Source organism: Salvelinus alpinus, chromosome 23, assembly GCF_045679555.1.
Source record: "Salvelinus alpinus chromosome 23, SLU_Salpinus.1, whole genome shotgun sequence".
Lineage (NCBI taxonomy): Eukaryota > Metazoa > Chordata > Actinopteri > Salmoniformes > Salmonidae > Salvelinus > Salvelinus alpinus.
In genome coordinates, this window is record NC_092108.1 from 35,158,425 (window position 1) to 35,270,933 (window position 112,509).

General features: G+C 43.2%; 2 protein-coding genes across 3 annotated transcripts; one reads left to right on the forward strand and one right to left on the reverse strand.

The window, feature by feature from the left end:
• The first annotated feature begins 42,766 nt into the window (after positions 1 to 42,766).
• On the forward strand, positions 42,767 to 45,378 carry LOC139550864 (growth arrest and DNA damage-inducible protein GADD45 alpha-like). Its single transcript, XM_071362085.1, has 4 exons — positions 42,767 to 42,949; positions 43,671 to 43,772; positions 43,915 to 44,128; positions 44,489 to 45,378. The coding sequence occupies exons 1-4, from the start codon at positions 42,900 to 42,902 to the stop codon at positions 44,600 to 44,602; spliced, it is 480 nt and encodes a 159-aa protein (XP_071218186.1). The 5' UTR covers positions 42,767 to 42,899; the 3' UTR covers positions 44,603 to 45,378.
• Positions 45,379 to 48,052: 2,674 nt separating this feature from the next.
• On the reverse strand, positions 48,053 to 107,282 carry LOC139550865 (guanine nucleotide-binding protein G(I)/G(S)/G(O) subunit gamma-12-like). 2 transcript variants are annotated; one of them, XM_071362086.1, is made up of 5 exons: positions 106,951 to 107,280; positions 91,086 to 91,161; positions 51,454 to 51,501; positions 51,240 to 51,348; positions 48,053 to 51,002 (listed from the first exon to the last, which is right to left on the reverse strand). In XM_071362086.1, exons 4-5 carry the CDS (start codon positions 51,330 to 51,332, stop codon positions 50,877 to 50,879), a joined length of 219 nt encoding a protein of 72 aa, XP_071218187.1. In that variant the 5' UTR covers positions 51,333 to 51,348; positions 51,454 to 51,501; positions 91,086 to 91,161; positions 106,951 to 107,280; the 3' UTR covers positions 48,053 to 50,876. The 2 variants fall into 2 exon arrangements, with proteins under 2 accessions (XP_071218187.1, XP_071218188.1); XM_071362087.1 differs by lacking the exon at positions 91,086 to 91,161 and having other exon boundaries at positions 106,951 to 107,282.
• Positions 107,283 to 112,509: the final 5,227 nt, after the last annotated feature.

Consider the following 112,509-nt stretch of genomic DNA (forward strand, 5'->3'; position numbering starts at 1 on the left):
AACTTACTTACTCAAATTGGTACATCTGGACCAAAGCATGTCTGTTAAAAAAGTATTATCCTCAGATAACCTCCGTTGTCTATTACATATCTTACATGCTTTATCAGGAACTATAGCCCCTTGGGCAGGTCTATCTCTCGATGCAGAAAAAGCCTTTAATAGACTAGTATGGTCATACTGTATCTTCGGTCGGTTTTGGAACATATAGGACTTGGCTCCAATTTTATTAATATGATTAAAATACTATATGCCAATCACTCAGCCATGGTAATAACAGGCAATACCTGCTCTGTTCCGTTCAGAATAACTAAAAGTAGTAGGCAAGGTGATCCCATCTCACCGCTGCTATTTTCATTGTCTATGGAGCCCCTGGCCCAGCCATTTCAACACTCAAAAGAAATTACAGGTACATTATCCATTTATTATTATTGGGTCCAAATGTGGAATCCGTATCTTTGCCGATGTCATGGACAGTAATGGGGAATTCCAGCATTATGGATGTGACATTTGCACACACATTGAGCAACAAAAAAAGCCAGAATTGACTTATCAAGCAAAAATGAAAATGTTGGTGTGTATATTTGTAGAACCCTATAGGGAAGTGTAGACACAAAATTACAACATTTTAAGTAATATCACTTTGAAGTAACGGAACAACAAAACTTGCGTTATGGATGTGACTGAAATTGATATGCATTTTGGGAGAATGGACACATCAGCAAAAGTCTGTGAATCTCAAAGTCTTAGGGTAAAATATGAATAGCCGCTTTGAAATTAAGGCTTGGCCACCCAAAAACAACAATAATGAAAATATAAAAATGGTCATATATACTTTAGAGAGGAAAATGTACCTTTATGGATGAGACGCTGTCAAGATTTCTTCACCAAACTTCATCATAATACTTTTGTTTAAATCACCAAGATCTTGAATAGTTATTGCAGAGGATATCAAAGTGAACTCGTGGGTCCCGTCTTAACCAACCATGCATGCAAAACTGTGCAAAAAAAATGCATTTACAATTCTTTATTTGAAAATCCCTATTTTCATTGCAAATTAGAATGCTGCATACCTCAACAATTATATATTCTGTATAACACTTAGTGGAATTCATTCCCTTGTTTACTTGAGTTAGGTGGACTCATTCCCAGTGGTGTAAAGTACTTAAGTAAAAATATTTGAAAGTACTACTTAAGTACTTTTTTTGGGTATCTGTACTTTACTTTCCTATTCATATTTTTGACAACTTTTACTTTTACTACACTACATTCCTAAAGAAAATGATGTACTTTTTACTCCATACATTTTCCCTGACACCCAAAAGTTAAAAATGTTTGCTATTGTTTCATTAACCTTCCGACTTGGTCAGAAACACAGGGAGACAGATGTGAGTACCAAAACATGGAGACATGTTGGCTGTTATTTATTATTAACTCAGAATGCATTTCTTACTGTTTTGTTTACTTCTGAAAGGCAGCCTATTGGTACAGATTTTATACATGTATAATTTGAAATGGATAATGTACCTGTAACCCCCAAACAAAGAAATAACAAAACAAATAAACATTTGGTCCCAAATATATATATATGTTTGTAAACTGGAAATGTATTTCCCAGAAAAGGAGGGATGTCATGTACTGGGTTTGGGTTTGACACCTGTGGGCATCCTTAATGTATGACATCACTACTGTATGTATTGTATTGTGGGTGTTATTGTGTGGACACTATATAAATAATTACATTGAATATGTTAATGTACTTACCTGCAGTATAGTATGATTACTATTCATGTGTTCATGGTTATTATTGGCATTGGCCTTGACCGTGACCTTTCCTCTTTGATGATGTCATCACCCATAGTTATACCTGTTCAATGCGACTCTACCACAAGTTGAGTGGGCTGTATCACTTTGCTGTGTTTGTAGCGTTTGAACACGGCTGTACACCTTTTATTTATTCGGTTGAAAGGAAGGAAAGTAATATTGAATTGCGTGTCGGCATTCCTTGTCAAGTTACTACAGTGGGACTACGGAAAAGAGGCAATGTGTGCCATGCAGTAAAGTGGACATTCATGCAGTCATGTGGTCTGAGTCTTATTTGATTCATTTATGATTTCATTTGGTCAGTCTAACGAAGTATTAAGACAGAGACAGAACAATTTGTTCTACACTCCTTTTAAGATTGTAAAGTTGTCGTCAATCACTTGCAACGTGGAAAGCTATGTTGAATCCGAAACAACAATGCAATATCACGTCCGTAAGAATGCTGTTGTGACAAACATTGTGACAAAACTATTTCGCTGTAAAGCTGGGTCTCATTTAGTGGGGAAATGTTTTCCCATCTTCGGAGTTGAAAGGGGAAATATTCATTAAGGAATAAATTAAATGAGCCATGACTGCTACAAGGCCGCCTTGGAAATTCAATTTGTATTCATAAACAGCCACTAGCATGGGGCGATCATTCTGAGCAGTTGGTTATTGAAGCTGGGTCGTAACTTCACTTGTTATTTACAAGGCCTAAATGTGTACCACAGCCTGATGAAATAATGTCTTCTGTCTAAAATCTATTAATTGTGATCATTTCCCAAGCATTATTTAAACTCAGATCTAAACTCAATCATACTCAAAGTAAACAAATACTTGAGTTGATGTTACCATTAATGAAATGTAATTTAGTTCTGCTGTTTCTTCAACAGTAGCATAGAATAGAAGTCTGTATTCTCTAAACGAATGTCTCTCTAAACTCTGCTCTTGTTTCTATGGTTAAATCATAACATACAATTTCCATCTCCACATCCCTTCTGAGGTGTGAGTATATGTATGCGTGTAGGTATATGTGTTTTTGTGAGAGACAGAGGGAGAGAGAGAGAGAGAGAAAGTGAAATAAATTGAGAGAACGAGAAAGAGGGGTGCAAGGCTAACAATGTCATGTTTTGTCTTTGATCATGTCTTGGCCCTGTGCTTCCCTCTGCTGGTCTTATTAGGTTCTTTCTCTTTCTCTCTCTCTATCGTTCCGTTCCTGCTCCCAGCTGTTTCTCATTCTCCCTACGACCTCATTTACTCTTTCACACCTGTCCCCTGTTTTGCCCTCTGATTAGAGTCCCTATTTCTTCCTCTGTTTTCCGCTCCTGTCCTTGTCGGATTCTTGTTTGATGTTTGCTGTTCCTGTGTCCTTGTTTCGCCCTGTCGTGTTCTTTGCCTTCATCAGATGCTGCGTGTGAGCAGGTGTCTATGTCAGCTACGGCCAGTGCCTTCCCGAAGCGACCTGCAGTCTGTGGTCGCGTCTCCAGGCGTTCCTCTCTATTGACGAGAGGATTTCAGTTTCCTGTTTTGGATTACCATTGATTATATCCAGGAGAATCATTATTTGTTTAATACTGGAATAAAGACTCTGTTACTATTACGTCGCTTTTGGGTCCTCATTCATCAGCATAACAGAAGAATCCGACCAAGATGGACCCAGCGACTATGGATTCTCTCAACACTGCCGTCGAGTTCCAGGGAGCAATGCTCGGCAGACACGAGCAGGAATTGTTTGCTGCTCGTCATGCCGTTGAGACCCTGGCCGCTCAGGTCTCCGATCTCTCTGGACAGTTTCAGAGTCTTCGTCTCGTGCCACCAGCTACTTCCTGGTCTTCCGAGTCTCCGGAACCTAGGGTTAATAACCCACCATGTTACTCTGGGCAGCCCACTGAGTGTCGCTCCTTTCTCACCCAGTGTGATATTGTGTTCTCTCTCCAGCCCAACACGTACTCAAGAGAGAGAGCTCGGATCGCTTACGTCATATCACTCCTTACTGGTCGGGCTCGGGAGTGGGGCACAGCTATCTGGGAGGCAAGGGCTGAGTGTTCTAACGATTATCAGAACTTTAAAGAGGAGATGATACGGGTTTTTGATCGTTCAGTTTTTGGGAAGGAGGCTTCCAGGGCCCTGGCTTCCCTATGTCAAGGTGATCGATCCATAACGGATTACTCTATAGAGTTTCGCACTCTTGCTGCCTCCAGTGACTGGAACGAGCCGGCGTTGCTCGCTCGTTTTCTGGAGGGACTTCACGCTGAGGTTAAGGATGAGATTCTCTCCCGGGAGGTTCCTTCCAGCGTGGACTCTTTGATTGCACTCGCCATCCGCATAGAACGACGGATAGATCTTCGTCATCGAGCTCGTGGAAGAGAGCTCGCGTTAACGGTGCTTCCCCTCTCCGCATCTCAACCATCTCCTCCCACCGGCTCAGAGACTGAGCCCATGCAGCTGGGAGGTATTCGCATCTCGACTAAGGAGAGGGAACGGAGAATCACCAACCGCCATTGCCTCTATTGCGGTTCTGCTGGACATTTTGTCATGTCATGTCCAGTAAAAGCCAGAGCTCATCAGTAAGCGGAGGGCTACTGGTGAGCGCTACTACTCAGGTCTCTCCATCAAGATCCTGTACTACCTTGTCGGTCCATCTACGCTGGACCGGTTCGGCTGCTTCCTGCAGTGCCTTGATAGACTCAGGGGCTGAGGGTTGTTTTATGGACGAAGCATGGGCTCGGAAACATGACATTCCTCTCAGACAGTTAGGGAAGCCCACGCCCATGTTCGCCTTAGATGGTAGTCTTCTCCCCAGTATCAGATGTGAGACACTACCTTTAACCCTCACAGTATCTGGTAACCACAGTGAGACCATTTCCTTTTTGATTTTTCGTTCACCTTTTACACCTGTTGTTTTGGGTCATCCCTGGCTAGTATGTCATAATCCTTCTATTAATTGGTCTAGTAATTCTATCCTATCTTGGAACGTTTCTTGTCATGTGAAGTGTTTAATGTCTGCTATCCCTCCTGTGTCTTCTGTCCCCTCTACTCAGGAGGAACCTGGTGATTTGACAGGAGTGCCGGAGGAATATCATGATCTGCGCACGGTCTTCAGTCGGTCCAGAGCCAGCTCCCTTCCTCCTCACCGGTCGTATGATTGTTGTATTGATCTCCTTCCGGGGACCACTCCCCCTCGGGGTAGACTATACTCTCTGTCGGCTCCCGAACGTAAGGCTCTCGAGGATTATCTGTCTGTTTCTCTCGACGCCGGTACCGTGGTGCCTTCTTCCTCTCCCGCCGGAGCGGGATTTTTCTTTGTTAAGAAGAAGGACGGTACTCTGCGCCCCTGCGTGGATTATCGAGGGCTGAATGACATAACGGTTAAGAATCGTTATCCGCTTCCCCTTATGTCGTCAGCCTTCGAGATTTTGCAGGGAGCCAGGTGCTTTACTAAGTTGGACCTTCGTAACGCTTACCATCTCGTACGCATCAGAGAGGGGGACGAGTGGAAGACGGCGTTTAACACTCCGTTAGGGCATTTTGAATACCGGGTTCTGCCGTTCGGTCTCGCTAATGCTCCAGCTGTCTTTCAGGCATTAGTTAATGATGTACTGAGAGACATGCTGAACATTTTTGTTTTCGTTTACCTTGACGATATCCTGATTTTTTCACCGTCACTCGAGATTCATGTTCAGCACGTTCGACGTGTACTCCAGCGCCTTTTAGAGAATTGTCTCTACGTGAAGGCTGAGAAGTGCGCCTTTCATGTCTCCTCTGTCACTTTTCTCGGTTCTGTTATTTCCGCTGAAGGCATTCAGATGGATCCCGCTAAGGTCCAGGCTGTCAGCGATTGGCCCGTCCCTAAGTCACGTGTCGAGTTGCAGCGCTTTCTCGGTTTCGCTAATTTCTATCGGCGTTTCATTCGTAATTTCGGTCAAGTGGCTGCCCCTCTCACAGCTCTGACTTCTGTCAAGACTTGCTTTAAGTGGTCCGGTTCCGCCCAGGGAGCTTTTGATCTCCTCAAGAAGCGTTTTACATCCGCCCCTATCCTTGTTACTCCTGACGTCACTAAACAATTCATTGTCGAGGTTGACGCTTCAGAGGTGGGCGTGGGAGCCATTCTGTCTCAGCGCTTCCAGTCTGACGATAAGGTCCATCCTTGCGCTTACTTTTCTCATCGCCTGTCGCCATCGGAACGCAACTATGATGTGGGTAACCGCGAACTGCTCGCCATCCGCTTAGCCATAGGCGAATGGCGACAGTGGTTGGAGGGGGCGACCGTCCCTTTTGTCGTTTGGACTGACCATAAGAACCTTGAGTACATCCGTTCGGCCAAACGACTTAATGCACGTCAAGCTCGTTGGGCGTTGTTTTTCGCTCGTTTCGAGTTCGTGATTTCCTATCGTCCGGGAAATAAGAACACCAAGCCTGATGCCTTATCCCGTCTCTTTAGTTCTTCTGTGGCTTCTACCGACCCCGAGGGGATTCTCCCTGAAGGGCGTGTTGTCGGGTTGACTGTCTGGGGAATTGAGAGACAGGTAAAGCAAGCACTCACTCACACTGCGTCGCCGCGCGCTTGTCCTAGTAACCTTCTGTTCGTTCCTGTCTCTACTCGTCTGGCTGTTCTTCAGTGGGCTCACTCTGCCAAGTTAGCTGGCCACCCCGGCGTTCGGGGTACGCTTGCTTCTATTCGCCAGCGGTTTTGGTGGCCTACTCAGGAGCGGGACACGCGTCGTTTCGTGGCGGCTTGTTCGGACTGCGCGCAGACTAAGTCAGGTAACTCTCCTCCTGCCGGTCGTCTCAGACCGCTTCCCATTCCTTCTCGACCATGGTCTCACATCGCCTTAGACTTTATTACCGGTCTGCCTTCGTCTGCGGGGAAGACTGTGATTCTTACGGTTATCGATAGGTTCTCTAAGGCGGCACATTTCATTCCCCTCGCTAAGCTTCCTTCCGCTAAGGAGACGGCACAAATCATCATTGAGAATGTGTTCAGAATTCATGGCCTCCCGTTAGACGCCGTTTCAGACAGAGGTCCGCAATTCACGTCACAGTTTTGGAGGGAGTTCTGTCGTTTGATTGGTGCTTCCGTCAGTCTCTCTTCCGGGTTTCATCCCCAGTCTAACGGTCAAGCAGAAAGGGCCAATCAGTCGATTGGTCGCATTTTACGCAGCCTTTCGTTTCGAAACCCTGCGTCTTGGGCAGAACAGCTCCCCTGGGCTGAGTACGCTCACAACTCGCTTCCTTCGTCTGCTACCGGGCTGTCCCCGTTTCAGAGTAGTCTTGGCTACCAGCCTCCTCTGTTTTCGTCCCAGCTCGCCGAGTCCAGCGTTCCCTCCGCTCAGGCTTTTGTCCAACGTTGTGAGCGCACCTGGAGGAGGGTCAGGTCTGCACTTTGCCGTTACAGGGCGCAGACTGTGAGAGCCGCCAATAAACGTAGGATTAAGAGTCCTAGGTATTGTCGCGGTCAGAGAGTGTGGCTTTCCACTCGTAACCTTCCCCTTACGACAGCTTCTCGCAAGTTGACTCCGCGGTTCATTGGTCCGTTCCGTGTCTCTCAGGTCGTCAATCCTGTCGCTGTGCGACTGCTTCTTCCGCAACATCTTCGTCGCGTCCACCCTGTCTTCCATGTCTCCTGTGTCAAGCCTTTTCTTCGCGCCCCCGTTCGTCTTCCCTCCCCCCCCCCCCGTCCTTGTCGAGGGCGCTCCTATTTACAAGGTACGGAAGATCATGGACATGCGTTCTCGGGGACGTGGTCACCAGTACTTAGTGGATTGGGAGGGTTACGGTCCTGAGGAGAGGAGTTGGGTTCCATCTCGGGACGTGCTGGACCGTTCGTTGATTGATGATTTCCTTCGTTGCCGCCAGGGTTCCTCCTCGAGTGCGCCAGGAGGCGCTCGGTGAGTGGGGGGGTACTGTCATGTTTTGTCTTTGATCATGTCTTGGCCCTGTGCTTCCCTCTGCTGGTCTTATTAGGTTCTTTCTCTTTCTCTCTCTCTATCGTTCCGTTCCTGCTCCCAGCTGTTTCTCATTCTCCCTACGACCTCATTTACTCTTTCACACCTGTCCCCTGTTTTGCCCTCTGATTAGAGTCCCTATTTCTTCCTCTGTTTTCCGCTCCTGTCCTTGTCGGATTCTTGTTTGATGTTTGCTGTTCCTGTGTCCTTGTTTCGCCCTGTCGTGTTCTTTGCCTTCATCAGATGCTGCGTGTGAGCAGGTGTCTATGTCAGCTACGGCCAGTGCCTTCCCGAAGCGACCTGCAGTCTGTGGTCGCGTCTCCAGGCGTTCCTCTCTATTGACGAGAGGATTTCAGTTTCCTGTTTTGGATTACCATTGATTATATCCAGGAGAATCATTATTTGTTTAATACTGGAATAAAGACTCTGTTACTATTACGTCGCTTTTGGGTCCTCATTCATCAGCATAACAAACAAGGGCTAGTGTTTTTGCATGTGCAGAGTTTGTGTATGTGTTGTTGACGGGGGGGGGGGGGGGCTTCGTTTGTTTGCGCGATCCTTTAGAAAAAGAGCTTACGAGAAAGAAGTAAGACGGGGAGCTAAAGTGAACATTTAGGCCTTTCTCTGAGGCCCAGCCTTGCCTAAGCTCTAGCCCGGTAGAGCCGTCTGGCCAAGGCCTCCCTCCTCACACTAAGCCTGGATTAATGATACTCTCTCTCTCTTTCTCTACATCCATCTATTCATCCATCCCTCCATGCATCCAACCATCCACCACACCTAGGATTGTTCATGTCTACACACACACACACACACACACACACACACACACACACACACACACACACACACACACACACACACACACACACACACACACACACACAGACAAACACACACTCATATCAGCGTTCACACACATACACATTCTCACGCAAAAATATGCATACGCTCAAACAAACATGCGCTGCAGTCCTAATCACCCTTGCCCCTCTATAATCCATGTCAGTTCAGATTTCTCTACAGCTTAAGTAGCCTAAGCACCTCAAGTGTTATATCTGATGGATGGGGGAGGATATGCCAAAGCTATAAGAAGACAAATAAGTATGTTTTTCTGCACTTTGCCCTCATCCCAAGCCACAGTGCATCGATCTTTATTATTGCAGGAGTCACCGCTAAGCTCTTCATTTAGACACGTGCCACCCAAGAAGTGTTTACTGCTCTTTGTTTGTAATTTAGAACATAGAACAAGGATGGCGTTGAATATTGTTTTCACTTTAATGGTTTCTTGGGAGAGGTAAGAGCAGGGGCATAGGAGTGACGCTGACATTGTAGGAGACACGTTTTGCTACAGTGGTCTGGAGATTTCTTCTGTTGAAAAACAGGTTTTAAATGCTAATTCCGTTTTAGAAAAGGATACAGACGAATATTAACTTACTAATGAGCACATTTACAAGGCTAAGGCTAAGGGAGGCTGGTATATATGGAACGCCGTTTGGGTCTTTGCGGGCAATTTCTTTATTTTTTATTTGACCGAACGGATTACAAAATTAGATTATAGAATGTTGGGTATGCTGAATTTGCATGCCCAAGGCAGGTGCCACCACTACGGTCAGTAGCACTGTGTGAGCATTTGAAATAAGATCAGGATCAAACGAGCAGGATCAAAAATGTTAGCTAAATAGTCCAACACCCGCCCCCCCGAAATGCAACCAGACCAGACCCCACGGAGAAAGCATGGTCAGCCAGTGTAACAGTATAACTTTACGGCGTCCCCTCGCCCCGACCCAGGCGCGAACCAGGGACCCTCTGCACACATCAACAACTGACACCCACGAAGCATCGTTACCCATCGCTCCACAAAAGCCGCGGGAACCACTACTTCAATTCAAGGTCTCAAAGTGAGTGACGTAACCGATTGAAACGCTATTAGCGCGCACCACCGCTAACTAGCTAGCCATTTCACATCCGTTACACCAGCTAACATTAGCCATATTCCAAGCAGTTGCACCTGATTCATCCTAACTAGTCAGAATACAGACTAATAATCAAGCATTTTGTCAGCATTGATGACAGTTTGGAAACTGGAGGTAGACTGTCTCCCTACTACGTTGACTTCGTTTCTTTGTATGAAAAAGTCACAAATATATTTGATATAGATTTGTTTAGCAACTTCTGGGGTAGCTTGGTACCTAACTAGCACCAATGCAACCAGCCTGAAAGCAATAACCAGAAACTGCAATCATTTTCAATATTCTTAGCAATGATTTAGGAATCCATGTGACTAAGTTTGTTAAATGCAGAAGACACATTTCAGTTGAAGGCATTCAGTTGTATAACTGACTAGGTATCCCGCTTTCCCTTTCCTGAACTTCAGTTCATGAAAATAACTAGCTAAATAATGAACTAAACAAGCTAGCCAGCTACCTAGCCCTGTTAACCCAAGCTAACATTATAAGCATGGCTAGTGTGGCTTGACCGGACATTTTAGATGATGACGCCTAGCTAGATAGTTAGCTAGCTAACTATAGCTACTGAAACAGATGATGTCAATTTGCTATGTTTTTTGGGGGAGAACATTGTTTGCATTCAACAGCTAGCTAGCTCGCTTTTTTCTGACCAGCACTGTGCCAGAGCTTTGGAAAGTGTGTGTGTGTAACGGTTCTCCTCCTCCTCTTCGGATGAAGAGGAGGAGCAAGGATTCGACCAAAATGCAGCGAGGTGTGATGACATATTGAAATTTATTTAAAGACGAAGACGAACACGAAAAACACTTGGAAAATTACAAAATAACAAAACGACGTAGACAGACCTGAACATGGAACTTACATAACTACACGAAGAACTCACGAACAGGAACAGACTACATCAAACGAACGAACAACCGAAACAGTCCCGTGTGGTGCGCAGACACAGACACGGCAGACAATCACCCACAAACAAACAGTGTGAACAGCCAACCTATATATGGTTCTCAATCAGAGGAAAACGTCAAACACCTGTCTCTGATTGAGAACCATATAAGGCTAATTACAAGTGACCTAAACATAGAAACACAAAACATAGAATGCCCACCCCAACTCACGCCCTGACCAACTAAACACATACAAAAATAACATAAAACAGGTCAGGAACGTGACAGTGTGTCTACGTTGTGCGGCAGCGGCAACTGCTCATGACAAAACTTTACCAGCATCATAGCTAGCATACGTATCGGTGAATCGCTGAGATATATGAAATACAAGTCATAGTGTAATCAATGTGTAATAACTACATTAAAAAAATGTAAGAACGTGTTAAATTATGATGTGATGTGCAGTAATATTCAGGTCCTAATTGGTCAACAAGCTCATTTGACGTGTCAAATAGTGTTATTTGACGTGTATCTTTTTCAGCACACAAAGACCCAAACGGCGTTCCATAGGTACAGTCCAATCAGTGTTAGGGCCATGGCCATTACTACTGTACAGAATACAGTAGTGAATGATAATGTGGAAAGGCTACCAAAACTCGCACGTTTATTTGTTAACTAGCATAAATAGTCTAGGACACTGAAATCCCATGAAATAATCAAGTTGTATTTTATTTGGATGAACAGACAGTGCACCCCAGCACTGACCCACAGCACAAAACACCTTCCCAAAAACTCTCTCTCAACATGCCTCCCGCATCCTCACATACAGCAACTCATTTGCATAACATTGTGTGATAGGCTGAGAGATTTTTGAATGTGTAAACATTACATTACCCACTTCTTAAACTGAACACATTGATTGCTTTTTCCTCAGAGCACCGTGTTTCCTTGAGGGGTAGTAGGTATGACTAGGCAGAAACGAGTCAGTACTCAACACAGTCTCTTGTCCCGTGCCAGTGACCTCATGCTCTGAGACAACCCCAAAGTAAGATTTGAGCTGGTTGTAGTGTACCACAGCATGATTACAGTCCATTACACTGTAGTACTTCATACAGCACCTCTGACAGTTTCTTTGCAATTTTGAAAGGACCCTTGAATTTCTTTCTCAGTTTGGGTGACAACCCTTTTTTCCTCTGGTAGTCTCTAAACCACATATATTCATTTTCCTCATACCTCTGGAGTGTCACCTTTAGATCATAGTATTGCTTTTGTTTACCTGTGGCTTTTAGGTGATTTCTCTTTACAGCTTCCCTTACAGTGCTTAAATACCCTTGCACCTTTTGTACATACTGAGAAACATACTGTTTCCCTTCATTTTGCTGTGTTCCCATAACCACATCAACCAGTAAAGTCATTTCAGTACCGAACCCCGTGGAAGATTGAACACTACTCCTGTATGCCATCATCACATATGGGAGTATCTCATCCCAATTTCTTTGATTGTCATCAACAAAAAGTGACAGCATATTGATCAGAGTTTTGTTCATTCTTTCCACTACACCATTTGATTGTGGGTTGTACGGAGTGGTCTGTGTTTTGTTCATTTGTAAAAGAGCTTTTAGATCTCTCTAAAAAGGGTAGATTCAACATTTTGCCCGTGGTCGCTATGGATATGAGTCCTCTGGGGGCTGGACCCTGTAACTTGTATGCAGCGCACACAGCCCTTACACCACTGCTTTATGGCTCTCTGCCAGCCTGGCCAATAAAATCTTGCTCTGATTTTACTGGTGAGTTTTTCAACTCCTAAAGGGCCTCCTGTTCTGTCATTGTGGATAATGGTAAGTATCTCATGTTTGAGCTCATCTGGTACAACCCCTCTTCAGATGGTGTCATCTGTCTCATAGTTTTGACTCTCAAGGCATAACACCCCATTCTTCACATGTAATGCCCCCCACACTTGTTTGAAAGGCCTAAACGTTGGCTTCGATTGCAACGCCACAGGGAGCTCTGCTCTACCCTCTTTTTTCCATTTGTTTAACTGGGAGACCACCTGGTCTCTATCCTGTGCTTCCAAAAGGAAAGCTGCATTTTTGGGTACTGCCTGGCTTGTTTGAGCTCTAACTACAGGCTCAGTAGTGACATCCTGAGGCTTGTTTACGATGGCTCTCAGATTGAGTGGCCTCCTGTGAGACGGCTGTGTCTACACTCTCTGTCTGTGTGTGTCGACGTGACACACCATCTGCATTACTGTGCAGTCTCCCTGGCCTGTGGACATTATCATAGTCAAACTGATCCAGTTTCTCTAACCATCTAGCCAACTGTCCCTCAGGTTGTTTGAAGTTACTCAGCCACCTCAGTGAGCTGTGATCAGTTCTCAGTAGAAATGTCCTCCCCGGCAAAAAGTGTCTTGGTAGTTGAATACTTCCTCTCCTTTTTTCCCAGTGCCCGACTGGCATATGCTATTACTCTCTCTCTACCCTCGTGTTTCTGGGAGAGGACTGCCCCTATGCCTGTGTCACATGCGTCAGTATCCATTATGAAATCTAGATTTGGGTCTGGGAAAGCAAGTATGGGGGATGTGGTAAGCTTGGAATTTAATTCATGAAAGGCCACTTCACATGTTGCGTCCCACTCAAACATTTTCCCATTATCTGTCAATCTGTACAAAGGCTCCGCCGTAGCTGCACAATCTGGTCTGAACCTCCTGTAGTATGACGCCAGACCTAAAAATCTTCCTGCCTCTGTCAGTGACTTGGGGCTAGGCCATGACCTGACTGTCTGTTTTCATGGGGTCACTGTGGACACTCCCGCAGCCGAGATGATGTGTCCCAGGTAGCTCACCTGCGACCTGAACAAATGGCACTTAGATGGCCTTCTCCAATCTGCTGAAAACCTTGTCTAAACACTTCACATGCTCTTGGAATGTAAGACCAAACACTATGATGTCGTCTAAGTACACCAAACATGTTGTCCACTGTAAATCAGACAAAACCAGGTCCATGTGATGCTGGAAGCTGCTTTTGTCAACCCAAACCCCATGACCTGGAATTCGAAAAGCTCCCTCTTTGTCACAAAAGCAGTTTTGCAACGATCCTCGGTGTGCATCTCGACTTGCCAGTACCCGCTGGCTAAGTCTAAAGTGGGAAACCACTGAGCACAAGCAAGCGACTCCAAGGTCTCGTCGATCCTAGGTAGTGGATAAGCATATTGAACAGTGTTCTCATTTAACCTCCTGTAATCCGCACAGAACCTGATTGAGCCGTCCTTCTTTCTTACTAACACCACTGGCGCTGCGCATGGACTGCTAACTATTCCCCTTTCTAACATGTCCTGCAAATACTTGTCAAACTCTGCTTGCAGATGAACAGGCAACCGCCTCAACGCTTGTTTGATAGGCCTGGTGTCCCCTATGTCAATCATATGCTTGACTAGTTTTGTGCAGCCCAAGTCAAAATCACCAGTGCTAAACACTCCCACATACCTTCCCACCATTTCCTTTACAGTTCTCAGCTGCACCTCAGTGAGCTGGCTGCAATCTATGGCCAGCTCTTGCATTAACTGTTCTACGTCCCACTTGCTGTGGTGGGAGAGTATGGCGGCTGGTTAGAATCCTGTAGGCTAGCAACGTATCAGGTTTCAGGTATGACGCAGATGTAGACAGTGTCGAAGTAACAAAAGTTTATTTCTCGTACAGGGGCAGGCAAACGACAGGTCAAGGGCAGGCAGAGGTCAGTAATCCAGAAAGGGTGCAAAAGGTCTTGAACGGCAGGCAGGCAGGGGTCAATAATCAGTTTTGTTATTGTTTACTACACCCTCAATTTGACCAGTTATAAACATTTCACTCCTCCCCTGAAAATCAACGAAATCTGCTTCACCAAAACACAACATGTTTTCTTTCTCAAATCAAGTACAGACCGGTATTTTACCAGGAAGTCTGTCCCTATCAGTGCACACTGGTTTACACAGCCAGCAACTACAAAATCGCAAGTCAGATTCAAACCGTCAATGTTCATGACTGTGGATCAGCTCCCTAGGACTGAGAGAAACTGTACGTTTGCTACTTTAATTGTGCTGTGGTATGGTTGCAGTGTACCACTCTTACCTCCAGTAGCATTTTTCCATACCTGTTCGTGTACCATGGAAACCTGGGCCCCTGAATCCACCATGACCTCACACTCAAATTTGTTAGGCGTGTATATGGGAGGCGAGGTCAAGTGCAGAAGAGCGGAGTATATTAAACAGGAGCACTTTAATACCGGTCAACAACGACAGCACATAAAACATACTTGTGCCACAAACACGGTCTATAACAAAAGTGCAGCGCCTGACAAAATAATCACGTAACAATAAACAATTACACACAAAGACATGATGGGGAACAGAGGACTAAATACATGTAGATTGATTGGGGAATGAAAACGAGGTGTGTATGGAACAAGACAAAACAAATGGACATATGAGAAATGGAGCAGCGATGGCTAGAAAGCCGGTGACGCCGAACGCCGCCCGAACAAGGAGAGGAGCCGACTTCGGCGGAAGTCGTGACAGAAGTCAGCAACTTTGCACTCCATGTAAACCCCATTCCCCACAACACTTGAAGTAATCCTTGCTGTGGACTGGTCAGCTGTGCATGTAGTTGAAGCCCATGCTGCGCTGTCCTTTCGCATGTAAGGACAGTTTCTTTTCATGTGCAATGTGCAACCACAGTGCCAGCAGGCCCTGCTATTGTTCGACGTAGGTCGTCCTCTGTCGCTCCGGGGGAACCTAGATCTCCCTCTCCCCTGGTCCGGTCTGTATCCTTCCGTGGTGTCCACCATTGCTACTGTAGAAGACCCTGGAAACGCTCTGCTGCTTTGGTATGTCTTCCTCTGATGTGGCTACCTTGCTGGCAGATACTGCACCTCGGTCCGTAACTGTGCAATGCTCTCACACAATGACTCGAACATCTCTTTTGGAACTCCGACATTGTCTCCAACTGGAGGCAGAGTAACCTCGCCTGTCCCACACGTTCACTTTGTATTGTGCAGTGTCTTTGCTTTCCAGCAAATCTAGCCGATCAAGCTCTGTAGCAATGCTAATTGCCTCTTCCAACGTTCTTGGTACTACCTTGCGCCGGTGCATACGAAGTTCACTGCACCCAATGTGTGTATTAAAATGGTCTCGTGCCAGCAAATCACATGTGCTCGCACTATAATCTGGATAACCCTTGGAAGCTAGCCTGCTTAAATCATGCCCAAAGTCACAAATGCATTCACCCACTACGTTTTCTTTCCTGAAAAAATGCACGATTCCACTGGCTCAAAATGCCTCTGCAAAACAACTATCACACTGTTGTAATCGCTCTTGGTATCCTGAGGTAAAGTACTCCAAAATCTCAGCGCATTTCCACTCAGCAACAGCATGAGAAAGTTCAAACGATCTGCTGCGTGCCATCCATTCACTTGCGCTGCTAACTAAAATTGTTCAATCCAAACAGTCCATTCGCCTTCTTTCCCTTCGAAAGATTCTTGCATGAACACCGGCCAGTCAATCCGCCTGTCCATGGCACCCGGCTGATCCACCACTGGCTGGCTGTCGGTCGGTTGGTGGTTTTTGATTGCTGTTCCCGGGTTGTTCGACTTCTCTCTCCATTTTCCCCACACAGCTAACCAGCTAAAGTTAGCCAAGCTCGTGAGTTGCTGTTAGCTAGTTGACGTGCTGATCCCACCGCTGTCACCAATTTGCAACTCGCACGTTGTTTGTTGACTAGTGTAAACAGTCTAGGACACTGATTTCCCATGAAACAATCAAGTTGTATTTTATTTGGATGAACAGACAGTGCACCCTAGCACTGACCCGCTGCACAAAACGCCTTCCCAAAAACTCTCTCTCAACATGCCTCCCGCATCCTCACATACAGCAACTAATTTGCATAACATTGTGTGATAGGCTGAGAGACTTTCGAATTAGTAAACATTACAATATATACTGAATGATTCATTCCCTAGTATTTTTCTCACTTCCCCTATGTCTGATTATTACTACTGCTGCTCTACATACTGTATGGTTTGAAACTTAATGTAATATTTACAACTTATAATACAGTTATTGTACTGTAATAATAATCCCCAACATACACAGTTAAAAACTGTTTACGGTAGCTATGCTGAACGATTGTTATCCACATTTATCCACATATCTCTTAGATGTTATTTATTTGTAATTTTTTTCATATCTCGTAGATGTCAATGGAATGTTTTTGGCCAAACTGAAATCAATCAATCTCCACTCTACAAAATGATGAAAGATATATCATCATGGCTGCCTCTCTCCTGCATGAAGTTACCACATGCAATACACCCTGTAGAACCGACTACTTTGCAGATATGAAACAAACAGACAATGATAATATCAGTCAAAAATATGAAATCCCCCGTGTAGACCTTTCCTTCAGTCAAATGACCTAGTGGCCTCATGGGTGGAATGTTATTCATATTTTTCATCATTTCATAATTAATAAGCATTATTTATTTATTTTAATCAAACGTTTAAAATATTTTTCTGTTTTCTGTGATGTATATAAAGTGTTATTTAATACATTTCAACATTTCATCTGACATGGTACAGGTGTCTTGTTTTTTTAAAGCCCATTACTATGTGTGTGAGGTCAATACTTTTGTTTCAAAGTAGATTTGTTTAGGACTACCAAGATTCACCCTGATTTGGCCAACTGCAGTAATTATGCTACAAAACTAACTTTATACAGGGTTCTAAAAAATAGGTTCTATTTGATTCAAAATTCCATGACTTAGAGTAAGGCATTGTTGGCAGAATACATTTACATTTACATTTTAGTCATTTAGCAGACGCTCTTATCCAGAGCGACTTACAGTAGAGTGCATACATTTTTACATACTGAGACAAGGATATCCCTACCGTCCAAACCCTCCCTACCGGCCAAACACTCCGCCAATTGTGCGTCGCCCCACGGATCTCCCGGTTGCGACAGAGCCTGGGTGCGAACCCAGCCCAGCCTGGGCGCGAACCCAGAGACTCTGGTGGCGCAGCTAGCACTGCGATGCAGTGCCCTAGACCACTGCGCCACCCGGGAGATCTAGAATAGATGGATATGCAGTTTAATACAATTCACCAATACATTTCTTAGTTGTCTAACAACTATTGCTATAAGGTTGTAAAGCACAGCTGATCTGGTACGTTGCTGCCTCCAGCCATTCAGGATGCCGTTTCAGTTTCAATGAATCAATAAAAACTGACAAATGTTACTGAAGGCTGGGAATATCAATACAATCAAACTAGCAAGGGCAATGATCGTAAGTCAGTCAAAATGGGGCAAATAGGCTAGCTTATCTATTTATGTAGTCATTTATTTAGCAAGCTAAACACGGCACCTAATGTTAGCTAGCTGCTGGGAGGATGTCCAGTCATTGTACAAGTGGGTGAGAGGACGACTTTTTCCCTTCAAATCTTTTTTCGGTTCCACTGCTGGAGATGCAGGTGTCATTTGGTTACCTAACAAGAAATGTGAATCACTTTGCTAGGTAGCTATGCTGAACTTGAATGACTGCTATCCACAGTTAGCATATCTCTTAGTTGTCAATCAAATGTATTTGGCATCAATCAAATTGGCGGGCAGGCAGGCAAGTTCCCATTGAGTTGTCAAAACACGGGTTGCAACAAGCATGCATTGGCAGGCAACCTGCAGAAGGGCGAGCAGTCTGCTATTCCCCATCGATTATCAGTGCGATATTGACGGCCAACTACAAGCTGAGAGGCTCTGATTGGCTATAGCGTGTAGAATTGGGTCCTGGAAAAGACATATGTTTTTATTAGGTTTTATTTACTGCAGTGTCTATTAATCCAAATGCACGGCCACTTTCCCACTCTATATTTCAATAGAATTTTCACAAATGCCTTACTCTACGTCGTTCCCAAACAGTCTATGAAAGTACAGTATGAAAACAAGAAAATTACCATATCTAAAGTGCTTGCTTGTCAGAAAAAAAGAAAAAAAAAGCCATCATATTATTCCTGGGGGTGTATATTCTACACATTTTGCCATAGGGTGTAGAGAAAATGTTGCTGATTTAAATCAAGTTTGTTGCAATTCTATACATTTTGCCATGGGAGCGGTGGAAGATTGAGCAATTTTATAACTCATTTCATGCAATTGTACAGATTTTGCCATGGGGCGGAGAGAAAATATTGCAGTTTTATATCAAGTTTGCTGCAATTCTACATATTTTGCCTTGGGCAGAGAGAAGATTTAGAAATGTAATCACTCATTTCATGCAATTGTACAGATTTTGCCATGGGGCAGAGGGGGAAATTAGCAGTTTTACAGCATATTTCCTGCAATTCTACACATTTTGCCATGGGGTGAAGAGAAAATGTTGCTGATTTAAATCAAGTTTGTTGCAATTCTATACATTTTGCCATGGGAGCGGTGGAAGATTGAGCAATTTTATAACTCATTTCATGCAATTGTACAGATTTTGCCATGGGGCGGAGAGAAAATATTGCAGTTTTATATCAAGTTTGCTGCAATTCTACATATTTTGCCTTGGGCAGAGAGATTTAGAAATTGAATCACTCATTTCATGCAATTGTACAGATTTTGCCATGGGGCAGAGAGAAAATGTTGCAGTTTTATATCAAGTTTGCTGCAATTCTACATATTTTGCCTTGGGCAGAGAGATTTAGAAATTGAATCACTAATTTCATGCAATTGTACAGATTTTGCCATGGGGCAGAGAGAAAATATTGCAGTTTTATATCAAGTTTGCTGCAATTCTACATATTTTGCCTTGGGCAGAGAGAAGATTTAGAAATGTAATCACTCATTTCATGCAATTGTACAGATTTTGCCATGGGGCAGAGGGGGAAATTAGCAGTTTTACAGCATATTTCCTGCAATTCTACACATTTTGCCATGGGGTGAAGAGAAATGTTTGCAGTTTTTAATATGATATCTGAGAGTGACTAACATAATAAATGGGGGCCCCCGGTCGGTAATTCGACCATGATTACAATAAGTTTAGATAGCTGGCTAGACTAACTTACCAATCTAAAAAATGTTAGCTGACATGGTTAATTGAGTGAGTGACTGTCAGTGACTGACATAACAAGAGAAAAACTGCTGATGCACAACCTCCCGGCTACTACGCCCCTGGGTAAGACGTGACAAATGCTTTATCATTACATTCATTACAAATAGGCTACCTGCTATTATACATTAATTGTATATAGGTTAAAAAACAAACACAAAAATGTGTTTGCCTGCAGTATACCCACACCCTGGAATGCAGAAGTTCGAATGAAGGCACAAAACCACCGGACATTCGTCAGGCAGAGATGTGCCACTTTTTATTACAGTTGTTTTATAGACTTCTGAACAGCGCTCCCTAAAGATGCTTCCATCCTCCTGGTCCTAACCCTTCCTCCCTTCTTAAAAAAGTGACTGGTGGAGGAAAAAGAATAACAAGCACATTTAGAGCAGGGAGAGAACGGAGAGCAAGAGGATACGTTTTCTGCCAAATAGGTTGTCAAAACCCATTACCTAAGTGTTCTTTCTCTTCCCCATATGCTTTTGTTGCCTAATCAGCTTTGTATCTCTCCAAATCCCGGATTGAGATAACAAACAAATGGATCAACTCGTCTTTCATGCAGCATTGCTGGCCTCTAAGTACCTCAGCACCGCACTGCTGCAACACTACCAGCTAGCCAGGGGAGGAAGTGCAGGCTGAAATTCATTTTCAAAACAACGGACGATTGGAGTTTATTGCAGCAATCCACACCGGTCGGGAAATATAGTGGAAGGACTCAGGAAAATGTGGGATCATGGATGGACTTCCGAGGGGGAAATCGCCTCACAATAGCGCCGGGACTCTTAGCAGATTTAAGTCACAGATTTGGGGATTACAGCCCGAGCCTGAGCTCTCTCAGTGGTAAACTTTGAGACAGTGGGGGAATTCAGTGATTATTGAAATGGGTTTTAGCCAGTTGCTAGGGGAGGCTGAGTAGGGCCTGTAATCAACTAGGCAGGTCGAAAGAAGGATTTTTCGTCACGTTGCGTCGTGGCTCGGAATGCCGTTTATCAGAGGCAGCGGATAGATACATACATAGCTTTGCACTGAACATTATCCAGAGAAAGTTGGAGCGATGATACAGTAGATGGTTGGTGATGATTCTGGAATGTGTTCGAAAAAGAGAGACCACATGTTCAAGGCATGTGGCATAAGGAAAGCGCTGTTTGTTTTCCATTCGGATCAATGACAGACAAATGACCAGTGACACACACACACAAACACCCCCTTCACAAAAACACCTCCTGCCATGCTTCCCCCTTCATCCACTAATCTATACCAGCCAAATTAAGCAGGCAAACAGATTGGGGAGAGAAAAGATTGACTCTGGGCAGGCTAATTAGCTCAGACTCATTAGGAGTCTTTAAGAGGCTGTGATTAGAGATGTTTGTTCACACGCCGTGTTTTGCTTAATGACTGGCCTAGATCACCAGCCAGTCTGCCCTCAGGGGAGAGGAGAGAGGAGACATCAGCCTATTGACAGTCATCAATATTTAGAATAAGGGTCTATGGTGGTGGGGAGACGAGATGTAGATATGCTATGCACACTAATGGAGGGGCCACAACATGAAGAAGAGGAGTTGGTCTGTGTAAGTGGTGAAGAAAGGTAATGGTGGGTTCCAACCCCACATTTCGAGGTATATGAACAGAAACACAAACTGACTTGTGAAGTGCCCGCTGAACTTCTTCGACTAAAAAGTGTCAACTTCAGTACAAAATAAACGCTACCGTGTTCTCCACAAGCAGTGACACACTCATAGGAAACGACGTCGTACGACCACTCGCTAACTGCGTAGACAACCCCCCCCCCCACACACAGTATTACATGGGTGAGGACAGGGTTCCCTGACGGTGAGTAGGACGGATAACCAGACTATCTATAGGTGCATCTCCTTGTCTTCACTCCATGTCACCACATAGCTAGCTCTCCTCTGGGACTAACGGCCCCCATTGCCCCCCATACCTCTACCCCAACAATCCCCCCACCCCCCCGGGGCGACACGCGCTTCACAATGGAGAAGGGAGAGGTTGGGGAAATGGGGGCCATTTATAACTGCCTGACGCTTGCGTCCTGCACCCCCCCCCCAGTTTGGCGCATTGGTGGCGGCGGCGAGACAAAGCGAGAGCGCCCCTCTCCTAATGTCCTCTTAACCGCTCAGACAGGTGCCGCACAAACGCGCCCAAGGAGTGACATCAAATCAAAACTGTCACAGGTGATCGAGGCGAGCCATCGAGTGAGCCCACCCGTGCCTGCTCGTCTGTCTGTCACACAGATGACTCTATGGGGTATGTGTGTATGTGTGGAGGCTGAGGATGTGTGTGTGTGTGTGTGTGTGTGTGTGTGTGTGTGTGTGTGTGTGTGTGTGTGTGTGTGTGTGTGTGTGTGTGTGTTTGTGTGTGTGTGTGTGTGTGTGTGTGTGTGTGTGTGTGTGTGGAATGAGGGGGTGATTTGAATTGATAAAAGAACACAAATATCATATCAACACAGCGATGTCATCACTCATGCTGCTCAGCCCTCAGTCAGAGAGATGGATCGCTTCCCCTCTTCTGAAGCCTCTCTGTCTCGCTCCCTCTCTCACTCACCTCTTTTCTCACCTTCCCTCTTTCTCTCTCTTACACACAAGGGATTTGGCATGCAAGCATGAAACATGTTGTGATTTTGACTAATGATATTCTAAAAACTTTTATCCTGCATTCTTGTACATATCTACCTCTCTGTTCAATTTGCCAGTGGTGGAAAAAGTACCCAATTGTCACACTTGAGTAAAAGTAAAGATACCTTAATTGAAAACGACTCAAGTAAAAGTGAAATTCACCTAGTAAAATACAACTTAAGTAAAAGTCTAAAAGTATTTGGTTTTAAATATACTTAAGTTTCAAAAGTAAATGTATTTGCTAAAATATACTTAAGTATCAAAAGTAAAAGTATAAATCATTTAAATTTATTTTATTAAGCAAACCAGACGGCACAATCTTTTCTTGTTTGTTAAATTTACAGATGGCAGATATAATTTACAAACAAAGCATTCATGTTTAGTGAGTCAGCCAGATCAGAGGCAGTGGGGGTGACCAGGGATGTTCTCTTGATAAGTGCGTGAATTGGACAATTTTCTTGTCCTGCTAAGCATTCAAAATGTAACGAGTACTTTTGGGTGTCAGGGAGAATGTATGGAGTAAAGAGTAAATACTTTTCTTCAGGGATGTAGTGAAGTAAAAGTTGTCAAAAATATAAATAGCAAAGTAAAGTACAGATACTCCCAAAAAATGACTTAAGTAGTACTTTAAAGTATTTTTACTTAAGTACTTTACACCACTGCAATTTGCCATTGTATCACTCAAGCTAAGCATTAAATGATGCTTTTGAAATCTAATTTCAGAGCAAGGACACACACAGAAAAAGACAGGGAAAGTGAGAATGACGAAATGGGTGAAGAGAAAGAGACTATGTTCCAGTGGTACTTGCATTAACCAGGCAGTTAGGTATCTCCCCCATGCTGTGCAGCCAGAGGTTGGTCACCCAGCCGATAGTATGACTGCTCCTCTCTCGCCTCCGAGGCCTAGCTGTCACTGTGCTGGATGGGCTGTCACTGTTCTAATTGCCTGGCCGTGACCCCGCCCCCTCCATTCACCTGGCTAATTAGTCTGTCTTTAGGGCTTGCAATTCACTTCCATTCAAATTCCAGGAGCTTTATTGGCATGAATAGTGAGTGGACAGACACTGCCAAAAATAAAATGATGATTCTCTCTTTGTACAGGAGTTTTCCTTCAGTATTTTGAATTAGGGTAAAGGACTGGCAATCGGTTCGCTGTGATTTTAGTTGTCGAGGTCTAGAATCCTATAGATTAGATTACTGTACTTACTTTGCTCTTGTTTTTCCCCTGTTTTTTAGTGTCTGGACTATAACGAGGAGGAAATGACCACCCAAAAAATTGTGATACACATGTTATATCTAACACAAACACACACGCACATACACACACAAACACACACACACACTCATATGCATATGGACTGTAGCACATCTTCCCTCCTTTCCTTCGAGTGCCAGGGCATAATTTAAGCAGACGAGGGAAGTTCTCCTCAGAAAAATAACAGAAAAGGATGTGAGAATCAGAGCAGAGATTGAAGGCATGCAAATTACATGCTAATAGAATGCTAATGAGCAGGGTGAGGGAGGGGGGCAGGCAGGGGGTAAAGTTTGGTTAGGGAGCGGGCTGGCGAGACAGCGGGCGAACGTGCGCTGCTTGGGTGAGCAGTGAGTACCCACGCGGCCATGCTGAGAGAAGGAACATTTAGCAACAGAGAGAAAGAAAGAGAAAGATGGAGAGAGAGAGAGAGAAAGAAACAGACGAGAGAAGGCCCCGCAGCCTAATGGATGCTGATTGATTCCCAAATTACATTTCACAACTTCGCTCCTGTTCTTTTCTCACCGTTCCACACGCGTTCTCTCGCTCTCTTTTCCATCCTTTGTTTTTGTTTTATTGTTTCTCGTTAACTTGCACTTTATTGTCTTTATGACTCCTGTAGACACAGGATTAATGAGCAGAGTAGAAATAAGAGGAACTAACTAACTAACTCTTACTTTGGCTCAGACTAGAAAACAAGTTTAAAGTAACTGTCCAGTGTTTTCAGGTTTCTATGAAATATGACCTATAATTAATTACAATGTGAGTGAAATAGTTTTCCTTCCAAAAAATTTGAATGAAGTATGTTCAAAAGCAGCTTTTATGTTTTGGAATGTTGTGGGCGTACCCCAACAACAGAATCGTGTGGGTGTATACCGGTCATTAAAAATATTAATATTAAGTTTGAGATTGGGGTTTTGAAGTGTTTTTCCCCCTCCAATTTATGCTAAGGCCACAAAATGATATGTTATGTTTGGTATGACTGCATAAGATAAAAGGTTACTTAAGGCAAAAACGAAAGGAGGGTGGATTGGTGGGCGTATAACCCAAAGATTGCGTGTTCGAATCTCATCATGGACAACTTCAGCATTTTAGCTAATTAGCAACAACTTACTAATTTTTAGCTAACACTAACCTTAACCCTTTTAGCTAACCTTTCCCCTAGCCCTAACCTACGAAATATGAAATGCTTTGAGACCACGTTGGATTACCTGGCATCCCATCAGTGGTGGAAAAAGTACCCATTTGTCATACTTGAGTAAAAGTAAAGATACCTTAATAGAAAATGACTCATGTAAAAGTGATTCACCCAGTAAAATACTACTTGAGTCAAAGTCAAAGTATTTGGTTTTAAATATTAAAAACAAATACTTTTAGACTTTTACTCAAATAGTATTTTACTGGGTGACTCACTTTTACTTGAGTCATTATCTATTAAGTTATCTTTACTTTTACTCAAGTACGACAATTGCTGGCACTGATGGTATCAAAAGTAAATGGAATTGCTAAAATATACTTAAGTATCAAGAGTGAAAGTCAAAGTATAAATGATTTCAAATTCCTTATATCAAGCAAACCATACGGCACAAATGTATTGTTAAAAAAAAAAAAATGTGATAGCCAGGGGCACACTCCAACACTCAGACATAATTTACAAACGAAGCATTCGTGTTTAGTGAGTCCGCCAGATCAGAGGCAGTAGGGATGACCAGTGATGTTCTCTTGATAAGTGCCTGCATCAGACCATTTTCCTGTCCTGCTAAGTACTTTTGGGTGTCAGGGAAAATGTATGGAGTAAAAAGTACATTCTTTTCTTTAGGAATGTAGTGAAGTAAAAATAAAAGTTCTTAAAAATATAAGTAGTAAAGTATAGTACAGATACCCCAAAAACAACTTAAGTAATACTATAAAGTATTTTTACACCACTGCATCCCATTATGGGAACTTATGGACAGTCTGCACACCTGACATCCTCACACATAATGAAATTCTGTATTTAATCCAATAAGGGCAAAGGCTCTCATTTGATGATAAGGGGCTAGTAACAAAAAACAAGTCTTTGCTACTAAGTGTTGGAATCTCAGCCATTCTATCTACCTATCTGTGCCTATCTGTGGTCTTGGCCTACCTAAACCAGAGTAGAGTGTTTTTCCATGAGAGACCGTGTCTATGGGAGTTGGGACTTACGATCTCTTCTTCAGTCAGACAGATTAAGCGAGACCCATTCAACCACTGTCTCCATTTCGACTTTAAAGACCTTTTAAAAGGACTGAACAGGGAGAGAGAGTTACCTGTTTGTATTACAATCTGGTTGTTTAGGGGGGTGCGGGCGGGGTGGCAGGTCTTGTCATTATTGAACAGGACTTCATATATGCGGCCGCCGCATGCCAAGAAGGTGTGATAGAACACTTCACCTCGCGACGAGCAAGGAAAGGAGAAAAAAACAATATTAAAAATCAGGAGATGCAATTCAATTTTTTTAAACAAAATATTAATGATATTTCATTTGGGTATCATCAGAAAGGCGGCCGGGGGAAATTGCATTCTATTTGGCGAAAGCCTTGGAAAGCGAGACTGGATAATGGGCAATAGGTGTGTAGCCTAGAAGAGAGGGAGTGAGAGAGAGATACAGAGAGAGGGAGAAATGACAAATTCCCTGATGGGGTAGGAGGAGAGAGCAGGGGAGAGTGGCTAAGGTTGGAGAGGGGGAGAGAGAGAGAAAAAGGAGAGATTGGAAATTGAAATTTATGACATTGAAAATGACTATGACGGAGACAGGTCCCTTTACGCTCCTCTCTTTGGTAGCAGTCAACCTTGCAATGAGGGCAGATCACACAGAAATAGGCTGTTGGGGGGTACTGAGCGCCGCGGACGGGATGAAATGGGGGGAGTGGAGGGGGAGGTGGGTGTGGGTGAGGGGGGTTTGAGTAGGTGGGGAGGTGAGGGGGGTAGCCTAGCAGACAGGAGTGAAGGAGGACATTAGCGGGAGAGATGATGTTGTCAGTGACCGATGTAAATCGCGGCGCTACATAGTCAACAGACACAGTCGGCTGGCTGCGCGGGCCGGGCCTGTCGCCACGACGATGGCACTGACAAATGGAATATTTTCGGAGGACTTAATCAGAGGAAAATGGGGTTTCATCTGCACGCCTCCCCGCTCTGCCGCCCGCAAAGAGAGAAATGATTGCCTGTCCCTCTCCCTCTCGTTTTCACCCTCTCGTCCCTCTCTCTTTCATTCTTTCTGTTTCTTTCTTTCTTTCTTTCTTTGTTTCTCCCTACCTCTCTCTCTTACTGAGTAGAGCTATACACTGTAAAACTTTTCCCTGTTAAAAGTTGTCATATATTTCACAGTAATATTTTCCTTACTGTAAAAAACATATTACAGCATCCCTGCTGTAAATGTACAGGGATGCTGTAATGTTTACCAATAAAGAAAATAGTACATTGAAATATATTACAGCATCTCTGATGTAAAGCAAAATTACAGTATTAAACTGACAACTCTGGTGCCAGGATAATGCTGTACATTTACAGTAAATTCTCCCTGAAATCTAAATAATGAAAACCAATATATTTGTATGTAAAATACAGTTATTCAAATTGGTAACAACATTAACAACAAATTAACAACATAATTGACAATAGAAGTAACAACAGTTAACACACATGTAACTAAATGAGAGCATCATTACAACACTAATCTGAAAAACGTTATTGTGTGTGTGGGACAGAGGCAGAGAGAGAGAGGGAGATGGAGGTCAAATTGTGTACAATCCTAGATCTATGATCAGGGGCAACTCTATTCGGGGTAAGGGGGAAAAACACAACGGGACAGTTGGGCAGGAGAGAGAACTCAGCGCAGCGTTACCGTAAGTGTTCCTCTTGGGTCTCCGTAACAATCCTCCTCGGTTCTGATTTGCTCGCTCTTCTCACCCTTAAATAGGACAAGCATAGAACAATAAAGAATAGACTAAGAGACCGAGATGTGTGTGTGTACTTACCTCACTAGAGGTCTTCATTCAAACTCAGTCAGCTCTTGGAAGAATGGGGCAATGTATAGGTTGAAAACACCTGGCTTCCCCAAGGCCACCTTGTCACCTTTGTCCCATCTTCAGGGTTCACCATCTTGGGTCGATTCGAACCTACAGCATATATCCAATATAGTTCATGAAATAAATGTAGGCAATGAACAAATACAAATGAGACAGCTAGATACACCTACTTCAAACCCTTGCTAACTAATAAAACACTGCTATAGCCAAATAATCACAATACCGCAGATTAGTTTTACCAGACTCACAACATGTTCCTTCCTTTCTCTGCCACCAAATGTTTACATACTACTGGTAAAGCGAACAGATTTACTAATATATATATTTTTTAAGTCAAAATGTTACTGTTAAAATGTCCATGACAGCCAACAGAGGCTCAACATAACACACCCCTTCTTACATGTGTCTCTTGGGGTCAATCTTCTCCAGGTGAAACTAAACAAATGGTTAGTGGGGTGAGGGTATACGGAAACGCCTGGCCTGCAAAACCGATGACATGGGTCGAGCAGCTGAGCGCTGAATGAATCGAATCCCACAGTGTTGAGGAGAACACTGTGTCCCGGTGTTGTTGGAGTTCATGGTCTCCCTGTTGACTAAGAGACTATATCACGGTGACATCTAGATGGCTACCAATATGAATTCTTTATTGTGTAGGCTGCCATCCTACTTCAGATATAATCTTGGGAAATAACAAAAAAATGACCCATGTTACTAGCTACCGCCGGCTACACTGTGATAAGCCACAACTGCCCACTGCACCTTCGGTTGGCAGGCAGCACTTTCGGTTGGCAGGCAGCACCTTCGGTTGGCAGGCAGCTCGACACAACACTGGTCATTTGCATCGGCTTTAGTGGCTCGCGAGTATGGTTCACAACGTGGTTTACCGGTACGCTATGTGTAAAATGCAGCCTGTCAATCCGAGAGAAAAAAAACGTTGCGCCGGTAATATACAGTGCATTCGGAAAGTATTCAGACCCCTTCAAATTTTCCTCTTTTTTTTTAACGTTATTCACGTTATTCTAAAATTGATTTTTTTTTTAACTATTCCTCGTCAATCTACACACAATACCCCATAATGACAAAGCAAAAAAACGTTTTTCGAAATTTTTGCAAATTTGTTAAAAATAAGCAACAGAAATACCTGATTTACGTAAGTATTCAGACCCTTTGCTATGAGACTCGCAAATGATCTCAGGTGCATGCTGTTTCCATTGATCATCTTTGAGATGTTTATGCAACTTGATTGGAGTCCACCTGCGGTAAATTCAATTGATTGGTCATGATTTGGAAAGGCACACACCTGTCTATATAAGGTCCACAGTTGACAGTGCAAGTCAGAGCAAAAACCACGTCTGGAGGAAACCAGGCACCGCTCATCACCTGGCCAATACCATCCCTACGGTGAAGCATGGTAGTGGCAGCGTCATGCTGTGGGGATGTTTTTCAGCGGCAGGGACTGGGAGACTAGTCAGTGCAATCGGAGTAGTATTCAGACCCCTTGACTTTTTCCACATTTTGTTACATTACAGCCTTATTCTATTATTAATTAAATTGTTTTATCCCTCATCAATCTACACACAATACCCCATAATGACAAAGCAAAAACTGTTTTTTAGATTATTTTGCAAAGATATATAAAAAACTAGAATATCACATTTACATAAGTATTCAGACCCTTTACTCAGTACTCAGCACCTTTGGCAGCTATTACAGCCTCGAGTCTTCTTGGGTATGATGCTACAAGCTTGGCACATCTGTATTTGTTGAGTTTCTCCCATTCTTCTCTGTAGATCCTCTCAAGCTTTGTCAGGTTGGATGGGGAGCGTTGCTGCACAGCTATTTTCAGTTCTCTCCAGAGATGTTCGATCGGGTTCAAGTCCGGGCTCCGGCTGGGCCCCTCAAGGACATTCAGAGGCTTGTCCCGAAGCCACTCCTGCGTTGTCTTGGCTATGAGCTTAGGGTCATTGTCCTGTTGGAAGGTGAACCTTCGCCCCCAGTCTGAGGTCAAATCAAATCAAATTTTATTGGTCACATACACATGGTTAGCAGATGTTATTGCGAGTGTAGCGAAATGCTTGTGATTCTAGTTTCGACAGTGAAGAAATATCTAACAAGTAATATCTAACAATTCCAGAACAAATACCTAATACACACAAATGTAAGTAAATGAATGGAATAAGAATATATAAATATAAATATATGGATGAGCAATGTCAGAGTGGCATAGGCTAAGATGCAATAGCTGGTATAGAATACAGTATATACATATGAGATGAGTAATGCAAGATATAAAAACATTATTAAAGTGGCATTATTAAAGTGACTAGTGTTCCATTCATTAAAGTGGCCAATGATTTCAAGTCTGTATGTAGGCAGCAGCCTCTCTGCCTTGAGATAGATGGAAAAACCGCTTCTATCGGTTCCAGCTTTGATGCACCTGTACTGACCTCGACTTCTGGATGGTAGCGGGGTGAACAGGCAGTGGCTCGGGTGGTTGTTGTCCTTTATGATATTTTTGGCCTTCCTGTGACATCGGGTGCTGTAGGTGTCCTGGAGGGCAGGTAGTTTGCTCCCAAGTGATGCGTTGTGCAGACCGCACCACCCTCTGGAGAGCCCTGCGGTTGTGGGCGGTGCAGTTGCCATACCAGGTGGTAATACAGCCCGCCAGGATGCTCTCAATTGTGCATCTGTAAAAGTTTGTGAGGGCTGTTGCATCTTCTTCACCACACTGTCTTTGTGGGTGGACCATTTCAGTTTGTCAGTGATATGTACGCCGAGGAACTTAAAACTTTCCACCTTCTGCACTGCTGTCCTGTCGATGTGGATAGGGGGGTGCTTCCTCTACTGTTTCCTGAAGTCCACGATCATCTCCTTTGTATTGTTGACATTGAGTGAAAGGTTATTTTCCTGACACCACACTCCTAGAACTCACCTCCTCCCTGTAGGCTGTCTCGTCGTTGTTGGTAATCAAGCCTACTACTGTTGTGTAGTCTGAAAACTTGATGATTTAGTTGGAGGCGTGCATGGCCACGAAGTCATGGGTGAAAAGGGAGTACAGGATGGGGCTGAGCACGCACCCTTGTGGGGCCCCAGTGTTGAGGATCAGCGAAGTAGAGATGTTGTTTCCTACCTTCACCACCTGGGGCGGCTCGTCATGAAGTCCAGGACCCAGTTGCACAGGGCGAGGTTGAGACCCAGGGCCTTAAGCTTAATGATGAGCTTGGAGGGTACTACGGTGTTGAATGTTGAGCTATAGTCAATGAACAGCATTCTTACATAGGTATTCTTCTTGTCCAGATGGGATAGGGCAGTGTGTAGTGTGATGGCGATTGCATCGTCTGTGGACCTATTGGGGCGGTAAGCAAATTGAAGTGAGGCTTGGGTGACAGGTAAGGTCCTGAGTGCTCTTGAGCAGGTTTTCATCAAGGATCTCTCTGTACTTTGCTCCATTCATCTTTCCCTCTGTCAGAGTGACCATTTAGGTTATTGGTGACCTCCCTGACCAAGGCTCTTATCCCGATTGCTCAATTTGGCCGGGCAGGCCAGTTCTAGGAAGAGTCTTGGTGGTTCCAAACTTCTTCCATTTAAGAATGATGGAAGCCACTGTGTTCTTGGGGACCTTCAATGCTGCAGACATTTTTTGGTGTCCTTCCCCAGATCTGTGCCTTGACACAATCCTGTCTCAGAGCTCTACGGACCATTCCTTCGACGTCATGGCCTGGTTTTTCTCTGACATGCACTGTCAACTGTGGGATCTTATATAGACAGTTGTGTGCCTTTCCAAATCTTGTCCAAACAATTGAATTTACCACAGGTGGACTTCAATCAAGTTGTAGAAACATCTCAAGGATGATCAATGGAAACAGAATGCACCTGAGCTCAATTTTGAGTCTCATAGCAAAGGGTCTGAATACTTATGTAAATAAGATATCTGTTTTTTATTTTGAATACATTTGCAAAAATTTCTAAAAACCTTTTTTCGCTTTGTCATTATGGGGTATTGTATGTAGATTGATGATTTTTTTATTTATATCATCAATTTTAGAATAAGGCTGTAACGTAACAAAATGTGGAAAAAGTCAAGGGGTCTGAATAGTTTCCGAAGTCACTGTAACTCTGGTATATCAAAATAAAACATCTCTTGTTTACAACCCAACAAAATTACCTTGCCAAACAGTTTTCTCTAGTTTCCTATATTGCTACACAATTTACCTTGCTGCAGTTTCCTGTAGCTGTATTCAATTTGCTACCATATAGCTGCTCCATCCATAGACCCACAGGAGCAGAGAGGGCTCCACAACTTTGATGACATGATCCATTTCTCCCATGATGAATGTAGCAATCTCCCACCCTGTTGCACTGTCTGCCTAATTTGTTATGATGTGACACAGTGGAGGCTTGGTCGACTTGTTGCCAGTAGGGTCCAGCAGCTAAGTGGGATGAGAACTTCAAAAAGACCAAGAGGCTGACAAAATGTTTCCTTGCTTTGATTTGTTTAGTTCTGGTGTCCAATGTATGGTTTGCAGTAGGCTAGTAGGCTACATACTCAACAGGATTTAATTGCAGTTTTAAATCCACAATAGTTTTGAGTTCAAATGTAAATTACAGACCGTGTATTGGGAACATACTGGGAATATTCTCTGTCATTTGTCCTTTGGATATGACCGCAAACCCAAGACCTTTGTCCAAGAGACATATAATGCGTTCAGAAAGTATTCATACCCCTTGACTTATTCCATATTTTGTTGTGTTACAGCCTGAATTCAAAATGGATTGCATTGATTGTTTTCTGTCGCCCATCTACACACAATACCCCATAATGACAAATTGAAAACATGTTATTAGAAAGTTTTGCAAATGTATTGAAAATGAAATACAGAAATATCTAATTTACATAAATACTCACACCCCTGAGTCAGTAAATGTTAGAATCACTTTTTGGCAGCGATTACAGCTGTGAGTCTTTCTGGGTAAGTCTCTAAAAGCTTTGCACACCTGGATTGTACAATATTTGCACATTATTCTTAAAAAAATTCTTCAAGCTCTGTCAAGTTGGTTGTTGATCATTGCTAGACAGCCATTTTAAAGTCTTGCCATAGATTTAAGCCGATTTATGTCAAAACTGTAGCTAGGCCACTCAGGAACATTCAATGTCCAGTGTATATTTGGCAGTGTGTTTTAGGTTATTGTCCTGCTGAAAGGTGAATTTGTCTCCCAGTGTTGGTTGGAAAGCAGACTGAACCAGGTTTTCCTCTAGGATTTTGCCTATGCTTAGCTCTATTCCATTTATTTTTATCCTAAAAAATGTCACTAGTCATTGCCGATTACAAGCATACCCATAACATGATGCAGCCACCACCATGCTCGAAAATACGAAGACGTACTCAATGATGTGTTGGATTTGCCCCAAATATTTGTATTCAGGACAAAAATATAATTTATTTGCCACAATTTTTGCAGTTTTACTTTAGTGCCTTATTGCAAACAGGATGTATGTTTTGGAATATTTTTTTCTGTACATGCTTCTGTCTTTTCACTCTGTCATTTAGGTTAGTATTGTGGAGTAACTACAATGTTGTTGATGCATCCTCAGTTTTCTCCTATCACAGCCATTAATCACAGCCAGTTGTGATACAGCCTGGAATTGAACCAGGGTGTCTGTGGTGATGCCTCAAGCACTGAGATGCAGTGCCTTAGACTGCTGCGCAACTCGGGAGCCAAATTGGCCCAGGGTTGTTTAAACTCTGTAACTGTTTTTAAGTCACCTTTGGCCTCATGGTGAAATCCCTAAGCGGTTTCCTTCCTCTCCGGCAACTGAGTTAGGAAGGACGCCTGTATCTTTGTAGTGACTGGGTGTATTAATACACCATCCAAAATTGTAATTAATAGCTTCGCCATGCTCAAAGTGATATTTTTACCCATCTACTAATTCTTTGCGAGGCATTGGAAAACCTCCCTGGTTGAATCTGTGTTTGAAATTCACTGCTCGACTGAGGGACCTCACAGTCATTGTATGTGTGGGGTACAGAGATGAGGTAGTCATTCAAAAATCATGTTGCACACTATTATTGCACACAGAGTGAGTCCATGCAACTTTGTATTTTGACTTGTTAAGCAAATTTATACCCCTGAACTTAATTATGCTTGCCATAACAAAGGGGTGGAATACTTATTGACTCAAGACATTTCAGCTTTTCATTTTTATTAATTTGTAAACATGTGTAAAAACACAATTCGTGTGTGTCGGCCAGTGACACAAAATCTCAATTTAATTCATTTAAAATTCAGGCTGTGACAAAATGAAAAGCAGAATAAATCCAGGGGTGTGAATATTTTCTGAAGGCACTGTATTGACGGCATATCTGACAACTTCAGAAAAACAATGCACGCACTTCAGTGGGGCAGAAGTCTGTGTGTTGTTGTGATTCTGGATGGCCAGATAGCTAGCAACAATGACAAGAAGCTACCATGTGGGGAATCGTAGGTGGCTCTTTTCAGCTCGTAGTATATTGTTATTGATACCATGTCTTGTTTTGAGGTGTTTTGACTGATGTCAAGTAATTTGTTTGTTAGCTAGCTAACCAACAACTGTAACAATGTATTTGAGAGACAACCAGTGCTCACTGTGCAAAAGTATTTATGTTTTCAGTAAACATTGGAGACGAAATACAGCTTCCACGCTGTCAACAATCTCAGCCAACCCGGTCTGTTTTGCCCCATAGTTGCGCACGCGTCTGTTTTGTTGCTAAACAACCAACTCGTCTAGTATGCGTAGACTAACTAGTCCAAAAGCCCATCAGAATCCTCCCTCTCCTCCCGTGGGTTAAAGGTCAAGTTAAAGCTGGGCAGGATGTGAGAAGTAGTGATGTGCAGTTCGCGAACGATTCGTTCTTTTTGAACAACTCTTTATACCAACTCGAGAGTCATGATTTGTTTTTTCTGAGTGACTCGCGTTCCTTTGCTCTTCTACTGCTGGCCGCAATGAGTGCTTGAGCAGGATTAACAACGGATCAGCAGCTCCAGAGACACGCTCCGACCACCGACCATTGTGTCATATGCGCGCAGGAAAATACAACATGAGCATAGAGATGAAAAACACATGGTTAGAATTGATAATGGATCGCATGGTGCAAGAATGACCGCAATTAATTAATAATTGAATGTTATGAGGGACACAGCCTCTGCTCAACAAACTCAAACTCGAGAACGAATCGTTTGGGGGGGGCTGCAGTTCGCGAGCGACTGGACCTATCACCTTCACGGCAGTCAAGCAAAGCATTCCGCCAAGAGTCGTTCACAATCTAGTCCCTTTCGTGGCCACACCTAGACCTCGTTTCAAATGTATTAAGAAATAATCGTATTTGTTTGCCTAGCAATCATCAAATGTACATTGTTTAAAGTACACGTTTACAAGTCTCAGTCACAAATTACAGCTCCAATAGGCCCCCTATGGTGAACAACATGTGAACGAGTGGCTCGTAGAATCATGACTCTTTCAAGTTTTCAGTTCATCGTTTGCCGGTAGGGGGCGCTGAAGTATAAGTAGGGGGTCCTGCGTCTTCATGCTCTGGGCATTACTGAATCAAATGAACTAAATGAGTCGAAACATTTGTTCTTTTGACTGAACAAATCAGTAAAAAGAGCCAAACTTCCCATCACTAGTAAGAAGACCCAGACCCTAGATCCACTGTAACAACAGGGCAGCGAACCACAACAGAGGATGAATCACCGAGCGGAGCAACAGTGAAATTTGTCACCTTTTGCTGCAGATCAATGATAATTACCTCCCTGACACGAGTACAGTTATTACTTTACAGGATCAGGGACAGGGGGAGGAAGGGCTGGGGAGGGGCCACTGAGCTGGTCAATACTCTCTGAGATATGGCTCCTGTTGGCCCCCGGGCCTGACCTAATAGCGGCTCAACAAGCCATTACTGCCTCCGCTGGTCTGGTAGGAAAACACTCTGTGTGTGTGTGTGTGTGTGTGTGTGTGTGTGTGTGTGTGTGTGTGTGTGTGTGTGTGTGTGTGTGTGTGTGTGTGTGCGTGCGTGCGTGCGTGCGTGCGTGCGTGCGTGCGTGCGTGCGTGCGTGCGTGCGTGTGTGTGCGTGTGTTCTAGTCCAACAGCATACCAATAGAAGCTTGTACAGATACAGGCGGAAAAAACACATTCCTTTATCAACCCAACATAAAGTGTTACTAAATTGCTCCATTTAAAAACACATACTGTAAATGCATTGTGAGAGAGCATCTTACCATGTGGCTCTGAGTGAATAGTGAACACATGTTGAGAAACATAATTCTTTTAGTAGCAGAGCTATTTCCCAGAGTCTCAGTAATAATCATAACTCCATTGTCAATGCACCTCCTACTACCTGAGCACAGAGGGATATGATAATGCACCAGCATGGCTTCTGTTGTTGCTGGATTGCTCAAGATCTGTAAAGCTCAGGTATTTACTTTACAGAAATATCACAGGTGCGGTAGTTAGGGGAAGCCAGGTAATAGCCTATTGTATACAGTAGGTGGTATACAAGCATTCTGCTGTCACAGAATCGTAGCGCTTAAATTGGACTTGTAACAGATAACACTTGCAAAAACCTTTGACTACTTCCTCACGATTAGTGGTACGGCTGATGCACATACGTATGATACAATTTAGGAAAAGATCCACTGTGGACTAGGGTCGGTCCTTGTTCTCTTTCTTACAAAGAAAACCTCTTTTGGTAGCAGCCCAGCCCAGGGCAAACTGGCTTCATCTCTCTCCACCTATCCTCTTGGGTCCTTCTCCACTCGCCTCGTGGCGAGAGAACGGGCGCTCGACGGTCGGTGGGCTGCATGAATGTGGCTCTCGGTCTCCAAGACGGGATTTGGATTGTTCGGCTCTGATTTGAATCCTGGGGTTTTGAGGAGAGAGGCAGTCTGGCCAATCAGAAGGCTCTCCTCTGTAGGGGATAGAGGTCAGAGGTTGTATACGTAGATCCTCCACTTCCACTACTGTTTTTATCCCAACGGCGGTCTGTTTAAAATAGTCTCTTTTATACGCTAATGTAAATGAAAATGACATGACCTCTTTTCCAAATCTAATACAAATGTATTTTGGACAACTTTGTTCCCAAGTTTTCTGTTTGATAGTAAACATACTTCATGGCATTGAAAGTAAATGTGTTTTTAACTTTCATGGATAGTTATACGGTTGTGTTTTATATAACTCTGCTGTCTTTTGTACGCATAATGTAGTTCAAATAAAATGTTACAGCACTAATACCCACCCCAACTGGCAGCTTTTACGCAGCTTAAATACTGGATACCAGTCTCCTTTGTTTTAGTATTATATCTACCACTTGTTTGTTTAACTCATTTGCAATTCTGGTCAGGCTTATGGCTGCATCCTCTCTTATAACTTAAGAATCTTTTGTTATTATCCGTTTCCATTTGAAAATCTTAAACGTTAAGACTTAAAACTCTAGGACCTGGCTGCGTTTGCAGACTCTGGGCTTATGTTCTTTTCTCTTAAATTAGTTGAGTTTCTTTGAATGTCCTACGGTTCATAAGGCAATTGATAAAGGAAGTCATACCTATCCTTATCAACAAGTGGTTTACTTTTGGTGAAGAGTACCTCAACGGTATTGTAAAGTAATGCATATTCTGTACTGTATTGAGACGCTCATGCTACTTATAAAACTTCACACAGTTTGTGTTGCGTGTTTGAATATGCCTACTGCCGATGGTGTGCACATTTGACCATTACACATACTGTAACAAAGTCCATTTATTTTTCAGATGGGGATCTGAAAATGAAGGCGGTTATCTGACTTGGAAAGTCGATCACATTTCCTCTTCTGATACAGAGCTCAGCGCCGAGGATTGTTCCACATTCCTTATGCATACTCTCACAAACACAGTCTCTCTCGCTCTCTCTCTCTCTCTCTCTCTCTATCCTGATCTCTCTCCCCTCTCTCTCCTCCACACTCAGTTCCTCTCTCACTTTATTAAACGACCTGTCTGCCTGTACACGCTGTCTGTCCCAGGTGGCTCTGTATGTTCAATTCTATCATTAAAACCCATTACCCAGCTATCAAAACCCCCTGTAAATCCAGCTAATGACCTCATTTCCCTAAGTGTCACCTGTGTCAGTCAGCGGCAGGGACGCTTGCACTGGCGTACATCCAAAAAGGGTCCGGATGGAGTACCCCATACCGCTCCCTACCCTCCATTCCTCTAAAAAGAGGTTAGAGAAATCAGTGGCCAACCAAAAATTACATGGCAAGGTGACGAGGGACAGTGTGTGTGTGACTACTCAAATATTCTACTTTAATAGCTAGGCCAGATCAACTAGGGGCCCAATTTCAATACAACGAAGAAGAGAGAACCAGGTAAGAGGGGGTAATGGCTGCTGTTTGACTAAATCCATTCCAAATCCCATACACATCCATCATAAGTGAGGGTTTATGTACTCCGAAGGGGTGATAATAGCATTTAGCATTTTCACACAGCTTCCCGTGTTCTGGATTTGAGTGGAGAGAACGAAGGGTGAAGAAAGTGGAGTAGGGGACGCGGGTCGTTTCTTTTCCCTCCTTCTTCCTCCTCTTCCTCCCCCTCACATGCTCCTTCCTCTCCTCTCCCACTCTTTGGGAAATCATTCCCTGAATTGGAAAAGGGGCCCTGGGGCCACCGGGGCGACCAGTCACTAGTTTTTTTACAGTGGATAATTGACTCCCTTCGCCTGGTAATTCATCGCTTGCATATGCCAGCTAATACATCAGTGGGAGAGAAGCTGCCGACCTCCCAACCTTCTCTACACCCCCCCCCCCCCAAAACGCACACGCACCACCGCCCACACACTCTTACCTCACACACACCACCTCACACACACACACACACACACACACATACTCCAACATCACACACCCCACTTTCCAATCCAACCTCACACACACACGGGGCCCAGGCCGGGCCCCTCCTTACCAAAGAGCCAGGAGCTGGGAATGAGAAGAGGGAGCGAGGTGGCGGAGGAAAAACCTGAGATGATAGATGGGGCGTATTGTGGCATTATGAATGAATTATGCCTCCCAAATACCTTGAGCAGTGCAGACTGTCAGCCTGTATCTATACTAATCTGAGAGGAAATATGACTGTTTCCACATTAAAGAGGGCTGCAAAAGAACCAGCTATGGAATTAATTGAGCAATCAGGCCATTAGAAAGAAATGTCGTACACGGCTTCTCTATCGCCGAGACCACATTTATCATCCTCGACTGGCGGTCCCATTCTTTTATGTGTTTCCCCCCCCTCCTCTCGCTTATCGTTTTAATGTACCCCTATCACCAAACAGATTAGGATTATTGTGACAAGACAAAGGTATATTCTTTCTTTTCGATAGTGGTGTCAGCACCTGATGCATTTATCATGGGTGTCACCCAGACCTATCCTCTTCAACTTCCGTGCCGCGCTCCATTTTTCTCTGTGCGGCATCATCTTCCTAACGCAAGGAAAAGGAAGTGTAATACTGCTGAATGGAGTTACAATGTTTGAATTGGATTTTTATTAAAGCCGTAGTTGATCAAATTATGTTGAGGTCATTTTTCGACATACTCACAGATAAATGTTTCATCTTATATTTTCCTTGATTGAGGCCGAAATCCATCTTTATTGGTTTCTCTTGATGTGTGTATGTTTAATAATGTGCTTATACTGTATACCTTGAGCATGTCACCTTTCATTTGTTTTGTACAAGCAGCTCTAATTGGAGAAATAGTTGTTTGTATTTTGTTTAGCGTTTTTTTATTTGCTTTTACATGCCTTTGTATGTGACTCCTCGGCTGAATTAGTTGATGTAATCGTTTTAAGAGTTTCTCTAATTTGATTTAGCTAAATGATTGTCTCTAATTTTATGAAGCCCTTAAAACACCATTTCAGTAGTAGCCTAAGCCTACCACTAATATAACACAAGTTGAGGTGGAAGCGGTTGTGCTGTACAATAGTGATTTATCATCTGATGGTCCTGTATGGAAGTACATTAGGCTCCCTCTCTCTGGTGTAGACTGGTGTAGGCTCCAGGCCACAGCGTTAACCTTGCCCTTGTTCCAGGCTGCGGGCTGGAGGAGAGACTAAAGTAAGAATGGGGCCGCTGGCTCCTCAAGGGTACTGTGGCTACTACAGCTCCCTGCTTAGAGAGGAGCTTTGAGCTTTTGCCCATTACAAAACACTCCCTGGGGTTATTTTTTCATTAGACTCATAAAAGCTTTAAGTTTGATATAGCTTGCATGGGCTCCCTTCAGTAATTACATTAATATGATGTACTGTCATATTTTGATTGTATGCATTTCACATGTAAAATAAGGGCAGCTCAATATCCCACAATGGCAGTCACAAAATAAACATTGACTGTATACACGACTCTAGGGTATTCATTTTTGGAAAATATCAAATGTTTTTCCATTTCTAGTGGGACGGCATTAGAAAGAAAGGATAATAATTAATATTTATTAAAAATACTATTATATGTATAATACTATTAGCCTACACAGTCTACTGGTAACATGATTTGGTAAAATACTTTTAAAATATATATTTTTATCTTGATATAGTAGATAAAATAGTAATGTGTAAATGTGTAACCAAATGCCCAATGAAATTAAAGTATAGATAGGCTTGAAGCAATAGTGCTGAATATTCTCTGAGACAAACTGATGGCATCAAAAGGCCAAAATCAAAGTTGTTTTCGAAAACTGAGCTCCATGCTGCTCTATGATCAATGAAGCTCTATCTCCCTCTGGAGTATGAAAAGGGACATTACATGAAAGGATCCAACTTTCAAGGACTATACTTTTGTAGATCTAGAAGAAAATACATTTAATTCTAAAACAAAAAAAACTAAACTGTCATCATATTGCTTTGTACACCAAGTGACCAAGATACTAAAGTCCCACAGAAAACCATGAAAGCAGTTTAAACAATATCAAAGCGTAATCCCCGCCATGTTTCAGTAAGAACCTGAGGGATGGGGCTGTAAATGTAACCACTCTCAAATTCATAGACAGAGCGATGGATGGAGAAACTGACCATCAATCCATGATATCAAAATTTAAGTTTTAACCATATTTTGAGACTATAATTGTTTACATTTATTTTGTTTACAAACAATCTTATATTTTGGGTTCTGATGCGGTACGAGTCGATAGTTGAACTAAATTCATGAGATATTTCTATGTTATATTCTGCAAGGACTCTATTCAATGCGTATTGCAGAAATACAGCGTTCTAGCGTGATTGAAATGTAGAGGCAACGTTCCCACATTAGTGGAGACTATTCACGGTAACCGCTGAATATGTCGGCTCAATCTAAAATTACCTTTACATTTCTATCGCACAATCTGTAAATTCAGCGATTCAGATTGAATCAACGGGTACATATAATTAATTTATAAGTCAAAAACGGTATATAGCAACTGCAGATTGCCTCTTTAAGGTCGCGTTTTAACTCACCTTCAAGTTTTGTTCAGCCCTCTGAGCTTCCTTGGCTCCATGTTTATTTTATCTTTATTTAACTAGGCAAATCAATTAATTAAGAACAAATTCTTATTTTCAACGGGGCAGAACGACAGATTTTTACCTGGTCAGCTCGGGGATTCGATCCAACGCTCTATCCACTAACCACCTGCCGCCACATGTGGTGAAATACCCCTGAAAACTCAGCAGAGGGCAATGAAATTACATTTGGTACCACCTGAACTAATTTTCCCAGGCATGCATTTGTCTTAAAAGCATAAAATAAGCTGGTTATGCCAAATGTAGATACAAATGTGTAAAGATGATGTGAAGAGGAAAAGAGCAGGATTCTACCACCTGTGACATAACAGTCCAAACGTACAAGCAGATGTCTAGACTGGACACCCACATACATAGAAGCAACACTATTCCACTATGTCTTGAGAAACAAAGGCCTGAGAGAGCACAGGCCATTATCCCACTGTTGCCACCTATATAGCGATTGAGGAGGGTACCGGCAACTATGTAGTAATGGAACATGTGCACTGTCACCTCTTCCACAAGGCCCGACCTCTTGTCAGAGGCCATAACATCTATTTTCAAAGGCCGTAAGCCAACACTCCCATAGGGAGACAGTAGTCAATGAGAAGAAGCACTGCATTTGATCCTTATAGGTAAATTGTATTTGTATTGTCATCTTACCAAAGATTACCGATATATTAATATTGACAACCATCATTTCCAGCTCATCTTAGTTAAAGATAAAATAGGCCTAATAATATACTTTTTTCACCTTTCCTATTTGAAGATGGGCCTCTGAAATGTAGGCCTTTTTTACCATTCTTAAAGTGTATTAGGGTATTTCATCGCTTGTATTTCATCAGGGAAAAATTGAACAATCATATTCCTTGACCCATATTTTTCTTCGTGCATGCATAGGCCAGCCTACTTACCTCACAAAGTCTTTGTCACCCTTCTCGCGCCATGCGTTTGTACTTTCCCCTCCAGGAGCAGCGGTTCTGCACGCTCTGCCGACTGTCCAATCAGAAACTGGTAGCATCACGTTGCTATGTCTCCATACCCGGCTCTTTCTCATGACAGGTGAGGTTGCATAATTTCCCTAGCAAAATACAGGTGATCAGGTATATGTAGACCATTTCAGTTTTCAATAATACAATTGATAAACGTATTTCTTTTCTGGTTTATGAAGTTGACTTCTTGACAGACATGACATCTTTACTTTTCATCGTTCTTTTGACCCTTTGGATACGTTTGTGTATGTGTGTGTTGTGTGCTTGTTTCAAAATGCACAAATGCACTGACAGATAGCGATACAGTCAAGCATTTTTATCAAACTTTTGAAATATTTATTTTATCTTGAATAACTAAATTGGCCTTGAATAACACATTTTGACCGGTTTCCTAACGAGGCACAGCACCTCACACACTGTAGCTGCAACAGCTGGAGAGAGACCACGCCTTTCTAAAATAGTCTTCCAATCAGATTATCTCATTACTGTTGCCACTCATTTTACAGCCATTCCCCACCCAGAAAGGATCTTGGTAAATTAGCATGTGGCCAATGATGTTAAGTATGCAAATATTTGACGTTATCCTATGCACTTGCATTGTTCTTGCGATATTATCTGTGGACACCGGTTGTTGTCTCATTTCCAACAGCGATAAACAGAGTAGCTACTGAAGTTGTGACAACTTCACTAGCACTAACAGTGACATATCAGCAAGCAATACTATTGTCTAGATTTTGATTTCATGTGCAAAATGACATTTGAGGAACTAAGTGGGGATTATTCTGCAGAAAGGTAAACTACTTTAAAACGCTGTTGTCAATGCCAGTGCAATTTGCAAATTACTCTCTTTACACTTTAACTTGGCAAGCAATGCATGCATTAACATTTCAAAAATAATGCTGAAAACTTCAGTGTATTTTTTTTCAGATATTTAACTTCTGTAACGTTATCTAAGTAATTTGACTTGGTTAGTTAACTAGCTAGGTAGCTTGGCTTGGTTGAAGTATTTGCAGTATTCGAATATGTAACGCCAGCTTTTCTGTTGAGCTCACGAGACGCGTTCCGGCCAGCCAATCTGCAGTTAGCCTAACACTGTAACGCCGGTGTCAGGTAATTTTAGGGAAACACTTTTGACCTGAATTTAAAACTTCAGTGTAACGTTAATTGACTATCTTTGTACTCATCATACAATAGGAGTTTTGTCAATTATGGAGTGACATGCACCGAAAAACAAACGCGATTTCAGAGTTTGAACTTGCAAATCAGTCAGTTGGACTCGCAGCTAGGTCAAGGTACAGAACTACCTACGCTAGCTAGCTAGCTAGCTAACGTTAATCCTAGTAAGTACACGATAGCCAGCTCCTGCGCTTGGCAGTAACGTTGGTCTGCCAGGTCAGATAGACTAGCCCTGGCATACCCTCCTTTTCAATAATTTGAGCATTGCCCATGCATATGTGAAAGTTGATGTGAGTTTGATGTTAGTTTTAATAATACACTATTTTCTCTGTTTTAGGATGGATACAGTGGCAAAAGCATTGGAAGAGGTTCTCTCATTGGCATTACCCCAAGGATGCATAACAGTAGGGGTCTATGAAGCAGCAAAATCATTGAATGTGTAAGTAGGCTACACTTTAAAACCAATGAAAGGTCAAAGTTCCAATGATGTAGTTTTTGTCTATGCATGCTTATTTAGAATGTCTGCATTTCATGTTCTGTTACTGTGTTACTAACCACATATCTGTTACTTTCATCATTAGAGATCCAGATAATGTGGTTCTGTGCATCCTGGCAACAGATGACGAGGATGTAAAGGACGTGGCCCTTCAGATCCACTTCACCCTGATCCAGGCATTCTGCTGTGAGAATGACATCAGCATCCTGCGAGTTAACAACACTAGGCGTCTGGCAGAGATCCTCGGCGGAGGGACACAGGGGGGAGAGCCCATGGATCTGCACTGTGTCCTGGTCACTGTAAGTATCTATTTCCACTTTATTCACCTCATATTCACTCAAAAATGATAACTTTCAAACACGAACGGGTGCTAAAAATGGCTCAAAAGTTATTTTCTTTTACTGGTGCACATGAGACACTCTCTCTGGACATGCCAGAACATTCCAACACCCACTAATTACTCACTCCTTGTGTCCTGTAACCGAACAACTCAGTCTTGCCACTAATGACTTCTGTGGAATTTTCATTGAGGGAAATAACTTGAATTGCTCATCGTCTTGAAACTCCCAGGTGTCTATCTATTTTATTGCAGGCCATAAAATCAGGCATTAGGATACTTAAGCAACTATTGACTCTCTCTTTTTCTCTTGTCTTTGCAGAGCCCACACTCCTCCTCCTGGAAAGACCCAGCCCTGAGCAAAGTGAACCGCTTCTGCAGGGAGAGCCGGTGCATGGACCAGTGGGTACCCATCATTAACCTCCCTGAGCGATGAAGGGTCCCCCCAACAGCAGGACCTGCGAAGGACTCTCTCTGTACGGGAGTAGAGTGATCCCTGATGGACACACTACCCTGGGAAAATTCCTGATGGAGGAAAAAGAAGACAAACAACCACCAAATAAAGCATTTTGAGAAGAAAAAAAGAAGATCAGATCCAGCCATCTAGATGGGATACAAAAGGGGGTGGATTTCCACTGGGACTGGTGGAGTTGAACTCTCAGCTATGGCAGTCAGGGCGAGATGACGAGGCACTTTTTATGTTCAGCCACGAGACCGAAACCGACGTCTGTGCTTTTTAACGGAAGATGGACACACTATACAGAAGGATAAAATCATGTATGGCAGAGCACTTCATCTTGTGGGGACTTAAAAGATTGAGAGAAACAAAAAGATGAGCTCTTTTGTAGGCACCTTTGTTAAGACAACCAAGGCCTCTCTCTTTGCAGAAACAGAGCACTTGTAGAAACACTGGACTTGTTGTATTTTTTTATTCACAATGTTGATGTTGTCTTTACTATTGTTGTTATATAATTATTTAAAAAGGGAAGGGCTAAATATCTAATGAACAGTGAATATACTATGCATTCAGTCAGTGTTTCCATTGCCAACAGTTTTTTACACAAGTGAATAGTTCTTTTTTTACAGTTAAGTTATTTCTTATGATATTTAAATGTATTTATGTTTACAATTTTTTTATCATTATCTCTGCAATTGTCTGTAAAGACACAGGTGTATTATTGTCGTCAATAAAAACTATTTTTGGAGCCAGAACTTGATGGTCCTCATTCATTTTCTTTCTTCATTTCTGGAAATGTAACAAAGCTAGTTGAGCTTTGACCCCTCTGACAGTTGTATAGGGAATCACATGTGGATCATGGAGGTCACACTGGCCTCTATGGACTCAGTGACATCTTCATCCCTGGGTGACAATAGCCCCCCTCCACTCCACGCTTTGTTCTGCTTGGGTCAGCAAGGCCGTGCTCATTCATCCGAACGGTTTTCACCCGTCCTGAGTTCAGCCCATGATTGAGCTGAGTGCCCTTTCTGCATACCTCTTTGAATGCATTACGTCTGCCTGCCGCCTCATTTGGAAATGTACTGCATGCACATTTGCAGCACATTTAACAATCCGGGTTTCTGCTCGGTACACATGCTTTGATTTTTCACTTGCATGCAAACTAGCTATTGAACTAGACAATAGTGAGTGCTCAGGTGAATAAAGGTAGAATGGAAAAAGGAACAAAGTTCACGGCTTCAACTAATAGTGTATGGCCAGTTGTGACATATTACATAAAATGCAACATATTACAAAACCTCTGCTGGGGTAGGTAATAGTGTAAACTCATGCAAAAGTAAGGCTTTTTGAGCCGGTTAGTCTTTCACAGGGAAGGTGTGTTAGAGAACACATGACTGGAAGTCTTTGTAAAGCTTTGTAAGGGAGAATGCAGTGGGTGCAGATTGTGTAAACCACCCACTCCTTCCTCCACTTGCTATTGAGTGACATGCTCACATGTGACGCTGGCGTCGAGTGTGGATGATGTCAGAGCTCATGTAAGGCAGGCTTACTCCCGTTTCATTATGATCACGAGAAGAGCTTGTCACCTTTGCAAAACAAAACCCAGTTTCTTCCCACATGAGGAGAAGGATATTTTGCTGTTGTGTGTTCATTGTAAATTGCTTTAAGAACCTTTTGGAATACTGTTATTTACTTTTTTTAAACTCTAGATATTTCCATAGCTCAATGATTTTGTATTTTTTTTTATATAGTTATATTTTTGTAGCACAAAATAAAAAGAAGTTGTTTTAAGTGGATTCTATTATATTTTATATTATATAATAATAACACTGGATTGGGTAGACCTTCCCACGTATCGTGTTGGTGTAGGGGGAAAGGTTATTTTTTATTATATATAATTAGGGTAGGGTTGATGTAAGTGTTATGTTGGTACTGGAGGTGTTCAAGCAAGGGATTTGACAATCCCCAGGCTTTAGTATCTACCCAACCTGCTCCTTGGGTACCCTTGTGCATTCAGGTCATCACAATCAACACACATTGTAGAAGGTTGTATAAGACAATAAAGACTCAGGTGATGACAGATTTCATAATAATCAGACTCATATTTTTCACTCAATGTATCTGGGGGGAAGGGGGAGGAATCTTGAGACAATGTTTTACATCTACAGGACACTCAACGTGTTACACGTACTCAACAGAGAACACTACGAATACAATAATAACAGTGTAGACCTCTATAGGAAAATAACAAACCAAACACAAAAGTTGAATAACTTGTGTAACAACAGTGTTATAATACCATGAGGGTGCACTGGTTGGTAGTAGCCAGTAGATTAGATGCCATGGTTGGCACGGTCCACTGCACTGCTGAATAGGTGAGTGAGTGGCTCGGTCTAACCGAGGTGGCTGTGCGGGGGGGGACTGCCAACAGTGCAGAGATTGGATCGACACTGCCCCGCCCCGCCCCTCCCCTCATCCCCCACATCAGCACATTCCAACACACTGACACTGTAACTGCCAAGCTTTCACAGCGGGAGGCCCACGGTCAGTCGGCCTGCCAGGCCTTAGCAATGTGCACACCAGGGTCGCCCTGTAACACAATGATATTGTGCTCACCAGGATTACACTGTGTGCTTCATGGCTGATACGTCTGCTTAGAGCTGATATCAATACACTGCTACTGTGCAGCCAGGCTTGTGCAGGACACTGTGCCATAAGGCTTCCACTGTGAGATGGTAAAACTGTGCCTAGCTTTCCCAGCTGCAAGAGGGAACATTAGCTAAGATGTCTCTTTCGGTTATGATCCACCATTGTCCTCATAGTGAAAAAAAACATGTTTACCCACCAGCTGCCCAAAGATAAGGACATAAAATCAAGGGCAACAAGCTTCAGGCTATGCTGACAAATCCCCAAAATAGCTCCTCCTCTCTCGGAGAGCGGAAACAAGGGTTTCGTTACCTTCTATGTTTAGCTCTCTCCTGTTCACTGGGCCCAGACGGCCATAGGCCAAGGCCTATTCTATTCTCTCCATGGTGAGGTATAAATACACGTCCACTAGAACCCACGTAATGAGAGGAAGCAAGGCTAGACCATAGATAACGTGCAGTAGCTCTCTTTAGGCCACATGGCTGGAGCTGAACCAAACTGCTGAGTGGGTGGGAGTCCTATGGACGAGCTTGGTCTGCATCCCCTTTGAATTTGTTCGTTATTCCCTTCTGATCCGAGTGACATTGGATGCTACATTTTAATATCATGCTTTCTGAGATTCATTGTTAGATTATCTTCACGTGATGGGCACAATGTACTCTTGCACATGAGGTAGTACACATCATCAGACTAACAAAAATACTTCCGTGAGGGAAGCTAGCATGTTACGCGAGAAAGTAACAAAGAGGACGACTTAAAAGAAGCAGAGCAGACAAAACAAGGTGCAATAATAAAACCATGTTTAATAACAGTAGGAACGACTGTACTACGGCAGAGAGAGAACAAAGCCACATACAGATGTCTTTAATCCACCAGATTCACAAGGGTCACATAAGAGTCTCCCAAAGGTACATTAAGGCCATTTCTGGGATGCTGGTTGAATCAGAATTATCTGGTGATGGCACACAAATTAACGGTAGCGTACTAAGTTTATGGCAATAAAACCCATTGTTAGAGAGAAACTTAGTCGAGATACACTTGTCATCGCTGAAGAATTCTTAATGGATTGCTGGGTTTCCTTGTCTCTGATTTCAAGACCTTTATGTCTAATGAAGTACCTTTTAGAGGAGGGAGGCTAACACCAAAAATACAAACAGTAGCACCAAGTAAGTACAATCAGACATGTTTTCGTTTCCCTTTTACTAGTAACAAGGTGTAGACATAACGATGGCACGATTCAGTTAGAAATGACTGCAATTCAGCACAGAAAGATTCATCGTTCCCAAAAATAATTGCACTTTCCAGCCCATAGGTGCTAACCACAGATACAGCTGGTTCGTTTCATCTAGATTTGTCACGGGGGACATGTTCCCAACAGCTGAACGACAGGACATACAGCACATTCTATTCTTTACTGTTCAACAGGACACTTATCTCTGGACTTCGGGGTCAGCCTTGAATACATGATATAGTGCACGTGGTTGGAGTGAAAATCATTTGTTACATTATTAATTACAACCCACATGCCCAGCTGATGCATCTTCTATGGTCTCTCCCAACGGAATACTTGTACCTGAAACTCCTCTTTAAAATACCAAACTATACATTAATTATATGATCTCTATCATAAATAATACGTAAGGCGACTTGGCTCACAGTGTTAGGTTATGTAACACCTGGTTTAAATGGCTGGGAGGAGTGCTGTATACTAAGGTTGTCTAGGTGAATGACCTGCCTCAGCATTACATTGCAGTTTCCTATCCGACAATTGGCATTGAGTTGACATATGCTCTGCACTAACCAAACACTTCTGCTCTTTACATTAATAGAAGGCTCTGATGATGTCTACTTCCTCCATTGGTCACTGACAACCCAGGTGACTCCCTGCTAAACCAGGAAGTTATTAATAAACAGCATGAGTCAATGGGGAGAAGATAATAAAGTCAAATGTCCCAACCATGACTACAAAGCCTGAAATACATTATATACGGTCATTGTAACACACATGACAGCAGATACGATTGAAGACAAATTACAGACTTGTTAAAGGGATGGATGGAAACCACGGCTAAATCCACTGAGCTAAATCAGACAGACACTAACAGTCAATGTCCCAACGTACACTACCATTCAAAAGTTTGGGGTCACTTAGAAATTGCCTCGTTTTAGAAGAAAAAGCAATTATTTTGTCCATTACAATAACATCAAATTGATCAGAAATACAGTGTAGACATTGTTAATGTTATAAATGACTATTGTGGCTGGAAAAGGCTGATTTTTAATGGAATATCTACAGTTGAAGTCGTAAGTTTACATACACTTAGGTTGGAGTCATTAAAACTCGTTTTTCAACCACTCCACAAATTTCTTGTTAACAAACTATAGTTTTGGCAAGTCGGTTAGGACATCTACTTTGTGCATGACACAAGACATTTTTTCCAACAATTGTTTACAAACAGATTATTTCACTTATAATTCACTGTATCACAATTCCAGTGGGTCAGAAGTTTACATACACTAAGTTGACTGTGCCTTTAAACAGCTTGGGAAATTCCATAAAATGATGTCATGGCTTTAGAAGCTTCTGACAGGCTAATTGACATCATTTGAGTCAATTGGAGGTGTACCTATGGATGTATTTCAAGGCCTACCTTCAAAGTCAGTGCCTCTTTGCTTGACATCATGGGAAAATTTTAAGAAATCAGCCAAGACCTCAGAAAAAAAATTGTAGACCTCCACAAGTCAGGTTCATCCTTGGGAGCAATTTCCAAATCGCCTGAAGGTACCACGTTCATCTGTACAAACAATAGTACGCAAGTATAAACACCATGCTGTGCACCGGGGCCTCCCACTCCTCTTTCTATTCTGGTTAGAGCCAGTTTGCTCTGTTCTGTGAAGGGAGTAGTACACAGCGTTGTACAAGATCTTCAGTTTCTTGGCAATTTCTCACATGGAATAGCCTTCATTTCTCAGAACAAGAATAGACTGACGAGTTTCAGATGAACGTTCTTTGTTTCTGGCCATTTTGAGCCTATAATCAAACCCACAAATGCTGATGCTCCAGATACTCAACTAGTCTAAGGCCAGTATTATTGCTTCTTTAATCAAAACAAGAGTTTTCAGCTGTGCTAACATAATTGCAAAAGGGTTTTCTAATGATCAATTAGCCTTTTAAAATGATACACTTGGATTAGCTAACACAACGTGCCATTGGAACACAGGACTGATGGTTGCTGATAATGGGCCTCTGTACGCCTATGTAGATATTCCATAAAAAATCTGCCGTTTCCAGCTACAATGGTCATTTACAACATTAACAATGTCTCCACTGTATTTCAGATCAATTTGATGTTATTTTAATGGACCATTTCTAAGTGACCCCAAACTTTTGAATGGTAGTGTATATTCTAACCGTTTACTGTATGTTATGTATGTAACTATGGCAAGTTCAAATTGAGTGATAAAATACAGCATTTTCATTAAAGGGTAACGTTACAGGCTTTAAGGCAAGGTTGATGGATGAGTAGTGGTTTTAGATCACAATTCTCCCCGGATAATAAAATACAGGCAACATTAAGAAGCAAACAGATAAATAAAAAGGCCTTCACTACAATATAGCGCAGGGCTTTTTGTCCTTGAAGGGGTTCTCTGAGGCAGGGATGCCCATGAGCAGAGGGTCGTACTTGGCGTGTTCGCCACAGTAGTGCATGAGGTCCGCCGAGGCCTTGGATACCTACAGGACAGAGAGACATGAGAGTGTGAATGGGAGGGTTTCTGCTGACACAGGAGTCTCACTCATACACACATGCACACCCATCCCACAAGCACGCGCAGACACTCACTGACAACAGATCATCCTTAGCTGCAAGTTGGTGTCCATTTAGGGAGACATTTAGGTAAGGACCAGAAAACGTACTTAATTGTTACTCAACACTGCTTTCTACTCAGTCTAACTTTCAGCATACCATACCTTTATCCTCTCAATACTGGCCTCTATCATCAGCTGTTGTACTGTCCTCCTGGCTTGGGCTATGTTGTTAGAGCTTGGCATCGTCGATGACATCTTGGCCTCCACACCACTATATGCATTAAGTATAACAAAAGTGCCTCATGGATTGTTTAATGAAAGAACACAAATATGGCAAAAGTACAGCAAATATATAGACAAATTGGACGACACTTACCTAGTCAAAGACTTGAAATCGAACCTTATTGAATCTTGGGGGAAAAACCTGCAAAAAAACCAAACAAACAGATTAAGGGCTCTTTTCAATCTGTATGGCTGAAGCATGACAGATTGCGCGATAGGAATGTAAAGGTAATTTCTGCTTGAATCGACGTATGCAGCGTTTACCCTGAACGCGGGAACATTGCCTTTAAATTTCAATTGGGCTTTAGTGCTGGACCTCTGCTATATGGATTGAATAGGGCCCTAAATCAACCTGCAATCATTTCATTAAAAGCATGACCACTCTCTTTAAAGCAAGCATTGGGACAGAACATTTCCCCCCTCCATCTTGCCCCAGACATGCATCCTACTATCTGACGGTAAAGACCCAACACATCTTTGACACATGAGAAGCAGTTATGACACTTTGCCAGCCGCTTGAAAAATCACCGTACGGTAGAGCATGTCATAACAAAGCAATCATATGTCAGAGAAGGGACCATAACAGTAAACAAATAATAGAACGAAAGAGCACAGTGAGATGGTGGGTTTTGCGGAGGAGGGTTACTGTTGTGTCAACAAAGCGTGATGTCAATCAGTTCTCCATTATGTCTTTGCATGATATAACCATGTTTTTAGTGGTAGGAGAGACATTAAAGAGGCACTGCAGCTGTATGCAACAAGGCTAAACATGAGGGTTAATGGCTTCTGCTCACACACTTTCTCTTCTTAGGCTTTTCCCCATAAATAACATCACAAGGGCTTCCTCATTGTGCACAGAGACACACGACGCCAGAGTCGGTAGTACAAACAGTTAAGACAAACATACACGCACACATCCGAGCCTAGAGCAGCTGCCCCAAAGTAAGGTGGTGGAAACTGCCAAACTGAGCAAAAAGATAACCCTTTACATAAGAGAAGGTAGTTTAAGTGCACCAAAGTAGAGCAGCGGGTTTAAAGTAGAGAGTATAGTCCTGAGTGGTCATGAACAGTGGGGTGAAGTTCACAGTTGGTTGGAGGAGACATTCTCTCTGAGCTATAATTCCACTTCCTGATAATCATTTACAGGGACGATGGGAACATGCCTGGGCACATCCTCTACTCGGTTTCCTGGGATCTCTGGTTTCGGTGTCTTTTTCACTCCCTCTCCCTCCCTCCCTCCCTCCCACACACACACACACCACACTTTATCTTTTACTGCCAGAGACAGGAAACCTTTCGTCAGAATATATTGTGTAATAAACCGAAGCATCACGTGCAATAAAGAAGCCCGCATAAATGGACCGCTACTTCCATTAAAAAAAAGGTCTGCCTCATTCCAAATGCCCTATAAGCTGAGACCATTGGTGTTACTCAAATCCTCAACCAAGCCAATCCGCATCCAATGTTAACAGTCCTACAGTATGTTCATATTCCAAACACACAGTCGAGGAATTACTGCAGACTGAAATGTAAGACCTAATGTCTGCAATCAGTGGAGTCTTCAGAATGTCATAGGAGAGCTTGTAAAGAAGTGCTTAGAATAAGTAAAGGATTTGAATGCAAATACACACAACTTAACAATCAAAATACAAAAGTGTGCACAGGGCCAGAGCTGGGAGTCAAGCTCTCCTGTTCCTCCATTGGTTAGAGTGATTGGGTAGTTCTGTTTGACCCCTGTGCCCAACAGGATGTGGTCCCTTCTGACGGCTTTGATGCTACAACAGGAGTCCACTGTATCTCTCTTAGTGTCCAGGAAGGAGGGAGGTCTCTTGTTTCCTGGCCTGACTGATTAAAGCATGACGCTCCAGAGCAAAAATAGCTCATTGGAAAAAGTGGGAGACAATAATGATAGAGCTTCAAAGCTTTGTTGCTGCAATCAATATGTCAGATACTTTCAATTACTTTCTTGATTTAGCTTTCCGTGTACAATACAACTAATGTAAAAGTCAGTGCCACAAGTTCAATCTCTGCCAACCCTGCATGCCAGTGAAGCTAAATCAATCTCAAACAACAAAAAAACAATGCCGTTTTGTTTCTTATTAACTCTTCCGGAGACTCTTCTGGCCGAAAGTTCTGAAGGGTAAAAACTCCCTTTTCCCACCTAATGTTTTTGGTGGGTCATTTCCTGGTGTTTAACTGACATAATGACACAAGCTAACAGAGCTGAACACTCAATGACCTGAGGAAAAAAGTATGTTACATCCTCCTCGGACAAAAGTGTGATAACATATTTTTACATATTCTGGTAATAAATGACTAGCTCTTCCTTGTAAAAATCAATTACTCCAGCATCCTTGGTCCCCTTAGAAACCATGATGAGAGATTCATTGTGTAATATTCAGAGCAGGGCAAATACTGCCACAATGAAAAGAGCAACCTGTTCACAGTCAACAAGTTAAAGAACACCGTTAGGGTATCACTGGCGAAAGTAAAGACCCCTCCTGGAAGCAGTAAACAGCGACCAGATATTTATTTCCTGTTCTTTGAAAGAAGGAAATGTAGGCCAGAGCAGTTTAGCTAATTGTGTTCTGCTGTTCCTAAAGGAAGACAGTGCTTGCATTACCTAGGTCGAACAGGGTTCTGCTGATTCTGATAGAGCTGCAGTCAGTTGATGTTGGCTGTCACTTGGCAATATTTAAATTCAACCTGAAACTCGTAGAAGTTCACAGTGCATGCTTACAAAGAACATAATATGGTATACAGGACCAGCTTACCAAATGACTGTGTGTAGCAGAGGTAAGCTGGTCTTGGATACTGTGATGGTACCTGAATTAACTGTCGCCCCCGAACCATAGAAACTCTTCTGTGGCTTCGAAAGACCAGTTCAACCAGCCTGTAGTGAAAGGGACTTTTCAGACCTGCCCAAGTGAGTCAGGTTGGCAAGCCTCTAATCTGACGCCAACCAACACCACCACCATCCTAATTGACTTTGGGAGGGCACCCCCATCCCCCTGCAGTAACTCCAAGGCATGGGGCCACACAGGCTTCATCATACAGTAGTTCTACCACCTAGGATCAGAGAGAGGACCACCCCATAACATAGCCCACCCCATCGTCCCCTCAACACCATCCTCCAGCCCTCATATGTAAACCTCAACAGGACCACCAACAGCACGGAATAGAGCAGGCCCACTACTCTACTGTACCTTACACATACTCACCCACACACATGCTATTAATTAACATTACATTCCAAGCACAATGCTTGGGAGTCCTTGTGAGTCACTAGAAAGAATAGAGTTTGCTCTGAATAGGATCTGTAGCTCAGTTGATAGAGCATGGCGCTTGCAACCCCACAATAGTGGGTTTGATTCCCGGGAACACCCATATGTAGCATGCATGACTAAGTCACTTTGGATAAAAGCATCTGCTAAATTACTTATATTATATTCAGTATATTACTTGACACCTCTGACAATATGTGTGCAGCTGTACAGCTTTGCCTGAAGCCAGGACTTATAAACAAACATTTTTGCAGGAGTTTTTTTAATCATTTAACGTCATCATGATTATATCTATAGAAGGCTATGGCTTATTGAAATGTGTTAATTTAAGTTGTCTATAGACATCGTGTGAGGCTATGGGCGTCTGCCAAAAAAGTGGTGACGCCAAAGTTTCCTCTTTTGCATGGAAACAGTGTAAAGGCGCGATATTTGGAGTCTAGACAGAAGTCTGTCTCTTTGAACTTTTGTGAGTTCAAAGCCCTGGGCTGCGAGCCAAAATCGGTCTCTCCCTCACACACACAGGGAGTTTTTCAATATGCATATTACCGTGCTCCGAACACGCACATTGGAGCACAGGAGGGTCGGAGTATGAGTCCAAATCAAACTATGCGAAACGGAGCACCTAACCTGCTGCATAAATTCTCGCACAGCATCCAGCCTAGCTGATGCGATGCTGTGCAATTTTTTCTTATTTTTTACCACTTTTTATCTCTGGCCTCCATTGATTTAGTCACACAAATGTTGGCCATCATACAAGGGTAAAACTCCAATAACTTTTGAACAGATTATGATAGAGACATGAGGTATGGACCATTCATTTTCTTAGAGGACTATCTACACATGGCAAAAGTATGTGGACACCCCTTCAAATTAGTGGATTCGGCTATTTCAGCCACACTCGTTGCTGACAGGTGTATAAACATCGAGCACACAGCCATGCAATCGACATAGACAAACATTGGCAGTAGATAGGGCTGTGGCGGTCATGAAATGTTGTCGGCCTGTGATTGTCAAGCAAATAACTGTTAATTGACGGTAATTGACCATTAATTAACATAAACACATTTAGCATCTCCACGCATAGCCTACAGGCCAGTGATGCAAACCTGGAATAACTGCATTTTAAAAAGTCCATGTAATATAGCCTACACCATCACAATACATCCATTATTTATTTTAGACAGGTCTAAAGGTACATGATATGGAGAAAATGTTGTCTATTTCAGAAGAACAGAATAGCATACTCTGAGTTGTCCTTATGTTAGGCCCTGATCAGGCTATGCCATATGGCTATGGGCTACACTAGTTCATTTAGCAGACAAGATTTGGCATTATTTCATATTATTTTATAGTATGCAGAATACAATTGAACATAGCTGAGTAAAATGAACATAGATGAGTAAAATATAAATTATATTTTCTCCAAATTATTTGAGGGAGTGCTGCGTGCGGCTACTCTGTGTTGAGGGGTTAACAAAGAAATAGGTCCTCCTATATGCTGAATTTAGAGATATTTATGTAACTTTGGTTGTGATACAAACATTGGGCTATATGTTTATATGTGTAATACATTCTAAGGCTGCATGATGCGACTCTAATGATGATTTGAAAAAAGTTGCATGAACGGCATGATCTCTGCTTTGTTTTCTTTTGCACAGGCTGTACACAATTCATCAGTCTCTCATTCACAATTTGACAAGCACTTGATAATGCATCGAATTTCCCAGCAGCATCCCCTTTGTGTGGCCGTAACGCCCCCTAAATAAATTCATGCCTTTTGCGGCCAGCGGCCGTTGTGCCCTTGGGCTGAATATAATAATTAGAATTCCCTTCTCAAGCTGCGTGCTACGAAGCACCTCTCACTCACATGACTATCCATCATGTGATCGGGTCTTTCTCACAGGCTGCAAGTGAAGACAGACACATCGAGGATGCAAATGCAAGCTTCCTTATCCAATTCCAAGGCGCATGAAGATATTGGAAGAACTGTCCACATTTACTTTTCGTCAGCCAACAAGATGAGTGGGCCTAACAAACAGCAAAAGCACTAGCCTATGTCAATCTACTATCCCCCATTGTACAAAAGTTGACCTACTCTATTCTGTGCAAGAAATAAATATTCCAAGCATAGTCTGGGACAGTTGTGGGTATAAGCGCAAATGTTCCATTAGCAGGAAAACACCATTCTCAAAAGTGACCTCAAATGCGATTATGCATGTAATGCTTTTATTATAAAGGTGCATTTTAATGTTTATTTTTATGAAAATTATCTTCCCCAAACTTGAAACTCACTCGGTGCGGATTAATGTGCTTAATTTTGCGAAGTTATTTGGCCACTTTAGTTGTAATACAAACCTATGGGCTAGGCTACATGAGGTGTGCGACTATGATTTATTTTTGTATCGCAGAAAAAAGGCATGTACTCTTTCTTGCCTTAAACTGGGCATCATTCACAAGTGATAATATATCATTCACAAGTGATAAGCTAATATTGTCACCCATCAGACTATTCTTGATTTAATCGTCTTTGCATATAAGAAATTATATACAGTACCAGTCAAAGTTTGGACACACAAATTCAAGGGTTTTTCTTTATTTTTTTACTATTTCCTACACTGTAGAATAATAGTGAAGACATCAAAACTATGAAATATCACGTATGGAATCATGTAGTAACCAAAAAAGTGTTTTTAGATTCTTCGAAGTAGCAACCATTTGCCTTGATGACAGCTTTGCACACTCTTGGCATTCTCTCAACCAGCTTCATGAGGAATGCTGTCTTGAAAGAGTTCCCACATATGCTGAGCACTTGCTGGCTGCTTTTCCTTCACTCTTTGGTCCAACTCATCCCAAACCATGTCAATTGGGTTGAGGTCAGGTGATTGTGGAGGCCAGGTCATCTGATGCAGCACTCCATCACTCTCCTTCTTGGTCAAATAGCCCTTACACAGCCTGGAGGTGTGTTTTGGGTCATTGTCCTCTTGAAAAACAAACAATAGACCCACTAAGCGTAAACCAGATGGGATGGCTAATCGCTGCAGAATGCTGTGGTAGCCATGTTGGTTAAGTGTGCCTTGAATTCTAAATAAATCACAGACAGTGTCACCAGCAAAGCACCCCCACACCATCACACCACCTCCTCCAAGCTTCATGGTGGGAACCACACATGCAGAGATAATCCGTTCACCTACTCTGCGTCTCACAAAGACAAAAGAACCAAAAATCTCAAATTTGGACTCATCAGACTTAAGGACAGATTTCCACCGGTCTAATGTCCATTGATCGTGTTTCTTGGCCCAAGCAAGTTTCCTCTTCTTATTGGTGTCCATTAGTAGTGTTTTCTTTCCAGCAATTCAACCATGAAGGCCTGATTCACACAGTCTCTTCTGAACAGTTGATGTTGAGATGTCTGTTACTTGAACTCTGCGAGGAGCAATCTGAGGTGCAGTTAATTACTGATTTCTGAGGCTGGTAACTCTAATGAACTTATCCTCTACAGTAGAGGTAACTCTGGGTCTTCCTTTCCTGTGGCGGTCCTCATGAGAGCAAGTTTCATCATAGCTCTTGATGGTTTTTGCGATAGCACTTTCAAAGTTCTTGACATTGTCCGTATTGACTGACCATCATGTCTTAAAGTAATAATGGACTGTTGTTTCTCTTTGCTTATTTGAGCTGTTCTTGCCATAATATGGACTTGGTCTTTTACCAAATAGGACTATCTTCTGTATACCACCCCTACCTTGTCACAACACAAATGATTGGCTCAAACGCATTAAGAAGAAAAAAATCAAAAAATGTACTTTTAACAAAGCACACTTGAGAGAATGCCAAGAGTGTGCAAAGCTGTCATCAAGGAAAAGGGTGAGAAACACCTTCAGTTTCACTCTACAGATGTAAGATCTGAATTTGATCCCCCCTGTTGCAGGAGAACTTTCCTGCAATGCAGGACATTTAAAACAGGTACTGTACTTGAGATTTAAAAAGGCTTCTGAAGTTTATAATTTCCTATTTGAAGTTTCAAACTTGATTTTCCCTTACTAAAAATGTATCAACCCCCACAAAATTTTTCATTAATGCTAATCCACATAATAATTCACATTTCCTGTTGCTGCAGTATTTTTTTCCTGCTGTAGCAAGTTTGTCTCAAATTAAGATCCTACAGCTGTATGTTTGCTGCAGGAGTTCCCTTGTCTGCAGGCAAAAAGCTAAAAGTAGCTGTTCACACCATTCGAGCCGTGCTCTTTTGCCAGTATGAGCATTTTCCAGCTGAGTCTGTGAATAAAATAAAATCGTTTTCTCCTACAACACCATCATTGTGGCTAATAGAAGATCAGCCACGCTGGCAATCACTCGTTTACAGTAAACACTTTGTTGTGTTCACTTCGTTACCCAGTTTATCGAACGCCATAAAAGACCATTGGTTTTGCTGAGTAAAGTAGGATAGTTTGACGAGTCGATGAGAGAGAAACAGAAAAGCTGCTGATGGTAGGGGCTTGTGTTTGTTGAAGTGTGAGAAACATTGAGGCACTGAGGAGCTAGAGAGGATGACATCATTCCATTCCCACCAGAAAAACTGCTCAGAGTTGTTCGGCCTTTAGCTTGCCAAGCAACTGTTGTCATGCACACTGGTTGGGACTGCACTGGTCCAGTCTTTCTGTTGGATACCTTTTGTAACCTAGGCCAATCGAATAGCTTGGAAAACTCGAACAGTAGCCTGTGGATGTTAAAAATAGAAAGTTTAGATCATGCAGACAACTCACAAGGTTTCAGTGTTTGGAAGAATGTAGTGCAGTGAGAGTTCAGTCACTTTATAAACCTAGTGGTTATTTGAGCTGTACCATTAGTAGGTTCACAGAAAAAAAAGCTGCAGGGGTGAGACATAGGGGACGTCAGTTCTGGGGTAAAAGATGAGGAAAAAGTGCACCACCCAAAGAAGAGGGCATGGTTCCAGAGATAACTTAGCTTGGGTGACCCCACCCAGTCTGGTATTAGCATTGGTGGCAAATGAGAGTCGAAAGTAATCATTAAGTAAGGGGCCTGTGTTATTGGCCTAACCACCCCAAGACCGTGTTAGCCTACTGACCTTAAGTCTTGATATTATCTCTGGAAGCTACAGTAACACCACAAGTATTCAGGTCTCAGACCAGGTTGCTCGTCATGCATAGCTAATGCCAGTGAACTACCTCCACCGACTATGGAAGATAACTTGATATATTTCTGTTTCACACACAAAGGACACTTGTCCAGTACTGTACTCATACAGTCATTTCCTTGTCCACACATACCTCCAGACATACATGCACACAGGCGCTCTTTATTGAAAACGGTCCTGTTGCTTTTAGAGGTTTCACCCAATGCTCAGTAAGCTCTGGTCCAGCAGCACAACACAGCTCTGTCTAGACAGCTGCCTCTAGACTGAACTCATTTCAGAAGAATCCACAAATCCCAAATTCCCATGTAATTACTTTAGGCTCATTTCTGCCCCATGCACTCTTCAACCCATGTTGAGTCTTTACTGACAGAGCAGCCATAAAAGTGTCCTCCAGAGATAGAATGCTCGCCTTTGGGAAGAAATGTTATCCTGTTAGCTGGACTATTTCTGCATTCAACATCATTGTCGTAGAATGTTTGGCATCAAAATGTCTCGTAGGCGAATAAATCAAATCAAATTTTCTTTTTCACATGTGCTGAATACAAAAGGTGTAGTACAAGCAATTTTTCGATCTGTGTTAAAACATATCTATAGCAGGACCGCGATGATCAAATGCTTAAATACATTTACAGAACTTGCATATCTTAGAACAACTTTTGCAAAACTTTAAATACAAATGTCATCAGTGAATACAAAATTCACTGTTAAGTGTTTTGTTCACAGAATTTAATACGTTGTTTCCCTCAGAAGAGAAATGTGTGCAATTGTGTTCACTGTTTCCGGCAATCAGTACTTTTAAGTAACTTTAGGTAACTCATAAGACATCATCCTCGATACTAACCACGTTTTCATCCACAGTTTTATGCCAGTTAAGTCATACCGACCAAAAAATAACAGCTATGACGGAAACAGGAAGCTTCTGTACAATTTTACAAATGCCGACAGATCTTTTGTTTGTTCAACATGATGGGATCTTTTTGCGTCGGTAAAATGTATAACGTGACCTCCCACTGGTGCAGTGGTATAAGGCACTGCATCGCAGTGCTGAGGCGCCACTACAGCCTGGGGTTCGATCTCAGAAAATGATGTCATGGCTTTAGAAGCTTCTGATAGGCTAATTGACATCATGTGAGTCAATTGGAGGTATACCTGTGGATGTATTTCAAGGCCTACCTTCAAACTCAGTGCTTCCTTGCTTGACATCATGGGAAAATCAAAAGAAATCAGCCAAGACCTCAGAAAAAAAATTGTAGACCTCCACAAGTCTGGTTCATCCTTGGGTGCAATTTCCAAACGCCTGAAGGTACCACGTTCGTCTGTACAAACAATAGTACGCAAGTATAAACACCATGGGACCACGCAGCCGTCATCTCGCTCAGGAAGGAGACGTGTTCTGTCTCCTAGAGATGAATGTACTTTGGTGCAAAAAGTGCAAATCAATCCCAGAACAACAGCAAAGGACCTTGTGAAGATGCTGGAGGAAACAGGTACAAAAGTATCTATATCCACAGTAAAACGAGTCCTATATCGACATAACCTGAAAGGCCACTCAGCAAGGAAGAAGACACTACTCCAAAACCGCCAAAAAAGCCAGGCTACGGTTTGCAACTGCACATGGGGACAAAGATCGTACTTTTTGGAGAAATGTCCTCTGGTCTGATGAAACAAAAATAGAACTGTTTGGCCATAATGACCATCGTTATGTTTGGAGGAAAAAGGGGGATGCTTGCAAGCCGAAGAACACCATCCCAACCGTCAAGCACGGGGGTGGCAGCATCATGTTGTGGATGTGCTTTGCTGCAGGAGGGACTGGTGCACTTCACAAAATAGATGGCATCAAGAGGAAGGAAAATTATGTGGATATATTGAAGCAACATCTCAAGACATCAGTCAGGAAGTTAAAGCTTGGTCACAAATGGGTCTTCCAAATGGATAATGACCCCAAGCATACTTCCAAAGTTGTGGCAAAATGGCTTAAGGACAACAAAGTCAAGGTATTGGAGGGGCCATCACAAATTCCTGACCTCAATCCTATAGAATATTTGTGGACAGAACTGAAAAAGCGTGTGCGAGCAAGGAGAACTACAAATCTGACTCAATTACACCAGCTCTGTCAGGAGGAATGGGCCAAAATTCACCCAACTTATTGTGGGAAGCTTGTGGAAGGCTACCCGAAACGTTTGACCCAAGTTAAACAATTTAAAGGCAATGCTACCAAATACTAATTGAGTGTATGTAAACTTCTGACCCACTGGGAATGTGATGAAGGAAATAAAAGCTGAAATAAATAATTCTCTCTACTATTATTCTGACATTTCACATTCTTAAAATAAAGTGGTGATCCTAACTGACCTAAGACAGGGAATTTTTACTAGGGTTAAATGTCAGGAATTGTGAAAAACTGATTTTAAATGTATTTGGCTAAGGTGTATGTAAACTTCCGACTTCAACTGTAGTTCTAAAAGGGGGCTACATTTTCTAATTTCAGCAATTTCAGCATTTTAAATGTCCTTCCACCCAATGAAGTTCCTATGTGAGAATTGCCAGAACAATCTGAGATACCAAAAATATTGGAATCGTGGAATCGCCAACTTATCGTACTTTTATGGCTGTTTAATACCAATACACCGCGAAGCAACTGCTCTCGATGAATCCCATCTTGATCAAGCAATCTTCTGTCTCTTATGTACCGGGCGTAAAAGAAACACAGATGGGCAAGTAACCGCGCAGTGGAACACTATGTAGAACATTAACAAAGCTAAACTATGTAGAACATTGGACTGTTGGAAACTACATCTCCTTACTACATCGCACAGTACGGGCATGATCTGATTTATCTCAGGATAAACTGCAGCGCATGTGCGCATTGAGCTCACAGAAAAAAACGGAACGAAATGGAATTCAATTTGTTGTCTAAAAAACAAAAAAAGAACTGACATACCGGTGAATTGCTCAGCACTACCCACTTGTAAAAAATGTATCCTTGTTCACCCTTTACTTGATGTAGGCCTAAGCATCTTATAAATGCAAACTGTTCCGACCTTTCATCATTCCAGCCAGTGATTTCTTCAAGAAAGGAAGTGCATTGTTTAATATTTTAACAGGGCACTAGAGACCGTACACACAGTGTTGTCATGGTTTTCCACAAGAACTACATTTAATGTGCAGAATCATTTTCCCCCAGAGTGTGGAGAAGTGGTCTTTACGGCCAGTGAATCATTGCACTAGAATTCTGCTTCAGTGTTGGGGGTAAACATAATGGAATTTCCCCATTGAACCATGCACGGAATTGAGTTATAAATAGCTTGTGTCAACTGACAGTTTCTTCTCCATGACCTCAGTGAAGGGGAATGCAGGCACCTGCCCCACATCACAAGACCATAATCACAAGGAAAGGACAGAATGTTTATTATATATCCTGATGCCTATTCACCTTACCCCTATACCTCCATCACTCCAGTATCCCTGCACATTGTAAATATGGTACTGGAACTGACTGACCCTGCATTCGGAAAGTATTCAGACCCTTTCACTTTTCCCATATTTTGTTACATTACAGCCTTATTCTCAAATGTATTTAAAAAATAAATAAATCATCAATCTACACACAATACCACATAATGATGAAGCGAAAACAGGTTGTTAGAAATGTTTGCAAATTAAAAATAAATAAAAACATTATTTACATAAGTATACAGACCCTTGTTTCCATTAATCATCCAAGAGCTGTTTCTACAACTTGATTGGAGTCCACCTGTGGTAAATTCAATTGGTTAGAAATTATTTGAAAAAGCACATACCTATCTATATAAGGTCCCATAGTTGACAGTGCATGTCAGAGCAAAAACCAAGCCATGAGGTCGAAGGAATTGTCCATAGAGCTCCGGGACAGGATTGTGTTGAGGCACAGATCTGGGTAATGGTACCAAAACATTTCTGCAGCATTGAAGGTCCCCAAGAACATAGTGGCCGCCATCATTCTTAAATGGAAGAAGTTTGGAACCACCGAGACTCTTCCTAGAAGTGGCCACCAGACCAAACTGCGCAATCAGGGGAGAAGGGCCTTGGTCAGGGAGGTGATAAAGAACCCGATGGTCACTCTTAAAGAGCTCCAGTGTTCCTCTGTTGAGATGGGAGAACCTTCCAGAAGGACAACCATCTCTGTAGCAATACACCAATAAGGCCTTTATGGTAGAGTGGCCAGATGGAAGCCATTCCTTGGTAAAAGGCACATGACAGCCTGCTTGGAGTTTGCCAAATGGCACCTAAAGGACTCTCAGACCACGAGAAACAAGATAATCTGGTCTGATGAAACCAAGATTGAACTCTTTGGCCTGAATGCCAAACGTCACATCTGGAAGAAACCTGACACCTGGCCAATACCATCCCTACGGTGAAGCATGGTGGTGGTAGCATCATGCTGTGGTGATTTTTTCAGCTGCAGGGACTGGCAGACTAGTCAGGATTGATAAGATGAACGGAGCAAAGTACAGAGAGATTCTTGATGAAAACTGCTCCAGAGTGATCAGGACCTCAGACTGGAGCAAAGGTTCACCTCCAACAGGACAACGACCCTAAGCCCACAGCCAAGACAATGCAGGAGTAGCTTCAGGACAAGTCTCTGAATGTCCTTGAGTGGCCCAGGCAGAGCCCGGACATGAACCTGATCGAACATCTCTGGAGAGACCTGAAAATAGCTGTGCAGCGACGCTCCCCATCCAACCTGACAAAGCTTGAGAGAATCTGCAGAGAACAATGAGAGAAACTCCACAAATACAGGTGTGCCAAGCTTGTAGCGTCATACCCAAGAAGACTCCAGGCTGTAATCGCTGCTAAAGGTGCTTCAACAAAGTACTAAGTAAAGGGTCTGTAAATGTCATATTTCCGTTTGAGTTTTTGCAAACCTTTCTAACAACCTGTTTTTGCTTTGTCATTATGGCGTATTGTGTGTAGATTGATGAGGAATAAAAACAATTTAATACATTTTAGAATAAGGCTGTAACGTAACATTTGGAAAAAGTGAATAATTTTGAATGCACTGCGGTATGCTTAGATACTTTCTTGTGTTCTTCTTATTTCTATTTCTTGTGTGTTTTTGTTCTACCTTATATTATTTTTAATATTATATTGTTATTATTACTGCAGTGTTGGGTTTAGAGCTTGCAAGGAAGGCATTTCACTGTACTTAACTGCAATTGTTGAAAGTAGACTTCTGCAGGTGTATGATTTGGTGTATGATATAGGTGTATGATTTGTTAAACTTTGCATTCAACGGTTTTTGCTTGGCATACATTTTAAAGTGAAAAAGTGAGTCTCCGTGTCACTGGCGGTGTCCCAGACCCCTGGTGGAGTGGGTGCGTACACCACTAGGTAACACTTGTCGCTTGCTATATGCCAGGGAGATAGCAGCAAGCGGCCACAATCCAGTGGGGGAGATGCTGCTTAGAGAGCAGCCTTCCGCGAGCTAGATTAGCAAAACAGACAAAAGGCTGGTCACATAACCGGATATCCTGTGTCTGTTCAATGTACGTGCGTGAGGCTCGCACCGGACACAAGGCATGTAACCTTTGTTGCTCTTCTGAAGCAAAAGGAGGAGGTGAAAAGGGAAATAGCTCAAAAACGAAGGACCTGTAGGACATAGCCATGACTTTTGGTGCGAAGGCCACATTTGGACGCAACATCACCTTAGAGTGGCCCGGGGCGAAATGAGTACAGGAAGGGTGTACGGAAAACGCGTGGATGTCCCCAACACGTTTAGCCGAGGCCAAAGCCATGAGCATGGAGGTTTTGTAGGGGAGGATCGTCAGATCCAACCAACTCCAGAGGCTCAAAGGGACCTGCACACAGTGCCTCCAAAACCAGTGTCAAGTCACATGTGGGCGCAATAGGTTTAAAGACCGGTCTGAAACGTTGTACACCTTTCAGGAATCACACAACCAGGGTGTGAGCCCCCTGTGAGGCTCTGTCAACTCCCACATGAAAGGCTGAGATAGAGGCCATGTACACTTTTAGCGTGGAGAATTCCCGCCCCTGCTCGAAAAGCTCCTGTAGGAACATAGGATGCCCCTCACAGAGCACTGAACTCAAGGTTCAAATCCTTTATCTTGTCACGAGAGTTCAAACGCTTGCCACTTATTTGGAGACAGCCCTCTTCTGGAGGGTGCCTTTGTAGACTGAATGAAATGTTTCTTTCCCTGTGCCGCGGCAGGACCATCTCTCACCTTGCCCCTGGAAGGGGGGTGGCGCTTGTGCTAGGCAGACTGGTGTTGCGACTGGGAATCAGGCCGGTCGACCTGGTGCTGGGCCCAGACCCTGGTGTAGTCTGCTAAGCCGGCGGAGCTCCGCCTGTCGGCCTTCTGGAAGGTGCCCCTCCCCGGCATCCAAAGGACCGCCGAGGGAGAAAAGCGTGCAGCGCCTCTAACTGCTTATTTTTGGCTTGCATAGCCTCCAGGGCCGAACAACCCAATGGGAGCAATCGGCTAATCGTGCTACATCTGTCTGTCCCTCGATGGCACCTCCGAAAGTGTCAGCCAATGATGATGCTGTGCCACCTCAGTAGCGCTCATGCTCTTCCCGAGCGCCAGAGCAGTGCACCAGGACTGGGCGCAGAATGAAGTCGGCCGCAACATGGATCTCATCCAGGAGCTCTGTGTGGGGCTTACCTGTGGCCAAAGCCGTGCCCAGCTCCTCCAGCAATTCTGTCTGGTAAACCTGCAGCACAGTGACAGATGACAGTAATCGGGCAGCCACCCCCTCTGCACGATACACCTTATCCAACTGAGCAGCCAAAAAGTGACAGTGCTTGTTAGGGAGCATAGGATAGGCATTAGCCACGGGCTAGGTACAGGGCTAGGTAACAAGATAGCTTGCCATACACCGGAGGCGTGTGCACCAGCCCTGCCCCCTCAATATCCTGTAGCGTGAAGAGGAGGCTGCCCTGGAACTAAGCTCTTCATCACCCGAGAAACCCCCAGAGCTGTCCAGAGACACCAAGTCATCTTCCGAGCCTGGGCCCTGTATTTAACTAGCCGTGTCACTATCTCCCTGCTGGGATGCTAGTTCCACCTGTTCTGACCATTGCCCCAAGTCCCTCACCGCTTCCTGCACCTCGGTCCCAGCCAAGGCACAGATATCCGGAAAAAGGAAAGTCACTATTGGTAACTCCAAGCTTCGGCAACGATGCTAGTCTTTTCAGGGAGTTTGCACGCAGTACATGGCAATGCGTCCACGGACTGGTTAGAGTGAGGGCCGCCTAAGCGTGTTCCAAGGTAAGAGAAACTATACACAAATCGTGAATATCTTTCAGATAACTAGTATAACAGCATAACTGGTGGCATGATCTCGACACCGAACCCGGCTTAGCCATCGTCATCTCGGTTGTTTTCTTAGTCATTCTTCCAGAAAATTGAAGAATAACGAATTGTTCTTGATAAGGAAACAAATACAAACTTCAGCACACAACATCCAGGGGGTGAGCACGCTCTACCACTATGGAATAGTTTAATTGGCGCAACATAAGACCGTCTAGTTTTCCAATTGTTTGTTTTCGTAGCGTGAATCATTCCTGTTCACACTGAGGTGAAATAACTGAACGAATGAATCCGAGCCTCACGCTTATCACCTGTGAAAGGCGGGGCTACCAACGAGGCGCGGTTTTCATTGGTCTTGCCAAGCGTGATTGTAGATCCTTCAACCGAAGTCGCGACAGTGTGACTCCCCATAGTATGTTGTACCGAAGTTGTACCGACTGACTGAAAGGGAACCCAGCCAATGCGATGACAACATAAGCACCAATAGCCTCATGCAGCAGTCCTAAAAATAGCCTGGCCAGTAGCCACTGGCTAGCGACCGTGGAGTAAGCAGGGAACAGGAGGAGTTGCCAGCTGGGTAGGATCCAGATTGCAGACAGTGGGTCTTCCAGCGAAGTGCACAGGAGCCCTAATTCTCCAGTAATGGGGCCATTATCAGGTCCCAGGCAGCCAAAACAAACAGAGGCTTATGGGAGATAATGTCCCTAAGACGTCACCACAGACGCAAGAGGGTGACATACAGGAGCCACGGTGGCCAAGTGGCAAAGGCAATGCCTGACAGCCCTTCGGAAAACAAATGGCATTGTTTCGAAAACTAGGCATATACAGAACTAGGCATATAAACCAGGGCCACAGAGCAAATAGTTGAGCTGGAAATGATCATAATATAGTGTATGTCTTCTTTTTGTTGTGAAAACAGGGAAAGTTGTGAGGACTGGAGAAATAACGACTGAGGAATTTGAGAGAAGAGGAGATTAGAACAAGTGTGAAGACAAAGAGAGAAGCAGAGAAAGAGCGAGGGAGAGTTTGAAACAGAGTGAGCAGAAAGAGAGATAGAGTTCAGATGGGGAAAGCAAGCACTGCAGCTGTATGTGTGATGCCATAGGCGCCGTGCCAAAATCTGCTCCAGCAACAGTAGCACCATAAAACTTAAAGCTATTGTGTCCTCTTGCTCTCGCCTCGCCTCTCCTCTATTGAATACTGCTATTCATGATGCAGGCGGAGTGATACTTTACAATTCAACACCAATCTCCATCTCTCGCCCCAAGAGAGCCCTGACTGTATGGAACAATAAACAAAGTATTCTTTCTGTCCACTCCCAGAGCTAGTCCAGCTTCATGTGCATTACTACATTACTGTTTCCAAAGAAAGTAGGTGGCATTTATAAGGCTAAAGGTCCACGGTGCACCCTGCATTCCGCCCTCTCCCTCCTCCTCCCTCCATCCGGGGCAGGTTTAGGGGTGAGAGAGCGAGGGAGCAGGTACAGGAATAATGGCATATGCACGTCATACCAAGCAGAGGACAACAAAGGGAGCGTCATAAAATCGGGTTTATTTTCCATGTTGACAGGAAGTTGGCTCAATAGAAAGTTGGAGCAGGTTTGAGAGGGGAGGAGAAGACAGACAGGAATACAGTAGGAGCTAGCCAACAAAGGACTTTAATGCACATCAGCACACCATATGGGTCTTTGATATTTCGCTCCTGCTTGCTGATTGGCCAAGAACATTCAATTAGTGACAACATTCTGCCTGACAACATAACCCCAGGCAAATTGATGATATACCACAGCCTCTTGCGCATTATCATTTTAGCACATGTTTATAAAGGAACATCTTAACCATTCATTACAGATGGACACGAAAGAAAGAGAGAGAGTGTAGCCTGTCCACATCACCTTTTATGAGACAACATCAGCTGGAGCCTCTGCCAAGAACAATCATTAAAAGATCAATAGACATGCACTAAGCACACCACTGGGCCACTAAACTCACAATGAAAAGTGATAAAGTAACAAACATCACTCTATGAAAGGGCAAATGGTGGTCAAAAACAAAAAAAGCACACATTTCCATGTTGGCACCATTTCCTCTGCAAGAAGCAAATGAACCTATTTACAAATTAGCAGAACGCGTGTGTGCGGTGTATGTATGTGCGTGCGCGCATATGAGCATGTGTATGTTCATACGAGTAACGTGTGTGCATGTGAGCAGTATGCATGTGTGTGAGAGTGCACGTGTGTCATGCCTCAAACTACAGCACTGCCACCATGAGTTAATGGCATAGTTAAATGAAGGAACGTTTGAGAACATGCACATACTACATCTGTATCAACTCGGTCAAGTGTCAATAGTATGTTGACCTTTGGCCCTGCAGCTCAGAGTTGAACTCTTTCGACAGACTAGACTGGATATCTGTTTTCTGCCACCTGTCATGTTCTGAAACCGCTGGAAGTGGCAAGGATCAAAGGAGAAGAGACACTCAACGAACAGACACCACTAGAACACTACTAGAAAGTTAGACTGTTGGGTTCTGTATGTAAAGCCTCCTCCTAGTTCTAGCTTTAAAAGGTGTGGAGTAAAGGGGATGCTTTCAACGCTTCTTAAAAACAAGGAAAGTATCTCATACACTTTTACAACAAACTCAAGGAATGACAACAACAAAAAAGGCAATTTCAATTAGTGTGTTGACAATAGTCAGACAGGGTTTGGCTCTCTGTGCGTACTCAAGTACTGAAGATCGAAAAGGACTGAATCATCCGCCATTATCTGTCAGCTTCGACATATCCAAGCGGGCCTGAACAAAAACAACAGCCATGCGTACGCTGGAAAGAATTACACAAGTGATGGGAGGCGAGGTTTCTGAATGAGTCAGCTAGCCTTCCTCCACACATCAAATCTTTTAAATCAAATGTGATTCGTCACATGCTTTGTAAACAACAGGTGTGGACTAACAGTGAAATGCTTACAGGCCCTTCCCAACAATGCAGAGAGAAAGAAAACAGAGAAATAACAGAAAAGTAAAACGTAATAAAAGTAATATTAAATACACAATGAGTAATGATAATTTGACTATATACACAGGGTACCAGTACCGAGTCGATGTGCAGAGGTACAAGGTAATTGAGGCAGATGCGCTACATGACTAAAAGTATGTGGACACCTGCAAGTCAAATATCTCATTCCAAAATCATGGGCATTAATATGGAGTTGATCCCCCCCTCTGCTGCTATAACAACCTTAACTCTTCTGGGAAGGCTTTCTACTAGATGTTGGAACATTGCTGCAGGGACTCGCTCGTGAGGTCGGGCACTGATGTTGGGCGATTAGGCCTGGCTCGCAGTCGGCGTACCAATTCATCCCAAAGGTGTTTCGATGGAGTTGAAGTCAGGGCCAGTCAAGTTCATCCACACAATCTCAACAAACCCCTTCTGTATGAACCTTGCTTTGTGCACGTGTGACATGGTGAAGTTGAACCCAGGTACAGAGAATGGACCAGACAAGGAATCAATGATTAAGGATTTACTTTACTGAGAAAAGATAACATAAGGATCACAGTAACACAAGAGAAAACAACAAACACTAGGACTAGACACTCACTCAGGGGATGACCACACAGGGCAACCGAAATCAAGCTTCTGCAAAGAGAACAGAAAACACACCTCTTTTAAAGGGGGAAATCACAATGAGGAAATAGAAAACACCTGAGTGTAATAATAGTCTCTAGGGCCGTCTCTGCCGCCCTCTGGTGCCAGGAGGAACCATGACCCCCCAGGAGCCAAGACGACCCCCACGTTGTTGTTCAAAGTCTCGAACCAGACCCGGATCCAGGATGTCCCGGGCATGCACCCACGCCCGCTCCTCTGGACCGTAGCCCTCCCAGTCCACCAGGTACTGCAGGGTCCCTCGGACCCGATGAGCCTCCAACAGGCACCAGACCGTGAAGGCTGGGCAGCCATCCACAAGTTGAGGGGTGGAGGAGCAGGTGTGGGGGGAGAGAATGGACTGGTCCTTACCAGCTTGAGACGGGAGACATGGAAGGATGGACAGACCCTCATAGATCTGGGAAGCTGGAGACGATAGGTGACCGGGTTGATGCGACTCAGGATCTTGAATGGTCCTATGTAGCGCGGAGCGAGCTTCCGCGAGTCCACCTTTAGGGGAAGATCACGGGTGGACAGCCACACGTGTTGACCCGTTCGGAGGAGTCGAAGAGGCCTTCGGTGTCAGTTTGCCTGGTGTTGGTGTCGCGCAGAGGAGCGGAGCAAGGAGGATCGCGCTCTGATCCAGGTGTGGCGTCATCGCCTAATGAACGCCTCGGCTGATGGCACCCCCGCTTCGGCCTCTTGTTCAGGAAACGGGGGGTGAACCCGAACTGACACTCGAACGGCGACAACCCAGTGGACGAGTTCGGCAGTGTGTTATGAGCATACTCCGCCCAAAACGAGGAACTTGCTCCAGTTACTGGCCTAGGTAGAGATGAAACAACGGAGGAACTTCTCCAGCTTCTGGTTGGTTCACTCAGTTTGCCCATTCGACTGTGGGTGGAACCCCGAGTAGAGACTCACCGACGCCCCCAACAGGGAGCAGAAGGCTTTCCAATACCGTGCAACGAACTGGGGACCACGATCCGAGACAATGTCCTGGGGAAGTCCGTGTAGTCGAAAGACATGGGTAATCATGAGATCAGCAGTCTCCTTTGCTGAGGGCAACTTGGGTAAGGCAATGAAATGGGCTGCCTTGAAGAACCGATCAACGACCACCAGGATAGTGGTAAGCCCTTGGGATGGAGGTAACCCTGTGATAAAGTCTATGGACAGGTGGGACCAGGGCCAGCTGGGGATGGGCAGAGGTTGAAGCAACCCAGCCCGTCGCGGTTGTGAGGACTTTCTTTGAGCACAGGTGGAACAGGCCGCAACAAAGAACCTCACATCCTCAAACATGTTGGGCCACCAGAATTTCCGCCTCAGGAACTCCAGTGTCCGATTAACCCTTGCATGACCAGTTCATTTAGAGGAGTGTCCCCATTGTAGTACTCGGGAACGGGCTGATTGCGGAACGTAAAGTCTGTTAGTGGGTCCCCCACCGGGGTCAGGTTCTCAGGTCTGGGCTCATCGGACCGTGGTCTCAATACTCCATATCACAAGGGCCACAATGCGTGAGCTGGGGATGATGGGCTCGGGGTCCCTCTCCTCGTTAGATACATCGTGTTGGCGGGACAGGGCGTCTGCCTTCTGATTCTTGGATAGACTAGTGAAAATCATAATAAGGAAATAGAAAACACCTGAGTGTAATAATAGTCTCTTGGGCCGTCTCTGCCGCCCTCTGGCGCCAGGAGGAAGCGCAGAATCGTCTAGAATGTCATTGTATGCTGTAGCGTTAAGATTTCCCTTCACTGGAACGAAGGGGCCTAGCCCGAACCATAAAAAACAGCCCCATACCATTATTATTCCTCCACCAAACTTTACAGTTAGCACTATGCATTCGGACAGGTAGCGTTCTCATGGCATTCGCTATACCCAGATTCGGCCATCGGATTTCCAGATGGTGACGTGTGATTCATCACTCCAGAGAACGCGTTTCCATTGCTCCAGAGTCCAATGTCGGCAAGATTTACACCACACCAGCCGACGCTTGACATTGCGCATGGTGCTCTTAGGTCCGTGTGCGGCTGCTCGTCCATGGAAACCCATTTCATGAAGCTCCCGACGAACAGTTCTTGTGCTGACGTTGCTTCCAGAAGCAGTTTGGAACTCGGTAGTGAGTGTTACAACTGAGCACAGACAATATTTACGCGCTACGTGCTCCAGCACTCGGCGGTCCCGTTCTGTGAGATTGTGTGGCCTACCACTTCGTGGCTTAGTCATTGTTGCTCCTAGATGTATTCACTTCACAGCACTAACAGTTGACCAGGGCAGCTCTAGCAGAGCAGAAATTTGACAAACTCCTATGACCAGTGTTGAAAGTCACTGAGCTCTTCAATAAGGCCATTCTACTGCCAATGTTTGTCTATGGAGATTGCATGCCTGTGTGCTCGATTTTATACACCTGTCAGAAACGTGTGCGGTTGAAACAGCCAATTCCACAAATTTGAAGGGGTGTCCACATACCTTTGTATACTTTTGTATATAAAAATATAAATGGAACATGCAACAACTTTAAAGGTTTTATTGAGTTAGTTCATATAAGGAAATCAGTCAACTCAAATAAATGTATTAGGCCCTAATCTATGGATTTCACATGACTGGGAATACTTTGGTCACAGATACACACCACCACCTGTTCACAATGTTGAAGTCAGCAAACCGCTCGCCAACATGACGCCATCTGCTCGGTATAGTTGAAACTGGGATTCACCCGTAAAGACCCCACTTCTCCAGCGTACCAGTGGCCATCAAAGGTGAGCATTTGCCTACTGAAGTCGGTTACGACACCGAACTGCAGTCAGATCAAGACCCTAATGAGGGAGACGAGCACGCGGATGAGCTTCCCTGAGATGGTTTCTGACAGTTTGTGCAGAAATTCTTGAGTTGTGCATCTGTCCAGGGGGCTAGTCTCAGACGATTCCGCAGGTGAAGAAGCCAGATGTGGAGGTCTTGGTCTGGCGTGGTTACACGTGGTCTGCAGTTGTGACGCCGGTTGGATGTACTGCCAAATTCTGAAATGACGTTGGCAGCAGTTTATGGTTGAGAAACTAACATTCAATTCTCTAGCAACAGCTCCGGTGGACATTCCTGCAGTCAGCATGCTAATTTCATGCTCCCTCAAAACTTGAGACATCTGCGGCATTATGTTGTGACAAAACAGCAAATTTTAGATTTTTTTTATTTTGGCCTTTTATTGTCCCCAGTACAAGGTGCACCTGTGTAATAATCATGCTGTTCAATCAGCTTCATGATATGCCATACCTCTTCGGTGGATGGATTATCTTGGCAAAGGAGAAATGCTCACTAATAGGGATGTAAACACATTTGTGCAAAAGATTTGAGAGAAATAAGCTTTTTGTGCATATGGAACATTTTTGGGGACCTGCTATTTCAGCTTATGAAACATGGGACCAACACTTTACATGTTGCGTTTATATTTTGTTCAGTATACATATAACTAGGAATAAAGTGACAGATGATTAAAAAGTAGTAACAGTGTACAGTGGGGCAAAAAAGTATTTAGTCAGCCACTAATTGTGCAAGTTCTCCCACTTAAAAAGATGAGAGGCCTGTAATTTTCATCATAGGTACACTTCAACTATGACAGACAAAATGAGAGAAAAAAATCCAGAAAATCACATTGTAGGATTTTTAATGAATTTATTTGCAAATGGTGGAAAATAAGTATTTGGTCACCTACAAAACAAGCAAGATTTCTGGCTCTCACAGACCTGTAACTTCTTCTTTAAGAGGCTCCTCTGTCCTCCACTCGTTACCTGTATTAATGGCACCTGTTTGAACTTGTTATCAGTATAAAAGACACCTGTCCACAACCTCAAACAGTCACACTCCAAACTCCACTATGGCCAAGACCAAAGAGCTGTCAAAGGACACCAGAAACAAAATTGTAGACCTGCACCAGGCTGAGAAGACTGAATCTGCAATAGGTAAGCAGCTTGGTTTGAAGAAATCAACTGTGGGAGCAATTATTAGGAAATGGAAGACATACAAGACCACTGATAATCTCCCTCGATCTGGGGCTCCACGCAAGATTTCACCCCGTGGGGTCAAAATGATCACAAGAACGGTGAGCAAAAATCCCAGAACCACACGGGGGGACCTAGTGAATGACCTGCAGAGAGCTGGGACCAAAGTAACAAAGCCTACCATCAGTAACACACTACGCCGCCAGGGACTCAAATCCTGCAGTGCCAGACGTGTCCCCCTGCTTAAGCCAGTACATGTCCAGGCCCGTCTGAAGTTTGCTAGAGAGCATTTGGATGATCCAGAAGATGAACGGGAGAATGTCATATGGTCAGATGAAACCAAAATAGAACTTTTTGGTAAAAACTCAACTCGTCGTGTTTGGAGGACAAAGAATGCTGAGTTGCATCCAAAGAACACCATACCTACTGTGAAGCATGGGGGTGGAAACATCATGCTTTGGGGCTGTTTTTCTGCAAAGGGACCAGGACGACTGATCCGTGTAAAGGAAAGAATGAATGGGGCCATGTATCGTGAGATTTTGAGTGAAAACCTCCTTCCATCAGCAAGGGCATTGAAGATGAAACGTGGCTGGGTCTTTCAGCATGACAATGATCCCAAACACACCGCCCGGGCAACGAAGGAGTGGCTTCGTAAGAAGCATTTCAAGGTCCTGGAGTGGCCTAGCCAGTCTCCAGATCTCAACCCCATAGAAAATCTTTGGAGGGAGTTGAAAGTCCGTGTTGCCCAGCAACAGCCCCAAAACATCACTGCTCTAGAGGAGATCTGCATGGAGGAATGGGCCAAAATACCAGCAACAGTGTGTGAAAACCTTGTGAAGACTTACAGAAAACGTTTGACCTCAGTCATTGCCAACAAAGGGTATATAACAAAGTATTGAGATAAACTTTTGTTATTGACCAAATACTTATTTTCCACCATCATTTGCAAATAAATTCATTAAAAATCCTACAATGTGATTTTCTGGATTTTTTTTTCTCATTTTGTCTGTCATAGTTGAAGTGTACCTATGATGAAAATTACAGGCCTCTCTCATCTTTTTAAGTGGGAGAACTTGCACAATTGGTGGCTGACTAAATACTTTTTTGCCCCACTGTATGTGATGAGTCAAAAACGTTGGTGCAAAAAGGTTCAATGCAGACAGTCTGAGTAGCTATTTAATTATTTAGCAGTCTTATGGCTTGGGGGTAGAAGCTTTTCAGGGTTCGGTTGGTTACAGACTTCGTGCATCGGTACCGCTTGCCTCTAGTTGCACAGGTGACATGCTGGTAGAAATGAGGTAAAATGGATTTTGTTTTTCCTGTATTAAAATCACCGGCCACTAGGAATGGCGCTTCTGGATATATGTTTGTTTATGGCCTTATACAGCTCGTTGAGTGTGGTCTTAGTGCCAGCATCGGTTTGTGGTGGTAAATAGACAGCTACGAAAAATATAGATTTAAACTCTCTTGGTAAATAGTATGTTCTTCAGTTTATAATGAGGTATTCTAACTCAAGCGAGCAAAACCTCGAGCTTTCCTTAATATTCAAGATCATGCAGCAGCTGTTGTTAACAAAGAGACACAAACCTCCTCCCTTGAGCTTACCCGACACTCTCATTCTGTCCTGCTGGTGCATAGAAAAACCAGCTAGATGTACTGTATATTATCCATGTCCTCGGTCAGCGATGACTCTGAGAAACATAGGATATTACACTTCTTCGGGTCCCGTCGATAGGATAGGCTCGAACGGAGCTCGTCCAGTATGTTCTTCAGTGATTGTACTTTTTCCAATAGAGCGGAGGGTAGAGGCGGTTTATGTAATCGCCAACGTAGTTTCGTCAGGGTGCCCTCACGTCGGCCTCTATTGCGCCGCCTTTTTCGAGTCTCGGGGATTAGGGCCTTATCCAGGGTGAGCAGTATGTCCTGAGCCTCCGACTCAATGAAGTAGAAATCTTCATCCAAATCAAGGTAAGTGATCGCTGTTCTTTTAGTCATAGGAAACGATGGCGGAAACATTATGTACAAAAAAAGTTAGCTAGCTGTAACTTATTGGGCGACCCGACCAAATTCACATAGAAATGTGACTTAAGTCTAAGAAGCGGTAGATCTGTTCTATGTGCTCTATTTCTATGCTTCCTGTTCTTAAGTTTTATTTTCTGCGTCTTTTACATTCGGTTTTGTACACCTGCTTCAAACAGTTGAAAATACAATATTTTTGGTTATGGAAAAGATATTTCACAACGGTTAAAATGATACAATGATTCTCTACACTAGACTTGCTAGTTGTCACACAAACTGAAATGAGGCAAATTATTAGAATTGTAGCAACCAGGAAATGGCGGCGCGATTTCTGCATAGTGCATCATGAAGATCAGCGCAAAAAAAACAGGTCAGGAGCCCGTAACACGGCAGCTATACATTGCAGCGCCATGCTCTAACTAGCATGGGGAATGTTCAAGGAGGATCCCATGAAAGGAAAGAGTCAGTCATAACTCAAGAGTTACTGTAGGACATGCGTGTACATGTATTGATGTGACCTATCCATGTAAATCCCCAGTTATTGGTGTAACAGGAAAAAAAGTGTCACTCTGAGAAGTGTTTCCCCTACCATTACAGTTACCCCCACCTATTAAAAATTACAATTGGCTTCAACTGAAAGTTTGGGGTATTGGCATGGCAGCCATGAAAGTTGCTTCAGGGGCCTTTGCCTCTATGCAAATGTCTAGGCGAAACACTGACAAAGTCAACACACTGAAGAAAAGGTAGAAATGTAATTTAAGAGCAGCCCTATTGCATTTGCTGCAATATCATGTCGTCATTGCATTTGTATTCATATGATACTACACAGCTGCTACGCTAAAGGCATGTCCAGATTTTATGATTTTATGACATGTTCAAGGAAAGGTCAGGGACTGTTTGCATCTAAGAGCGGGAATGGGCAGGGTCAGGTCATGAGAGTTCAACCCAATAACATCTGACTAAGGGAAAACAGAGAGTGAAAGGAGAAGAATGTAACAGAACAAGAATGTAGGCCTAGGAATGCCAACCAATGTGCCAAGACTTCAATACATTTTCAAGTGGGCTTCACATGAAGTTTCCAACAATGTATCACCTGCTCAAAATCACACAGATATTACAGAATTATAGAAAACAAGCGTTTGATTTTTCTTTTCAGACATTGAGATGGAGGACAAGAGACACAGAGGAAGGAAGTTGAAGGCTACAACAACCCTTTTGGATTTGCTTTTCAGACATGAGCGAGGGGGAAAGAAAGAGAAAGAGAGACAAAAAGCAAGAGCAAGATAATGAAAGAGGGACAGGGGGACAGGGGGAGAATACACCATGCTTTCCCTATCTTGCATCAGCGGGAAATCCTTGAACCTTGTGACCCCTGGTTCAGCTGTAGATCCATCAGTGTACAGCCAGCCACAGCCAGTCAGCCAGACCTCCAACCAAACACAAACAGAAAGACAACCAGACACAGACAGACAGCCAGGTTAGCAGCAAGCCAGCCCGCCAGCAAGACAGAGACAGCAATTTATATGTGGCATTGCACCATGGCAAAATCACTGCTGCCATGCCCCAAAAATATGGAACATGAAAAAAATATTTCTGCCAAGGCGCACTTTGAAGATGCTAGAACAGTCAACATTTACTTTTCCTCTGCAAACAAAACGAGTAATGAATCGAAAAAATCTGTTATGTGTTCTATGCAAGATGAAAAATTCCTCTCCAGGCACATTCGAGTTGAGTGCCATCTTGCAATTGCAGGGAAAACAGCTGTTTTGATGGCCTTTGTTAAAAAGAGGGGGATGCCAGCTTTCCATTCCTACTTTATTTATTTATCAACTCCTACATATGCACAAACTGCATCTTTTTAAACCCAGAGTTTTTAGCAGCGCCATGGTTAAGCATGTTACCCCTCTGCAATTAGTTGTGAGTGCATAGGGGAGATTGGGGCTAAATGAAACATGGGTAACTTTGGTAAAACATAGCTCTATCTTTTTAGGGGAAATACTTAAAATATTATGATGAGACAGATTACATTTTTAGTTGAGCAAGAGTAGTGGTAATCAGGCAAAGTGTTGGGGGGAAAAATGGTGACATGAAGTGGTTTCTGTGAAAGGTACAGGCAGGGGGTGAGTTACTCCAGTGTCGGGTTACTCCAAATTACACTGACACAGTGTTTCCCAAACTGCCCTGGGGACTCCAAGCGGTGCACGTTTTGGTTTGTGCCCTAACACTACACAGCTAATTCAAATGATCAAAGCTTGATGATTTGTTGATTATTTGAAGATTATTTGAATCAGCTGTGTAGTGCTAGGGCAAAAAACAAAACGTGCTCCACTTGGGGTCCCAAGGACCGAGTTTGGGAAACCCTGGCCTAACAGGTAATACTGTATATTCACTGTGTTTATGCAATAATTTTTGCGACATAAAATTCATCAATATAATGCTAACTATTTAAAAGATCACATTTGGGATCTAGCTAGTGATTAGCCCAATAGGATAAATGCAGATAGGCAACCCCATCTTTCAGTTGAGCTACAGGTGATAATGCGCACTTCTAATAGCATATTTGATCATATGGACAGCGTGTGTGTGTGTGTGTGTGTGTGTGTGTGTGTGTGTGTGTGTGTGTGTGTGTGTGTGTGTGTGTGTGTGTGTGTGTGTGTGTGTGTGTGTGTGTGTGAGAGAGAGAGATGAAGTAAGTGCTCTTTGTTATTATACTGTTTGGAGAAGTCCTAAATAATATATACACTGGACAAAAATATGAATGCAACATGTAAAGTGTTAGTTTCATGAGATGAAATAAAAGGTCCTAGAAATGTTCCATACGCACAAAAAGCTTTTCTCTAAAATTGTGCACACATTTGTTTACATTCCTGTTAGTGAGCATTTCTCCTCTGCAAAGATAATCCATCCACATGACAGGTATGGCAAATTAAGAGGCCAATTTAACACAGGTGTCCCTTGTGCTGGGGACACTGAAAGGCCACTGTAAAATGTGCAGTTTTGTCATGCAACACAATGCCATGTCTCGTTTTGAGGTAGTGTGCATTTGGCATGCTGACTGCAGGACTGTCTACCAGAGCTGTTGCCAGAGAATTTAATGTTCATGTCTACCATAAGCCACCTGCAATGTCATTTTAGGGAGTTTGGCAGTACGTCCAACTTGCCTCACAACCGTAGACCACGTGTATGAGCGGTTTGATGTCAGCGTTGTGAAAACTGCCCTGTGGTGGGGTTATGGCATGGGCAGGCATAAGCTACGGGCAACGAACACCATTGCATTTTAGCAATGGCTATTTGAATGCACAGAAATATTGTGCTCAGATGCATATCTGTATTCCCAGTCATGTGAAATCCATAGATTAGGGCCTAATTTATTTCCATTGACTGATTTCCTCATATGAACACAGTAAAATCTTTGAAATTGTTGCGTTCATATTTTTGTTCAGTATACTTGTTGCCCTACATTATAGCCATGCCCTCAGTTTGCTATTAACGCTAAACGCGATGGCTCCTTTGTTCTAATTATGTTGGTAGTCCTCAGTTTATAGTTAATGTTAAGCCCATATTCACCTGGCACTACTAGGATTTCATGCATCGTTTTTTTTATGTGTACGTAATGTTTCCCTTTTGTATCGCCCTTCCAGACCACCACATCCTTCCTATCCAACCTAAAGGCCTTACAAACCCAACTCCCCCCCCCCCCCTCCCTCTCCTCCTGCGGTGATGTCAGGGATCCAAGGGAGTGGGGGTGGACAACATGGGGTCAAACTGAGGTCACTTCCTGGAGAGACCACCCTGATATCTGTCACAATGATGCCCTTTACATCCCCTAACCCTTTGCTCTTGTCTTTTCTCTGCACCACTACATGAGGCTGTGGTAAAGGCTGCACCTTTCACACTACCATAAAGATGTAGCCAGTTTTGTTTGAAGATGGTGACCTTCACAGAAAGTGAGTGTCTACTTACTAACACTGGGCCAATTTAAGGTGCTAGTGTACAAGCAAACTCAATGCAGCAGAGTGGACTCTATTAGGCTGTTAATGAGTTGCAAATAAAGTTTTGTGCACTTTGAATGTGGCTGAATGTCAATGCAGAGCCTGACTTGTGTAGGATGAGATGGACATCAGTGTCTGCATCTCTGACACCTGTGTGCCTCAAACACAGAACAAGAGACAACTTTGGGGCCCAATGAGCATAAAGGTTAGCGTCATTTCTCTCACACAAACCTCCACAGGAGTCCATTTCAGTTCTTACCTTAAACACAGAACGCTGAAAACCATCCCAGGCCTGAACATAAGTAGCCTTGCACAAGCAGAAACAGCTCATAGGGCAGGAGCCTGTCTGCTGTAGCTTGGTGTACAAGTACACTCTCTGGACAGTATGCTAGTACAGCACAGGGCCTTAGCCCCAATCCATCTCCTTAATGCTCAGTGTCAAGCAAAGACTCCTCATGGCCCATTTTTTACAGTCTTTAGTATGACTCTGCCAGGGATTGAACTCACAACCTTCCAAACTCAGGGCAGGTGCCATAACCACAAGGCCACTGAATAGGCCTGAACAAGGACCCACAAATTACCCACAATCCTTCCATTTGTTTGGGTTGCCAGTCAACTTCCTTGAAGACTGAAGAAATTAAATAATTAATCAAACTGATATCAATTCTGAGCAATTTGAAGCTTGAGCTCCACAAAGAGAATAGTTTACAGAAGATGGCGCTGCTGATTGGCAACACAAGAAACACTTCAATTTCAGCACATTATTGTATCACTTTCATTGCCCATGCTTTTATCAACTTGACTGCCTGTCATGTGCATTTGAGTCACTTCAGCAGACTCTCTTATCCAGAGCAATTAGGGTTAAATGCCTATCTCAAGGGCACAAAAACAGATTTTTCACCTAGTGGGATCAGGGATTCAAAACAGCAACCTTTTGGTTACTGGCCAAACACTCTTAACTGCTAGGCTACCTGCCACCCTATGTACCCTTGAACTTCCTGTATTTGAATGTCATCAATAAAAAAATCATTATTTATACCACTTCCTCCTTATCGGCCCATCCCAGATGAAGACATATCTACTCTATGACATTTACCTTTCTGGCAGGAAGTTGATGTGGCTACTAAAGGCTCCGCCCCTTAGGGGAAATGCCCATATAAGGACAACCGGGTTAAGAAATACTGTAGTGTACAAGCCAGTGTCAGTACTAATATTTGTGCATGTTAGAGAGAGTTGGTGTCTTTATGAAAGGTGTGTCTTCCTGTGTCGCCCTGACAGGAGTCTACATAACTCTTGGCCCAAAGATACACTCACAGGAAGCCTTTTATGCAACTCTGACACAGCCTACACAAAGGAGACCTATGAACCATCAAAATATATGGATCCAAAAAAGGGCAAATTGCAAACTGACAGGAAATGTGCTAGTGGTAATCGCAGGTAAATGCAATTGGGTCTGCTAAATTTAACACCAGCAAAACATCTCAAATCACCAAGAGAAAATGGAAAATGACAGTAGCCTAACCCATTTCATGAGAAAGTTATCATTGGCAGTCTGAGTTCCAGAATAGAAAATAACACCTGCCAGTGTTTTCTCAAGCAAACCACGAAGCAATAGGCCTGCTATACAGTGTACACATGTTTTCTTAGAGTAAACGAAACACCGTTTGATCCACCAGCAACCCACAGTGTTATCAGAGCTGGTGACAGCATAGTGGGATCAATAAACGAGAGACAGATATCTCTAGGAGCGTGGGGGATAAAAATACACACTTCACAGGGCTGCTAGAGGCTACTTCAATGGCGCCAGGTCGCCCGGATATCCAGACAGCGTAAACTTTACCTGAGTGACCCAACTGTCGTTTGTATAACACACAGACACACACTACTCTACCGTGTGTGCGTTTGAGAGAGGATAGGAGAAAACAATACGAAAGGGCAGTGGATGAGTATACTCAGTAAAGGTTGAAGTTAGCCCACCTGGCAACGCCAAGTTGGCAGAAGGAGGAAGAAGGGAGAGGAGGATTGTCCTGGACCTTGTAGTAAAGCCCCTCGTCCCTGTTTCCATAGTAACACGTGACGTGGGGTTAAAGAAATCCACAATGCATAACTTCCCATCCTGACTGCATCATTAACTAACAGGGAACTATGCACCTGCAAATGAGGACCCTATTACCCTACTGACTAAGTGCACTGAATTTAACTTACATTAACATAACGTTGTCCTCTACCAAACAAAGCAGCCTCGTTTCAAGAATGGGGACGTAGGAAATTTAGCAGAGTTGTGGACTCGAATTACATGACATGGATTTGAGTCACAAATTTGATGACTTGAGACTTGACAGAAAATAAAATAACTTGAGAGACTCGACTTGGAGCTTCAAGACTCGTATTTGACGACTTCAAATTATCTGGCGAGGTTTTGTAACGTTTTGTTACTCATTTTGTGGCACAGATTCTCTCTGGATTATTCTCCACGCAGCCAAAACAGTAGTTGCAGCATCGCCCTTGCAAAAAAACGTGCAACAGATTGGCTAGTGAAAAGCACACTCGGCCCTCTGATTGGACCAGTCAATCCACACAGGTCGGGTGAGTTAGCAAACAGATTACTGATGTGCTGTACAGCTAACGGATTGGGTGCAGCGCAAATGTCAAAGTGTAGGGAGAGAGGATTGCCATAAATAAATATGCAGCTCCAAAGAATGTTGGTGATCCAGAATATTAACTGTTTACTTTACAAGCTCACTAGCATTGGGGCATCAACCAATAATTACTACCTTAGGCCTACTGCAATTGATCATTTACTTATGAAGCTTGCCGTAAACGCGTCTCCATTTATGCTCTCGAAACTCTCCCCTGTGGAGACCACGCTGTTCTCTTGTTGAACTGCTTGCTGTTGCTTTTACACGTTTAAATGCATATGTGGTAAATCTATATTGCATCTAATCCTACAATAATTGCTAGCATTTCATCATTCCCGTACCATTGATCGCAACACTTAGACATTTCTGTTTCATGTTTGATATGATACAATTTAATTTACCATTTCTTACCCTCAGTGGGCGCGATGTTTATTGTTCACATGAATATTCTCAAGACTCGAGGTAGAACTTTTGTTCATATTGCTCCAGAGTGGCGCGATTTTCCCAGTCAAAGCTCATGTTTTCACGTGTTCCCAGTTGTCTTGAATGCACTGAATCAGAGATTACCGAGTTTTGAACGCAGCATGTGTCCTATAGATGTGGTAAAGGAGTCAATAGAAAGCAGACATTCCCTTGACCATATTGGCTCACATTCAACAAATCTGATCTATCAAAGTGAATATTTGTCAAATCCGTCATAAATGTGGTTACTAAATCCGATTTGGATATAAATTCAGCAAAATTAAGAAACGTCCTCTCACTGTCAACTGAGTTTATTTTCAGCAAACTTAACATGTGTAAATATTTGTATGAACATAACAAGATTCAACAACTGAGACATGAACTGAACAAGTTCCACAGACATGTGACTAACAGAAATGGAATAATGTGTCCCTGAACAAAGGGGGGGTTCAAAACCAAAAGTAACAGTCAGTATCTGGTGTGGCCACCAGCTGCATTAAGTACTGCAGTGCATCTTCTCCTCATGGACTGCACCAGATTTGCCGGTTCTTGCTGTGAGATGTTACCCCACTCTTCCACCAAGGCACCTGCAAGTTCCCTGACATTTCTGTGGGTAATGGCCCTAGCCCTCACCCTCCGATCCAACAGGTCCCAGACGTGCTCAATGGGATTGAGATCCGGCCTTTTCGCTGGCCATGGCAGAACACTGAGATTCCTGTCTTGCAGGAAATCACGCACAGAACGAGCAGTATGGCTGGTGGCATTGTCATGCTGGAGGGTCATGTCAGGATGAGCCTGCAGGAAGGGTACCACATGAGGGAGGAGGATGTCTTCCCTGTAACACACAGCGTTGAGATTGCCTGCAATGACAACACGCTCAGTCCGATGATGCTGTGACACACCGCCCCAGACCATGACGGACCCTCCACCTCCAAATCGATCCCGCTCCAGAGTACAGGCCTCGGTGTAATGCTCATTCCTTCGACGATAAACGCGAAAACCGACCATAACATAAGTGAAGAGCACTTTTTGCCAGTCCTGCCTGGTCCAGCGACGGTGTGTTTGTGCCCATAGGCAATGTTGTTGCCGGTGATGTCTGGTGAGGACCTGCCTTACAACAGGCCTACAAGCCCTCAGTCCAGCCTCTCCCAGCCTATTGTGGACAGTCTGAGCACTGATGCAGGGATTGTGCGTTCCTGGTGTAACTCGGGCAGTTGTTGTTGCCATTCTGTACCTGTCCCGCAGGTGTGATGTTCGGATGTACCGATCCTGTGCAGGTGTTGTTACACGTGGTCTGCCAATGCAAGGACGATCAGCTGTCCGTCCTGTCTCCCTGTATCGCTGTCTTAGGCGGACATTGCAATTTATTGCCCTGGCCACATCTGCAGTCCTCATGCCTCCTTGCAGCATACCTAAGGCACGTTCACACAGACGAGCAGGGACCCTGGGCATCTTTTGGTGTTTTTCAGAGTCAGTAGAAAGGCCTCTTTAGTGTCCTAAGTTTTCATAACTGTGACCTTAATTGCCTACCGTCTCTAAGTTGTTAGTGTCTTGACGACCGTTCCACAGTTGCATGTTCATTAATTGTTTATGGTTCATTGAGCAAGCATGGGACACAGTGTTTAAACCCTTTACAATGAAGATCTGTGAAGTTATTTAGATTTTTACGAATTATCTTTGAAAGACAGGGTCCTGAAAAAGGGACGTTTATTTTTTTGCTGAGTTTATTTGGCTGTTTTCGCTGCATAACATGAAGAAGTTGTCTCTTTTCAGGTCTAGAAGTGACTGCTAAATGCTAACTCACGTTCATATAAACTGGTTAGCATAGCTAGCATACATAAATCAGTGGTGGAAGTTAAAGTTGTTATTAACTATAATGCAGTTGATTGGGGATGATGACTTGAACATGTATTGTGGTCGACATCCTTACAAGCGTTATACTCAGATTTTTACCTCAACATAGTGTGAAATTCACATATAAACAATAGCCTAAATGTATGCTAATTTTGCTAAGGGCAATGAGGAGACTTTGGACAGCCCTTTCCTCCATGCATTTCCATGGCAATTCCATTGTTTTGGTCGAGTTCGACTTGGCCTTGACTTGAGACTCGACCCCATTCTAGTTGGGACTCGATTTGATAGTCGGATCTTGTGGTCTTGTCGAATATTGTGATCTTGTCGAATATTAGGGTCTTGGTCCCATCTCTGGTATTTATTCAGTCTGCGGTTGTGACTTTAGTGTATTTACATTCTTTAATCCACATTTACACACACGAGACACTTATCTTCTAAGGCAGCAAATCCTCACATACGCACAATATCAGAGTGATGTATGTATTATAATATTTGGATATCTCACTATAAGCAAGGTACAATGCACTGCAGCAGGAAAGTTTTATACTGTCTGATTGCAAAGACAATGTGAGACGGGTGGGAATGTGGTCTACTGCGCCACTAAGTGGCCATAAAGAGGAATTGCCACATATGAGCCATGCCAACCCTAACCTAAAACATGCAAATTCCGGCTGATTGTAAAGGCCCAGTGCAGTCAAAAACATGATATTTGTATGTTTTATATATATTTCCACACTGAGGTTGGAATAATACAGTGGAATTGTGAAAATGATGTTAATGCCATTTTAGTGTAAGAGCTGTTTGAAAACAACGCCTGAAATCTCTGCCTGTTTTGGTGGGATGGAGTTTTGGCCTGCCTGGTGACATCACAAATGTTCTCCTCCCCACTCCCAGACAGTCGAAGCTAAATTCTTGCTTGAGAATTGCTCTTTGCTAAGATGCTATTTCTGTGTCTTTTTTTTAACCATTTTAATTTAAAACAATCACAGTAAGGTACTTAATTTTTACCCAGAAATGATTTGATATCGAGATATAAATGGCTGCAATGGACCTTCAAGAAAATAAAGTGTTCATTTCATTATTACCTATGTTTCTGTCAAGTAAATGTAATGTTAGGACAATGTTTTAAAGAAATGATACCTTTGAGAAAGTGGCCCTTTCGAGAGCTGTATACAGGGATGAAATGTCACTGACAAAACAATGGCAACCAAACATCCTTTCATAATCTGAGACGCTATAATATAAAACAAGTTTCAGCAACAAAGTTCCACAGTAAAACTATCACTTTTTTCCATGAGGAGCACAGAGTCAGAAGCAACCCCTAGCTAACCCCGACAATCGTGTTGATGGGTTTGAAGCAATAATGGTAAAAGCTAAATTTCCCCCTCCAATAGACCAATAGAACTTCTGCCATATTAATTATACCTATCCCATCTTTTCAGATCTACACAAGTGCCTTTGACCAGGGCAAGGAATTATTTCTAGACAGCACCACAGCATATTAATTACATAATTTAGTACAATGACTAACACATTTTTGCATACTTAGCAAAATACACATACAGTTTAGCATTTGTTTTGAATGTGCTCTGTGATTGACTATGTTGGTCTTCCTGCTTACAGGTTTTATAGGTACAGTGCATTGGGAAAGTATTCAGACCCCTTGACTTTTTACACATTTTGTTATGTTACAGCTTTATTCTCAAATGGATTAAATTGTTTTTCTCCCTCATCAATCTACACAAAATACCCCATAATGACGAAGCAACAACAGTTTAGTTTTTTTTGTGTGCAAATACTATGTTTACATTAGTATTTCAGACCCTTTACTTTGTTGAAGCATCTTTGGCAGCGATTACAACCTCAAGTCTTCTTGGCACACCTGTATTTGGGGAGTTTCTCCTATTCTTCTCTGCAGATCCTCTCAAGCTCTGTCAGGTCTCTCTAGAGATGTTCGATCGGGTTCAAGTCTGGGCTCTGGCTGGGCCACTCAAGGACACTCAGAGACTTCTCCCGAAGCAACTCCTGAGTTGTCTTGGCTGTGTGCTTAGAGTGGGTGTCCTGTTGGAAGGTGAACCTTCGCCCCAGCCTTCTTCATCATTTCAGTTTGTCCGTGATGTGTACGCCGAGGAACTTAAAACTTTCCACCTTCACTGCTGTCCTGTCCCGTCGATGTGGATAGGGGGGTGCTCCCTCTGCTGTTTCCTGAAGTCCACGATCATCTCCTTTGTTTTGTTGGCGTTGAGTGAGAGGTTGTTTTCCTGACACCACACTCCGAGTGCCCTCATCTCCTCCCTGTAGGCTGTCTTGTCGTTGTTGGTAATCAAGCTTACTACTGTTGTGTCGTCTGCAAACTTGACGATTGAGTTGGAGGCGTGCATGGCCACACAGTCATGAGCGAACAGGGAGTACAGGAGGGGGCTGAGCACGCACCCTTGTGGGGATCCTAGTGTTGAGGATCAGCGAAGTGGAGATGGTGTTTCCTACCTTCACGACCTGGGGGGCGGCCCGTCAGGAAGTCCAGGACCCAATTGCACAGGGTGGGGTTGAGACCCAGGGCCTCAAGCTTAATAATGAGCTTGGAGGGTACAATGGTGTTGAATGCTGAGCTGTAGTCAATGAACAGCATTCTTACAAACGTAATCCTCTTGTCCAGATAGGATAGGGCAGTGTGGAGTATGATGGTGACTGCATCGTCTATGGACCTATTGGGGCGGTAAGCAAATTGAAGTGGGTCTAAGGTGACAGGTAAGGCGGAGGTGATATGATCCTTAACTAGCCTCTCAAAACACTTCATGATGACAGAAGTGAGCGCTACGGGGCGGTAGTCATTTAGTTCAGTTACCTTTGCATTCTTGGGTACAGGAACAATGGTGACCATCTTGAAGCATGTGGGGACAACAGACTGGGATAGTGAGAGTTGAATATGTCCGTAAACACACCAGCCAGCTGGTCTGCGCATACTCTGAGGACGCGGCTAGGGATGCCGTCTGGGCCAGCAGCCTTGCAAGGGTTAACACGTTTAAAATGTCTTACTCACGTCGGCCAGGGAGAAGGAGAGCCCACAGTCCTTGGTAGCGGGCCGCGTCGGTGGCACTGTTTTATCCTCAAAGCGGGCAAAGAAGATGTTAATTTGTCTGGAAGCAAGACACCGGTGTCTGTGACGTGGCTGGTTTTCCTTTTGTAGTCCGTGAGAATCTGTAGACCCTGCCACATACGTCTCTTGTCTGAGCCATTGAATTGCGACTCCACTTTGTCTCTCTATTCTCACATTTTGCTTGTTTGATTGCCTTGCGGAGGAAATAACTACACTGTTTGTATTTGGCCATATTCCCAGTCGCCTCCATGGTTAAATGTGGTGGTTCACGCTTGCAGTTTTCGCCTGAATGCTGCCATCTATCCACGGTTTCTGGTTAGGGTAGGTTTTAATAGTCACAGTGGGTACAACATCTCCTATACACTTTCTTATAAACTCACTCACCGAATCAGCGTATACGTCAACATTATTCTCTGTTGGCTATCCTTTGGCAGTTATCCTTTGGCAGTTATATCTTGTCGGAAAATGTTATAGTTAGGGATGGAAATGTCAGGATTTTTGGTAGCCTTCCTAAGCCAGAATTCAGACACGGCTAGGACATCCGGGTTGGCAGAGTGTATTAAATCAGTGAATAAAGCAAACTTAGGGAGGAGGCTTCTAAATCAAATCAAATCAAATTTTATTAGTCACATACACATGGTTAGCAGATGTTAATGCGAGTGTAGCGAAATGCTTGTGCTTCTAGTTCCGACAATGCAGTAATAACCAACAAGTAATCTAACCTAACAATTCCACAACTACTACCTTATACACACACACAAGTGTAAAGGGATAAAGAATATGTACATAAAGATATATGAATGAGTGGTGGTACAGAACGGCATGGCAAGATGCAGTAGATGGTATAGAGTACGGTATATACATATGAGATGAGTACTGTAGGGTATGTAAACATAAAGTGGCATAGTTTAAAGTGGCTAGTGGTACATGTATTACATAAAGATGGCAAGATGCAGTAGATGATATAGAGTACAGTATATACATATGAGATGGGTTGAGACCCATCTCAATCTAACAATCTAATGTTAACATGCATGAAACCAAGGCTTTTACGGTTACAGAAGTCAACAAATGAGAGCGCCTGGGGAATGGGAGTGGAGCTAGACACTGCAGGGCCTGGATTGACCTCTACAGGGTATGGCTAAAGGCTATAAGAACTGGTCGTTTAGTGCATTCGGAACAGAGAGTAAAATGAGCAAGTTTCTGGGCGCGGAAGAATAGATTCAAGGCATAATGTACAGACAAGGGTATGGTAGCATGTGAATACAGTGGAGGTAAACCTAGACTTTGAGTGACAATGAGAGAGGTTTTGTCTCTAGAGACACCATTTAAACCAGGTGAGGTCACCACATGTGTGGGAGGTGGAACAAAAGGGCTAGCTAAGGCATATTAAGCAGGGCTGGAGGCTCTGCAGTGAAATAAGACAATAATCACTGACCAAAACAGCCATGGACAAGGCATATTGACATTAGGGAGAGGCATGCGTAGCCGAGTGATCATAGGGTCCAGAGAGTAGCTAGGCGAGCTGGAGACACGGCGATTCAGACCGCTAGCAGGCCGGGGCTAGTATTCAGACCTTTTGCTATGAGACTACAAATTTAGCTCAGGTGCATCCGGTTTCCATTGACCATCCTTGAGATGTTTCTGCAACTTGGAGTCCACCTGTGGTAAATTAAATTAATTGGACATGATTTGGAAAGGGCAACTGTCTATATAAGGTCCCACAATTGAATGTGCATGTCAGAGCAAAAACCAAGCCATGAGGTTGAAGGAATTACAAGACAGGATTGTGTCGAGGCACAGATCTGGGGAAGGGTATCAAAATATTTGTCTGCAGCATTGAGGGTCCCCAAGAACACAGGGGCCTCCATCATTCTTAAATGGAATAAGTTTTGGAACCACCAAGACTCTTCCTAGAGCTTGCCGCCCGGCCAAACTGAGCAATCGGGGCAGAAGGGCCTTGGTCAGGGAGGTGAACAGGAACTCGATGGTCACTCTGACAGAGCTATAGAGTTTCTCTGTGGAGATGGGAGAACCTTCCAGAAGGACAACCATCTCTGCAGCACTCCACCAATCAGGCCTTTATGGTAGAGTGGCCAGACAGAAGCCATTCCTCAGTAAAAGGCACACAGGACGATGATGGCGCCGACAGATGGCTGCCTCTCTTCTAGTCCTTAGGAAACTTTGCAGTATTTCATTTTTTATGTATTATTTCTTCCACTTAAATCTTAAGTGTTATTACATACAGCCGGGAAGAACTATTGGATATCAGAGCGACGTCAACTTACCAGCACTACGACCAGGAATACGACTTTCCCGAAGCGGGTCCTTTGTCTACAGTACCCAGGCCGACCCAAAACTACGCTGCAAGAGAAGAGGAAGACATATTATCTCCCAAGAGAATTCTCTTCTGTTATTGTCACAGCCGTGTATATCCCCTCTCAAGCCGATACCACGATGGCCCTCAAGGAACTTCACTGGACTTTATGCAAACTGGAAACCATATATCCTGAGGCTGGATTTATTGTAGCTGGGGACTTTAACAAATCTAATTTGAGAACAAGGCAACCTAAATTCTATCAGCATATTGATTGTAGCACTCGTGAAGGCAATACACTGGATCACTGCTGCTCTAACTTCCGCTATGCATACAAGGCCCTCCCCCGCCCTCTTTTCTGCAAATCTGACCACGACTCCATTTTGCTCCTCCTTTCCTATAGGCAGAAACTCAAACAGGAAGTACCCGTGCTAAGGACTATTCAACGCTGGTCTGACCAATCGGAATCCACGCTTCAAGATTGTTTTGATTACGTGGACTGGGATATGTTCCGGATAGCCTTGTCCATGGCTGTTTTGGTCAGTGATTATTGTCTTATTTCACTGCAGAGCCTCCAGCCCTGCTTAATATGCCTTAGCTAGCCCTTTTGTTCCACCTCCCACACATGTGGTGACCTCACCTGGTTTAAATGGTGTCTCTAGAGACAAAACCTCTCTCATTGTCACTCAAAGTCTAGGTTTACCTCCACTGTATTCACATGCTACCATACCCTTGTCTGTACATTATGCCTTGAATCTATTCTTCCGCGCCCAGAAACTTGCTCATTTTACTCTCTGTTCCGAATGCACTAAACGACCAGTTCTTATAGCCTTTAGCCATACCCTGTAGAGGTCAATCCAGGCCCTGCAGTGTCTAGCTCCACTCCCATTCCCCAGGCGCTCTCATTTGTTGACTTCTGTAACCGTAAAAGCCTTGGTTTCATGCATGTTAACATTAGAAGCCTCCTCCCTAAGTTTGCTTTATTCACTGATTTAATACACTCTGCCAACCCGGATGTCCTAGCCGTGTCTGAATTCTGGCTTAGGAAGGCTACCAAAAATCCTGACATTTCCATCCCTAACTATAACATTTTCCGACAAGATATAACTGCCAAAGGAGGCGGAGTTGCAATCTACTGCAGAGATAGCCTGCAGAGTTCTGTCATACTATCCAGGTCTGTGCCCAAACAATTCGAGCTTCTAATTTTAAAAATTCACTTTTCCAGAAACAAGTCTCTCACTGTTGCCGCTTGTTATTGACCACCTTCAGCCCCCAGCTGTGCCCTGGACACCATATGTGAATTGATTGCCCCCCATCTATTTTCAGAGCTCGTAGTGTTAGGTGACCTAAACTGGGACATGCTTAACACCCTGGCCGTCCTACAATCTAAGCTAGATGCCCTCAATCTCACACAAATTATCAATGAACCTACCAGGTACAACACCAAATCCGTAAACATGGGCACCCTCATAGATATCATCCTGACTAACCTGCCTTCTAAATACACCTCTGCTGTCTTCAACCAGGATGTCAGCGATCACTGCCTCATCGCCTGCGTCCGTAATGGGTCTGGGGTCAAATGAACACCCCTCATCACTGTCAAACACTCCCTAAAACACTTCAGCAAGCAGGCCTTGCTAATTGACCTGGCCCGGGTATCCTGGAAGGATATTGACCTCATTCCGTCAGTAGAGGATGCCTGGTTATTCTTTAAAAGTGCTTTCCTCACCATCTTAAATAAGCATGCCCCATTCAAAAAATGTAGAACCAGGAACAGATATAGCTCTTGGTTCACTCCAGACCTGACTGCCCTTGATCAGCACAAAAACATCCTGTGGCGTTCTGCATTAGCATCGAATAGCCCCCGTGATATGCACATTTTCAGGGAAGTTAGGAACCAATATACTCAGGCAGTTAGGAAAGCAAAGACTAGCTTTTTCAAACAGAAATTTGCATCCTGTAGCACAAACTCCAAAAAGTTCTGGGACACTGTAAAGTCCATGGAGAATAAGAGCACCTCCTCCCAGCTTGCTCCTGCACTGAGGCTAGGAAACACTGTCACCACCATCACTGGTCAACATAGCAGCACCCACCCGTAGCACGCGCTCCAGCAGGTATATTTCACTGGTCACCCCCAAAGCCAATTCCCCCTTTGGCCGCCTTTCCTTCCAGTTCTCTGCTGCCAATGACTGGAACAAATTGCAAAATTCACTGAAGCTGGAGACTCATATTTTCCTCACTAACTTTAAACATCAGCTGTCAGAGCAGCTTACAGATCATTGCACCTGTACATAGCCCATCTGTAAATAGCCCATCCAACTACCTCATCCCCATATTGTTATTTATTTATTTTTGCTCCTTTGCACCCCAGTATCTCTCCTTGCACATTCATCTTCTGCACATCTATCACGCCAGTGTTTATTGCTAAATTGTAATTACTTCGCCACTACGGCCTATTTATTGCCTTACCTCCCTAATCTTACCTCATTTGCACACAGTGTATATATACACTTTTCTATTGTGTTATTGACTGTATGTTTGTTTATTCCATGTGTAACTCTGTGTTGTTGTTTGTGTCGCACTGCTTTGCTTTATCTTGGCCAGGTCGCAGTTGTAAATGAGAACTTGTTCTCAACTGGCCTACCTGGTTAATTAAATAAAGGTGAAATCCATATTTTATTTTTTTTTTTTTTTTTTACTTATGTCGATAAGGTATTTCTGTTTTTTATTAGTAATACATTTGCAAACATTTCTAAATACCTGTTTTCGCTTTGTCATTATGAGGTTTGTGTGTAGATTTATGAAGAATATGTATTATTTAATCAATTTTAGAACAAGTAACAAAATCTGGAAAAAGTCAAGGGGTCTGAATACTTTACGAATGCACCGTAATTGAGCTCCCTTTAAAAGAGGAACACATGGTATGCTCCGGGGGCTCAGAAGCCAAGATAGGGAGACGAAGCCAGCGGTTGGGATCCAAGCTGCCATGCCGCTCTCAAGCAAGGGCGATTTTTAGTGTTTTTATTGAGCTTCATTGTTAAAGTGAAATTAAGGTAAAGAGTATTGGTTGTTGCTTGGCAACTTGGAGAACAACCAGGTAAAGCGCACAGTTTTTATTACATTTCATGCTGTGAACATTCTACATTTAGAGCCTTAATATTTAGTACAGTCATGGCCAAAAGTTTTGAGAATGACACAAATATACATTTTCACAAAGTCTGCTGCCTCAGTTTGCATGATGGGAATTTGCAAATACTCCAGAATGTTATGAAGAGTGATCAGATGAATTGCAATTAATTGCAAAGTCCCTCTTTGCCATCCACATGAACTGAATCCCCAAAAAACATTTCCACTGCATTTCACCCCTGCCACGAAAGGACGGGCTGACATCATGTCAGTGATTCTCTCGTTAACACAGGTGTGAGTGTTGACGAGGACAAGGGTGGAGATCACTCTGTCATGCTGATTGAGTTCGAATAACAGACTGGAAGCTTCAAAAGGAGGGTGGTGCTTGGAATCATTGTTCTTCCTCTGCCATACATGGTTACCTGCAAGTAAACAGGTGCTGTCATCATTGCTTTGCACAACAAGGGCTTCACAGGCATGGATATTGCTGCCAGTAAGATTGCACCTAAATCAACCATTTATCGGATCATCAAGAACTTCAAGGAGAGCGGTTCAATTGCTGTGAAGAAGGCTTCAGGGTGCCCAGAAAAGTCCAGCAAGCGCCAGGACCGTCTCCTAAAGTTGATTCAGCTGCGGGATCGGGGCACCACCAGTACAGAGCTTGCTTAGGAATGGCAGCAGGCAGGTGTGAGTGCATCTGCACGCACAGTGAGTCAAAGACTTTTGGAGGATGGCCTGGTGTCAAGAAGGCCAGCAAAGAAGCCACTTCTCTCCAGGAAAAACATCAGGGACATACTAATATTCTGTAAAAGGTACAGGGATTGGACTGCTGAGGACTGGGGTAAAGTCATTTTCTCTGATGAATCCCCTTTCCGATTGTTTTGGGCATCCGGAAAAAAAAGCTTGTCCGGAGAAGACAAGATGAGCGCTACCATCAGTCCTGTGTCATGCCAACAGTAAAGCATCCTGAGACCATTCATGTGTGGGGTTGCTTCTCAGCCAAAGGAGTGGGCTCACTCACAATTTTGCCTAAGATCACAGCATGAATAAAGAATGGTACCAACACATCCTCAGAGAGAAACTTCTCCCAACCATCCAGGAACAGTTTGGTGACGAACAATGGCTTTTCCAGCATGATGGAGCACCTTGCCATAAGGCAAAAGTGATAACTAAGTGGCTCGGGGAACAATACATCGATATTTTGGGTCCATGGCCAGGAAACTCCCCAGACCTTAATCCCATTGAGAACTTGTGGTCAATCCTCAAGAGACGGGTGGACAAACAAAAACCCACAAATTCTGACAAACTCCAAGCATTGATTATGCAAGAATGGGCTGCCATCAGTCAGGATGTGGCCCAGAAATTAATTGACAGCATGCCAGGGCGGATTGCAGAGGTCTTGAAAAAGAAGGGTCAACACTGCAAATATTGACTGTTTGCATCAACTTCATGTAATTGTCAATAAAAGCCTTTGACACTTATGAAATGCTTGTAATTATACTTCAGTATTCCATAGTAACATCTGACAAAAATATCTAAAGACACTGAAGCAGCAAACTTTGTGGAAATTAATATTTGTGTCATTCTCAAAACTTTTGGCCATGACTGTAGTTGTACTTACGGCTCCTGAGTGGTGCAGCGGTTTAAGGCACTGCATCTCAGTGCTAGAGGCGACACTACAGACAACCTGGTTTGAATCCAGGCTGTATCCCAACTGGCTGTGATTGGGAGACCCATAGGGCGGTGCACAATTAGCCCAGCGTCGTCCGGGTTTGGCCGGTGTAGGCCGTCATTGTAAGTAAGAATTTATTCTTAACTGACTTGCCTAGTTAAATATTTTTTTTTAAATAAATGGTGATTAACTTTAACTTTTGTGTGGCATCCTCACGTTTGCTGTGCTAGTTTGCTGTGTATCCACTGAACCTAACCGGAATGCTGTGTATTCACTAGAAATCTACCATGTGCTGTGCTATACTTATTTAACTTTGTACCCAGTTCAAGTCTACATTGGCTCTGCCCTATCCTGGCAACTTGTGGCGTTAACACTACTTCTAGGCCAGGATTCACAGCAAGGAGGTTCAGAAATCGCATTCATGGTAAACACTGCGCATTTATTTCAGCTCAAACGTAAATTACCTTTCAAAGTCAAGAGCAATGCGTTGCTCTATAATGTGCCTTATATTGAATCCTGGCCCTAGTCTTCCAACATGATGAAGAAGAAGCATTAGAACAGTGACGAGGACACTTGGTCTGAGCCCAGAGCTCCATATCAACCACAGAAGTATGTTGACGTTAGCTTGACATTAGCCTGAGCCGCTCACCGGACGAGAGACTCAACTGTTATGACAGGAGCCACAAATTAAGAAGCAATATTGTATCCCCCTCAGACTGGTTCAACATGTCTGCCTTTAGGGAATGAACATCACACTTCCTGAGATCCTTGGTTTGGATTGGATCCACTGTATCAACCTCAGCGGTTCTAAATCACTATACAAACACTGCCAGATAGCACATTAAGGAAATGGACTGCAGGCTATGTCAAACAGCCACCCTTCACTCTCTCAGCTAGTACTAGTCTTCTCACAATCCCACAAAATGGTGTCAGAGAAGGGATAATTCCTATGGAAAATTTTGCATAGAATGCATAGCCCCTTGTTAATTATCCCTTTCATACCATGGCTATAATTTAACACATTTGCTGGTAGAAATGTGTGTAACATCCACTGAAATAGCTAGGGCTCAAACCACCCAATTTATAAGTCCTTATAAACCATATTGTCTAAGTGGATAGACCATCTTGGCTGAGTTTTCACTGCTTATTGTACCTGTATCTTTGAATTGAATAACAGCAACCTATGGGCTAACTATGTGATCAATAAGGCCAGAGGGAGTATGGTATTATATTTAAGCAATAAGGCCCGAGGGAGTATGGTAGATGGCCAATATACCATGACTAAGGGCTGTTCTTCAGCACGGCGCAACATGTGGTATATTGGCAATATACCACAAACCCCAGAGGTGCCTTATTGCTAATGTAAGTTGGTTACCAACGTACAGTTGAAGTCGGAAGATTACATACACCTTTGCCAAATACATTTAAACTCAGTTTTTCACAATTCCTGTCATTTAATCTGAGTAAAAAGTCCCTGTTTTAGGTCAGTTAGGATCACCACTTTATTTTAAGAATATGAAATGTCAGAATAATAGTAGAGAGAATGATTTATTTCAGCTTTTATTTCTTTCATCACATTCCCAGTGGGTCAGAAGTTTACATACACTCAATTAGTATTTGGTAGCACTGCCTTTCAATTGTTTAACTTGGGTCAAACGTTTCGGGTTGCCTTCCACAATCTTCCCACTATAAGTTTGGCCCATTCCTCCTGACAGAGCTGGTGTAACTGAGTCAGGTTTGTAGGCCTCCTTGCTCGCACACGCTTTTTCAGTTCTGCCCACACATTTTCTATAGGATTGAGGTCAGGGCTCTGTGATGGCCACTCCAATACCTTGACTTTGTTGTCCTTAAGCCATTTTGCCACAACTTTGGAAGTGTGCTTGGGATCATTGTCCATTTGGAAGACCCATTTGCGACCAAGCTTTAACTTCCTGACTGATGTCTTGATGTTGCTTCAATATATCCACATCATTTTCCTTCTCATGATGCCATCTATTTTGTGAATTGCACCAGTCCCTAGTGCAGCAAAGCACCCCCACAACATGATGCTGCCACCCCCGTGCTTCACGGTTGGGATGGTGTTCTTCGGCTTGCAAGCCTCCCCCTTTTTCCTCCAAATATAACAATGGTAATTATGGCCAAACAGTTCTATTTTTGTTTCATTAGACCAGAAGACATTTCTCCAAAAAGTACGATCTTTGTCCCCGTGTGCAGTTGCAAACCGTAGTTTGGCTTTTTTATGGGGGTTTTGGAGCTGTGGCTTCTTCCTTGCTGGCTTTTCAGGTTATGTCGATATAGGACTCGTTTTTACTGTGGATATAGATACTTTTGTACCGGTTTCCTCCAGCATCTTCACAAGGTCCTTTGCTGTTGTTCTGGGATTGTTTTGCACTTTTCGCACCAAAGTACGTTCATCTCTAGGAGACAGAATCCGTCTCCTTCCTGAGTGGTATGATGGCTGCGTGGTCCCATGGTGTTTATACTAGCGTACTATTGTTTGTACAGATGAACGTGGTGCCTTCAGGCATTTGGAAATTGCTCCCAAGGATGAACCAGACTACAATTCTACAAAAAAGGTCTTGGCTGATTTCTTTTGATTTTCCCATGATGTCACGCAAAGAGGAACTGAGTTTGAAGGTAGACCTTGAAATACTTCCACAGGTACACCTCCAATTGACTCAAATTATGAGGCTTCTAAAGCCATGACATAATTTTCTGGAATTTTCCAAGCTGTTTAAAGGCACAGTCAACTTAGTGTATGTAAACTTCTGACCCACTGGGATTGTGATACATTGAATTATAAGTGAAATTATCTGTCTGTAAACAATTGTTGCAAAAATTACTTGTCATGCACAAAGTAGATGTCCTAACCGACTTATCAAAACTATAGTTTGTTAACAAGAAATTTGTGGAGTGGTTTAAAAACGAGTTTTAATGACTCCAACCTAAGTGTATGTAAACTTCCGACTTCAACAGTACTTAGAGTAAAAATAAATGTTTTGTCATACCCTGAATGCTGATTGGCTGAAAGCCGTGGTATTTCAGACCATATACCACGGCTTTCAGCCAATAAGCATTCATGGCTCAAACCATCCAGTTAATAATGATTAATAAGACATCCTCCCTGGGTTTGGACAAGCAATCAGTTATCATTGGCGCTACCCTCAGTATCCACAGCTGCTCACCTCCCTCGGATGCATTCAAAAGGCCAGGCTATGAGTGCCCAGGGATTGATCTGAGCTTCCCATAGACTGCCTTAAATTAAATGAAAATACTATTGTTTCATATCAGCTGTGTGTGTGTGTGTGTGTGCGGCGTCAGTGCATGTGTAAATTCAATGAGAACCATTCCTTCACCATAAGTACAGTTCGTGAAAGAGAGGGAGAGAGAGCACCAGGTGGAAGACAAAGCTCGTCCACTGAAAAGGTCTCTGCATGGGACAGCTTCTACATGGCAACCACTCACGTGGTCACGGCGACGGCACGTGGCACAATGCTGCATGCATCCAAAAAATAACCCCTTTTCATATCCCTCTGTTCTTTGTTGTCTTCTCATCCATCCTCTCATCCCCCTTCCAACGGACATCTTAGAATTACTTTTGAAGGGTATTTTAAACTGAACAAAAATAGAAATGCAACATGTAAAGTGTTGGTCCCATGTTTCATGAGCTGAAATAAAAGATCACAGAATTTTACATACGCACAAAAAGCTTAACTGATTTTCTTATATGAACTGTAACTCAGCCAGAACCAGAACCAGCCAATCAGAATTTGTTTTTCCCCACAGAAGGTCTTTATTACAGACAAAAATACTCCTCGGCACTCCCTCAGACTGATGTGGAGGTCCTGGGGTGGCGTGGTTACATGTGGTCTGCGATTGTGAGGCCGGTTGGACGTACTGCCAAATTCTCTAAAACGACGTTGGGCGGCTTTTGGTAGAGACATTAAATTCTCTGGCAACAGCTCTGGAGGACGCTTCTTCAAGACTGTGTTGTGTGACACAACTGCACATTTTAGAGTGGCCTTTTATTGTCCCCAGCACAAGGTGCACCTGTGTAATGATCATGCTGTTTAATCAGCTTCTTGATAAGCCACACCTGTCAGGTGGGTGAATTATCTTGGCAAATTAGCAATACTCACAAACAGGGACGTACACAAATTTGTGCACAAACTTTGAGAGAAATAAGCTTTTTATGCATATGGAACATTTCTGGGCCATTTTATTTCAGCTCATGAAACATGGGACCAACACTTTACATGTTGCTTTTATATTTTTGTTCAGTGTAGAATGCATGACCAAAACTGCATGACCAAAACGGAGTATTTCCCATGTAGCTGATGGAAATAGCGAGAGAAATTGTTAGAAAGGAAGGGAGGAAGAATACATTACACTAGACAGTGTCACACAGGGCTTATAAGGACGAAACACAACATGTTACAAAACGCCGGAGATGATGGCTTCTACCCATCTCAGATAGTTGCTACGACAACCCCTCAGTTAGTGCAGCACACGTTTGGTCCTCATTCAAATCAGATTAACATATCAGTCCAGACACACTTCCTGCATCCTGCAGAGAGGAAGATGTGTTAATCGATTACATGTCATTTCCTGTGAAGTAATATGTACTTCTTTATAAAATCGAGGGAGGGGGGAGGCTAAAAAGAAACAACTCTCAGAGCACAAAGGTTGTTATAACACAATTTTGTCTGTAAAATATTACCCTGTTGGTGCATTGATTCCTTAGGCATTGATACTGTATCTGTGACCGACAGATGCATATCTGTATTCCCAGTCATGTGAAATCTATAGATAAGGCCCTACTCAATGTATTTGAATTGACTGATTTCCTTAGGCAAATCTATCGTTTTGGGTGAGACGAAATGTGACTCTGGATTCGCAAGCACTAATAAAGGCGAATAATCTGTTGTTGGATTTATTGAATTGAAATGATCATTTTTAAACTTAAACTTTAAACTCAACTGAAAAGGTGCTATTGATGTTTCACTGTTGTGTCAATGTGATTTGTGTGTGATGACAAAGGGCTTAGTTCCACATTACGTCCACAAATAAGTTTTATTTGTATTAGTGCATTATGATATTGTCTTGGGGACAACAGTTGACGGATTGCATTAGGCTGTGGAGTGAGCAGTCACATCCTCTGACTAATACTAGATACGTGATAGATTTAAATACTAAGAAGGTTAATCAATCACCCACATAAACGTGGACTAACTGGAAGAGAGGAAGTGAGTTAGAGAGAGTGTGTTCACACACGTTTGGATCACTGGCAAGACTGTTAGTCTTAAACTGTATCAACAAGAACTTGAGGCCTCGCAAGCAGAACACACACAAACAACCGAGCAAAGATCGCATGGCATCCATTGCAGTATGAAGAAACATAGCCTAACCCTAAACAATGTTTAATTCTCTAAGCTCGGCCTTCCTCATACACAAACCTGAGAGTTTCAGCCCAAAACGGGAAGGAAGGAAGACAGAATAGTTTCAAAATGAAATTACTACTACTAGTTACAAAATGAAATTACTACTACTAGTTTCAAAATGAAATTACTACTACTAGTTTCAAAATGAAATTACTACTACTAGTTTCAAAATGAAATTACTACTACTAGTTTCAAAATGAAATTACTACTACTAGTTTCAAAATGAAATTACTACTACTAGTTTCAAAATGAAATTACTACTACTAGTTTCAAAATGAAATTACTAATAGTTTTAAAATGAAAGCTACAATGAAAGCTCATGTATGTGTATGTAGTCATAAATACCTAAAATTGGAAGTTACAGGACATTCTTAGAATGACAATGAACCATTCTTAGAATAATTGTTTTAGCAGTAACTGGACCGATATTCCAAGAACAGGCTGGGGAGCCTTATGACCAGACCAGACATGGTTTGACTAGACAGCCTTCCCTGAAGAGCGCCCTCATTCATAGAAAAACAATTATGCCAGCAGCAATGCCAACAGCTACAGTTCCTGATTGAGGGTCAAGATAAGATCCTCTAATCTTGTGGGTCTTTTTCTGGCCACAGATGAGCACATGAAGAGTTTATTTCAAAAACACTATATGCACCAATTTTCCAGAAATTTATATTTATGGTTACTTTATGTGTGTGTAAAATATGAATGTGTTTTGATGCAAAATGCTATATATCCATTGTTTACCTGGAATGGAATGTTCTTATCCTGTATATTTAAAAATACAGGATTTTCATCGAAAACCAGATGTTATAGTGAAACGTAAATTCTGGTCTTCATTTTGAGAGTTCGTTGCAAAAGTTATATATTTTGGTATTTTTTTGTAAATCTGTCTATTTCCCCCTAGCGGTTCAAATCAGGTGCCTCTATGTCCTCTCAAGGAAGGGGTTCGGTATGAAATACACTACCTTCTAGATGTGCTGGGTGGTACCACCTCAAGGGTGGGGTTCGGTATGAAATACACTACCTTCTAGATGTGCTGGGTGGTACCACCTCAAGGAAGGGGTTCGGTATGAAATACACTACCTTCTAGATGTGCTGGGTGGTACCACCTCAAGGAAGGGGTTCGGTATGAAATACACTACCTTCTAGATGTGCTGGGTGGTACCACCTCAAGGAAGGGGTTCGGTATGAAATACACTACCTTCTAGATGTGCTGGGTGGTACCACCTCAAGGAAGGGGTTCGGTATGAAATACACTACCTTCTAGATGTGCTGGGTGGTACCACCTCAAGGGAGGGGTTCGGTATGAAATACACTACCTTCTAGATGTGCTGGGTGGTACCACCTCAAGGAAGGGGTTCGGTATGAAATACACTACCTTCTAGATGTGCTGGGTGGTACCACCTCAAGGAAGGGGTTCGGTATGAAATACACTACCTTCTAGATGTGCTGGGTGGTACCACCTCAAGGAAGGGGTTCGGTATGAAATACACTACCTTCTAGATGTGCTGGGTGGTACCACCTCAAGGGAGGGGTTCGGTATGAAATACACTACCTTCTAGATGTGCTGGGTGGTACCACCTCAAGGGAGGGGTTCGGTATGAAATACACTACCTTCTAGATGTGCTGGGTGGTACCACCTCAAGGAAGGGGTTCGGTATGAAATACACTACCTTCTAGATGTGCTGGGTGGTACCACCTCAAGGAAGGGGTTCGGTATGAAATACACTACCTTCTAGATGTGCTGGGTGGTACCACCTCAAGGGTGGGGTTCGGTATGAAATACACTACCTTCTAGATGTGCTGGGTGGTACCACCTCAAGGAAGGGGTTCAGTATGAAATACACTACCTTCTAGATGTGCTGGGTGGTACCACCTCAAGGCTTACTCAAGGCTCCAGAGTGGCGCAGCGGTCTAAGGCACTGCATCTCAGTGCTTGAAGTGTCACTACAGACACCCTGGTTTGAATCCAAGCTGTATCACAACCGGCTGTGATTGGGAGTCCCACAATTGGCCAACCACCCTCCAGGTTTGGCCGGTGTAGGCCGTCATTGTAAATAAGAATTTGTTCTTAACTGACTTGCCTAGTTAAATAAAGGTTAAATAAAAAATATATACAGTTGAAGTCGGAAGTTTACAAACACTTATGTTGGAATCATTAAAACTCGTTTTTCAACCACTCCACACTCCACAAATAATTTTTACAGACAGATTATTTCACTTACAATTCACTGTATCACAATTCCAGTGGGTCAGAAGTTTACATACACTAAGTTGACTGTGCCTTTCAACAGCTTGGAAAATTCCATAAAATGATGTCATGGCTTTAGAAGCTTCTGACAGGCTAATTGACATCATTTGAGTCAATTGGAGGTGTACCTATGGATGTATTTCAAGGCCTACCTTCAAACTCAGTGCCTCTTTGCTTGACATCATGGGAAAATCTAAAGAAATCAGCCAAGACCTCAGAAAAAAAGAAATTGTAGACCTCCACAAGTCTGGTTCATCCTTGGGAGAAATTTCCAAACGCCTGAAGGTACCACGCTCGTCTGTACAAACAATAGTACGCAAGTATAAACACCATGGGACCACGCAGCCGTCATCTCGCTCAGGAAGGAGACGCGTTCTGTCTCCTAGAGATGAACGTACTTTGGTGCGAAAAGTGCAAATCAATCCCAGAACAACAGCAAAGGACCTTGTGAAGATGCTGGAGGAAACCGGTACAAAAGTATCTATATCCACAGTAAAACGAGTCCTATATCGACGTAACCTTAAAAGCCGCTCAGCAAGGAAGAAGCCACTGCTCCAAAACCCCCATAAAAAAAGCCAGACTACGGTTTGCAACTGCACATGGGGACAAAGATCATACTTTTTGGAGAAATGTACTCTGGTCTGATGAAACAAAAATAGAACTGTTTGGTCATAATGACCATTGTTATGTTTGGAGGAAAAAGGGGGAGGCTTGCAAGCCGAAGAACACCATCCCAACCGTGAAGCACAGGTCAGGAACCGTGAAGCACAGCATCATGTTGTGGGGGTGCTTTGCTGCACTAGGGACTGGTGCACTTCACAAAATAGATGGCATCATGAGGAATTAAAATGATGTGGATATATTGAAGCAATATCTCAAGACATCAGTCAGGAAGTTAAAGCTTAGTCACAAATGGGTCTTCCAAATGGACAATGACCCCAAGCATACTTCCAAAGTTGTGGCAAAATGGCTTAAGGACAACAAAGTCAAGGTATTGGAGTGGCCATCACAAAGCCCTGACCTCAATCCTATAGACAATTTGTGGGCAGAACTGAAAAAGTTCTCAGTTACACTCAGTTACACCAGCAGTCAGGAGGAATGGGCCAAAATTCCCCCAACATATTGTGGGAAGCTTGTGGAAGGCTACCCGAAACGTTTGACCCAAGTTAAACAATTGAAAGGCAGTGCTACCAAATACTAATTGAGTGTATGTAAACTTCTGACCCACTGGGAATGTGATGAAAGAAATAAAATCAGAAATAAATAATTTTCTCTACTATTATTCTGACATTTCATATTCTTAAAATAAAGTGGTGATCCTAACTGACCGAAGACAGGGACTTTTTACTCAGATTAAATGTCAAGAATTGTGAAAAACTGAGTTTAAATGTATTTGGCTAAGGTGTATGTAAACTTCTGACTTCAAATGTACATGTCTGTCATTGAACAACCCCATGCCATGAGTAGATGAGAAAAAAACAAACCAGTCTCTTTCATAAGTTCTTTAAAGAAAAAAATCTAATTTACTAACATTTCTGAAAATGGATAAATAGCGTTTTGGAATGAAACTCTTCACATTGTTCTACACATGTCCTCCTCGAGAGAGAATCTGTCGGGTGTGATTACAGATGACACTGATGTGTTGGTCTCATTGGTCTTCTGGCACAGAGTGAGAGGATATAGTGTATAGCTATACATCCTCAACTTAAACACTGATCAATGCCGTGCCTGTGTTCACTCTTTGATGGGCGAGAGAACACATACTGGGTTATTGTCTGTGTATAAACGCCTTGGCAGAGGAGCTCCAGTGCTGGCCATAATTCAGCTGCATCATCTATCTCAGAGTCCAACCTGGTCTCAGAGCATTTCGTATTATTCTGTATGTAAATCTGAGACACTCCATTTAGTATGATATGGTATGTATTAATTTGTGGATGTCTATCACCCATTTCGTATGATATCTTACGAATTACAATTCGTATTATATGTTAAGAATTTGCAAACGTATAATATTTTATGAATTTGAAAAACGTATGATACAGTATGTTAAGAATTCACGCTAGGTGGCTAACGTTGCCTAGCTGGCTAACATTAGCTAGGCTAGGGTTTAGGCTTAAAGTTGAGTTCAGGAGTTAGGTTAACCGGTTAGGGTTATCTAAAAGGGTTAAAGTTCGGGGAAGGGTGAGCTAACAATGAAAGTAGTTGCAAAGTAGCTAAAAATTAGAAAGTAGCTGAAAAGTTGTTAATTACCTAAAATGCTAAAGTTGTCCATATGAGATTTGAACTTGCATGTTTGTGTTATACGCCCACTCATCCACCCCGACCAGCCGTCCTATTTCCTTTTTGCCATAAATAACCATCTGTCTTATGTAACCATACCAAATGTAACATATCATACTAATTTCAGAGGCTCCCATTTACCTTTACTATGTTACGTCTCGTCTATGAGACCAGGCTGCAAAGTCAGTGCTGTTGTTGATGATGAGAAAATACACATTGGACAGAACTGAGCTCACAGGTCTGTCAAACTTACCATAGGAAGCCAAGAACATGCAATCGTGCACTTTTTTAATGGGTTAAAAATGTGGAATTCGTCATAGAGCTGTCATGTGCCATGTTTGCCGACTAAACTCAACTCCACGATTAATGATGTTGTTGAGCTGCAACTAGTGTGTGCGGACTGTAATTGGACAACATTGCATGCTATTCTTTGGGTGCTGAAATCCATAGTAATCGATTAAAAAAGTGTATGTGATGTCGGAGCTCCAGTCCGCCCAGACTAGCCGCTGCTCAATTCCATCGTAACTCTTGGAGTTGAATTTAGTCGACTAATGCCATGTAATGGTTGCTCGGCTAACTGGTTTACTACAGTAGGCTATGTATTGCCTTTTCACAAGAGCGCTGATGATCTACTGTATGCATATGATTAACAATGTTTCGCTAACAAGTCGACCCGCATGGTCTGTCGATAGACGAATTGGAAAGATACACTGTACATTGTGCGGTTCCTATTACACAATTAGACTATTGCAATTCGTTCTTGGTCAGAAGTGCGATTACTGTCGACACCCAAAATCATAGCATGCCATTCTCACGGCAATAACTATTATGCGCATATTACGCACGCTACAAATGTGACACAATATGTCTGAATGCACGCATAATTGGCAACAATGTCAATATTTTATGTTGTCAATATGGGTGACGCAGGAGTACAAATGAAGACTAACATTTGAATGGCAACAGTTATCTTTCTGAACGTTTTGTAGCGCGTAAAACTGTGAATGTTATAGGCCTATTGATAAACCCTTATGACTTCCAAGGTAGACTGACACGACACACTTACCTGGCCAGGACAATGTACAGGCTCCGTGTCGCTTACTGTAACCGTCACCAACTAAGAGGAGACCTCCCTCAGTAACAGCCCTCTATTGGGACAGCTATGAAAAGCAGATCAAACGACGGTCTTTGGGAATGCCAACTGGTGCCACTTTCACTTTGACACTGTGTTGGCTGTCGCTTATAGTCAATATCGTTAACTTTTCATTTTCTCCACCTACTTGCGCGTAGGACTACGCTCTCCTCCGCGTCGCGAGGAAAACAAACGAACCGAGACGGGTGGAGAAATGGAGATTCACAGAATAGTGGGAAGGAACATAGCGGATGTCTGAGAATGTTATGTTTTGCGGTCTCTGCTCCTTTATTTATTGCCGCCTCCTAGGCGCCCTCTGTCTGTGCAATAGCGTTTCTTACACAAACAGTATTTACTAAGGCTTTAGAGAGCAATAGCGTCTTTTTTAAGCACAATGGCTGGTTGGAATCTTATTTATAAGGCTAATGGCAACTACATCTACATGTCCAAAGATCCAATCAACCATAGACAAATGATAGTACACCTAGCTTCACGTTAAAATGATGTCCTTTGGGCAAATCAGATGTCAATGTAGCCTACATAAACCCAATCTTACTCCTGGCGAATTTACTTTCACATACAGCTTGTGTAAGAAAAGTTGAGTTACTTTAAAATATTAAATGCTATTTAGGTAGTGTACGAAAATGAGTATGGAAGCTGATCAATAACTAAATGTGTTTGACATGATAGCTCAGCTGAATCAAACAATTTGTTTCCAAGGCTAAGCAGGGTACATAAGAGTTAGGCTACTGGATGGTCAACTTCTCACAAAAGTGCATTACCCCTCATATACCAGAAGGAGTCACTGTTCAGGCAGGAATCATTAGACTGTGGCTCCACATTTTATTTCAATATACCTCTATTCAGGTTGATCGCATGACATTTATTCAAACATACCATTTTACTATCAACATTGAAACAAGGTCAAATAACATGTCTAATCAAATATGAAATTCAACATAAATACATTTCAACTACTCAACGGACAGTTTATTAGGTACACCCATTTAGCATCAGGTCGGAACCGCCTTTGCCTCCAGAACAGCCTGGACTATTCGGGGCATTCTACAAGGTGTCGGGAACTTTCCACGGGGATGTTGGTGTGACCAGTGTAGATTCCCTCTGCGAACGTATTCAGACCCCTTGACTTTTTCCACATTTTGTTATGTGGAAAAAGTCACATAACAATTCTAAAATGGATTAAATAAATGTTTTTCCTCATCAATCTACACTCAATACCCCGTAATGACAAAGTGAGAACAGTTTATCAAAATCTTTGCAAATTTATGACAAATAAAAAACAGAAATACCTTATTTACATAACTATTCAGACCCTTTGCTATGAGACTCGAAATTGAGCTCAGGTGCATCCTTTTTCCATTGATCATCCTTGAGATGTTTGTACAACTTGATTGGAGTCCACCTGTGGTCAATTCAATTTATTGGACATGATTTGGAAAGGCACACACCTGTCCCACAGATGACAGTGCATATCAGAGCAAAAACCAAGCCATGAGGAATTGTCCGTAGAAATCCAAGACAGGATTGTTTCGAGGCACCAATCTGGGGAAGCGTACCAAAAAATATCTGCAGCCTTGAAGGTCCCCAAGAACACAGTGGCTTCCATCATTCTTAAATGGAAGACGTTTGGAACCACCAAGACTCTTCCTAGAGCTGTCCGCCCGGGAGAAAAGCCTTGGTCAGGGAGGTGGCCAAGAACCCGATGGTCACTCTGACAGAGTTCCAGAGTTCCTCTGTGGAGATGGGAGAACCTTCCAGAAGAACAAACATCTCTACAGCACTCCACCAATCAGGCCTTTAAGGTAGAGTGGCCAGACTGAAGCAACTCCTCAGTAAAAGTCACATGACAGCCCGCTTGGAGTTTGCCAAAAGGCACCTTAAAGACTCTCAGACCATGAGAAACAAGATTCTCTGGTCTGATGAAACCAAGATTGAACTCTTTGGCATGAATACCAAGCTTCACATCTGGAGGAAACATGGCATCATCCCTATGGTGAAGCATGGTTTGGCAGCATTATGCTGTGGGGATGTTTTTCAGCGGCAGGGACTGGGAAACTAGTCAGGCTCGAGGGAAAGATGAACGGAGCAAAGTCCAGAGAGATCCTTGATGAAAACCTGTTCCAGAGCGCACAGGACCTCAGACTGGGGTGAAGGTTCACCTTCCAACAGGACAACAACCCTAAGCACACAGCCAAGACAATGCAGGAGTGGCTTCGGGACAAGTCTCTGAATGTCCTTGAGTGACCCAGCGAGAGTCCGGATTTGAACCCGATCAAACATCTCTGGAAAGACCTGAAAATAGCTGTGCAGCAACGCTCCCCATCCAAACTGACAGAGCTTGAGAGGATCTGCAGAGAAGAATGGGAGAAAATCCCCAAATACAGGTGTGCCAAGCTTGTAGCCTCATACCCAAGAAGACTGAAGGCTGTAATCGCTGCTAAAGGTGCTTCAGCAAGGTACTGAGTAAAGGTTCTGAATACTTATGTAATTGTGTATTTCCATTTTTTATAAATTAGCACCATTTCTAAAAACCTCTTGTAATGGAATTTCAATGTTTGTGATTTTCTTATAACTAATGTCTGTGTCCTATTCATGTGCTGTTATATAAACCAATTTCTGTGTTCATGCAAGTGGCTGACTGTACAAATCCTCACTATCAGTATCTGCAATTTGGCAGTACGCCCAGACCTTGTTTTGAGAATGAACAATATCTCCGTTTCAAGGTCTCAGCTTAGAGAAAGAAGCCTCATGAGGTGTTATGAACCAGTATAAGTCGGTCACATGAATGAAACAAGACTGTAATTATTTATTAATTATGCTAAATCATGCAAATATAACTTGTCTGTGTATAGCACTATATAAGACAACTGCTGGGACTGCCCCAGCAGAGCTCCTGATTGACATGTGTACTATGGTGCATTGAGTTGGTTGGAACCTCTCCAGCGCGCTGATAATAAACAATGATTCATTTAAGATTGACTTTGTGTCCCCGTGTAAGAATTTCCACGACACTGTTTTTGCTTTGGCATTATGGGGTATTGTGTGTAGATTGAGGGAAAACAAAACTATATAAATCCATTTTAGAATAAGACTAACGTAACAAAATGTTGAAAAAGTCAAGGGGTCTGAATACTTTCTGAATGCACTGTATGACCAAAAGATCATGGTTGGTGTTTTTTTTTAAACACCCATAAATGAAATATTGTGCTGCCCTTATGCACCAACTCCTCTCTTCCACATAGATACAGTAGACAGGTCCGCAAATAAGAATAACAATCGTCTAGTTAGATAATGATACAATATCGTGCAATGTACAGTATAACCTATGGCCTTGGCTAGCCAACTTTCATAAATGACAGCCAGGCATTATGTACATGACGTGCACTTGCAAACTAACAGTAAAATATTGTCAAAATATCATAAACAAAAACACATGACAACCCTGATAAAGAAACAAACATCCATAAATGAAATGTTGTGCTGCCCTTGTACTTTACAAAGGAGTTGATGCACAAATGAACAACAGGGGACATGAATAGCCATGCTAGCCCAATGACAACATGTAGCATACAGTAGAAAGTACAATAGCTAGCCAGCATGTACAGTGTTCACCAATCAACAGATGAAAAGTTAACAAATGCATGAAATGCATAAATATCACAATATACTGGTAGAAGACCATAATATTACAATGTCAGTGACAATATAAACTCAATATCTGTGTATTAACATATAGGTTTGAATATGATTTTCATGGGACAATTTGTTTGTAACCTACCTCTTCCACATGGATACAGTAGACAGGGAAGATGTAAGGGGGCAAGGGATGTTTATGAGGGGGAATGCAGAAGGAAGTGTGGATAGTATGAAAAGAACTAAAACTTCTCAACATCTAAGTTGATTCCCTTATCAATATCAGGGGACTCTGTCCAATCAATGTCCTTTGGTGTTTACAATTTGTTGTACCATAGAGTCTATCAGTCTTTAATACACTTCCAGTCTACACATTTTCAAACCTAGAAGTGGGGTGATTGCCTTCATGGGGGCTCTACCTAGATTTTTCTGGGGCAGGATGGCATTTAGAGGCAAGGTAAGGGAGGGAGATGAAGGGGCACCAGCCACAGGAAACTAATCTGAGTGAATGTTCATCTGTGGGTTACTTGGGTTGAGGCTGCCAGTGTCTTCATCAGCGCCTTCAGCCGAAGACTGTTCTTGGACCCAGGAAGTAGTGCGATTCTCAGCACATCCATCTTGCCAGGAGAGAGCATCCTCCATGGAAGGTTCAGCTGCTGCACTGTTGAACTCCAATCCAGAAGCTTCAGTCTCAGGAACATGTCACTTAGGTGTCACTTGCCATAACATTGTTGCTCTGGAAGCTGGGGTCAGATGCATCCTGTGTCTCATCCAAGTGGAGGAAGTTGACTTGGAGCAAAAGGTTTCTGTGCACCACCCTCTCATTTCCAGAATGATCCTGGATCTTGTAGATGTGGAGTACAGGCTTTGAAGCCATGGCAGTGTAGATGTCTGGTTCCCACATGTCGGCAAGCTTGCATTTTCCTCTGCATCCCTTGTTAGCCACGAGAACTTGGTCGCCAATGGAGAGAGGCTGGCCCTCAACTTTCTTGTAGTACGGTTCAGACTGGTGTTTCTGTTACACTGCAGAGCTCTTCTGACCTTGGTATATGGCAGACTGGTGGTCGCTCACCAGGGACTTCACATAGACACCGTAGCCACAGACAGTCTCGTCCTGGAAGACTTTCTTGAACATCAAGTCAACAGGTAACCTGGGTACTCTACCAAACATCAAGTAAAAGGGTACGAAGCCAGTGCTCTCATGAGCAGTACAGTTGTACACAAAAGTAATGTTCTGGATCATCTGGGGCCACTTCTGCTTTGACTTTGGGGTCAAGGATCTCAGCATGTTGCCTAGTGTCCTGTTGAACCTCTACGTGCCACCGTTCCCCATAGGATGGTAGGGGGAGGTCCGAGACATCTCGACACCAGCCAACTCCAGGAATTCGGCGATGAGTTCACTTTGGAAATTCGCTCCCTGGTTTCAGTGGAGGCGGGGAGGAAATCAATACACACAGAAGTTTTGCCCCTTTCTTTGCTGTCTGGTCCCGGCAGGGGAATGCATGTGCCAGCTTGGTGAAGTGATCAGTAATCACTAGGACATCCACAGACTTGTCTTCAGCAGACCAGAAGCTGATGCATACAAGTTCCAGTGTTGCAGTGGTCTAGATACTCTCCATTAGAGCTCTTTCTACAGGCTCTGGGGTCTTGCTGAGGACACACCTTTGACAGGTCTTGACATAGTTGCGTATGTTTTTCTCCATGTTGTGCCAGAAGAACCTCTGACGGACAAGGGAGAGGGTGTGTGGCTGACCCTGGTGGTCAGCCAGGTCATGAACACCAGACAAAGCCTCCTTCCTCAGAGGAAACTCTGTACAGGATATCATTCAGCAGTGTAAA

What these genes read in the sequence shown, in the direction of transcription:
- LOC139550864 (XM_071362085.1), top strand. Translation starts at nt 42,900, where the DNA reads ATGTGCAAAATGACATTTGAGGAACTAAGTGGGGATTATTCTGCAGAA. An exon ending in GGGGATTATTCTGCAGAAAG is followed by an intron (nt 42,950 to 43,670) that starts GTAAACTACTTT and finishes TCTCTGTTTTAG; the next exon opens with GATGGATACAGTGGCAAAAG. An exon ending in GCAGCAAAATCATTGAATGT is followed by an intron (nt 43,773 to 43,914) that starts GTAAGTAGGCTA and finishes TTTCATCATTAG; the next exon opens with AGATCCAGATAATGTGGTTC.
- LOC139550865 (XM_071362087.1), bottom strand. Translation starts at nt 51,332, where the DNA reads ATGTCATCGACGATGCCAAGCTCTAACAACATAGCCCAAGCCAGGAGG. An exon ending in CCAGTATTGAGAGGATAAAG is followed by an intron (nt 51,003 to 51,239) that starts GTATGGTATGCT and finishes TCTGTCCTGTAG; the next exon opens with GTATCCAAGGCCTCGGCGGA.